At 32.3% G+C, this 144,179-nt stretch overlaps 6 protein-coding genes across 6 annotated transcripts in view; 4 read left to right on the top strand and 2 right to left on the bottom strand.

Moving 5' to 3' along the window:
- The window catches only part of LOC134701520 (uncharacterized), an 11,611-nt gene extending 7,927 nt beyond the window's left edge, over window positions 1-3,684 (top strand). The window contains exons 10-13 of the mRNA XM_063562669.1: window positions 1-7; window positions 292-353; window positions 1,018-1,101; window positions 2,204-3,684. The exon at window positions 1-7 is cut by the window's left edge and continues 102 nt beyond it. Of these exons, the coding sequence (XP_063418739.1) occupies window positions 1-7; window positions 292-353; window positions 1,018-1,101; window positions 2,204-2,357 (307 nt within the window). The 3' untranslated portion in view covers window positions 2,358-3,684. The remainder of the gene's footprint in view (window positions 8-291; window positions 354-1,017; window positions 1,102-2,203) is intronic.
- Window positions 3,685-31,060: 27,376 nt separating this feature from the next.
- On the top strand, window positions 31,061-32,794 carry LOC134701518 (uncharacterized). Its single transcript, XM_063562668.1, has one exon. The coding sequence runs from the start codon at window positions 31,061-31,063 to the stop codon at window positions 32,792-32,794; it is 1,734 nt and encodes a 577-aa protein (XP_063418738.1).
- A 16,866-nt stretch (window positions 32,795-49,660) lies between these two features.
- On the top strand, window positions 49,661-54,479 carry LOC134701410 (uncharacterized). Its single transcript, XM_063562558.1, has 2 exons — window positions 49,661-49,717; window positions 52,678-54,479. Exon 2 carries the CDS (start codon window positions 52,691-52,693, stop codon window positions 54,419-54,421), a length of 1,731 nt encoding a protein of 576 aa, XP_063418628.1. The 5' UTR covers window positions 49,661-49,717; window positions 52,678-52,690; the 3' UTR covers window positions 54,422-54,479.
- Window positions 54,480-75,938: 21,459 nt separating this feature from the next.
- LOC134701517 (uncharacterized) lies at window positions 75,939-78,358 on the top strand. Its single transcript, XM_063562667.1, has 2 exons — window positions 75,939-76,022; window positions 76,612-78,358. Exon 2 carries the CDS (start codon window positions 76,625-76,627, stop codon window positions 78,356-78,358), a length of 1,734 nt encoding a protein of 577 aa, XP_063418737.1. The 5' UTR covers window positions 75,939-76,022; window positions 76,612-76,624.
- Window positions 78,359-88,302: 9,944 nt separating this feature from the next.
- LOC134701399 (2-oxoadipate dehydrogenase complex component E1-like) lies at window positions 88,303-125,301 on the bottom strand. Its single transcript, XM_063562548.1, has 22 exons — window positions 125,147-125,301; window positions 121,002-121,116; window positions 120,174-120,351; window positions 119,668-119,772; window positions 118,529-118,640; window positions 117,812-117,909; window positions 117,468-117,531; window positions 116,719-116,792; window positions 114,962-115,099; window positions 114,281-114,396; window positions 113,719-113,794; window positions 113,049-113,240; window positions 112,011-112,112; window positions 109,477-109,608; window positions 108,955-109,075; window positions 108,294-108,433; window positions 94,024-94,180; window positions 91,252-91,352; window positions 90,103-90,450; window positions 89,684-89,747; window positions 89,100-89,185; window positions 88,303-88,643 (listed from the first exon to the last, which is right to left on the bottom strand). The coding sequence occupies exons 1-22, from the start codon at window positions 125,283-125,285 to the stop codon at window positions 88,542-88,544; spliced, it is 2,760 nt and encodes a 919-aa protein (XP_063418618.1). The 5' UTR covers window positions 125,286-125,301; the 3' UTR covers window positions 88,303-88,541.
- Window positions 125,302-130,104: 4,803 nt separating this feature from the next.
- Window positions 130,105-140,704, bottom strand: LOC134701432 (uncharacterized). The gene is made up of 9 exons (XM_063562583.1): window positions 140,642-140,704; window positions 139,510-139,798; window positions 138,637-138,919; window positions 136,438-136,677; window positions 135,802-135,881; window positions 135,120-135,230; window positions 133,392-133,609; window positions 131,278-131,442; window positions 130,105-130,377 (listed from the first exon to the last, which is right to left on the bottom strand). The coding sequence occupies exons 2-9, from the start codon at window positions 139,702-139,704 to the stop codon at window positions 130,245-130,247; spliced, it is 1,425 nt and encodes a 474-aa protein (XP_063418653.1). The 5' UTR covers window positions 139,705-139,798; window positions 140,642-140,704; the 3' UTR covers window positions 130,105-130,244.
- Window positions 140,705-144,179: the final 3,475 nt, after the last annotated feature.

Genomic DNA, 144,179 nt, shown 5'->3' with positions numbered 1-144,179 from the left:
GGAAAAGGTAAGACTTATATTGGTATTCCTTGAAGTATTTAAACGAACAAAATTAGTTTTGTTTTACAGTGCTTGAAAGTAAATAAATCAATATTAAGGTGTTAAAATGTTTGTTCACATATTAATTAATAATAAAGATATTAATCATTTTGAATACCATTAAATGTCAATACACCGATGAAAAGAATATATAATTTACTATTAAGTTTGTAAGCGTTTATTCTTATTTTTGATAATTTCGTTTCTATAAACAATTTCATTTTAACCGTAAAAAGTTTCATTTAATTTCAGCTGGTCTATGATATTGGTTTAACTCTATCGCAGAAATTATTGTATTATCCGAAACTGCCAGGGTAAGTTGTCATTTTTATGCCTCATCAAGTAAAAGATGGGGTTGATATTATTTATCCCTGTCCATCCTTCCGTTTCATCATGGGCATATACTAGTAGTTAATTATAACTCCTCCAACAGTTTAAAATGAAGTAAGTTTTCACTGTGCTGGCTGTTTGTACATATATATTGATGGTGAGCATGTGGTCAGGGTTTTAATTTTTTTTTTTTAAACAAATATTTGTTCTTTTTGGAAAGGGGGCTTGGTGGCCGAATGGCCTAATTAGTTACTACTGGAATCACTAACCAGTCAAACATTGGGGTTAGGAGTTCGAACCCCGTGTTGGTGCACTCGACTTCCATGTTAGTTGACTAAGCGGGATTGTCAGTTCTCCGATCGAAGGTCAGTGGTTTTCTTATAATGAAAAACTGGACACCCTTAAAGAGTCTAAAAGCGTTAAAACAGAATTAAACAATCAACTCATTTGGGAGACTGTATAACTTCGTCGGATTTTTTAGTATTTACTTGCATATATGAGGAACGTTTTCTATACGTTTTAATTATTTCTATACTGCACTACGTGCTCTTAAATATAACTATGCATGTCTTTTTAAATCTTTCTTAATATTTGTGGCAAAACGACTCCAATAACTATTCCAGTAATCATTTTTAAATCTCGTTACAGGAAACCATACACCTCAGCAATAGTAGAGCAGATACGGGGACTTGCAGACTGCAAATTAAAAGAACTGTTTACTGTTAATACTACGTATGTTTTGTTTTGGTTTGGTAATTATATCCCCGCTTTAAAAAAGGGGGGTATACTGTTTTACCTCTGTCTGTCCATCCGTCCGTCCGTCCGTCCATCAGTCCGTCCGTCCGTCCATCAGTCCGTCCGTCCGTCCATCAGTCCGTCCGTCCGTCCATCAGTCCGTCAGTCAGTCCGTCCCATGAAACTCGTCACATTTTTCTCAGGAACTACAATACAAGGATTTCTGAAATTTGGTTTCAGGGTTTATCTAAGTCAGCTATACTGTGTGATGCGTTTTCAGATTGATCACTTGACAACTTCCTGTTTACCGAACACTTGTATGATTTTACACATAATAGCCAAGTTGAAAATTTTCGTCACATTTTTCACAGGAACTACAATACAAGGATTTCTGTAATTTTGTTTCAGGGTTCATCTAAGTCAACTATACCGTGTGATGCGTTTTCAGATTGATCACTTGACAACTTCCTGTTTACCGAACACTTGTACGATTTTACACATGATAGCCAAGTTGAAAATTTTCGTCACATTTTTCTCAGGAAATACAATACAAGGATTTCTGAAATTTTGTTTCAGGATTTATATAAGTCAGCTATACCGTTTTCAGATTCATCACTCGACAACTTCCTGTTTACTGAACACTTGCATATTTTTACACTATTAATATTATCCACTTGCGGCGGGGGTATCATCAGTGAGCAGTAGCTCGCAGTTTACTTGTTTTATGTATAAGAATATCTAAGTTCAAATCTATTAGATTCATAGACAATGCGACGTTGATTAGAAAGATTGACAAACAAACAAAATATTAAAAAGAAAACCAAGGCACACGAATCAAATAGGCACTTATTAATTTTTAAAAAGCGAAGAAATTTTAACATGCCAATTATAAATATTAAATGAATAATACTTCATCTTAAAAATTGTACTGTGTAAAATAGGATTACCAATGAGACAGCATCCCAGCAGCGACAAAATGACATAACAGTTTAGCCACTACGCTACGTATCGTTTTAAAATGCATATGATACTCTCCATTGTGTAAATGTTGTCGTTTGATTCTTACGCATTTATTACATTTATTTTAACTTTTTTTCAGTTTTGCTTCAAAGTACATCAGAGACGTGGTCTTGAAGGAGATAATGATTTGGCTATTGTGCCGAAGCAGCAAATGTCCATACCAATTTGCCAACAATAAATGTTTGTCAACAGAACATCGAGTTGTGAGGAAAGGACTAAGAATTTCGATTTAAATGTGTATTCACGTCTCAAAAAATCAATTTGTAGCTAAAGTTTATTACTTCTTAAAAATACATAACAGACGAGACAAAAAAAAAACTATAAAAACTCTGATAAAAACCGATCTTCTATCTATTGCATTTATAATAAGCCTTGAACAATACGCAATGTCACAATTTAAAAATAAAATATGAAATATATTACTATATAGTGTTTCCATATTATTGCGAAAAGAGAATATTAAACAATTATGAAAAACGGTTTTCCATTTTTCCAAAATTTTGTCTTTATGATTTAAAGAATGAGATTATCAAATGACAACTGCATGTGGTTTATTGATCCGATTTCTTTTACGAAATCTTTTCAAATTTTCCTAACTTGTCGGCTATTACGTATTCTTTCATGGTAATTTTTCGCGATACACCGAACGAATGTTTAGTTGTGAGAAAAGCATGATTATTTAATTTTTAGGAACTGATTGTACTTGTATTTTTTTGATTATCTGGCTTTCTTTAAATGACATTCACAATGAAATAATCAATAATGAATATGCACAAGAGAACAGTTGCAGATATGTTTAAATGTATTTATCTTTAATCTTTCGTCTTGTTTTTGTAAATGTGCAGTGGGTATGTCTTGATCCAGTGTCAAAGTTTATAAGTGTTCTTCTCAACAATAGGTGTAGATATCAATAATATAATGGGGTGGTGCTTATCTGTGAAATGTTTCGTAAATGATTGGTTCTGGTTGTATTTTGGTCACTCCTCCCAATCATCCAGATTGATGGTTGTAGTAATTATTTGGACAGATATCATTTCAAGCTCGATTTGATATGCTTAATAAAATTTCTACAGGTCATAAAAATTGTGTATTTTGGTGTACGTTTAATATGTATTAGATATAGTTAATGATTATTTTGTGTGCCCAATAATGTTTTTATTTACTCAAGGATTTGTTAACACGTTTTTATTATCAATGTTTTTTGTCAACTTATTAAGAATAGAATAAGAATAAGAATTTTATTAGGCTGAAATCTAAACAATCGGATTGTTATTATGCATTTGTATCATTCAACAATATTCTTTTATAACTGCTGTGTACTTTATTCTGAAAGAGATCGAAAACGAATTCCCGCCACTAGGGATATAATCTTTAATGTTATCATTTACCCCTAAAAATTAAAAACAAATTAGATATTAAATGTTAAAGTCATTTTCGACCATCAATCAATCTTTTTATATTTTCTATTAATACATTTGAGAACATTTGATATCAAAATATGAACAAATAATCGTTTTCAATATTTAAAATTGCACAACAGAACATATGCTCAATTTAGAAGTGGAGTTGCGCCTTTAAAATTGAAACTGGTCGTTACAAAATACTAGATTTCGTTAAACCATCGTGTTTCAATTGTGATAATATAGAAGATGAAAACATGTTTTGTTAACATGTCATTCATATGAAGATCTAAGCCAGGCTTTATTAATTAATATAAATCATCACCATAATTATATGTTTTTAACTTTATCGGATGATAAAAATGGAAATGTTTGTAGTTCTGTAGCAGAAACCTGCCATAATGTGACGAAATAGTATTACTATTGTTTACAATGGTCTTATGGAGATGATATTTTTTAATGTGCAAATGTATATACATGTATTGAATGTGCATGGTAATATTGCACTTTTTGTTGTTTTATCAAAATAACAAAACTATGTTTTATTCTGATGTTTTAATATTGTAAATAACAGTGTCTAATAGTTCTTATAAGAATGACACATGCATTCTAAATTTTATGAATGTACATTGAATTTCATAGTGTGTTAATATTTGTTTGTATGTGATAAGACTTTTGTAAACTATTATACTTTAATCAGAGACATATATATCTCTGCTTTAATATAATAGAAGCGGAAGCGGATTATGTAAAATGTGAAGAGTCAAAAATTAATTTTATGGGTCAATAAATTCAAAATAAATTATTGCCATTCATTATAAATAAATTTCTACCAAAAATAAGACTAAAGAACTTTTTATTATTCATATTAACAATAACAACGTACGTACACACATGTTGGCGTATGAATACACAACGTCAGAGTGGGCGTATCGCCATAAAAATTGACAACATTGAAAATAAAACTAATACTTTTAACCAATCAGAAGACAGTAAATACTACAAATTTATTTATTAAGACATGTTCCAAAAATAATCAGTTATTGATTAAAAAAAAATCCGCAACTTATATACGAATAATAAACAAATCTGAGAATGTATTTTTGTAGTTATAATGACGATGTGCACAGAACAAAATAAAGTTTACAATTTATAGTATTATAGTTTTTATTTATACTTATTACATTTTCTTTGTTCATTGTTAGTCTGATTTCATTGTCTAAATACGTAAAATGTATATCTGATGATTAAATGAGTCATTGCTGGGTAGCTGGTGGCTTTACTTCAGTGGCAAATATTTCAGGCATATTCAGGGCGAGTTTACAATTTAAACAAACCATACATATACGATACGGAATGAGATGAGTTCTTCTTTTATTTTTTATAAGAATTACGAAAACATAGTCTTTCATGATATGCACGAACGGTGTGAAAAGGGTTCATTATCAGCAGGTCATATATTAGCAGGTGATGTTATAAGTGAAGAAATTAATGGTCGATAGATGCCTACGGGGAGGGGCAATATCTGCAGTTGATGATAAAAGTAAAGAAAGAACCGATGCAGGAGCAGATCAAGAATTTAAGGTTAAGGGGGGCACAAACGTTAATTGTTTTCAAATAAAATCAAAGTTTTATTTTATTTTCTCGATACATTGTTAACGGTCGCAGGACATTTTGACGAACAAATTTTAACTACTAGGCGACATTTGAGCGCAGACATTAGAGCCCATTTTAGCGAAAACTTACCTGTTTATACTTTGGGCATAAGTTCAGTGTAGTTCATAGCGGAACAATTAATGGTCAAGAGTCGTTCCATGCCAATTATAATGAATAATGTCATAGTTGTCACCCAGCTATTATGTTGTTTTTCATTGATACTACTATCAAATTGTAAGCAACAACATATTAAATAAAAATACGAAGTATAGACGAATGTGCAAAATCTAGACAAGATAACCAAATGCTAGAAGAAATTTTTAACGTGTGATTAAATCTTTTAGACATTCAGTGCTGTGTTTTAATGGACATCATATGTTTTATTTTATGCTCTCCTCCTGGGTATTAGTTATAGTGCACCCTTGTGACCAAGTATCAAGTGAATGACTGACAGATGGACGGAGAATATATCCATGTTCCGCGAGAGCCTCTGAGTTATTATGGTTAATTCTCCTTCATTACAATCTCAGAACACCCCGAACTTATGCCCTAATGGATTAATATTGCATACTAGTATTCGAGTTTATAAAGCTGCAATCCAAGATCATGCGAACATTAATTTTATTTTGATTCTGAGTTTCTCTGCAACTTAATCTACATCAAGACACCAGGATTTGTTGAACCCTTATCTATATAGTAATATCAGGTAATATCTTAACTAAACGATGACTTGAAGACATGGTGCTGGTAGTTGTGGAAAAAAAGAGCCGGATACAGGAACACCACACAAAAAAATTAATACTTGTTTTGAACATCATTAAAGAAGGTTTGCTGACAACCACTAAAATTAGAATGAGATGCATTTACGAAGTTGTGCTGGTGGGTGTATATTTTGTTTAGGGATCACATGCATGTAGTACGGTTGCACGGCTCGAGGGCCTTGATATACCCTTTGATAGTTTACAAACTTTCTCAATTTGATGGAGAGAAAAAATATTGTGGTCAAGCAGATAACAAAATTGTTTGTCAATCAGTAATTATTTTCAAGATCTTTTTTAAACTGGTAAATAATTGGGAAACGACAATGAAACAATGAAAATCCCAAAGGTGAAGCCATGTAACAGTAACAGTGAAAGGGAGATAACACTTTTATACAAATATACACCAAGCGTATTTGGTTTACTTTTCTTCAAAATCATTAATTGTTTTTTTATAATATAATTTTCTTTTCGTAAGTCATCTAAAGTGATATACTGACTAGACCAATGATTATATTTACATACAAACACGCTTTCTCGACCAAACCAATAACAACGTTTTATACCTGTTGTTTACAATTTGGTTCTTAGTAGCCGTATCTATATGTATGGTATTAAGACATGAATTGGTTCTAGAATTACTTCCGGTTCTGCAATAACTTGGTTCTAAATTAACACACGCTGACGTCTACTTATCGTCAAAACCAGGAAGAAGGTTATTTTTGGATTTCGGAAATACCTAAAGGACGTACCCAAGTATTTGACTGACATTGTTTGAAATGAAATGACCGTCTTCGCTCTTGCACTTCGACGTCAATTTTGACGTATGGCCAAAACGATGTCTCTGATAGACATTATCGAAGGATTGGTGCACATTCTCAAAGGAAAATTTGTAAATATGAGAACACGTTTAGTATTCTATTCCATGTCTACACTGCTATTATTATTCTCGTTAATCACTGTATATAATTTAGTGGAACTTTTCGACCTGAACCTCAGAGTTATCATTACAACAATCTTAATAACTGGGATCGTTCTTTTATTAACGAGGCGCATAACCCCATGGGTATACCATAGAAGAATCGACAATACAAAGAGCCGAAAGTTTTTTCAGTTAATGAAACTATCGATGGACATATCTACGGAAGTGTTAAGGAGAGTTGTGGATTCGAGAATACTTACACTTTATGGGGGTTCTCTTACAAAGTTCTTAGAAGACAAAAAGCATTTTTTATTCCATCAGTGGCAAGGAAGCACATCGTGTTGTGAATGTCTACCAGCTGGTTGTTCTATGGTTAAATCGAAAAAACTGAAGAAAAGATTATTTGAGAATTTCTTTACGGATAACAGAACTCCGCAAAGAGGGCATGTAAAAAAGGTTGGAAACAGAATATCAGAATATTGCCTACATTGTTTTGTAACAGATTCGACTTTGATTGTAGATGATTTAGATATTACAATTCTGTCTTTTTTATTGGAACATTTTGTCCGCCTCTCGTCGAGAGAAAGATCAGCTTTTGGAGACATTGTTTCTACAAGGAATGCGATATGCCATGCTCGAAAAACAAGTTGCTTTGATTCCAAAGAGCTTGAAAAAATGTGGATATTATTAAGAGACGCGTCTTTAACCCTTACTGATTTGCCATATAGAAAACTTCTGAAAGACCAGATCGACATGTTAAAGAAAGTGGAATTTGACAACAGTGATAGAGAAATATTGAATGAGAAGTGGGAACATGAAGATCAGATGCTAGCAGAAATATATGATTGTATCAATCAAAATAATATAACCTTAAAAGAAACAGGTGACATAATCGTTTCTCACATCGACACTACCAAAAGATGTGTTGAAGATGAGGCGCAAGTATTAAAAGAAGGACAGCGAGCTATTTCTAGTCGACAAAAAGAGACAAACGAAAAACTTGCAGTTGTACTTCAAAGTTTTAAATCTTTTGAAGCAAAATTCAATATATATGCTGAAAAGAAATGTCTCTCAGAACACAGTACAAGCGAATCGATAGAGAGATCGATCTGTGCAGTTGTTCGAATAGATGACAAAAGCATAGATGAAAGATCGGTTGTTGAAAATATCACCCATAATAGTCATGAAAATGACGACCACCAAAGGTTTATGGTAGAGTCAGCTAAACAGAGTTGCATTATACTCAATCTCAAGTGTTCACCAAATGTACTGCAAGATGAACAATCTTTACAGTTTGCATTGAAATCACTTTTGTGCGATATTGTTAAGGCCGGAAGTATAGATACCGACTCACCGTCTACTATAAAAGTCCAACTTAATTTTTCTAGCCCACTTACTGCAAATGAAATAAATATCATAAAAAGCTCAGCAGTGAAGAGTTCAAATGTAAAAAAGGACGAAAGTGTCAATGCAGATGAGGTCGACGAAATCTCTCCAGATTTAAAAAGAGACGCGGAATGTTTTGATGTAGATATGTTTCAACGTTTAGATATATATAAAGTTTCAGCTGCATCACAAGTGTTAACATCAATAAACGACCCTTGCTTCATCATTTTGACAAATGATTCGTACTTACCTAATCAATCCGATATTGAAGTAAGGATTATGCATAATCGGTACTATACCCAATCTATAGTTTCACCAACGGTTATTAACAATGTCATTGAATTTAAATTACCTTTGCGTGTTATGATGATTTTACCTACTCGACTTTTTATTTCTATATTTGACAAAAAGAGGAAAATTGAGACTTCAAAACAAGTGTTAAAAGTAGACATTGGCATAGATGTGCTCTCTTTGTTGGAACAAATTAAAAAAATTCAAAACAAAATTCAAAAAAAATCGATTATATGGAATGACGAAGATGAAGATCTTGGTGAGAGAATAACGGAAAGAATGAGGACAATGGCAGAATTCGAGTATATATATAGGTCACAAAAACTATCTTATGGTTTTTGTCTTGCGGTGATCATTTCTATCTTCCTAGCACTCCTTTTGACATATTTTGCAAACTAACATTGAACAAAGCAGTAGATTGTGAACAATAAATGCGGTTTGGATTTTACTTTTTAAAGGATGAAATTCATTAAAAAAGATTGTAACATTTATATAAAGTTAACAGTGGAATCTTTTAAAAATCCTTTAAAAGTGTATCAAAGTAGGAAACATGTGAGTGACTTTAACCCCAAAGGCTCAATCGTTTATTCATAAATGCACCTAACTAACATACTGATAAATTATATCATTCGAAAGCATGTGAACTATTTTATTTGCCCGGTGGTCAAACAATCGCACGGCGCAATATCCATGAAAATACAAATTAAAGGTCAAGGACAAACAATTTCTTATTTCATTTTCTTCACTTGGCATCCGGCATTTCTCGTCGTAAACTTTTACAAAAATCTTCTTCTCTGAAACAACTGAGCCGTGTTAAACCAAAATTGCCCCGTTCATCATTGTGGTATTAAGTGTAAAGAATGTGTCACATGACCCCGCCTGCCAACTGAGATAGGTGACATGGCTTACGATAGAACATAGGGGTACAATGGAAGTTTTGAGTATTTTTTGGTAAAGAATGTTTAGGTGACGTCAAACTGTAAGACAATTTCTGTTAGGAGTTGTTGCCTTTAAATGACACATTTTACCATTTTGTTCTCTCTCTCAATGTTTGCCTTTTATCTTGAAAACTATGATAGATAAAGAAAAACATTGAATTGAAAAAGTTATCAGCATCACAAGTTTTCGGCTAGCCACAAAACTAGTTCAACTCACCTTTTTTTCTTCTTCTGGAAATGTCCTGTACCAAGTCAGGAATATGGCAGTCGTTATCTATTAGTTCGTTTTTATGTATGTTGCATTATAATTTGTTTTTGTTGCACATCAGTGTTTCTGCTATTTCCTATTATAGTTGATGTGTTCCCTCGGTAAGTTTGTAACACGGATTTGCTTTCTCTCAATCGATTGATGACTTTTGAGCAGCAGTATACTACTGTTGCTATTATTTATCTACAAAAAGATGTAATGGTCGAAATCGATAGTCGACTCCTTTTTAGAGTTATCACTTTTGATGAACGATATTTTCCAATTTTATCGCGTTTTTGTGTTTTCATCAATCTTAAAAACTATAATTATAAGATAGAAACTTAAAGGGGCACTCTACGAGATATATGAAAAACTTAATGTATTATTTGTTTTGGCTCAATTAGTAATGAAATACAAATAGTGAAATAATACTTCATCGGTATAAGGAAATAATTCGTAAATATAACTCAACATGCAGACATCTTATACGTTCAGGTATTTCACATCCAATCTTTTATATTAATATTCTTCACAAAGGACAAAAATTTCAGTATTCACCTCGTTGTTGAATGTCTGAAAGTATCTATCAGCCACGTTTGTCTATTCTCCAGGACCCAACACATCGTGTTTCTGCAGTACAGAATAGGACAAACTCTATAATATTCAGTGGCTCATATGAAGGGTGGGTGCTCATCAGGGGTCCTGACCCAATCCTTCATATTGTACTAAGCTTTGACTACCGATATAGTCAGTATTTCTTTTAAGTTCCGATGTCTACTATCTCTATACCTTCCGTAAAATAAGATCTTATTTTTATACTTATATTTTTCAATAATTCCATTGATAACTTCGAATGCTCTAATATCACAAATTTCTGGGCTACATTTACTTCCCATACTAGCGCCTATTTTCTGTACAAAGTATCGGTCATTAAATTAAAAATAATTGTTTTTCAACACTGTGGCTACTAACGATTTAATTGTTTCACAGCTAGGTAATTTTATCGGATAATGTTCTTTTACTGCACTGTTATAAGCCCGTCCAACAGAATGAATGAGTTCATTGAACTCCATGTTTGTATACATGTTGGTGCAGTCAACAGAAACTAAGAGGCAATCCCGATCAGGCCTTAAATTTTCTATTTTATTTATGAAATCCCCACTATCTCTAATGTAACTGTTCTGTCTTTTAACTATAGGTATCAAAAAGTAATCAATGAATTTGCTAACCCTTTCGATGACAGAGTTACATTGAGAAATAATCGGTCTGCATGGGGGTAATTCATTAACTGTCATCGTTTCTTTTTATCCCTTGAATACCAAGTTCACTTGATTTGTGAAGTTTAGGAAGAAGAAAAAGACGACCCAATCTGGGTCCCTCTTTTGATGAGCCACGGAGAAAATCAAGAGTTATCCCATCAGTCTCACCATTGTCAAAAAAAGGGGGACGAAAGATACCAAAGGGACAGTCAAACTCGTAAATCCAAAACAAACTGACAACGCCATGGCTAAAAATGAAAAAGACAAACAGAAAAACAATAGTACACATGACACAACATAGAAAACTAATGAATAAACAACACGAACCCCACCAAAAACTAGGGGTGATCTCAGGTGCTCCGGAAGGGTAAGCAGATCCTGCTCCACATGCGGCACCCGTCGTGTTGCTTATGTGATTACAAATCCAGTAAATAGTCTAATTCGGTAGGTCAAATTCATGAAAGGGAAGGGGATTGTAGTTACGACGTAAGGAACATATCCGATATCATTTGTGAAACGGTTATTCCATAACGGTCAACCAACTCGTGATGGCGTCCGTAAAATTTACGAAGGGATGATTTCAACTTCACCATTTGGAACTCTTGGTTTAATAGCTTCCTTGTGAGCAGTAACCCTCTATCAAGAAAATCATGATAGGAAATGCAAGCACGGGAATATCGTATCAATTGGGAGATATATACCCCGTATGCAGGTGCTGCTGGAATGTTGCTACTTAGAAATGGAAAGTTTACAATTGGAAAGCTGAAATCATCTCTTTTGTCGTAAAGTTTTGTCTTCAACCGACCCTCATTGTCAATTTCTAGATGTAAGTCAAGATATGAAGCCGACTTAACTGTATCTGTAGTATCCTTTATCTCCAATTCGATGGGATAGATGCGATCCACATAGTCACCAAATTTTGAATTGTTTAGTGAAAGAACGTCATCTATATAGCGGAAAGTAGAGTTAAAGGATATTGCTAACTTCTTATCTTTCTTCCTAAGAAGTTCCTGCATGAAGTCAGCCTCATAATAATAAAGAAACAAGTCAGCAAGTAGAGGGGCACAGTTTGTTCCCATTGGGATGCCGACAGTCTGTTGAAAAACACGTCCTCCGAACGTAACAAATATGTTGTCAATCAAGAAATCAAGCATCTTGATAATATCGATTTCAGAGAATTTTTTGTTTGAATTAGAATGATTCTTTACAAAGTATGATTTATCCCTCCCTAAGACAAGATACTTGTATCTACGTTGGCCATTCTTTTTTATGAAGCAAAGTAATACCAACTCTGTTAATTTGTCTTTTAGTTTGGAATGTGGAATACTTGTGTAAAGAGTAGAAAAGTCAAATGTTTTAATACTGTTACAAGATGAAAGAGAGTTAGATTGTATGTACTCTAAAAGATCCTTGGAATTTTTAAGTATCCACATCTGATTCACGCCACCTCTAGAATAGGCAGTTTCACAATAACTTTGAAGCCCGTCTTTGATTGCTGATAAAATGGATGTTAATAATTTAGAAAGGGGTTTCGTGGAGCACTTGGAAGACCCAGCAATATACCGTTGTTTGTAAGGACACTTATGTAGTTTAGGTATCCAATACAGTGATGGAAGATCCTGAAAACTGATATTATCAAGATGCTTGATTTTTTTATTGAGAACATATTTCTTTTTTCGTTTTTCAACAGACTGTCGGCATTCCAACGGGAACAAACTGTGCCCCTCTACTTGTCGACTTATTTCTGTATCACTATGAGGCTGACTTCATGCAGGAACTTCTTAGGAAGAAAGATAAAAAGTTTTCATTATCCTTTAACTCTACTTTTAGCTATATAGCTGATGTTCTTTCACTAAATAATTCAAAATTTGATGACTATGTGCAACGCATCTATCCCATTGAACTAGAGATAAAGGATACTACAGATACAGTTAAGTCGGCTTCATATCTTGATTTACATCTAGAAATTGACAATGAGGGTCGGTTGAAAACAAACTTTACGACAAAAGAGATGATTTCAGCTTTCCAATTGTGAACTTTCCATTTCCAAGTAGCAACATTCCAGCAGCACCTGCATACGGGGTATATATCTCCCAATTGATACGATATTCCCGTGCTTGCATTTCTTGTTAGAGAGTTGCTGCTCACAAGGAAGCTATTAAACCAAGAGTTTCAAATGGCGAAGTTGAAATCACCCCTTCGTAAATTTTACGGACGCCATCACGAGTTATTTGACCGTTATGGAATAACCGTGTCACAAATGATATCGGATATGTTCCTTACGTCGTAAGTTTAATACCCTTCCCTTTCATGAATGTGACCTACAGAATTATACTATTGACCGGATTCGTGATCACATAAGCAACACGACGGGTGCCACATGTGGAGCAGGATCTGCTTACCCTTCCGGAGCACCTGAGATCACCCCTAGTTTTTAGTGGGGTTCGTGTTGTTTATTCTTTTGTTTTCTATGTTGTGTCATGTGTATTATTGTTTGTCTGTTTGTCTTTTTCATTTTTAGCCAAAGCGTTGTCAGTTTGTTTTAGATTTATAAGTTTGACTGTCCCTCTGGTATCTTTCGTCCCTCTTTTACAAATAATAGGTATACAGTTGTATAAGCATTGGTACATCTCATTCCAAAGGAGATTGTTTAGCCATATACCTTCAGTCATGGTTCATTGACTTTGAATATTTGCAAAACTTGCATGTTAAAGGGTTCATATGTTTGATTTAATTTATTTTATAAAAGGGAGACATATCTCTGTGATAACAGTTTAATATAGTTTTCTCAATTGATTCATTTCATGACACTCATTCCACATCTTCTTATTTTTATATTGAAAATCATTATTTGAAATCACTGCAACAGGAGATCTTCTGTCCATCTTAATTTTCAAGTGTAGATTTTCTTCACTGATATTTTTCTTTTAATGTTAAAGATAACATTTCACCACCTGTATCAGTCCAACGTAAGGATTAACTCATGACTGGTGTGATTTTTCTTTTGAATTACGCGTTTGTAATGTGTCCCATCTTGTTGCAACCATGTAGTATCGGCTCTTTTGTGTCTTTAAATATCAAATGCAGCGGTAAGTATATATTATATATATTGAAAAAAAAATATGTTTGTGCAGCTTTCTTTCATCGTTTTACGATGATTGAATTATTAAATGGCAATGGAAATAGGGAAATTTCGATTTCTCAGTGTGTTGTTTCAGGCTTTTTTTCTTTCTTTTTTTTATCTCAGGAGGCGTAATTTTTCGAGTAAAGAGTTTAAACACGGCTTCCCATAATGATGATTGCGTTTTGATGTTTGACGAATGAATGGACAACATACATGTTGTTTACATTTCTATGACCAACATAGATACAAATATTTAATTTTAGGAAATGATAAAAAAAAAAAAATCCTCGGATTAAAAAAAAAATAAAAAAATCATGGCTTACACTGACATTTTTAAAATGCTTTATTTTGAGTGACAGCATATTTGTTACATTCGAAAGTGTTTTTACACAAACAGCCACTATTCTATGGGAACACCTGTTCTATTTTCCTTGCAGACTCAGTTTGCTTTTATTCGTTTATGGCAGACTTCATATTATTTAAATTCGCGTTCTTCCCTCAGTAATCCAGAGTTTGGTAACTATATGTTGAAAGCACCTATCTCGTTGAATATACATATAGGATGATGCAACCGATGCAGTTCAGTTCTTGACTTATACAGTATTTAAATTGACAAAAGTTATCAAAGGTAAAATGATTTTAATTCAGTACGCCAGACGCGCGTTTCGTCTACATAAGTCTCATCATTAAACTCAGATTAAAATAGATATAATGCCAGATAAGTACAAAGTTAAAGAGCATTGAGGACCCAAAATTCCCAAAAGTTGTTCCAATTACGGATAAGGTAATCTATACCTGGGAAGAAAAAAATCCTTAGTTTTCGAAAATTCAAAGATTTTGTAATAGGAAATTTATAAAAAGGACCATATAATTGATATTCATGTCGACACCGAACAAATGAAGATCGGTTATTTGAAAAAGACATTACGACAATATAGATGAGTTGAACTTCCCAATAAGTGATTGTATATTTTCCATTTAAGTATAGCAACATTCCAATAACGCCTGAATGCAATATAGAATCCATATATTCTAAAGGTTACATTTCATATTATAATTTCCATGCTAGAGTATTGTTGCTTACGACAGTGCATTAAGCGACATCGTTTACCAGCATTTCAATGAACATGCTCATTCAATCCTTCCTATGCAAGTGGTATGCATCATCAAAACAGTATACGACAGTATACGACACCACATGATTCTCAATCCTCATCTAGCAACAACTCCATGTATGTTGACAATTTTAGCATGTGTCCATTCATGTATAACTCTATAATCCCTTCTCTTTTGCCATGATCCCTTTTTTGTTACCGTTTCCAAAACTTCCTTTTCTTTAGAACGTATGTTTGGAAATCAGTGTTTAAAACCCCATTCATATCATTAAAAACTTACAGCTATCGTCTCCGATATTGCTAATCACAGACTTTATAAACCAGATCGCATTTGAAAATATGAAATGGAGGCGGGATCCTTTTCCAGAACTTTCCTGCGTCAATAAATATCTCGATGCCGTTAACTTTGGCAATATCCTTCATCAAAAATCGATTCAATCGAAAACACCTCCCTATTTAAAGATCAATATGTACCTTTCATTACTTGTACATATAACAAACAAATTGAATCTTTAATTTTCAATTACAAACACATGATATAAAGGATCTCAATGTTAAGAACTTAAAGTATGAACCTAACAAGTGCTAGTTCCCCATAAATATTTTATCCGACTGGCAACGTTATTACTGGTGATCCGAACATTGTTAATAACACACCCTGCGAAATGTGTTGTCCTAAGGCCCTAACATGAATATCTTGAATCTAAATCCATCAATTGGAAACACAGTTAATCGAGGAGTATTCTAGGCAATGGCTTAAACGCGAGAAAGATGACGCAGATACATTTTCGGAATTGATTAAGACTGTCAGATCGTTGAAACAAATCTTAATTAAAAAATCTTAACACCAATGCTACATCAATCCTAAAAGACCCAAATATTGCAAAATGCCTGTCCTACCTCCATGACAAATATGCTGTTGTCCCCGCAGATAAAGCACATTACACAAACTACTTGATAAATGAACTAGAAATTGACAATTCACTTGGAAACTCACCATATGTCCTGACGATATTTACCAAGGTTGAAATCCTGGTTAATCATAGGTCTGTTCTATGTTCCTTTTGGAATATCAACCAAAGATGAGGAACTGGATCCTCCACTGTATTGGATACCTAAAAATGTCCTAACAAACAAAGCTATATTGCTGGGTCTTTAAAGTGCTCCACGAAACCTCTTTTTATTTTAAATCATCAACATCTATTTTATCAGCAATCAAAGCCAGGCTGAATATGAAACTGCCTTTGGTAGAGGTAGCGTGAATCAGTTGTGGATACTAAAACATCAGAAGAACTTTTAGAGTACATACATTCTAAGACTCTTTCATATTGCAATTTTGTTGAAGCATTTGACTTGTATAAAGCATTTCGTACGTAGACACAGGTTTCTTGTCTAAGGGAGGGATACATCGTACTTGTAAATTATCACTCTGATTCAAACAAAACATTATCTGAAACTGACATTCTCAAGATTCTTGAAGTCTTGATTGACAACATAATGCGTTATGTTTGGGGTCGTTTTTTTAAACAATCAATCAGCATTCACAAACTTGTCGTCTTGTCGATTTGTTCCTTTATTCATATGAGGCTGACTTCATACAGAAAGTAAAGTTGGCAGTATCCTTCAATTTCACTTTCCGCTATAAAAATAATGTTCTCTTACTAAATAATTTACAATTTGGTGACCATTTTGATAGTTATCAAAGGTACCAGGATTACAATTTAGTACGCCAGACGCGCGTTTCGTCTACATAAGACTCATCAGTGACGTTCATATCAAAATATTTATAAAGCCAAAACAAGTACAAAGTTGAAGAGCATTAAGGATCCAAAATTCCAAATAGTTGTACCAAGATGTGAACACATCTTTCCCAGTATCCTTGAGACAAAGGATACAACAGATACAGTTAAGTCTGCCTAACATCTTGACTTTCATCTAGAAATTGACAATGAAGGTCGGTTGAAAACAAAACCTAACGACAAAAGAGATGATTTAAGCATACCAGTTATCAACTTTCCATGTCATTTCTATGTAGCAACATTCCAGCAGCCTCAGCATACGGAGTATATATTTATCTCCTAGTTGATACAATATTTCAGAGCTTGCGTTCCTTATCTTGATTTTTTCGATAGAGGGTTGCTGCTCACATTAAAGCTTTAAACAAAAAGAGTTCAAAGTGGTGGAGTTTAAATCATCCCTCCTGTAAATTTTACGGACGCCATCACACGTTGGTTGACCGTAATGAAATATCCGTTTCACAGATGACGATGGATATGTTTCAACTGACGTAACTACTACAATCTCGTCCCCTCACCGGAATGTAACATACTTAACTAGAAATATCACCTGGTGTGTATTTTCGCAAGCAACAAATCGGTGCCACATTTGGAGCAGGATCTGTTCAGCCTTCCGGAGCACCCGTGATTACCCCAGTTTTTGGTGGGGGTTCATGTTGCTCAGTGTTTGGTTTTATATGTTGTTTTGTGCACTGTTGTTTGTTTGTTTCTATATATATATATCTGTTTGGTTTTTTTTCTCCTTTTTTTAGCCATGTTGTTGTCAGTTTATTTTCGACTTATGAGTTTGAATGGCACTTTAGTATCCTTTGCCAATGGCAAGATGTTTTGCTATTTATTCCAACTTCAAGATATCTAATAAACTTGATCAGATATCGTATAAAATTTATGAGATATCTTATGTATCTTATTATTATATTGACGACGAAGTGTGAACAAAACAAACAGGTATAATAGGTTAATTGTCAGAAATAGGAGTACTGCAGTCAACGCTATGTACGGCATAATCTTAATCACTATTACAAAAACGAACAAATATGTAAACAAAGAAAAACAAATAGCATATAAAAACAAAGCACATAAAAAAATACGAAAGACAAGAATACAAAAAAAATGACCACAGCACAACAAAACATTGGTGGGATGCATAAGTACCAAGCCACGCCAAAAGAATATTACAAAACATTTATTGACTAAATATGAAAGGTTAATAAATAACGAAGACAAATAAAAGAACATTATAAAACGTAAATAAGATTAGGACAACATAATAGTACATAAAATCTATTCTTTAAGTATAAAATGTTTTACATTTGTCATTTCGGGGCTTTTTATAGCTGACTACGTTGTATAGACTTTGATCATTGCTGAAGGCCGCATGGTGACCTATATTTGTTAATTTCTGTTTCATTTGGTCTGTTGTGAAGATTTGTCTTATTGGCAATCATACCACACCTTCTTTCCTATATTCAAGACCCTTATGTATTAATTGTGAAATTGAAACGGAATATTTATCAGCAAAGTCCTGTTATCTTCCATTGTATGTCTTCCTATGAACTTTTTTAGAAAACGGACGAGACTTTTTTTTACATAAACCTGGTTTATCAATTTTCTGCTCAGACACTTTTCATTTCATAAAGTTTGATGAGTATCAGCTGCAAGCTCTTAAATACCGACTGAGTTGGGAAATGTATATCCAATATGCAGGTGAAGATGATATATTGCTGAGCGATTGTCTACAAACAATTATAAACAACTGTCGCCACATATGAATGGGGTTGTCTATGGGAAGTGGATCCTTTGTGTTGCGTTTTTTTTCCCTAGTTCACGTGAGCTACAATCGACTGTATGATTTATGATGGTAACGTATTTATTCATATTATTGTAATATAAATATTCCATATAAATACAGGTTTGTCTGTGCTCCGTTTAAAGTAAATTTTAAGCCATTTTAGCCAAAATGTTCACATGAACCTAAATGGATCGCAATCTTCAAATGTTTTTTAATTTTGATAATTGTTATAGTATTTGTTTTGCATAGACATATTTTAAGGTGATCCTTATCGGTCTAGGTAGGCAAAATTTATATTTGATTAATCTCACGGGTGGTAAGGTCGTCATATCGAGGAGCGTTTAGTACAGTAATTTTGTCATAGTTTGGATAAGTTTGACATGACGGTGTTAAGTCTTTTTGATGACAATCAATGCAGAATCGAAACATTGGGATATTTTGTAAACGGAACTTCTGATCTTTAATTCAAGCTGGTAAGTACCTTTGTATGAAGTAAATATGTTAGTACATCACAAGTTGTAGCATATGGTTAATGATTTAACACAGAAAAAAGCTTGCGTATGTCAAAATTTAAAACTTGCTAATTGGTTTATCGTGCATAAAAAAGTTATTTTCTTACAGTCTGTTACATCACATATACCTTCGTGATATAATACTGCCGTCAATTATTCTGAAAAATACCTACTTTTGCAATCAATTCAAAATTACTAAAATATCAGTATCATGGTTTGGTTCATTCGTGTCATGGTTAAGTTAATGTTCGACATGGTTCAGTTATGTAATTCTTGTCGTGTATAATGAAAAGTTACTATCAAAATTAACAAAAATCGTTCCATTTGAAACATAAAAGGATATAAAAACGCACATACAATATAGTAATATGTTATAAGTAGAAAATTAAGATGCAATATGATTGCCAATGCGATAAATATCCACCTGAGATCAAATGATGTAGATGTTAGCAGCTATTTGTAATCGCGACGGGACATAACATCCCTTCTGTTAATGATAAAAAAAAATGAATTAGAAACTCAGTTCTTATATTCATAATATTACCCATCTTAAATATGTTTGTATGGTATCAAGAAAGCATAACTCATGAAATAGTCAGTAGCATCACAAACTCCGTCATGAATTGTGGTTTCTCTAACCTGCTTGCTCGCTCCTGAAGGGCGAGGTGATCCTGTACCATTAGGGACAGCCATTAGGTCGGTCATTGTGAGTAAAATAATGCGATAAGTCATTATAAGTCACTTGTGATATGCATCAATTGATAACGGTGTCTGTCAGAACATGGTGTCTTTATCTACATATATTGTACGTGCATCTTTGAATTATGTCTAGCAATAAATAACGATACATATTTAACACTGTAGTTTCATTGCATAACATTATATGAAACAATATTGAGAGGATCCTATGTTTCAATATTGTTTCTTAATTTTTAAATCTTTTTTTGTAGCAGTCATATTATAAACATGATTCCAAACGGACAAATTAAACATTACTACGTTTATTTATTTCAGAAGCCATGCAATGTTTGACCAAACCCGAAGATCTACTGCTAAACGTAAAAGTGTAATCGTGAACCCATATGATGGATTTGCACATGGTGCTCAAGGAATTCGTCAGTACCATAGGAAAGATGAAGAAAAAATCCATCCTCATAAAAGAGCATGTTATGATATCTAAAAATGGCATTATCTTGAAAATGAGACAATATATCAATTAAACTTTATGAATGCTAGAAATGAATCAAAAAACAACTTAAATGTATTAAATACTTATTATTTAATAAATTATTTTGTTTTACATATTTAACTATGTCTGGTGAATGATCGAACCCAACGGAAGGACTTTTCACGCATACATGTACATGTATGCTCTTTCTGCCCGTGTTTCCCACTATGGTGCTGGTCTAGTGAACGCTTGCTGTTAAACACAGCATAACATTCCATACAGCTGTATGACTTATTCCCTTGACATTATTTGTCATGTCTTGCCATTGATTGTCTATAAGCGAAAGCCTTGCTGCATACGGTACATTTAAACGGTTTGTAGTTTAAATGTTTACTGTTGCGATGACCTTCAAAATGTGCGTTATCGTTAAACCGTTGATGGCAAATATCACACTCTATTGGGCGTGTACTAGAATGGTCTCTTAAATGACGACTTAGGCCGATTCTCGAAGTATATTTTTTGCCGCAAACATCGCACATTAAAAGGGTTTGAATGTCGTGCTTCATGTTCGGTCAAAGCCCATCTATCTGAGAATTTCGCTGGACAATGAGAACAAATCAGTTGATCCCCGTGTGTTCTCGTGTGGCGTGTTAGACATCTGCTTTGGACAATTTTAGCACAGATGTCGCGCTGAACTTTAGTTGTTTTTGGCAAACCCTGTTGATCGTCATTATTGTTTTCATCTAATTTGTCATCATCTTTATTGAGTGAAACCACTGTTTCGTCAATTAAATCAGTATCACCAACAGCTTCAAATGACCCGTCTAAGGGAGCAATAGATGCAATTGCCTCTGAAAAATTGTATGAGTCCAATTCAATGCATTTGTGTTGAATTTTGAGCCGTATCGTGTAAATAAATAACAAAAAAACAATTATGAATTTGGCTGTGATTTTTTATTATGCTAAACATATTTAGTTACACAAATTGAAAAGAAGTTGGTTTGCTGTCTCATTTATGTATTTCCCACGTGATATTATATTTGATATTACCTAGTAAATTGAAAATCAAATACTAGTAAGCAAAAAATGATAAACGGCAAATAAAGATAGCATAAAAATAGCATTGGATGTTCAAAGAAGTTCAAATGATGTGTAATTGTGATATATAGCAACAAACTTAAAAGACAAAAGTCTTCTAAAAGACAAAAAGAAAAAGCACCTTGCGAAATTCTTTAATTTTACTTTCCGATATATAGATGATGTTTTATCATTGAACAACCCATACTTCAGCCAATACTTACATCTCATATATCCCAGTGAACTTGAAATTAAGGATACTACTGATACTAGAAGGACTGCTTCATACCTTGATCTTTTCCTCAATATTGACGTAGATGGACGACTTCACACAAAAATCTATGATAAACGGGACGATTTCAACTTCCCAATTATCAATTTCCCATTTCTCAGCAGTAACATACCCTCTGCCCCTTCGTATGGTGTTTACATATCACAATTGATAATGCATTCACGTGCTTGTTCACACTATACGGACTTCATATACAGGAGTGTGCTCCTTACGCAGAAACTGCGCCAACAAAGTTATGAGGAGGACAGATTAAAATTGACACTCCGTAAATTTTATGGACACCATCACGAATTGGTGGATCCATATGATGTCTCTTTAACCAAACTAGCTAAGGACATTTTTACCACATGGTAGATTGTGGTTTGTCATTATGTCGTCTAATCTTTTAATTACCAAACGTGACTTATTCCCGATTGTGACTGTTTTGCTGAATGTGAATTCGCATTACTATAAGACGTGTTTCTGTACTTGTTTATCCCAAATTCATGTATTTAGTTTACATGTTTAATGTTATATTTGTAATTCTCATCAGATTTTGTCAAATGTGTTGACGTCTTCTTATTATATATTTAGGTGTGACGGATAGAAAAAATTAATCACCTCCTCTTTATTAATTATATTAAATTTTGTACGATTATTTACGTCTGAAGTTGGATTCATAACAAACTGGACATATATATATTACAGTTAATTGGTATTAATAAGTATTGCAATATGCATTTTGTTTAAATGAATTATCAGTATTTAGTTCTAAATCAATCCTAATTCTATCTCATTTTTTAATGATAGTTTTTCATATGTGACGTCATGCTGTTTCTAAATTTCATAAATTCAAATGTGGCATAACGTTTCTGCCTTTTCGCCATCGTATGTGACGTCACATTTTTTTTAATTACGTTGACGCCTGGACTGATTCGGATGTGTGTCTATTTTGTGATAAACTTGGGTTTAGTTTTCTGTAATTAGTTAATACTTCAGTTTCGTTATGTATATCTCTTTCATATTCATTTGTTAAAATTTACTGTTTGCAATAGCATTAAGTGTTCTATATAATAAGGATGTTCTTATCCCGTGCATAAAAACAATGCCGTATTTGTCAAAACCTTTTCAACTTTTGATCTTCAGTGCTGTACAACTTTGTACCTTTTTCACGTTCGATCTTTTATATCTAGGCGTTATGTATTCAGGTTTAGTTTTCTGTAATTAGTTAATACTTCAGTTTCTTTGTGTATATCTCTTTCATATTCATTTGATAAAATTTACTGTTTGCAATAGCATGAATTGTTAGAGGAAATAGGTAAATTTATTAATCAAAATGGTGTAACAAAGGACTGCATTAAAAAGTCAGAGAGTAGAATTGTTTCTCACATCAACTCTAAAACAGAAAGCTTACAAGATGATGTAAAAACGTTAAAAGAGGGACACATTGAATTTTCTCATGAACAGGGAAAGATAGGCGATAAACTAGGGATTATCATAGAAATGCTACATGCCATCTCAATGGAAACTCATGTATATGCTGAAAAGAAAGGCACAATCGGAGATGACACAGGTGGAATAACAGAGAGGTTGGTCAATGCAGTTGGTCGAATCGATAATAAAAACATTGATGAAAGGTTAGTTGTTGAAAACATTACAAAACGTAGTGACACAAATGACAATCAAGACAACTTTCAAGTGGTATCAGCTAAACAAAGCTGTATCATACTAAATCTCAAATGCACACCACATGTATTGAAAAGTGAACAGTCGTTTCGTTTAGCTGTTGTCAGATATTGTACAAGCTGGAAATATTGACACTGGCTCACCTCTTACCATAGTTCTTCAGCTAAAATTTTGTAGCCAACTCACAGAAGACGAAATTGATATTATAAAACATATAATAGTAAGAGAAAGAGACACAACCAACGTTTCATCGTCCCAAGATGTAAAGGAAATTCAGAGGAAATTTGAGATGTACAAGATTTCATCGTTTAAATCACAAGTGCTAGAGTTAACAAATAAACATGGAATCATTATTCTGACAGATGAATCTCACATTCCAGCAGAAGCAGATGTAGAGGTAAGGTTATGATGAGGTTTTGATTTTCTCCTGAGACTACCTGCAAAAGTGGTTAAGAATGTCATTGAATTCGAAATTCCATGGGATAAGGCTACCTGGAATATAACTTCACATGGTAATCATCTGCAAGTATCGGTGTTTGACAAGCAGATGAACATTGAAACATCAAAACAGACAATAGAATTGAAATCCACTGATCACTCTAAGACAGACAATAAACTAAAACATGAAGATTCATACTTGCCGCCATCTAGGACAAGTAGTGGTGAAAGTGGTTTCAGATCCGACAGAGACGATGATTTCTTAGAATCGGTCAACACGAGAGGATCATTAAAAACGAGAAGACAAGTCCCACGTGGCTCGTATGATTTTAAACGTAAAACACATGAAAGTTAAACATTGATGAAGTCATAAACAAACGAAGACAAGAAGATATAGACCACCGCATTGCAGACATTAGTTTTAGTAAAATAAAAACCAATAATGTTTGCATACGCATTTAATAAGTAATACATATCAGATAGTAAGCTAAACAAAGGCAGGTATATTCAGATTACATCAGTTATAGTGCATTTAATTCTCGTGTATGTTCTATTTTATTTTTCTCTTTTTGGGCCTTGTTATTTATGGGAATTGGCATCAGATTACATGACTTCCTTGTCCTATTATGAATCTGTTATGTTGAGTATGCTGTACACTTGGATTACGTATCATCATATAATATATGTGCTTTATCCAATAAAATATTTTAAAATATTTGTATTTGTATTTAAGGGAGTTCGCTTCTCAGTTTCAAAGTAATTAACTTTTTAAAACACTAGTTTATAAAGATAGGGGATTTTATGATAGTATTTTAGATCTTATGTGGATAAATGTTTTTAAAAGACAGTTTTACCCATGACCATGGAAAACAAATCCTTGAAGTATAAACAATGCCAAACTAATCTTTGAAAATAGTAGAAGGAAAGTAAATTCTTGAAATACAATGAATTACATACTGCCAGAAGTCTACTAGTAAGGTGCATGACTTCTTATACTGCATATGATTATAAACACAAGGAGATGGGATATGATTGCTAGTGAAACGACTAAACTCAGATTTGAATGAAGTGGATGTGGGCAATCATAGGTTAGCGATCAACAATGAGTAAAACCAAGACTGTTTAATAATATTAATTTACACCTATTACATTTGTTTTAAAATTGATTGGCTTTGCGTATATTTGAACTCATCTGATCTGCCTTAGTGGAAAACATTAACAGTTCCAAGCTTACAGCAACGCATGCAAAACTTTTAAGAAGAGCTATGCATTGAGAGCAATGTTATCTAATTCATTTCTTCCATCATCTCAGATAATGATTATCATTCTGAATAGACTTAAATCATAATTATTGTCCAATGTTTTTGAGCTTATGAACCAAAAGCATAAAGAAAAACACACGAAACAACAGAACACTGAAGTGCAACAAAAACAAACGACAATGCAACATACATAGAAACGAATTATTGGATAACAACTGCCATATTCCAGACTTAGTACATGACATTTTAAGAAAAAAAGTTGAACCTGGTTTTGTGGCTAGCCAAACCTCCGCATTTTATGTCAATGTTAAACATACCGCTAAAATGACAACATTACATAACGGGGACACAGCGTAAATAAATGCACGAACACACAAGACAGAGAAAAGAATAAATGAATAATATGATAAAAAATTTCGACATGCCAAAATTAAGCTAGGACAGTACACAAGACAGCTAAAGAATGTCTTCTTCTGATGTTTCAGTCTCCTTGAAATCTCGTTCTGGAATTATTTCCAAACCATGTGATGCAAGTGGAAATTATCAAAATAAAGATGAAGTGGATCAATTTGAATAAATTTCATTTTTTTTTAAGTTAAATTTATTCAGATTGGTCCACTTCATCTTTATTTGATTGTGGAACTGTGACTTTTTTCATGATAATAGCCCCAAATAGGTAAAAATTTATGAAAATGGGACAATCATCAAAATAAAGTATATTAGAAGGGCCGTAGCAAAAAAAGAAGTGCACCACCTTGTGTTTTTTTCTTCGCCAATTATTTTTTAGTCATTACTACAGAATTACGAAAAAATGTCTGTACGCCACGAAAAGTAACGTCACAACTCATTTTGAAATCAATTAAAATAACGTATAATAACGAAACACACATCTAATTGTAAATATATACAAATAAAAAATAAAAAAAATGGAATCACAATTACAAACTATCGCATACTGTAAACCAACTTATTTTCGCGGATACTTAATTTCGCGATTTATCCTATCTATTCCACTTCACGGCTATTTAATTTCGAGACTTTCTAATTTTGTGAGGTGGTTAAAAAACAAATGATCCAAGTTATTCATATTCGCGAAGATTAAAATTCGCGATATTTTTCACTCGCGAAAGTCGCGAAAATAAGTTGGTTTACAGTAATTGATAATTTCCTTTATTGAAGCTTAATTCAAGATGAGTTTGACAGAAATGTTCATTGTTAAATGAGTGTTGTAAAATTTCACACTACTGATAAACAGGATGTAGCTGTCTGTTGTAATTAAAAAAAAACATCAATATGCCTGCATCTAGTGTCATGCTAATCATACTCCCAAAATGTGCAGAAGTTTTTTTTTTAGAAACAGAAACATGAATTCTACAGTGTTATCAAAACTGACAAGCTAATGGCGAAATATAAAATCATATGGAGAAATTTACATACCAATTTTAAGGTCGTTTAAATAAACTCATCATGGATACAAGGATTAAATTTGTATTTACGCCAGACGCGCGTTTCGTCTACAAAAGACGCTCGAATCCAAAAAAAGTTAAAAGTCCAAATAAAGTACGAAGTTGAAGAGCATTGAGGACCAAAATTCTAAAAAGTTTTGCCAAATACAGCTAAGGTAATCTATTCCTGTTGTAAAAAACCTTAGTATTTCAAAAATTCACAATTTGGAGAACAGTTAATTAATATGACCATATCAATGATAATTCATGTCAGCACAAGGTATATATATTTCATATACGAATTATAGAATATGCCTTTTCTAAATTATAAAATTTTCGTTACTAAATAATGTCTTGTAAAATTAAAGCTCTGCCTATTTATAAGCGGTGGTGTACACAGATAATTTTGCATAGGTACTATGTCTGTACCAAAAATCTGTAGTATTGGAATTCTACTTTTCATATTCAGTACTATTTTGTTACTCTAAAAGTATTGTCATATTTAGGTACCTGTATTTTACAATACTTGATTTGTACTTGAAAATTTAAGTACTAATTAAATATGTTTGGTTACAATGTTACATTTTAAGCATTTTGATAGTATGTCTACTTCAAATCTCATAATATTATGATTTTTAAACATGGAATATTGTGATCGCTTTTAGTATTATGTCTGTACCAAAATTTTAAGTACAAATCAAGTACTGTAAAATGCAGGCACGTAATTTATAGTACAATAATTTCAAAGTTAAGAAATAGTACTAAATATCAAAAGTAAATTTTCAGTACTACTGATTTTAAGTACAAAAATATTACCTATGCAAAATTGGCTGTGTAATGTACACACTGTTAATTTATCTACTCTAGTATAAAGGTCAATTAAAAAAAAAGCACATTTCTAAATAAGAATAAGTAAGCATTTATCATATGAAATTTAAATTAAAATTATTCTTTATATTGTTTTTGTGTACATGGGGCTCTGCCACTATTTCTTTAAAAAAGCAAAATATCACAAAAATGTAATCTTAAAAGCCTCCACATTTCAAGCCACCTAAAATGTTTTAAACTGCAACTAGATGTGTTCATTTCCTAAATATAATAACAAAGCTATATTTTGTATAAAGTCAATTTCATCGAGGTACACTTTCTTTACAATCAGGGGTCCATTAAGGTATGACAATAAGTTTTACATTTGTGTTACCATTTAAAAAACTATCAATGAATAAATTCAAGACGTTGCAGCATAAAAACAATATTAGGTCAATGTCAAATAAATATATACTTTTTTGTACACGGCGTCAAACTAGTTTCTCAGCCTCATACAAAAAAGTTTATATATTCCTGACATTGACCTTATATTGTTTATTTAACTTTTGTAGCGTGTTATATTATACAGTTATCTATTTATAAATCAATCAATAATCACAGGTATTAAGTGTATCAGTTATTGGACAGTTTACTTACCTGTAGAAATTCCTTTTACAGAGCACCGGCAATACATATATTTGTGGTAAGATCGTGTTTTGACTTGCTATAACGCTTAAAGCAATAAATGTAATAGAAAACCTGGTTTGCTGCCATTATTACATCCCTTGTTATCACATAACTCCCTGATGGGGAGAAGCACAACAAGCAGCAGCAGACAGACTCAGATGGAAGGCTCCCATTCGCGCCCTATACGACACATGGTGCTAACGGGAGTTGTAAGTTGTACGTATCACATAAGTAAGGCTATTGTTAAAGCGGTTGATGATCATAACTCTTAAAGATAAGCCCTACTTGTATCAATAACGTATAAATAATGTTTAAAAAATGGATCAAAAAGGATTTGGCAGCATGCCTTTCTGACCTTCTTACATAAAAACTTTTTCCTCAGGATTTTGCTTGATAAAACAATGCTTTTGCAGATTTTACTATGATACAATATGTTCAGACAATCTGAATATTAAAGTTTTTCAAAGAAATACTTGTCAAAATAATAAATTACACTCTGCAGAGCACAGCCTAATGCGATCCCGACTAGTTTGGACAAGAATGAACCCAATGTTGAAGCTTGATACAGCTCTGAATCTGGGATGTGATTAAATATTCGACACAGTATATGTTTCTGACACAGAACAATTGTAGGCAAAGAACTTAATGATTTGAAATTGAACATTCATCTTTAAATCCGTTGTCCAAATCTAAATACATGGTTAGATTTAGCATATCAAACAAGATATGTAATTGTAACACGATGCTGTTACGAAGTCTCCCAAACAAACTTCCTATAATAAGCCATTCCCATTATCCCATATTTTATTAGATTTTTTTTATTATCCCATACAAGAATATATATATATGGTTTAGAGGTGGGGATCTCTACTGTTTACAAGTTTTCAAACAGAAGGGTGTGGGATGACCCAATGGACTCATTCTATATTTGGTTTGATTTGTTTTATCATCCCGTACAATAATATATATGATTTAGGGTGGACTATCCAAATATTGCCTTGACATCTTAGAGTACTGGGTAACATTTTCATAAAGTTTCATCCAGTTGGGTCTCATAACCAAGAGTTAGCATTTTTGATATTTAAGCTGTTTCCATGGTAACGGCAGCCAGTTTAAAAATTCCAAAGTCAAACTACAAATTAGCACATGCCAGTTACTATTCCTGTGAAGTTTCTTCCAGTTTGGAACACTTTGATTTTTTGCATTTTTGCTGCTACCATGGAAACGGGGGCCATCTTTCTTACCATTCCTGAAAGAAAAATAAGGAAAAAAGAAACGTAAAATAACAATACGTCACCCTAACTCCGTTGTGGGTGCCATCATAAGAACTTACTAAAAACAGTTAGTCTCCAAATTTTGTTTGGAAGACTTAATAACGACAACATGAAAACAAATTATTTCCAACCAAACAAAGCCGGGACCAAATTGACAACTGTGCCCAAAATCCAAAATCGTAGTACATGGTTTAGATTTAGCTTATCAAATTAAAGCACTGCATATATTATTTTTGTTGTTGAAATCAAACAAAGGTTTACTTTGAAACCATGTTTTCAACCAACTTAAAAATAGGCCTAAATTCAAAAATATAAAAACATGTATAGATTTTATTAAATTAAAGAACACCAATATTTACTTTTATTAAAAGCAAACTCAGTTTAACCCTGTGAACCTTAATGTGGAACCATTTGAAAACCGGGCCCAAAATCAAAACTTTAAATACTTAGTAAGATTCAGTATATGAAAAAAAAACATGTATTTTTTTTTTGTTGAAATCAAACTTTTATAGCTTAACTTTGGACCGTTTGGACCTTTATTTTTGGGCAAATTTGGACCCTCTACATAGGAATATGCCAAGTCAGGAATATGACAGTTGTTATCCATTTGTTTGATGTATTTGGGCTTTTGATTTTTCCAATAGATTAGGAACTTGCCGTTTTGAATTACTTTGGAATACACTCGTTTAGTGATTTTACTTTTTAAACATTTGTGGACAAATTTAAAAAAGACGGGACCAGTATTAAAACTATAAATACACAGTTAGATTAAATACATGAAAGAACCCAAATAACCTCAATGTTTTGTTAAATCAAAGTTTTATTATGAACCTTTTGGACCAATTTGAAACCAACCCCACAATAAAAAAATCTAAATTCATGGTTAGATTATCATTTAAAGAACCCCAAGAATTCAATACTTTGAATGAAACTCCGCTGAAATTTGTCAACAAATAAGCAACATATACAACGTATTAGTAAAGTATTGCCGTTTTGTCCCCTTTTTCCTAAAAAAAAATAAATGGCTTTAATTAACACCTAAACTAAATCAAAACCTTTCTGGAACCTTGTGGTACAATTGCATGAAGGTCCATACGCTTAAATGAAAGGTAAATGTCATTAAACAAGAAAATACTTCCTCTTGGCTTTATTCCTAAACATTAAGAACACCAACCACCAAAACAATCCTAACCTTCTTTTTGCGGTATGAAACCTTGTACAATTTCATACGATCCATTCTCTTATTCCCAAGCTATTGTCTCATAGCCATATGTCTCAAAACGAAGAAGCAGATGGTATGATACATCGCAAACATTTTGCATCCCATTTTAAAACATTTAAGTGTTCGAAAGGAAACCTTTATAGGAAAGGCAAGCTCTGGAATATGATAACAATCAGGAGATATATACTCTAGACTATATTTATGTAGGCATTGCTGAAATACAAGGAAATGGAGAGTTCATAATTGGAAGCAGAGATTATCCGTTTTTTTCATAAGGTAGACTTATTTGTTTTATGTAAGTGTGTTTTCTCTCTTTGCCAACTCAATTTTGTTGATAGTGCAGTTTGCATGTATCATTTGATATTTTTTTCTCCTCTATATTTCAGAAATTAAAAGAGAAAACATGGCCTCATTAGGTGGGGACTTTTGTAACCTATGTTATGATGATGACGGACCATTTACAGAAGCTGTCACATGGTGCACAAAATGTGAGGTGCTCCTATGTACAGACTGTGAAAAACAACACACAAAGTCAAGAACATCTAAGGACCATAAAACCATGTCAATTAAAGACTACCATAAATTACCAAAATTGATGCTAGAAATCAGTAGCCAGTGCCGAGACCACAAGAAAAAGTTTGAACTTTACTGTGCGTATCATGACTGTCCCTGCTGTGTCACATGTATCACAGATACTCACAACAAATGTCAAGATCTGAAACCCCTGTCAGATATCCTGAAGCAAGTTAAATCATCTGCCTCTGTACAACTTTGCGAAAAAGATTTGAATAATGTGAAGGAAAATTTAGAGGAGATTATAAAATATTTACGCAGGAGGATTGATGCAAACAATAATCAGAAAACAAAAGCTGCTGGGCAAATTCGATTAATGAGAAAGTCAATAGATGATTTCTTGAACAAATTAGAACAAGAAATTTTTGATGACCTTGAATCAAAGCATTCAAAGCTAAAATATAAGACGAACTTCTTACTACAACAAGTCACACAGAAAGCCCATGAGATCAGCCAATTGCAAAACGAGTTTTCTAAAATGTCACAATCTGCAACTGAGCTACAAATGTTTATTGGTCTGAGAGAAATTGAGAAAACTACATCCAAAGTTGCAAAATACATAGATGAATTAAAAAGTGGAGACAATTTGGAGGAAAAGAACTTAGAGGTAAGAATTTCCTCCGCCCAGCAAACCATTTTGCAAGATGTCAAATCGTTTGGTGAAATCAACATAAATACCAGTCAATCTACTCTTCGAATTAAACCCGGAAGAAAAAATCAAGCACAGAACTTAGTAGCAACTGATCCTAGAATTGAAAAGATTAAACCATCAATGTTGAGAACTCTGCGAATTCCAGAAGATATGAAATATATGTATTTCAATGTTTGCCGGATATTACCTGATGGAAAGTATCTAACTCTTAACCATCAAAGTTGTACAAGTCATAACCTCCTGTTATTTGATAATGATGGCATCTTTGAAAGACAAGTAATTACATTCACCGAATATGTTCATGATGCTTGCTTTGTCAGAAATAATATAGTGGCTGTCACATTAGGATCAGAAAACCAGACAACCCTGGTGGATATAGACAAGAATATAATTATTCAAACAATTAAACTATCTCATTCCTGTTGTGGAGTAGCAAGTGATGGTCGCATATTGATGATCAGCAATGCTGAGAAAAGTACTATTGTTAATCTGAATGATAAATCTCAAACAATCTTAGATGAAGTTGGAGCAACAGGTATGTCATTATTTGGAGGAAATATTTATGCTACCGTTTTCTCTGACAACAAAGTCTGCTGCTACAAAGAAACTGGAGAACCTCTGTGGACATTTCAGCATCATGACATTGAAAGTCCAGAAGGAATTGCAGTAGACAAGCATGGCTTTGTTTATATAATTTCTCGTGGAAACAACAACTTCGTGGTAATATCACCAGATGGTAAAACCTGTAAGAAAATACTATCAGAAGCTGATGGAATCAATTTTCCTGTCGCAATAGACATACACAGAGAAAAAAGAATGATGATAGTGTCAAGTAAGATAAAAGAAATAGGTGGTGATAATGATGATTGGGATTATAGAATGTACCAAACAGCTTTAATCTATAAAATTTGAAATGTAAATTTTATGGGAACTGGAATGCAGACGACACAACTATGACTGCATTAGGAAAAATATTGCTGACATGTACAAGATGATCTCTGGTGTGTTGACAAATAGTATTATGAAAATAAAGAGTGCACACATATTAGATAAAAAAAACCTAAGTGCAGTTGTAGGTACAAGACAAAAGTCTGTTTTTCCAGTAAATATAAAAAAACAATGTTCTTCAAAAATCATTGCCATGAGTCAAAATTTCAAATTTCATATTTTTATTTGCATTATGTACAGTGAGTACAGTAACATTTCATTTTCAGTCTGTAATAAATTATGTGACTATTTAAGTATGCAAGTGCACGTACATCAGACAGTGACATGGTATTAAATCTAATGATGGTCTTTACTTAGTGGTGGAAATGCAAGTAGTAAACACGTATATGTGTTAAAATTGACGCTTATGTCTCACGTACAAGGAGTATGTTTTACAGATTTATCTACTTCACATTGACTCTATTTACTTTCTAACATTAATTTAAAAGAGTTTGGATGAAATAGATGAACATAAATTACTACATTACGAAGTTGTTAAATATTGGTTCTAAAAAGCTATTTCATTTTGGTTGTATTCTCCAACTGATTTATGAAAGTAAGTGTTGTTTGGAGTGATTGCGCTAAATAACATGGTTAATACATATAGGAAGATGTGGTATGAGTGCAAAGGAGACAAAGACATTTTTGGAATTACACTGCATTATGTCTGTTAGTTTTATTCACACATTGTTGTCAATATAATGGATTTTATACGACTTTTTAGCTAGTTTAGCTAGCCATAAAACAAGGTTAAATCACATTTGTTGTGGTGGCTGTAACATTTTCTACAATAATTGGAACTTTGTCATTTCTTTTTCTTGATTTTAATGCTGAGAAAAGTACTATTTTTAATCTGAATGATGAGTCTCAAACAATCTTAGAAGTTGGAGCAACAGGTATGTCATTATTTGGAGGAAATATCTATGCTACCGTTTCTCTGACAACAAAGTCTGCTGCTACAAACACACTGAAGAACCTCTGTGGACATTTCAGCATCATGACATTGAATGTCCAGAAGGAATTGCAGTAGTCAAGCATGGCTTTGTATATATAATTTCTCGTGGAAACAACAACTTCTTGGTAAAATCACCAGATGGTGAAACCTGTAGGACAATACTATCAGAAGCTGATGGAATCAATTTTCCTGTCGCTATAGACATACACAGAGAAAAAGGAATGATGATTGTGTCAAGTAAAATAAAGGAAATAGGTGGTAAAAATGATGATTGGGATAACAAAATGTACCAAACAGCTTTAATTAATAAAATCTGAAATGTGAATTTTATAGGGACTGGAATCCAGACAACACAACTATGCATACATTAGGAAATAATATCACTGACATGTACAAGATAATCTCAGGTGTGTTAAAAAATAGTGTTATGAAAATTAGGAGTGCACACATATTGCAAAAACCTAAGTGTAGTTGTAGGTGTGAGACAAAAGTCTGTGTTTCCAGTAGGAAGAACTGGTACTAAATATAAAAAACAAAGTTCTTCTAAAATCATTGAGTCAAAATTTCAAATTATATATTTTTATTTGCACTGCGTATAAATGTTTTGTACAGCAGTATTTCAATTTCAGTCTGGAATAAATTATGGGACTTTTAAAGTATGCTAGTGCACGTACACCAAACAGTTACAGGGTAGTAAATCTAATGACGGTCTTTATGTAGACGAAACGTGCGTCTGGCATACTAAATTATATCCTGGTACCTTTGATAACTATTTACATAGTGGTAGAAGTACAAGCAGTGAACACGTTTAGGTGTTAAAGTTGACGATACTGTCTCACGTACAGGGAATTTGTTTTACAGATTCATCTACTTCACATTGACTCTATTTACTTTCTAACATTAATCTAAAAGAGTTTGGATGAAATAGATGAACATTAATTACTACATTACGAAGTTGTTAAATATTGGTTCTAAAAAGCTATTTCATTTTGGTTGTATTCTCCAACTGATTTATGAAAGTAAGTGTTGTTTGGAGTGATTGCGCTAAATAACATGGTTAATACATATAGGAAGATGTGGTATGAGTGCAAAGGAGACAAAGACATTTTTGGAATTACACTGCATTATGTCTGTTAGTTTTATTCACACATTGTTGTCAATATAATGGATTTTATACGACTTTTTAGCTAATTTAGCTAGCCATAAAACAAGGTTAAATCACATTTGTTGTGGTGGCTGTAACATTTTCTACAATAATTGGAACTTTGTCATTTCTTTTTCTTGATTTTAATGCTGAGAAAAGTACTATTGTTAATCTGAATGATGAGTCTCAAACAATCTTAGAAGTTGGAGCAACAGGTATGTCATTATTTGGAGGAAATATCTATGCTACCGTTTTTTTCTGACAACAAAGTCTGCTGCTACAAAGACACTGAAGAACCTCTGTGGACATTTCAGCATCATGACATTGAAAGTCCAGAAGGAATTGCAGTAGACAAGCATGGCTTTGTATATATGATTTCTCGTGGAAACAACAACTTCTTGGTAATATCACCAGATGGTGAAACCTGTAGGACAATACTATCAGAAGCTGATGGAATCAATTTTCCTGTCGCTATAGACATACACAGAGAAAAAGGAATGATGATTGTGTCAAGTAAAATAAAGGAAATAGGTGGTAAAAATGATGATTGGGATTACAAAATGTACCAAACAGATTTAATTTATAAAATCTGAAATGTGAATTTTATAGGGACTGGAATGCAGACGACACAACTATGCATACATTAGGAAATAATATCACTGACATGTACAAGATAATCTCAGGTGTGTTAAAAAACAGTGTTATGAAAATTAGGAGTGCACACATATTGCAAAAACCTAAGTGTAGTTGTAGGTGTGAGACAAAAGTCTGTGTTTCCAGTAGGAAGAACTGGTACTAAATATAAAAAACAAAGTTCTTCAAAAATCATTGAGTCAAAATTTCAAATTATATATTTTTATTTGCACTGCGTATAAATGGTTTGTACAGCAGTATTTCAATTTCAGTCTGGAATAAATTATAGGACTTTTAAAGTATGCTAGTGCACGTACACCAAACAGTTACAGGGTAGTAAATCTAATGACGGTCTTTATGTAGACGAAACGTGCGTCTATCGTACTGAATTATATCGTGGTACCTTTAATAACTATTTACATAGTGGTAGAAGTACAAGCAGTGAACACGTTTAGGTGTTAAAGTTGACGATACTGTCTCACGTACAGGGAATTTGTTTTACAGATTCATCTACTTCACATTGACTCTATTTACTTTCTAACATAAATCTTAAAGAGTTTGAATGAAATAGATGAACATAGGTTATTAAATTACGAAATTCTTAAATATTGGTTCAAAAAGTTATTTCATTGTGCATGTATTCTCCAACTGATTTATGAAAGTAAGTGTTGTTTGGAGTGATTGTGCTAAATAACATGGTTAATACATATAGGAAGATGTGGCATGAGTGCAAAGCAGACAATACTCCGTCTAAGACATACGTATTCTAGGTTTGCTTATGTATTTTTTTGTATAAGAGTGGTTTAGGTAAAAGCACAATATTGACGGTTCTACTCTTATTTTTTGACATTTTTACCTATTTTGTCTTTGTTTTGTTAACACATCGTTTTCAATATGGTGCATTTTATGCGACTATTATACAAGTGAGAGGTTTAGCTAGCTATGAAACCAGGTTGAACCGACCATTTTCTACTTATGAACATGCCTGTTCCAAGTCAGTAATATGACAGTTGATGTCCATTCGTTTGGTGTGTTTGAGCTTTTGATTATATCATTTGATTATAGACTCTCCGTTTTGAATTTTCCTCAAAGTTTAGTTGTTTAGTCATTTCTCTTTTTTCTATATGTGCATTTCCTTTACAATTAATATGATTATATGACGGAATATGAATTCTGTCGATAACCGATGGAAACACTTTTTGAATTACACTGCATTATGTCTGTTAATTTCATTCGCACATTGTCGTCAATATAATGGATTTTATACGACTGTCATAAAAGTTCGACGTTTAGCTAGCTATAAAACAAGATTAAATCCATCATTTTCTACATTTGTTGTGGTGTCTGTAAAATTTCCTTAGATAATTGGAACTTTGTCATGTCTTTTTCTTGATTTAATTGCTTCCTCGTAAGCAGCAATCCTCTATTAAAAAAAAAGTATGCATTAAACTCACCTTAGAAACCAGGATTAGAATTTTGAATGGGACTCATAAGTTTGGTCTACAAAAAGACGATGCAAACTCTATAATATTGTAAAAATTTGGAGATATATACTCCTGATGATACATGCAGATGCTGCTGGAATATTGTTACATAGAAATGAAACATTCACTGTTACGAATCTGAAATCATCTCTTTTGATTTGTAAATTGAAGTTTTCAATTGAGAATGCTCAATGCTCTTCAACTTTGTACATGTTTGGCTTTATAAATATTTTGGTTAGAGCGTCACTGATGAGTCTTATGTAGACGATACGCGCGTCTGGCGTACTAAATTATAATCCTGGTACCTTTGATAACTATTGACTCTTACTGTCAATTTCTTGATGTAAATTGAGAGATGACCTACTGGAATCGGTCATGTATATTCCGCACTTGAGTTTGTATAAGGGTGCGGATTATACACAACTAACGACAGTTTTCGATTTTTTTTAAATATCGTTTTTTGTTTTTAATGTATATTGGATATGTTTTAAGCCTCGGTCACACCGTACTGGATAGCTCAAACGGACGCCTTTATTATTGGCAAATATTTCATGGACTAGAATTTGATTTTTCTAAATAGTAAAATGTTTGTCACTTAATTACAAATAACATCAACATGTAGTAAAATTATAGTTCTTCCTTTTAAAAAATTTGTGATGTAATATACACACCGGTAATTTTAGTATAATGGTCAATTACAAAACTTCATACACATGTTATCCCAGCTATACATTAATGCTGAACGTAATCGTTACATAATTGTTCCTTAACTAAATGTGTCCTCGATGATTTGTATAGTTTCTTGTCTATGTACTTAACCAATACCTGTTTATGATCTCTTCCAATATACCTTAACTACAATACAATAAAAACAATGTAATTTTAAAAGTTCTGCATATAAGTGACATAAAAAGAAGGTCAGGATGGAGGTTCTTAATTTCTGTAAATCCCATTTTTATACATTTTTCTCTAGTCTTCTTTTTTTGTTCATAATAGTCTCTTCTTAGCACCCTATTATAACCATTATTCTATTTAAATTTTGTTTGTCCATTTCGTTATGCTATTTTGTCTGTTCAATTCACGTCTCCAGCTAATAATAATTAATATGTTAAAAAAATTAAATAATTATTTTCTATCAAAATAACGTCCAACATGTAAAATGTATTTTTAAGTAATATGTTTGTCATTTATTAATTTCTGGTATATTATCAAATGATCAATCAGTTGAAATAACTGTTGAAAATGTATTTCCAGGAACTAATAACATTGTACATGTATACAAATAAATATTAAAACCTTACCTGGCATCCAACTAAATTGTTGAACCTTGGAGAGACAAATGTCCATGCTCCCATATTCCTGTGTTCTTCTTGACTCCAAAGGAAATCTGAAATGAAACAATGAATATCCTGGTTATAAGGAATTCTTGCTTGAAATTTATTTTGAAAACTAAGGATTTTCTGATCCCAGGCATAGATTACCTTAGCCGTATTTTGCATGACGTTTTGGAATTTTGGATCCTCAATGTTCTTCACCTTTGTACTTTTTTGGCTTTATAAATATTTTGATATGAGCGTCACTGATGAGTCTAATGTAGACGAAATGCGCGTCTGACGTATCAAATTATAATCCTGGTACCTTTGATAACTATTTACTTCTAACTGTTGGCTGGTTATGATGTAACCTTATGTGGTGCTGTAGTGTAAATCAACCATCGATCAATCAATCTAACAGTAGGTGTTATAATACTCAATTTGAGCTTATAAATGGCATGTATTGGTTGGTGTTGATGATCGACATAGATAGTATATCTCCATACATTGAATCGTTGTTTGTCCGCCATTACTGGACATATCAAAGGTTCCCGCAAAATTATAATACCGAATATCTGACGCCACAATGGAAAAGTGATTATATGATGCCAATAGTTCAAACGGAACATATTCTCAGGTTAACCAGAACAGATTTCCAAATAGGGATGAGGTGTATTGAATTATCTTAGTGTTTCATGTGATGGTAAATACTGTTTCAAAATACTCTGAGGGAGAACTTTGCAAGGTAATCAAATTGACATCTTAAATCTGTTTGATAATAAAAAAAATAACTTCTTTCTTATACTGCCTTCTTTAAAAAAAAAATGGCCAACGTAGACACAAGTATCATGTCTTAGGGAGGGAGAAATCTTACTTTGTAAAGAATAATTCTGATTCAAACAAAAAGTTCTCTGAAACCGATATTATCATGATGCTTGCTTTCTTGATTGACAACATATTTGTTACGTTCGGAGAACGTGTTTTTCAACAGACTGTCGGCATCCCAATGGGAACAAACTGTGCCCCTCTACTTGTCGACTTGTTTCTTTATTGTTATGAGGCTGACTTCATGCAGGAACTTCTCAGGAAGAAAGATAAATAGTTAGCAATATCCTTTAACTCTACTTTTCGCTATATAGATGACGTTCTTTCACTAAACAATTCAATTTGGAGTAGGTCCGGTAAGACACCTTTTTGGCCCCAAAATATAACAGTTTTACAAAATTGTTAAAATGTAAACTTTTAGTTATTAATTGGACAGTTGATTGCTTCTGCTACATAAATATGGGCTGTTTTTGACAATACAATGCACATCTGTCGGGTTGTAGCACCATTAAGTCTTGCTAAATTACTGAAATCTTCAAAATTCTATCATTTTAGTTAAATTTTAGACGGTTTCCGTGTAAAACGAAAGTGGCCGCATTCGTGTTCATCCTTTATATTGAAATGTGAGTTGTATTTTATGATAATACATAACATATATAAAGGTTGTGGATGAACACGGATGCGGCCACTTTCATTTTTGACAAAAAAAACATCTGAAAAGTGACGTTTGAGAGATTTTTCATATTTGAGCTTGAATCGGATCGTTTTTAATGACTAAATTAGTTAAGATCTTTCACAAAAACTAGTTGAATCAAGTAAAATAGACACTAAAGTGCTTGAAAAGTGGTCAAAATCTTTCGTCAGATGAAACTGAAATTTGAGGCCAAAATGAGTCCTTACCAGACCTACTCCTTTGGTGACTATGTGGAACGCATCTATCCTTACTGTTCGTTTCTGTGTGTGTTGCATTTTAACGTTGAGTCGTTTTTGTTTTCTCTTATTTTTGAGATATTGAGATAAGACGTGGCACGGTACTTGTCTATCCCAAAATCATGTTTTGGTTTTCATGTTATATTTGTTATTCTCGTAGTGTTTTGTCTGATGCTTGGTCCGTTTCTGTGTGTGTTGCGTTTCGGTGTTGTGTCGTTGTTCTCCTCTTATATTTAATGCGTTTCCCTCGGTTTAGGTTTGTTGCCCCGATTTTGTTTTTTGTCCATGGATTTATGAGTTTTGAACAGCGGTATACTGCCTTTATCTATCCCATCGAATTGGAGATAAAGGATACTACAGATTCAGTTAAGTCGGCTTCATTTCTTGACTTACATCTAGAAATTGACAATGAGGGTCGGTTCAAGACAAAACTTTACGACAAAAGAGATGATTTCAGCTTTCCAATTGTGAACTTTCCATTTCTAAGTAGCAACATTCCAGCAGCACCTGCATACGGGGTATATATCTCCCAATTGATACGATATTCCCGTGCTTGCATTTCCTATCATGATTTTCTTGATAGAGGGTTACTGCTTACAAGGAAGCTATTAAACCAAGAGTTCCAAATGGTGAAGTTGAAATCATCCCTTCGTAAATTTTACGGACGCCATCACGAGTTGGTTGACCGTTATGGAATAATCGTTTCACAAATGATATCGGATATGTTCCTTACGTCGTAAATACAATCCCCTTCCCTTTCATGAATGTGACCTACCGAGTTAGACTATTTACCGGATTTGTAATCACATAAACAACACGACGGGTGCCACATGTGGAGCAGGATCTGCTTGCCCTTCTGGAGCACCTGAGATCACCCCTAGTTTTTGGTGGGGTTCGTGTTGTTTATTCTTTAGTTTTCTATGTTGTGTCATGTGTACTATTGTTTTTCTGTTTGTCTTTGTCATTTTTAGCCATGGTGTTGTCAGTTTGTTTTAGATTTATGAGTTTGACTGTCCCTTTGGTATCTTTCGTCCCTCTTTTAAACATTATGCAAACTTTAAAAAAATCATTGCTGTATAAATGGTAATAATTAAAATATACCTGTAGCATTTGGATATTTGGTTACTTCTTGTTGAATTTCCCCTGCTGGGAATGGACATAGACTGTACAATGAAAAGTTAGTTATCTATTTAGTAAGTGATGAGAATAATCTCTTTTAAATATATCAAAGACATATAATTGTGTGTCAATATAGTGTAGGACACATGACACACTACCTCTATTATGTGTAAAGGTTCAATTACTGAAAAATCAGGGTCAAAAACATTTCTAGTGTATGAAAATCTCCTTCTTGTGTATTGAATACAAAATACATGTTTAAATGGATTTTATTTTCAAACCACATAATTAATAAAAAAAAAAAAGGCCTCAAAAATGGAATCATAAAGTTCAGTCTGTATAACCCCAACTTTTTTTTGCCAATTGTGTCTTCTTGTTTTGTTCCCAAAAAGACCCACATCATTGTCAAAGTAGTGATATTTTCTGCGAAGGTCATACAAGTGAGAGGTATCGCTAGCTATGAAAACCAGGTTTAATCCACCATTTTCTACTTAAAATAATGTCTGTACCAAGTCAGGAATATGACAGTTGACGTCCATTTGTTTGATGTGTTTGAGCCTTTGATTTTGCCATTTGATCAGAGAACTTACATTTTGAATTTTCTTTGATTTTACTTTTTAGAAGTACCTCTATTCTAACAAGTGCTACATCTTTTAACTTCCTGGTATTCCTTTCCTTATCAAATGTATTAAAATGTTTACCATTGCAGAAAATGATCACTTTGACCTTGTCACCTTTAACTTTCTTATTTCCAATCACAGGTAAGAATGTTTTTCTAGGTAACATATCTTCTTAGGTAGAGGTTGCTGCAGGTAAACCTAATAAAATTGAGAATGGAAACCTAAGATGGTTTTAGGAGCTACCACCACCAAAGGTTTTCTGAAGTTTCGGACCACCTGACGTCTGAGAAGATGGAAGTATTGTGAGGGAGTTGTAGCGTTGACAACCTGAAGGTTGACATTGTCTCCGTCTACTTTGTGTTCGCTACTGTCTGTTGCGTGTAATTTATTGTGTCAAAATAAAAACATCTTAATTTTTGTTTGTTCAAACAATAATGAAAGTGAGATAGTGTATATTTCATCGGTTGAGATATGGAATCTTAATTATTTTATCATGGAGTCAGATTTGAACATCGACTTGAGAAATATTAATGAAGTTGGAATAAAGCCCGAATATCAGTTTTAGTCTTAAATGTATATATGTATGTCAAATTTACTCTTATATGTGTTTACATATAATATTATTGATTCAGTGGTGATGGTTAATAGACACTCACAAGTCTAAGATAAAATTTCATAGTTTTTAATGTTTCTCAATCAGTTAACTAAAATTAGGTGGAAGTGTGTTCTTATTTCCAACAGAGGGGCACTCAACCTATATCAATTTGTGCATGAAGCGATTGATAGTTGATACATGCAGATACTGAATGCTTTTATCACATAGTTGATAGATATTGAATGCTCTTACCACAAATTTGTGAAAGTTTTAACCAGTATACAACTTAAAATACAATAAAATTTATGACTTTCTGTTTCAGGTCTTATGATCCTACCATGAAGTATGGCATGTTATTGAGATACGGGTTTGGTCGATGTTCGTGAAGAACCTGTAGTTAGTACAAAGTATATCACTGGATTGAGCTCTTTGTCTAAGTGTATTATGAAAGTGCTTTGCCTTTAAGCTCAGTTCATTGTTATGCAATTCATTCATTTGGAAATAAAGATTTGACAGACAACTCTCATGTACAAGGAATTACAATGTAGCATCCATTCTAGGTACAACGTAAGTAATAGGGAGATAATAACATTTTATTTTGATTTGAATCAAACAACTTTTGTCCATTAGTCAAATTAAAAAAAAAAAAAAAAAGAATACCAAGCAACGCTACTCTTGCTACTAGCAATATAATGCTAGATTGTTATGTTACACTTTATTTTTTTATACATCTATACTGCCTACATGACACCTTAGTTCTGAGTGTAAATGGTCATTCAGTTTGTTAAAAAAAATTAAAAAAATCATAAGGCCTGTTTGGCCTAATTGAATTATTAAACTATATTTCATTGTACATGTACATGTTCAACATTTACCATTCATTTGTTTATTTCTTAATTTGAGTGAATCAACAGCAAATATTATTTACTACAATACAATACAATATTGTTATTGTCAACCAAGGACGCCCTAAAAGAGCAGTATAATTACAAACAATTTGTTACAATGATTATTATTAATTCTTAATGATATACAAATGACAAAATATAGAATAAACATATACTTTCATACCACAACAAAACTGCTTTACTGTATTGGTATTACTTATATTTGTATCCATATAACACAATAAATTGAAAAGGGAATATTTTTGCAATACCTTTATCATATTGAATACTATAACTTTTTAGATCTTTTGACATACACGTATTAATTATAAGTAGATGTTCATATCCACTTCATATTTTTAAATATCAGATGACTTCTGTAGCAGTTATTAGTCTTTGAAGCATGCTCACAAAGATTGTTTTGATGATATAATTTTCATACTGGCCAATTTGTTTTTGCTTTTAACTGCTTTGGAGAAAAGGCCGAAAAAAAGATATGTCTGTTTCCTGCTGCCAATGCAAATAAATCACGGTCGGTAGGTGGGGATTTTTTTTAATATTATTTTTGCACTCACTGCAAGATTTGTAGTCCGTAAAATGTCATGTTTGGTGAAGGTCCTGTATCCTAAAATCATTTAATCTCTTTAAAGAAGCTTAAATTGAATAATCCTTCCAGTGTCCACATTTTTTTAACCTTAAGGTGGTACCTAACACTTCAGGGAGATAACTCTGTAAAGTCAGCTAAACGTTTTAATTACGTTGTGTTGTTAAAGGAATATCAAGCTTCTCAATGATCGAAATTGGTGTTTGTCAAACTGCTATATAACCAGTGTAATTTTTCTGACAAAACGGTTGGTTAAAAAAAAAAAAAAAAATTTTCTTTCAAATGATCAAAGTAAATACTTTGACAAAATTTTATGAAAATTAAACAATCCAAATTAATTTTAGTGAAAGCGTTGGGTACCACACTAATTGAAGCACATTCGTGCTGGGAGCAGCCATTTTAGTTGTTTGGGTATAGGAAAATACGGATCTGGATCGCACTGGAAACAATTTTTTTTCTAGAATAAAAAGATCTTGGGTCAGGGTCGTTTAAGAAACAGGAAACAGACATAAATTTTTTTTGGGCCAAATATTTTGAAATAAGTAATTAAAATAAAATAAAACAGAAGTTTACTGTCTAGCTCAAATAGCCTCAAGCATCATCATGATAGGCATTGTCAATACTTATGTCTTCTTATCTCAGTAAGTTAATTACTTAAAACAATACAATGTCTTCTATTCTGTGAAACAATTTTAATTTCGACATTTAAACGAAAACTTTTACTTATGATAATGATGATTCTCCACAAAGTACCGGTAATAAAAATAGAACCATACAAATAGTAAGCAAATACATGTTTTCAGATACCATCTCCTGTATAAAAAAAAATCACATTATGAAAAAGTTTACCTGTTATGTGTTCCTCTCCTAGCTTCAAAATGTATCCAAAATCAAAGATGTGGAACATATTCTATCAATCATTTGGAAATTAAATCAATTAGTGTTTCGAGCTCTTCCATGCCCGTCTTGAACGTAGAAAACTAAACATAGAAAACTCTCCTAATGCTTGGGTTGGTTGTCATATTATGCAACACAGTTAATAGTATAGACACCTATGGGAAAACATAGAACTTCTTTTGTCATTAAAAAGACTGTCAAACATCCTAACATGCTATCCACACTTGTACATGTATACAAATATATTTCAAAACATACCTGGCATCCAACTAAATTATTAAACCTAGGAGAGACAAATGTCCATGCTCCCATATTCCTGTGTTCTTCTTGACTCCAAAGGAAATCTGAAATGAAACAATGAATATCTGGTTATAAAGAATTATTGCTTGAAATACTGTAAAATGTTCTTCTATTTCGAAAACTAAGGATTTTCTTATTCCAGGCATAGATTACCTTAGCCGTATTTGGCATAACTTTCTTGAATTTTGGATCCTCAATGCTCTTCACTTTTGTACTTTTTTGGCTTTATAAATATTTTGATACTAGCGTCACTGATGAGTCTACTGTAGACGAAACGCGCGTCTGGCATATTAAATTATAATCCTGGTACCTTTGATAACTATTTACTTCTAACTGTTGGCTGGTTATGATGTAACCTTATGTGCTGATGTAGTTTAAATCAACCATCGATCAATCAATCTAACAGTAGGTGTTATATAATACTTTGAGCTTAGAAATGACATGTATTGGTTGGTGTTGATGATCGACATAGATAGTATATCTCCATACATTGTATCGTTATTTGTCCGCCATTACTGGACATAACAAAGGTTCCCGTAAAATTATAATACCGAATATCTGACGCCACAATGGAAAAGTGATTGTTGTATGATGCCCTCAGTTCAAACGGAACATTTTCAGGTCAACCAGAACAGATTTTCAAATAGGGATGAGGTGTATTGAATTATCTTAGTGTTTCATTTGATGCTAAATACTATTTCAAAAGACTCGGAGCGAGAACTTTGTAAGGTAATCACATTGACATCTTAAATCTGTTTGATTATAAAACAAATTAAATACTTTTCATACTACCTTCTTTAAACATTATGCAAATTAAAAAAATCATTGCTGAATAAATGGTAATAATCAAAATATACCTGTAGCATTATGATATGTGGTTACTTCTTTTTGAATTTCCCCTACTAAGAATGGACAAAGACTCTACAATGAAAAGTTAGTTATCTTTGGCATGGCACACTACCTCTATTATGTGTAAAGGTTCAATTACTGGAAAATCAGGGTCAAAATCATTTCTAGTGTATAAAATCTCCTTCTTGTATATTGAATACAAAATACATGTTTTAAATGATTTTCTTTTCAAACCACATAATTGAAAAATAAGTTCTCAAAAAATGGATTCATCATTTTCAGTCTGCATTACCCCAACTTTTTTGCCAATTGTGTCTGTTTGTTTTGTTCCCACAAAGACCCACATCTTTGTCAATATAATGATATTTTCTGCAAATGTCATAGACATACAAGTGAGAGGTTTCGCTAGCTATGATAACCAGGTTTAATCCACTATGTTGTACTTAAAATAATGCCTATACCAAGTCAGGAATATGAAAGTTGTTGTCCATTTGTTTGGTGTGTTTGAGCTTTTGATTTTGCCATTTGATCAGGGAATTTCTATTTTGAATTTTCTTTGATTTTACTTTTTAAATGTATCTCTATTCTAACAAGTGCTACATCTTCTAACTTCTTGGAATCTCATTTCAATAACCGATGTATAGAAATGTTTTCCGCTACAGAAAATCTTTTTGACCTTGTCACCTTTAACTTTCTTATCACCAATCACTGATAAGAATGTTTTTCTAGGTAACATACCATCTAAGGTAGAGGTTGCTGCAGGTAAACGTAAGATTGTTTTAGGAGCTACCACCACCAAAGGTTTTCTGAAGTTCCGAACCACCTGACGTCTTGGAAGATGGAAGTATTGAGCGGGAGTTGTAGCGTTGACAACCTGAAGGTTGACATTGTCTCCGTCTACTTTGTGTTCACTACTGTCTGTTGCCTGGAAATAAGTGTTTAAAATTTAAAACAGAACAAAAAAGTCACTGAACTCAAAATCTCAATCTTTGATTAATAGGCATGGCTTTGCTACACAACTTAAAACTGCACGTTTCTTTATTAAATTAATTGAAAAATTACTTGGTAAAAACATATTTTTTCATAACTTTCAAATTTTCTTTACAAAAATTCAGATGTCCCAAATTCTCTTGAAAATAAACCTTGACCTTTGACAAAAAGGAACTTGACCTTATGCAATATCCTATAGAAACCTATCAATTCTACCTGGTGCAGGTACTGCTCAATCTATGTCATTTCTTCGTAACATCATTAAGTAACTCTGAAATAACCGTTTTACAAACCTTGACCTTCGACATTTAGACCTTGATCTTATGACATTACTTTTAAAAACCTATCAGATTTACATAATAAGCTTTCAGGTTTATACTCCATCCATGATATGTGGTAATAACATCAATAACTTGCTTTCTTATATCCATTTAGAAAACCTTGACCATTGACATAAATCAACATGACCTTATTATACAACCTGTAGAAACCTTTCAATTTTACTTGGTGAGTGTTAGGGCAAGCTCCATCCATACTATGAGGTAATAACATCACTTAGTCGCTCTGTAATAACCATTTTACAAGCCATTACCTTTAACACAACTGATCTTGATCATTTGATATAAACTGTAAAAAACTTTCAATTTTATCACGAGGTCACTTTAAATAACCATTTTACATACCTCGACCTTTGACATAAATGCCCCTGAACTTTTGACATTACCTGTAAAAACCTTTCAATTTTACATAATGAGTTCTTATGTCCTGCTCTATCTATGCCATGTAGTAGTATTATCACGAGGTCACTTTAGATAACCATTTTACATACCTCGACCTTTGACATAAATGCCCCTGAACTTTTGACATTACCTGTAAAAACCTTTCAATTTTACATAATGAGTTCTTATGTCCTGCTCTATCTATGCCACGTAGTAGTATTATCACGAGGTCACTTTAAATAACCATTTTACATACCTCGACCTTTGACATAAATGACCATGACCTTTTGACATCACCTGAAGAAACCTTTCAATTATACAGGATGAGTGTTCAGGACCTGCTCCATACCTACCATAATATATATATAGAATAATATAATAAATTTCAATGACTTTAATGAGTTTGACTTTCAGTGACCCTTTTTTAATAACTTCTTACAAAAGATATTAAGAAATAAAATCATCATATATATCAGGCTTAAAAAATTTTATGCTAGAAGAATTTTTGTCTTCATCAAAACTGATCAGTGACGCTCTAAACAGAAAAGTTAAAAGGCAAAATAATGTACTGGTACAAAACTGAGGACATTGACGAAACAAAATTCTTTAAGATTCAGTGAAAGTTATCTATTCCTTGGGCAGAAATTTCTTAAGATTTCAAAATGAATAAAGTTTTATAAAACGTAAGTATTTTTATAGTGTGAACATTTTTACCAAACAATATTTTCTCTAATGATGAACTATAGCTTGTTTTATAAAGATATTTAATGTGTAGTGGCTCATGAAAAAAATGAATTTGAGTTTTTATTAGTCCTACCTTTCCTATGATATTAAAAAAAGATTTTTTAGCTACTACGAATTGTGTTACGATATTTCCCCACTTCAGACAGTTAAAATAATTAAAATTTAATGGTTGAGAGTTGAGAAATATCGTAATACAAGGGTTATAGTGGTGGAATCTGTTTCTCTAATGATTTATCATTCTTTTCAAAACTTTTGTTCTTTAGATGTGAGGTCATCAGACATGGTTGCCTTTTTTTTCATGACATCACAACAGGATATTTCAGAAGAAAATTAAATGTCATAACTAAATTTCTACAAATCAATTGATAAGAACAAATATTTCACTAGTGATAACAAATATTTCACTAGTGATAACAAATATTTCACTAGTGATAACAAATATTTCACTTGTGATGACAAATATTTCACTAGTGATGACAAATATTTCACTAGTGATAACAAATATTTCACTAGTGATAACAAATATTTCACTAGTGATAACAAATATTTCACTAGTGATGACCAATATTTCACTTGTGATAACAAATATTTTTCTCACACTGCTAAGGAAATGTGAACATAGCACAATTTTTTAGAGAAATAACAATATCAACCTCTATTTAAGACAACATTTAATTTTGATATACATACACTCTCCACTGGCTATATATGTATCTATCATAATCTGTGCTCCATTGAAGAAGTCTCCAAACTGTGCTTCCCATATAATTAGACTCTTAGGGTCATCTATACTCATACCATACTCAAATCCTAACACAGCTTCTTCATGCAGAGAACTATTAGCTATCTGAAAATAAATAAAGTAAAATAGTTAGGGTGCACCTAATACATTTACCATATGGAATTTGAAAACTTTACTACTAGTGTAAAAATTGAAAGAAAACTGAACAGCAAAAATTACCTTCAAGTAAATATGTATGAAGCAAGAATTTCTCAAGTTAAATTTGAAAAAAAATAAACTTTATATTGTTTGGAAAAAGACATTTGCATAATATATATCACACTATTTTTATCTTAATTAACTTATTGAAAGCATTCTAAATTGGAATATGTCGGACACAGTTATCTATATATAGCTTGCTATAAATAATCAATACCAGGTAAGTGTACCAGTTATTGGACATTTTACTTCCCTGTAGACATTCCTTTTCCAGAGCACCAGTAATCAAAATAGTCAGGGGTAAGAATGGGTTTTTGAGCTTATTGGTATAAGATAATGAGACAGCAATCCAAAAAAAACAAAAACAAAAGATATATAAAAAAAAAATAATGATTTTCAACCACAGTAAGCTTATTTTGATCATTTCAATTTTACTGTTCATGACCAAATTTTGGCACTTTTATTTCTATAACAAAGGCAACAATCACTATATCATGTATATAAAAGCCTGATTTTCTGTCATTTTGACAGCCTCCTGTTATAACATTTGTTAACGCAATTGAGGAGAATAACTCATAAACATAAACTCCTCTGGTTGCAATAATGCTTAAAGTCATAAGAAACGAGTGACCGGTGAAAAATTATGTTCTTCCAATTCTTGAACCAATGCATACATACATCATAAACTTAGTCTTCTGTGTCGAATTTATAATTTTTTTCGTGTAAATTTTGTATAATCGTCATTTCTTTTTTCAATCGGTCAGTGTTGTTGTGAAAATATGGCAGGTAATTAAAGTTCGTGTTTTGAAGCCGAAGTTTAACGATGGTCACCTGTTTGTCAACAATCGACAAAAAATAAACAAAAAAGCATGAAAAGAGATCACGAGTTTAACATGTGTATTCAGATAATAGTTTATTTTAAGGACATCCATGCGTATTGTGATCACCGGAGTTTTACGAGATGGGTTACACTGAGGTCACTTTGCATACGGAAAATATGTTGGGGGAATTGGTTGCTGGAAGCAAGCAATTAAAATAAAGTAAACTTCTTCTAAATATGAATAAATTAAAGAATTTTCTTCAGAAAAAAGTATATGTACATAAGTTTTATAGTGAAAACTATCCATTGAGTTATAAAAAACATATGCATTATTTTTTTTTGATTTGAGGTTTCTTATGACTTTAAAATGACTGCCAAAAAAAAAGGAGACACAATAATTTTTCTGACTTTTAAACGTTTTTCTTATCTAATATTCTGATCGAAATTTGAGAAACAATCTATGTTGGCATATTATTTTTTATTGAAGTCATCTTTGTGTATGTTATCCCATTGCTGTGCTGCAAACAGTGGCAGAGCCAGGATTTTAAACTGGAGTGGGGCGGACACTACTGAAGATAAAAACTTGCCTCAAAATCAAAAAACAAAATTGCCATAAAAAGGGAGGGGGCAACAACCTTTTCTCCCTATTTCTGCCCTACTTACTTATAAAGGTTATTCTGAGAGAGTAATTTTTCTTGTTTAATCTGAATATTTTCGAATCTTTAATGACCTGAATGTTCAAGTTTAATACCACCAATGATTCCCCCTACGAGTCTTTGTTAAATTTGCACTTTTAAAAAAATTGTGAAAAAATTCATCTTTACTTAAAAGAAAAGAAATACTTGGCATAGGTAAAGTTTTATCCTGTCCAATTCTAAACCCCAAAAATAAATCACATAATGTTTCGTTACATATAAGAAAATAACCATCAGTAGAAGACAACCAATTAAAGTTTCGCTTCTTATTTTACATGTGTACGAACTTTAGTCACTATGTAATCTCAAGTTTCCAAAATATTCTATAGAAACACCAAGTAAAATAATAATGGTGCTTTCAAACACCTGAGATATAAGTTGATGACACTGAATTGTTTAACTACAATCAAATGTAAGATTAGTTTCCTACAACTGTCAAATTGAAGGAATATTTTAACACTTTTGAAAGCAACCAGATTGTACTATGATTTGGTGGTAGTAGTCCTTCCGGCAAATCTCTTACTTATAACAATATTTCAAATAACATTACTTGTTTGATGTCCATACTTGTTTTTCTTCTGATCATTTTTTTTTTCGCCTAATTTTTTTCATGAGATAAATATTTGTTTATCAATATGTCGCTTAGATATTTGGTATTTAATATCAAACAGTTTATGCGCTTTTGAAACCCTGCGTAACCAAATACTTTTCTTTGTAGGAATTATCTCCCAAACACTGTTTTCCTTGTGTCCACTACTCCTTCCCGACCGTAAAAGATAACGACAAATTTATTTTATAAAATTGCTCATTATATCCTTCACATGATTTGTCCTATTTTGACCGAAGCAATATGAACGCTCCATATGAGAGTTATTTCCCCTTTTACATTTGATATAAGCGATAATTATGCATTTCTATCTTGTAAACCATAAGTGATAGAGACAAGGACCTTTTGATTTGATGTCCTTGGTCCAAAACAATGAAAATTAGGTCAAGGTCAAATGTCAAGGTCATATTCTTATTTTTGAATTTGGCTTATTTTCACTTATTCACAAAAACTGTATAAAATATTAACCAAATGTTTTTACTAAATTGTTATGTTCGAAACGTCGTAACACGCAAAGTTTGATTGCCAGGGTACGTTGAACGTAAAAGGGAGTTTTCTCCCCTCTTGTATTTGAAAATACGTGTATGGTGATAAAACTCATTAACCAAATGTAATTAAGACCTATGGTCTTTTTGCTTTGATGTCCTTGGTTTATGACCTTGAAATTGGTCTAAATGGTCATAGCTTAATTTGACGTTCTAGATTTCGACTTTTGCTTTTACCTCATATGTATACACGATAAAGCCATGAGACTAATGGGAAAAGATATCAAACCATTTAACCTTGAAAAAAAAACTGGTAGTGACCTTGTGTTAACCGGAAGTAGCTATTTTTTGTACTTTATTAAAATAAAAGTATCAAAGCACATATTTTGGGAATCAGTGTCAATTTTTTTCAAATTGGAAGTAACAAACAATCTCCCTTATTAAAAAAAAATATTGTATAGAACCCATATATTTTTGGAATCAGCGTACACTTATCTGTCATTGACCACTAAAATGGCATTTTAAAATTAATTTACAACTTTCATATTAAAATACATCGTTTTTGGTGGAAAAGACCACCAGAGAACAATTAGTTGGTAATTATGTCAATATTTTTTTTCAACAATAATTTTTTTGTGAACTCTTAATTTCAGAAATAGAGAGAATATGGCCTCATCAGGTGGAGACAATTGCAATCTATGTAACGATGATGGTGGAACATCTACAGAAGCTGTCACGTGGTGCACAGAATGTGAGGTGCTCCTATGTACAGGCTGTGAAAAACATCACACAAAATCAAAAGCATCTAAAGACCATAAAACTATGTCGACTAAAGACTACCATAACTTACCAAAATTCATGTTAAAAATAAGTAGTCAGTGCCGAGACCACAACAAAAAGATTGAACTCTTTTGTTCGTTCCATGCCTGTCCCTGCTGTGTACAGTGCATCACTGATAAACACAAAAAATGTCAAGACCTGAAACCCCTGTCAGATATTCTGAAGCAAGTAAAATCATCTGCCTCAGTTCAACTTTTTGAAAAAGATTTGAAGAATGTGAAGGAAAACTTAGAGGAAATTATAAAATATTTGAAAAGCCGGATGAACACAAGCAGTAGTCAGAAAACAAAGGGTGCAGAACAAATTCGATCTATGAGGAAGTTGATAGATGATTTCTTAAACAAATTAGAACAAAAAATTCTTGATGACCTAGAATCAAAGCATTCACAGCTGAAATCTAAGATGAACACTTTACTACACCAACTGAAAACACAAGCCAATCAGATAAGCCAATTGCAAAGTGAATTTTCTAAAATGACTCAATATGCAACTGAGCTACAGATGTATGTTGGTCTGAGAGAAATTGAGAAAACTACGTCAGAAGCAGCTAAATACATAGATGAATTAAATAGTGGAGATAATTTGGAGGAAAAGAACTTAGAGGTTACCATCTCATCTGGCCTGCAATCAATTTTACAAGAGGTCGAATCGTTTGGCGATATTAAAATCAATACCAACCCATCTACTCTTCGACTAAATGCCGGAAGAAAATATCAAGCACAGAACTTAGTACCAACTATTCCTATAATTGAAGAAATTAAACCAACAATTTTGAGAACTCTGACAATTCCAAAAGATATGAAATCTGACCGTGTACCTGTCTTTAGGTTATTACTTGATGGTAAATATCTAATTCTTAATCGCAGTTTTTTATCTGAAAGTAGTGCCCTGCTGCTATTTAGAAATGATGGCATCTTTGAAAGACAAGTAATTACATTCACAGAATATCCTTGTGATTTTTGCTATGTCAGAAATAATACAGTGGCTGTCACACTTGGATCTGTAGACAAGACAGTACTAGTTGATATAGAAAAGAATAAGATCATTCAAACAATTCAACTTTCTCACTATTGTGATGGAGTAGCAAGTGACGGTAAACTGTTGGTCATCAACAGTGTGGAGAAAATTACTATTGTTAATCTGAATGATGAGTCTCAAACAATCTTAGAAGGAGTAGGAGCAACACATATATCATTATTTGGAGGAAATATCTATGCTAATATTTTCAAGGAAAACAAAGTCTGCTGCTACAAAAGTACTGGACAACTTCTCTGGACATTTCAGCACCAAGACATTGCCAGACCACGAGGACTTGCATTAGACAAACATGGCTTTGTTTATATAGCTTCTCGTAAAAACAACAGTATTGTGGTAGTTACACCAGATGGTAAAACATGTAAGACAATTCTATCAGAAGCTGATGGAATCAATTTTCCTGTGTATATAGACATACACAGAGAAACAGGATTGATGATTGTGTTAAGTGAACTAAAGAAAACAAGTGGTAAGAAGGATAGTGGTGATCGTTACTTCACAGCAATCATTTATAAAATCTGAATAGTAAATTTTTAGAGACTTGTATGCAGATGAACCAACTATGCTTCAGAAAAGTGTGATACAGATATTTTAAATTACATAATGACTTCTTGTGTTGACAAATAGTGTTATAAAAATATCATGTTCATATATTCTGATATAAGTAAATGTATGGTCCTTGGTACAATACAAAAGACTGTGTTGTCAACAAGAAGAACTGGTTCTAACAATTGAAAAAAAAATCTTTAAAAAACTATAAGGTTTAAAAAGAAAAAAAATAATTCTGTATTCTTATCTTTCATTTTTGCTAATATGCTTTGTCTATATGCTTTTTTGTGTTCCTTTCTCACATATGACATGGCTCAATATTTATACATTCTGCCATTGTGTAATTGTGCTATGGAAAATGTTTGTTTCCATATTTGCTTGTTTTTATAGTGATTAAGATATTGATCATAACACAATGGTATCTGCTGTACTCCTTATTTTTTGACATTTTTACTTATAACATGTATGTTTGGTTTGTTTTGTTCTCACATCATTGTCAATATAATGAAATGTTATGCGACTGTTTTACAAGTGAGAGGTTTATAATTACCTAGCTATGAAACCAGGTTTAATCCATCATTCTTTACATAAGAAAATGTCTGTACCAAGGAATTTATAAGTTATTGTCAATTCATATGATATATCTCGAGCTTTTGATTTTGTCAATTTATTAAGGACTCTCTGTTTTAAATTTTCCTCAAAATTACTATTTTTGTGAATTTTCTACTTTTTTTTCTAAATAGTTATATTCTTCGCTGATTAATTAGGTCTTTCCACTTTTCTGTGGAAAGACCTATTGTTTTTCTTCTGATTATTTTTTTTTTCTTCCGCCTAATTTTGTTCTTGCGATAAACATTTGTTTCGCAATATGTCGCTTAGATATTTTGTATATGATATCGAACAGTTTATGCGCTTTTGAAATTTACCCTGCGTAAACGAATACGTTTCTTTGTAGGAGTTATCTCCCCAAACACTGTTTTCCTTGTTATCACATCTCCTTCGCAACCGTTAAAGATTATGACAAATTTATTTTACAAAATTGCTCGTTATATCCTTCGCATGATTTGTCCTATTTTGACCGAAGCGATATGACCGCTCCATATGAGAGTTATTCCCCCTTATGCATCTGATATAAGTGATATGAATTTCTATCTTATAAACCATAAGTGATAGAGACCTAGGATCTTTTGATTTGAGGTCCTTGGTCCCAAAAAATGAAAATTATGTCAAGGTCAAAGGTCAAGGTCATATTCTAATATTTGAATTTGGCTTATTTTCACTTATATCCAAAGACTGTATAAGATATCAACAAATTATTTTTACTAAATTGTTAGTTGCGACATGTTGTAAGATGTAAATTTTGATTGCAAGCGTACGTTGAATGTAAAAGGGAGTTTTCTCCCCTCTTGTATTTAAAAATACGTGTTTGGTGATATAACTCATTAACTAAATATAATTAAGACCTATGATCTTTTGATTTGAGGTCCTTGGTTTATGACCTTGAAATTGATCTCAAGGTCATAGCTTAATTTGACGTTCTAGATTTTGACCTTTGCTTTTATTCTATATGTATACATGATAAAGATATACAACTTTTAGAAAAAGGTATCAAACCATTTAACCTTGAAAAAAACAACCGGAAGTGACTTTTTGTAAACGGAAGTAGCTATTTTTTGTACTTTATTAATATAAAAGTATATAGAACCAGATATTTTTGGAATCAGTGTCAAGTAAATATTCAAATATAATCGGAAGTAACATTTTTCAAACCGGAGGTAACAAATTATCTCCCTTATTTAAATAAAATGTATGGAAACAATATATTTTTGGAATCAGCTTACTAGAAGCTATCATTTGACGATTGAAATGACATTTTAAACTTAGTTTCACAACTTTTCATATCAAAATACATTGTTTTGATGGAAAGACCTTCAATTGTTCTCTGAACAATTGGTTTTTAATTATTGTTATTATTGTTATTATTGTTAGAAGTGATTGTGCTAACAATTTCTTAGTGAGAACAATTAAATTGCATAAAAGGATGGACAAGACTTATTTCAGATGGCAGTCTATGTTCAGCCTCAGCAGCACTGCTTAAACAGCTTGGATTGATGAAACAGAATTATGAAGCCCGTTCATATCTCAGTCAAAAGTTTAAAGAAATGGCTGAAATAACCAATATCATATCAGGCTAAATAAAAGTTACTTCAATTCTGAAAAATTCGATTGTGTCCAATGAATAACCAAGTTTTACAATAATGCTTTGATTCTTTTACTCCTAATTTTCCATTTTTTTTATCTTTACTTGTCTTTTGTGGTAAACTAAGCATTTATTGCCTTATAAGTAGTTAAGTGAAGTTTACACTATTTGACCTCTGGTTTATATTTATGCCCGATCATATTTTAATGGTTGTTATTCACTTAATATATAAATGCTACTTCATTTTGAAACAAAATACATGTATTCATAATATAATGGTCCCATTAAGAAGTCTCAAATTAAGCAGTTCTTGTTAGAACAAAATATCTATCAATGTTCCTGATAAAAGTTGTAGGTTTAGTCAGTTACTGTGTGTGTTACATTTTAATGTTGTGTCGTTGTTCGCCTTTTACATTTAATGCGTTTCCCTAAGTTTTAGTTTGTTATCCCGATTTTGTTTTTTATCCATGGATTTATGAGTTTTGAACAGCGGTATACTACTGTTACCTTTATTGAAACTGTTCACAATTCTTAACACTCAAATTTTGGCATAACTGTTTTTTTGTCAATATGTATAAAGACAAAATTACAAAAATACTGAACTCCGATGAAAACTCAACAAGGAAAGTCCCTATTCAAAAGCGCCAACACATTAAACGAATGAATAACAACTGGTACAGGCATTTTCAAATATAGAAAATGGTAACTGTTTGGTGAATTTTGTTTTGAAATGTAGATTACAGAACTTAGGTATGGTCACAGTATCAAGGGGTACAATCAAAATCACGTGATGGATATACACACACCGGAAGTTACAGTCGAACTCGCCGCTTGAAAGGTTAGTAGTTGCTTTTTCTGGTTTATATCAAATAAATTTTGATAAATAATTTGGCACACCGAATGTCGGATAGTATGTAGTTTTAAAATACACAATTGTTTTTGCTAGAAAGCGTGCAGTTATTGCAAACACATCGACACAGTTCCCAATTTTCGACGGATAACTTTGTCGAAGTGTTAGAATTAACTTCACGTTTTCCAGCAAGGATAATTGTGTATTTCAAAACTAGATAGTATTCGACAGTCGGTGCACTACCTTATTTATTTAATTTTATTGATATAAACAAGTAAATACGACTACTTACCTTTCAAGCGGTCTGCTCGACTGTTACTTCCGGTGTGTGTATATCCATCACGTGATTTTGATTGTACCCCTTGAGTATAATACATGTGATATTCGACTGACCTCTATGTTTGTTGTATGTTTAATATGTATCAATGTAGCATTTGTTTAATTTTATGTATTTTTTATGCATGTCCTATCATGTAAGAACAGTAACATTAATGGGTAATGATACATGTAAATATCTAAAACATATTCATAAGTGTGACAAATAAGTTGAGTCATTATCATTTAATGACCTTAGTAAAATTATAAAACCTAATACTGTTGATTCAGAAATGCATGCATTTAATATTGCAATTTTGTCATTTTATACTAAAATGCCATCATACTCTTAGAAATATGAAAAAAAATCCTGTTTAATTCATATCAAAGAATTACAAAATGCAAACTCAAATTATGTCTTATTTTTCAAAATATTTAAACGTTGCAATAATTTCTGAATTAACAGTAATAACATTGATAATTTTCTTTTAGAAATACTGTATAATTGTTATTTAAATATTTTATAGCAAACCTAAGCTCACACACCTTACAAATTTTATAATTGAAATATACTGACACGTGCAGTATAATCAATGTGTCATTTATAATGAATTTTTACTAAAAGCGCTGTTTGTGAGTTCCGTAAACTTTTTCACATGATCTTTGTAATTCCTTATGATATTTGTGAGCATTACCTTCAATATTTTGCAGATGTTAGTATTCACTATCCATATAATTGTATCTGCCAATGACAGACATTTCTTTTTCAAGTTGATTATGTATCCGGTGGAGTTGTATTTTAAGTTACATAAGGTTTAGTGTAAGTACCATGTAAATTTTTTTATTATATATTAAACTGTATATAATAAAAATTTGTGTAATGTAACTTAGAATTCTAATATTAAGTTTGACAGCAATTTAAGTGTGCATTACAACATTTTAATTTTGCCAACACTCCACCATTGACATAATTTAACATTGTTGGGCAGTTATGCTAAAATCTTTGTTAGTTACAGTTATAATTTTATTTCTTGTTCAAATTTGTTTTAACAGACTTTTTAGAGCCTGATTTTACTTCAAGTATTTTATTGTTTTGAAAATTTATAGAAAGTTTTAAAAATGTTTGAAATATATAAAGTTAGGATTATTGTAGCTGTGCACTTAAAGACGTCCACTTTTGTCTTTTCTAATTATTGATAATTAAATACATTGTAGTAAATATTTGGCAGTTAAGGGATAGTTTCTAAAGGTCTGTAAACTATAATAAACAAAAGAGATTAAAATAGGTATAACCTTTATTTCATTATTAGTTGTTATTATGACAAATTCTCTGAAGTTGTATGTAAGTAAGTTTTCTTAGTTATATATTAGGGCCCTTTGTCAATGTGTATTTTTGCAAATACACTGACTTTCATATGTTTGTAACAACAATAGTGTTATTCTTTAAATCAAATTACAGTGACATAGTTAAGCTGTGGAAGCGTAGCTCTTAAGTCTGCATGTTATTGTTTTTATTATTTGAGGACCTTCTGCAAAGAGTAAAAAAATAATATAAGGACATTAGAGCTACAGTTCCGCAGCTAGTACATAGATATAGGAAGATGTGGTGTGAGTGCCAATGAGACAACTCTCCATCCAAATAACAATTTAAAAATTAAACCATTATAGGTTAAAGTACGGCCTTCAACACGTAGCCTTGGCTCACACCGAACAACAAGCTATAAAGGGCCCCAAAATTACTAGTGTAAAACCATTCAAACGGGAAAACCAACGGTCTAATAGTTAACTTGCAATCATGTTTTGATATTTATCATTTCTTGAGTTTAAAAATGAATATTTATGATAAGTAGCTTCTTGTTAAATAAGCTAGAAGTGTTCTTTAATTATCTTTTTTCTTAAAATTATTTATTGTTAATACTGAATATCTACTAAAATATCTTTTATTTAATAAAATTTTATTATTCAAATATATCACTTTTGACAAAAGCCTAAACTAACCAGATCATTTCTTATCATATTGATCAGCAGCCTATAAAAAGGGAGGGGAAAATACCAGAGGGACATTCAAACTGACGACGCCATGGCTAAAAAAGGAAAATGGACAGACAAACAACAGTAATAAAACACAAGACTTAGCAAAAGGAAACTCACTTAAAACTGGGAATGATCTCAGGTACCTTTGAAGGGTAAGCAGATCCTGCCCCACATGTGGAACCTTTAATATCGGTAGGTCACATTCATGAAAAGGGAAAAGTTTTGTTTGTATGACGAAAGGAACATATCCTTTATTATCATTGAAATGGATATTCCATAACAGCCAACCAACTCATGATGGCGTCTGTAAAACTTACGAAGGAACGATTTTAACTTCAACACTTTGAACTCTTGGTTTTATATCTTCATTGTGAGCAGCAACGGCTCTTAATCAAATCATGATGGGGGAAAAACAACCCTTAGGAATATCATATCAATTGGGAGATATATTCTCAGAATGCAGGCGCTGCTAGAAAGTTGCTACATAGAAAAAGAAAATTCACATTTAAGAAACTGAAATCATTTTTTTGTCGCAAGGGAATGTTTCAACTGACCCTTATTGTCAAATTTTAGATGCAAGTCAAGATATGAGGCAGATATAACTATATCTGTCGTATCCTTTTTCTCAAGTTTGAGGAGATAAATGCATTTAACATACTGTGAAAGTACTTTTATTCGTGGGGTACCAATTTTCGTGGTTTTTGTGGATTACTTAATCCACGAATTTAAGTGTCCAACGAAATAAAACAACATTTTCCAGATCAAGACATGGAAAGATATCCATAAAGGTTTGACTACTGATATGATCTAGAGAATATATTGTATAACCTCGAATTTGAGAATACTTTTATAGCAGCCACAGAACTACAACTGCATGCAGGATTATACCAATTTAATATTTGATAACCTAAACTGTACAACTTTTGATCTTTTAATTTTCATAATAAAAAGTTTTTTTCGATGAAAGTCAGATTTCCGGTATTGATTTGAAAGTATGATAAAGTGTTCATTTCATATCCTCATAGTTCTCGTACATATGGGAAATACTAATTTCATTCTGGGCTTGATTTTGATAAAAACTATTTGACAATTAAAGATACGCTTACAGCATTTGTTTATGATACTGATTTCTTTAGATAACATGTTTATTGCCTAATTATCATCTTTGTTGGTCCTTAATCTGTTGATCGCTTTATCTTGGGTTTATTAGTGTTATCACTACGATTTACAGGATCAATGTTTACGTTGCAATTTCCTTCAATTCAGACTATTTGTAACCTTCGTTTCTAAATGCTTTAATTTTTCTATAATTTTTTTTTAGAAAACTAGAATCCTCGAATTCAAAATCCCACGAACGTGTAAAAATTCCTAAAACCACGAAAATTGATACCCATGAATTAAAGTACTTTCACAGTATTCACCAAATTTTGAATTGTTTTAGTAAGAGAACATCATCTTTACAGCAGAAAGTAAAGTTAACGATTACTGCTAACTTCTTTTCTTCCTTTTTAAGAAGTTTCTGTATGATGTTAGTCTCGTAAAAATAAAGTAAGTTAAGTATCCTATCTGAGCAATAGAATTGATTCATATAAGTAGAGTTAAAACTTTGGTAAAGCATTTCGTGCCCTTACTTACTACATTTTATTTCATATTGATTATAATTCATGAGAGCCTCCGGGAAGATTAGTTGTTTAGGTAAATGTGTAAAACTATTCAAAACTAAACAAAGTGATGCCCCCCCCCCCCAAAAAAAAATAATTAAAAAATAAAACAAACACTACAATCTTAAGAATCTGTGTCTACCAAACATGACAAAGTTAGTGTAAGACTTTCTTTGAGATATTATTGTGTCTTGGAGAGATGCCTCCCTGCATAAGTTTAATTTTATAATACACATAATTGAGCATAGGAGCACATAGTTTATGCTACATGGTTTATGGTTCACTGTGGGACTACCTCTTATACAAATGAATACTAAAAAAAAGTTCAAATTTCTCCCAAAAGAACAATTATAAATCAAAATCAAAACCCTCACGACATGCACATCTTCAATATATGTACAAACAGACAGCAAAGTAAAAACTTAAAACTGTAGGAGAGGTTATCCAGAAAAGCTATGCACCTCTTATGCTAGTATATACTAATAAAAAATGATAAAGTTCAACTATCTCCCAAAAGAGTAAACACTGATAAAAATCAAAACCCTGAAGACATGCATACCTTCAATGTATGTAAAAACAGACAGCAAAGTAAAAACGTCCTAGGATTCAAACTGTGAGAGAAGTTATGCGGACTAACTATATACCCATTGTGTGAAAACGGATAGATGGATGGAAGGACGGATGGAGGGACAGGGATAAAACAATATGCTGCCGAACTTTCAGTTGTTGTGGCATAAAAATCATTAATTAACCATATCCTTAGTCAAAGTGTTTAATCCTTCATTGAAAAGCTCTTTATTTCAAAATGGGCCAAAGACTTAACACACAAATAAAATAAGATTGTTTATAAGTTTCATAGCATTTGGTTGAGGAAAGCTAAAGTAAGGGTACGTAACTATTTTTGGGGGAATTTTTCCATTTATAAAGGGCATAATTCTAGAATGGTTAAAGTGAAGCCACCAAAATTAAAACTTGATTAGTGTTTTGCGGTAATAGGTGTCCCTTGTATTGAATGGAAAAACACCAATGAGTCTGAACATTTGACATGTATTCCAAAACCTCACCCAAAAACACCCTTAAGCGATTGTAGATCATAAATCTTAAACATAAATCCAATTTAATTAATCAATAATTTTAAAACCAAACTGCCTTTTTAAGTATTATAAATGCCAAATCAACATTTTGTGATCAATTAGTGTTCCTTCGAATAGAGTAATTTTTATCTAATTGAACTGAATGTTTTTGCAGATTTAAAGACTGATTCTTTATGTTCAGGCAAACTTTATTTTTTCCTACTCTAAATTTCAGAAATTAAAAGAGAATGTATGACCTCAAAAGGTAGGGACTTTTGCACCCTCTGTTATGACGATGATATATCATCTACAGGAGCTGTCACATGGTGCATAGAATGTGAGTTACTCCTATGTACAGACTGTGACAAACATCACAAAAAGTCAGGAACATCTAAAGACCATAAATCCATGTCAACTAAAAACTACCAAAATTCATGCTAAAATAAGTAGCCAGTGTAGAGATCACAAGACATTTTTTGAACTTTACTGTTCTTTCCATGCCTGTCCCTGCTGTGTCATGCGCGTCACTGATAAACAGCAGAAATTTGATGTTTTGAAGCAAGTTAAATCAGCTGCTTCAGTTCAAATGTTTGGAAAAGATTTGAAGAATGTAAAGGAAAATTTGGAGGCCATTATAAAATATTTGAACAGCAGGATTAATACAAGCAATAGTCAGAAAAAAGAAGCTGCAGAACAAATTCGATCTATGACATGTATGAGGAAGTCAATAGATGATTTCTTAAACAAATAATAAAACGAAATTCTTCATGACCTAGAATCAAAGCAGTCACAGCTGAAAGCCTATATGACCATTTTACTACAACAACTAAAAACACAAGACAATCAGATAAACCAATTGCAAAATGACACAATATGCAACAGAGCTACAAATATATGTTGGTCTGAGAGATATTGAGAAAACTACATTACCAGCAGAAAAATACATAAATGAATTAAAATCCGGAGACCAATTTGAAGAAAAGAACCATCTCATCTGCCCTTCAATCAATTTTAAAAGAGGTCAAATCATTTGGTGATATCAATATTGATATCAACCAATCAAATCTTCGACTAAATGCCGGAAGAAAATATCAAGCACAGAACTTAGTGCCAACTGTTCATAGAATTGAAGACATTTAACCATACTTGTTTAGAACTCTGACAACTCCAGAAGATGTGAATTCTCCCTTGCCATCTGTCTGTATGATAGTATCTAAAGGTAAATATCTAATTCTATATAATTTTATTGGTGAAAGAAGTATTGCACTCCTGCTATTTGGCAATGATGGTATCATGGAAAGACAAGTAATAATATTCACAGAATATCCATATGTTGCTTGCTATGTCAGAAATAATACAGTTGCTGTGGCTGTCACATTATATGGCGCAAACCAGACAGTACTGGTGGATATAGAAAAGAATAAAATCATTCAAACAATTCAAATTTCTCATAACTGTTGTGAAGTAGGAAGTGATGGTAAACTATTGGTCATCAGCAGTGCGGAAAAAAAGTACTATTGTAAATCTGAATGATATGTCTCTAACAATCTTAGGAGGAGTTGGCGTCGCTTATATTTCATTATTCCAAAACAAATCTATGCTACTATATGCTCTGAAAACAAAATCTGCAGCTATAAAAGTACTGGAGAAGGTCTATGGACATGTTAACATCAAGACATTGACAATCCACATGAACTTACATTAGATCAGAATGGATTTGTTTATATAGCTTCTCATGGAAAAAAGAATAGTGAAACTATCCCCAGATAGTAAAACCTTTAAGACAATACTATCAGAGGCGAATGGTATTAATTGTCCTAAACATATCGACATAAACAGAGGAACAGGAATGATGATTGTGTCAAGTTAGATAAAGCAAACAAAAGTTAAGAAGGATGATAGAGGTGATTTTTACCACACAGCTATTGCTTATAAATCTGAAATCTAATTTTTTAGAAACTCGTATGCAGACATCATAACTATGCATACATCAGAAAAATGTATTGTAGATATGTAACTTAAAAAACAAATACTTCTAGTTCGTTGAGGAATAGTTTAAAGAAATTAAGATCTTCATGAATTCTCATAAAGTGCATGATTGTAGCTTATGTCGAGACGAAAGACTGTTCAAACCAATAACTGGTTCTAAAAATAAAAAACAATGTTCTACATAAATCATTGAGTAAAATAATTTTTGGTATAAAGAATTGACCATCATTTCTCTTGCACACGGCATATTGATAACTAAGGTTGATCTTCTTCACGTACACTGAAGACTAAGAAGTAAAAAGAGTCTTGATGAACTTATTTTTTGTAATTCAAACATTGATCCATATTCCGCTCAAAACTCATAAACTGGGATATACAGAGCACTTTTAAATCTTTGTCAGAAATATTAAAAAAATGGCTAACAATAGTAAAAGACTAACAGCACAGTGAAGATTCTATTCTGTACGCTATCCGGAATTCTCGATTTTCGAAGCGAGAACTTTTTGGATCACATTTTAAATTTGTTGGATATACTGTATTAAACGGTAAGATGTTCATCTGTAAATTGCTTAATGATTAATTCAGCTGACATCGATATTCACAAAAGGTTTATTATTAAATTTAGCATATTCATTATTCGTATCTTTGCCTTAATCAAGAGATTTTCAAGTGCATCACTAAGAAAAATCAGTCGGTGAACCTAGAACAATCCTTTTGCACCCTTACTGTACAAATTGACTGAAAAACCAGACTTAATTAACTGAATAAAGTATATTTTAAATGGTGGTAAAAGTTTCAGCCAGATCTTTTAAGCCAGAAATCAGAAAATTACACTTGTTTGAATTTCTCACTGTACGATCAGTCTCGCTTGTATATTTTGAAACTGTATGATCAGTCTTTACTGTATTCGAGTGGTGATTTCAAGTTATTTACGATACATTAAAAGATGGCACTTTTCTAAATGACACAAATGTATTTCAATTAATTCACATTCTAAAAACTTATTAAACATGTTTTAGCTTGATAGCGTGTACTCGACTTACTACATTAAGTATAAGGATGTTTGAATGTTGCTAAAATAAGAGAAAGGTTTGTTCTTCATATAAGTTACAGAAATGTCCTCCGTTATACCTAAAATTGTACAAACACACAGATTTAATTGTTATATAAAATGCATGTATTTACAAACATTTGAGACCGTACTGTAGCCTATAATTAATCACAGTTCCTTCACTTTGTGTTGAATGTAGATCTGTCTCTTTCACACTCAATTGTACACCATTTTGTAAAGCGGTGGTTTATAGTGATAATGAAGTTCGTCTTTCTGTTCGTCCGTTGGACCGGTACAACATGTTTCGCAGGTATTGTAAGAGCATTTCCACATAAACCACTTAATATAAATTGGGGTTTCCAGACATTTTTAAATGGAGAGGGGTCCAATCCAGGAGTAAAGAGGATTCCAAATACATGTTCTCATACAAATGCATTGATAGTTAAAAAAGGGTTTCAAACCGCCGAATCCCATTTTTCTTGAATCCGTCACTGGTATAACTATTAATTGTTTTTTCTCGGATCCGAATCATAAATGATAATATAAAAAAATAAGATGCGGTATGATTGCCAATGAGACAACCGTTCACAAGAGACCAAAATGACACAGACATTAACAAATATAGGTCACCGTACGGCCTTCAACAATGAGCAAAGCCCAATACCACAAAGTCAGCTATAAAAGGCACCGAAATGACAATGTAAAACAATTCAAACGAGAAAATTAACGGCCTTGTTTATATAAAAAAGGAATGTATTTCGAATTTTATTAAAAATCTTTTATGTTTTTTTAATATAAGATACTGACTTGAACATTGCATTATATGGGGTCATCCATCAGGTATTTCCAACCGTGACCTCAAAAACCAATTGTTAAAGTTTTCTAAAATTGCTCCCCTTTTAAACAATAATTATTAATGTATTATGGACCTTCTATTTTGATTTTTTGGTGAAAATGTTTTTGATGTTTCTATATCTGAAATACGGACTTTTTCATAGCCTTATATTGGGCGTATCTATTTTATATCTGTTCCGGACCATATGAGTATTTGGACCATACGCGTATGGTTATGACCATATGCGTATACTCATATGGTCCGACCATACGCGTATGGTCGGACCATATGAGTATGATACTCGTTTGGTTATTAACGGGCCGGACCATATGAGTATTTGGACCATATAGGTATTTGTTTTTCAATAATATGCATTAGAAAACTTTATAAAAAACAATGATTTGTACATGCTATTGCATTATTTACAATTCAAATAGCATTAAATAATTATGCCAAAGCTACTTTTCAACGCTAATGGTATTATTGCTTGTATGCGTAGGGTGACATTTATTTCCATACGGTAACATAGCTTTTCTTGGGTCCTTGGTCATTCCGATGTGTCTACGATGTTTTTAAAAAGCTCTAGATCTCCAATATCGTAACAAGACTGAAGAGCATCATATCACCAGTCAACTTAGAAAATTAAACTAGGGTCCTTGCCAGTTACGTCATTCATTTTTTGACAACAAAAACACGTAATGATTAGTATAAAAATTCTGAATATTGCACTGCTAAATAAATATAAAGTTTCAAAAGTAAGCAAATTATTAGACTCTTTATCATGTCGACTTTACGTCAGTTTATAGTAAAACAATTGATTTCTTGTGTAACAGTATATTAAGATATTTTTGGAAGTTATCTTCTCAAGTCGACATTTTGCCATTCACTCGTAATAACACATCGAAAAATGAAGGAAAAAAATGTTTTTACTGTAGTTTTGACTAGTGATGAAATTTACTGTGTGAAACTGCTTATTTCATTTTGTTCATCTTGTTATTTTTAATTCTTTTAAAGATCTATAATAAAATTACCTTTGATAGTGTCTTTTTAATGACGTGACAACTAGAAGTAAACCTGTTAATTACCCCGACCATACGCGTACGGTCGGACCATACGTGTATGGTCGGACCATATGAGTATATACCCATATGGTCATGACCATACGCGTATGGTCCAAATACTCATATGGTCCGGAACATATCCACAACTTCCTTCAGACACTTGTCATTATAACTTAATGAATATTTTTTCAGATTCATTATCATTTAATACAATTGTGCACCTCTTATTTTGATATTTCAAAAATTCAGCAGTTTTCTATTTCCATGATAAGGACTTTTCCACTACCTTATTGGGTGGTTCCCATTTACTACACGCAACTTTCAAAAACTTACCATATTTTAATAAAACTTCCTCATATTCTTTTTTAAATGATGCCCCTGTGCACCTATAATTTTTTTTTTGGTGGTTTATTTTTTCCCCCCAAAACATGGACGAAAGAAGTGGCGGGGTATAATTTCGTTAATTCTTTCCTAAATACTTAAAGTTTTTAAACAAAGCTTTCTCTATCTATTTTTTTGTTATTTCAAAAGAGACAAGGTTGATGTATGATATCACCAATTGGTCAACGACAGACGGTGTAAATAGTCTTTAAAATGTAATTGCTAAACGGATAACTGCAACGACACACTAATACAAGGTCCACAATCAAATCATGTATTGCTTTTTAGGCATTTGATTTTAAATAAGACTGACGGAACAAAAATATAATTATTTTGCCGTCTACAAAAATCATCATAAATATATTTGTATTGTCTGATGAAAGTCATTACACGTTATAGTTCCATGGACAGTTCATAATATCTCATAGACACGTATACACCTTCAAATTGCCGTTTGTTTTTTTCCTACAAAATCACGACTGAACATACGGACAAAAAATCTGAAATCGCTAGAATACAGTCAGTTTTAGACTGATCGTACAGTAATTTATTTTGAGATCCTCAAGGAAAACATATTTTTTATTTGAAATACGAACATTCTACTTAAATACGGTAAGAATATTGAAACAGTATATATTTAACTGTAAACTGATGCAAGTATTTGCAATAAAAGATTATTTGCTTTGTACTACGAGAGCAAAATTGTCCATCGGTTTCACTTTTTTCTATGAAGTTGGTGTGATGAACACGTATATTTTATATTTTAATGCATGTTTTTGTTACAGTTACTCATATTTATGATGCTACGAATACATTGAAGACGTGCAAAGCACTTTATAGATATAGGGGTAAACAAATGATGAGAAAAAGCACCGACACAAAACCGTTCTGTTAGCCAGTTCGAAATCCTCGCTTCGAAAATCGAGACTTCCGGATAGCGTACAGAATAGTAACTACACTGTGAACAAACAAACAGGAAAAGAGTCAACAAAATATAGCCACCAACAGAGCCCAAATAAAAGACGGGCGAAGGATACCAGAGGGACAGTCAAACTCATAAATCGAAAATAAACAGACAACGCCATGGCTAAAGCAATAATACACATGACACAACATAGAGAACTAAAGAATAAGCAACACGAATCCCACCAAAAACTAGTGGTGATATCAGGTGCCCCGGAAAGGTAAGCAGATCATGTTTAATGTGTTGCGCCCGTTGTGGTGATCATATTATTACAAATCCGGTTAATAGTTTAATTCGGTAGATCACATCTATAAAAGGGACGGGGATCGTAGTTACGACGTAAGGAACATATCAGATCAGATGTCATTTGAGAAACGGTTATTCATTAACGGTCAACCAACTGGTGGTGGCGTTCGTAAAATTTAAGAGCGTTTGATTTCAACTTCACCATTTGGAACTCTTGGTTTAATAGCTTCCTTGTGAGCAGCAATCCTCTATCAAGAAAACCATGATAGTAAATGCAAGCATTGGATTATCGTATCAATTGGGAGATATATACCCTGTATGCAGGTGCTGCTGAAATGTTGCTACTTAGATATGAAAAGTTTACAATTGAAAAGCTGAAATCGTCCCTTTTGCGCATAGTTTTGTTTTCAACAGATCCTCATAGAATTAACTTCTAGATAAGTAAGTAAGTCAAGATATGAGGCTGACTTAACTGTTTCTGTCATATCCTTTACCGCTAGTTCGATGGGGTAGATGTGTTCAACATAGTCACCAAGTTTTGAATTATTTAGTGAAAGAACATCATCTATATAGCGGAAAGTAGACTTAAAGGTTATTGCTAACTTTTTATATTTCTTCCTAAGAAGTGCCTGTATGATGTCAGCCTCATAATAATTAAGAATAAGTCGACAAGAAGATGAGCACCACTTATTCTCTTGGAATGCCGACAGTCTGTAGAAAAACATGTTCTTTGAACGTAATAAATATGTTGTCAATCAAGAAATCAATCATCTATAATAAGACTTAAAAAATAATTCATATCTTGGGTGACTTCTATATCAAATATGAAATACCTTCCTGTTATCCCTCACACAATCATTCTCAAGCATAAGTTTATTAAAAAAGACATGAAAACAAACTTGAAAATGGGATAGTTTGTATTTCTTGTATGCATATTTGTCACACTTGCTTTAAACTGTGTAACATTCTACAAAAATATCCAAAAGAAATAAACAGTATCATTATATAGATGGGACATTTGTCATATATGAAAGACTTATTTGTTGTCAAGATATGCTAAAGTAACAAAGGGTTTGAATGGGAATCTTTATTTCAATCATCATGAACTGTTAGAAGGCTGGAATGCGTTTGGCAAGTGTTGGCTCACAATTTGATATAAAAAAAGTAATATGAATATTTAGCTATAATTTCCTTTATCTCATATATAGGCATTGGATGTAAGTTGAAAAAAAAGTTGCTACATAAGTGATAATTCCAGCTTACAATGTACGTATTGTGAACTTACCATTTCTATGTAGCACGTTCCAGCAGCATATGTAAATATCCAAATTAATACGTTATTCCACAATTAGTGTTTTCTCTCATCCTCTTGTCCTCTTTGAACGTGATCTACCGAATTAGACGTATCACAGGATAAGTACTTACTTGAGCTACACAACGAGTGCAACATTTCATCTTCCAACCTTTCAGGAGCATCTGACATCACCCCCAGAGTTGGTGGGGTTCGTTTTGCTCAGTTTCAAGTGCTTGTTGTTGCGTTAAGAATAATGTTTCTCGTGTGTTTCGATGGGATTGTCAATTTTTAATTTTAATTTTATTTTGTCTTTTGAGTTTGAATACTTGGTATCATTTGTCTCTCTTTTAAGAAGAAGTTCGAGGTGTACAAGATTCTAACAGAACTTAATGCTAAAACACGGTTATAGAAGGATTATTATTTCTGCTGGTACGTCTAGAAAGCTTTAAAGAATTTGTAAGTGTTCCACCGAACCTGGTGTCTCGTCTTACTTTGCTGTTAATTGTAGGCTCAACCTAAATGAGGGGAAAATCAAAAAAAATATTTCTATCGATACAATCTTTTGATTGTAAGAAGCTTCTGTCAAAGTTTGGTAAAAATCAAGTTTAAAAACTTTACTTGCAGACTGTATGTAATATTAACTTAAAGAAAAACTAAGTCCATTTATAAGAAAAATACGGATAAATATGTTCAACATTTTAACAAAATTTCCTTCCAGATACTGTTAGAAAGTTTTTAAAATTTTTTAAATCTTTAAACACTGACTGAATGAATGGTATCTTTGAAGAAAAACTAAGTCCATGTAAAAGTAAAACACGGCAAAATGTATTATTTTACAACATTTCTTCTTGATACTGTCTTATGATCATAAACAAGCTTCTGTCCAAGTTTGGTACATATCCAGGAAAGTTACTGGAAGCTATTAATACTTCAAAAACCTTAACCACAGAGTGATATGTAATTTTTTTAGCAGAAAAAAACTACGTCTATTTATAAGTAAATTAGGAAAAACAAGATTTTGTTTTACAGAATTTACTACTGGATACCACCTTTTTTTCATAAACAAGCTTCTGTCCAAGTTTGGTAAAAATAAAGAAAAGTTTAAGAACGCTATCAAAATTTCACAAACTTTTACAACACAGTGAATATTTGTGGATGCTGCCGCCACCAACAACAATGAAGGAACGTAAGATCGGTATGTCTAGCTTTTTTGACTTAAGTCGAAGGCTTGAAAAAAAGTTATTGAACTTGTCTTCAAAATATCTACTCTAATCATTCTCCGAAACTTAATGATCCCCTTGGAGTAATGACCCCCTTAACTCAATCCCAGCCTTCTCTTTGAGGTATGGATCCTTGTAGTACAATTTTTAAGCGGTCCATAAACTTATATACACAAAAATCTTGAAACAAAATAATAATGCTTGTTTTTACCCCTTTTTTGACATTTTTCCTGCATGTTTGGAGCAATTACCCAAAGACTCTATCCCAGTGTTACGTTTGTGATATAGAACCTTCTGGTATAATTTCAGAGATATCAGTACACTTACAAGTTATTGTCCAGAAACTACTAAAATGCTTGTTTTGGCCACTAACTCCTAAATTGTTGGTACTATTACCTCCCATATCAATCACAACCTTCCTTTTGTGGTAGTGAACCATCTTGTAAAATATCACAGAGATCCACCTACTTAAACTCTTTTGTCCTGAAACCAATTGTATCTACGGAAAACAACGACAACAACACCAAATCACGAAACGAACTTTACAATTTTTTTGTGGTCGTATTAAAAGAGTTACAAATCTTTCTTTGGGTATAAAACATTAAAATACCATACCCTGTTTATCTTTTATTACAGTTCAGTATTTATTAGACAAAAAATCACAGCTGATTAATATGATACAAAAACAATATAACCGAGCAAATCACTAACAACTTTTCAAAATACAAAAACATCACTGATTAGATAATAAAACATACAAATCAATGCAAAAACACTAGTATAGTGTTGTTTGCCGTACTTTATCCTCACTATTACTGTTGCAGATGTAGATTATATTATTTGACGCAAATTAAAGGTTGGATTTGCAAAAAAATAAATTGCCACAAATGCAATGCGCACATCTCCCACATTACAGCTCAAAATTCAAGGTACACCTTATTGTCAAACAGAAAGTTGTTAGTGTTTGGCAAATCAGGAAAAAAACACACATTAAAAGTCATCAATAATAGACATGATAAATTTCTGGCTAAATATCAAATCGTATTGTTCAGTCCTGTGTCCGTCGTCGTTAACTTTTACAAAAATCTTCTCCTCTGAAACTACCAGGCCAAATTTAACCAAACATTATCATTGGTGTGTCTAGCTTAAAAAAACGTGTCCGGTTACCCAGTCAACCAACCAAGATGTCCGCCATGGCTATAAATAGAACATAGGGGGTAAACTACAGTTTTTGGCTTATAACTCAAAAACCAAAGCATTTAGATCAAATCTAACCTCGGGTAAAGTTGTTCATTAGGTCAGGATCTATCTGCTCTAAAATTTTCAGATGAATCGGACAACCCGTTGTTGGGTTGCTGACCCTGAATTGGTAATTTATGGTAAATTTACTGTTTTGGGTTACTATTTTGAATATTATCTTAGATAGAGATAAACTGTAAACAGCAATAATGTTCAGCAGGGTAAGATTAACAAATAAGTCAAATGACCGAAATGGTCAGTTGACCCCTTTAGGAGTTGTTGCCCTTTACAGTCAATTTTTAAATAAAATTTTTAATCTGTTAAAAAAAATCTTCTCCTCTTAAACTACTGCGCCAAATTAATCCCAAGGTAGCCACAATCATTATTTGGGTATTTAGTTTAAAAATGTGTCTGGTGACCCGGCCATCCAACCAAGATGGCAGCCAAGGTTAAAAATAGAACATAGGGATAAAATGCAGTTTTTGGCTTTAAACTGAAAACCCAAAGCATTTAGAGCAAATCTGACTGAGAGTAAAATTGTTTATCAGTTCAAGATCTATCTGCCCTTAAATTTTCAGATGAATCAGACAACCTGTTGTTGGGTTGCTGCTCCTAAATTGGTAATTTTTAGGAAATTTTGCTGTTTTTGGTTATTATCTTGAATACTTTTATAGATAGAGATAAACTGTAAACAGCAATAATGTCAGAAAAGTAAGATTTACAAAAAAGTCAACATGACTGAAATGGTCAATTGACCCCCTAAGGAGTTATTGTCCTTAATAGTCATTTTTTTACATTTTTTATAAAGTTTGTAAACTTTTACTTACATTTTCCACTGAAACTACTGGGCCAAGTTCATTATAGATAAAGATAGTTGTAAGCAGCAAGAATGTTCAGTACAGTAAGATGTACAAACACAGCACCATCACCAAAACACAATTTTGTCATGAATCTATCTGCTTCTTTTGTTTAATATTCACATATATACCAAGGTGAGCGACAAAGGCTCTTTAGAGCCTCTAGTTACATTACCTGTAGAAACCTTTCAATTTTACAGGATGAGTGTTCAGGCCCTGCTCCATCCATACCATGTGGTAATAACATCACTAAATCACTCTGTAATAACCATTTCACTGAAATAAGATAATCAATTTTAACCATTACGAACCTAGCAATAAGCTCGACTTTCCGTGACCCTTCTTTGTAATAACTTCATACAACATGTATTACATATAATTTAGAAATAAACTTATCATAGACAGCAAGCTTAAAAATTTTGAATGCCAGATAATTTTTTGTCTACAAAAAAATCTTCACTTGGGCGCTAATAAAAAAGAATAAGGGAAAAATAAAGTACCGAGTTGAAGAGCATTGAGGACCCAAAATTCTTAACAAATTTTATATTACAGTTTAATTAATATATTCCTTGGATGGTAAATCCGAAGGATATGACAAAAATTCAAACTTTGTAAAGAGTTATTTTTTTAGAGTGGGTCCAATGTCACCAAACAATATTTTTTATCGACCAAAAAACTAATATCTATAGTTTGTTAAATAAACTTACCTATAAATTTGTAGTGGATCCTGGGAAATTATTCTTTTTAAATGTGCAATTATTATAAAAAGGTAGAAAACAATTTCCAACCTCTAAAAGACAACACCTATTTTTTGTCTTGCTTGATGGAGTTTGAAACGAGACATAGGTATGCTGTTTCCGGCATCAGCGGCACCAATGTTTTAGTTTGTAATTAGGTCTATGTCATGGTGAACCACTAATGGTAAGTCAAAGATCTTTGGTATGCAATTGTGTCAGTATTGGTACATCTCACTACTGTTGAAATTATTTGGCCCAGCCCCCTCAGTCATGTTCTATCGACTTTTGAAATTTTTGCTAAATTTTCTTGTATTAATTTGTGATTAAGTCAGGTTATGGGGAACCATTAGAGGTAAGGAAATCATTATTATATGCAGTTGTATAAGCATTGGCATATCTCATTTCCATGGAGATTAGTTTAACCCGCCCTCTCAGTCATGGTCTATTGACTCTGGAAATTTTGCTTAGTTTCCAGTTTGTGATTACTTTGGTTTTATGGGGAACCACTAGTCATGGGTCAATGCTATTTAGTATGTAGTTGTATAAGCATTGGTATATCTCATTACCATGGAGATTATTTTACCCCCTCTCAGTTATGGTTAATTGCCTTTGAAATTTTGCTTAGATTACATGTATTAGTTTGTTTGTTTGAAGGGAACTACTTATGATAAGTCAATGGTATTTGGTATGTAGACTAGTTGAATTTACATTAACACTTCTCATTTCCATGGAGATTGTTTAGCCTTGTACCTTCAGTCATGGTTCATTGACTTTGAATATTTGCAAAACTTACATGTTAAAGTGTTGCTATTTTAATTTCAACATTTGCATTATAGAAATTACAAGAAAGTGAGACATATCTCTGTGTTAACAGGTAATTGATATACTAGTACATACACTCTCCACTGGCTTTATATGTATCTATCATAATCTGTGCTCCATTGAAAAATTCTCCAAACTGTGCTTCCAATATAACTAAACTTTTAGGGTCATCTATACTCATACCATACTCAAATCCTAACACGGCTTCTTCAGACAGAGAACTATTAGCTAACTGAAAATAAAAAAAAATAAATAAGTTAGGGAACATCTATACTCATACCGTACTCAAATCCTAACACTGCTTCTTCAGACAGAGAACTTTTGGGTAACTGTAAATAGATATATTAAAATGGTTAGGGGCACCTAATACTCATCCATATGGAAGTTGAAAACTTTACTACAAATGTAAATTGAAAGAAAACTTTGAACAGCAAAATTTACCTACAAGTATAAATATGAATGAAGTAAGAATTTCTCAAGTTAAATTTGAAGTAAAAATAAACTGTATATTGTTTCTGTTATTAGACACTTGTATAATATCACGATATTTTGATCTTGAAACACTTCTAATTGAAAGCCATCTAAAATATGGTAAACAGGAATATGTCAAACTCAGTTATCTATATATAACCTTGCTATAAATAAACAATACCAGGTAAGTGTACTAGATATTGGACATTTTACTTCCCTGTAGAGATTCTTTTTCCAGAGCATTTTCAGAGCACCAAAGTCAAAATATTTCAGGGTAAGAATATATTTTTGAGTTTATTGGTATAAAATAATGAGACAGCAATACAACAAAACAAAACAGAAGACATAAAAAACCATAATGATCTTCAACCACAGAAAGCTGCATAAAGTTTTCAACCGTCTGATCTTTTTCAATTTTACTGTTCATGACTAAATTATGGCACTTTTATTTCTATAACAATGGCAACAATCACTATTTAGAAGCCTGGTTTTCTGTCATTTTGACAGCCTCAAGTTATTACATTTGTAAAGAGAACCAAGTTTCCAAAATGTTCTATACATGCTATAGAAACACCAAGTTAAATAATAATGGTGCTTTCAAACACCCAAGATATATGTGGATGACCATGAATTGTTTTACTACAATCAAATGTAAGATTAGTTTCCTAATTTACTGTCAAATTGAATGGATTTTTTTAGACTCTTTAGTAAGCAACCAGCTGATCGTACTATGATTTGGTGGTATTAATCCTTCCGGCAAAAATCTTACTTATAACAGTATTTTTGTTTGATGTCTATACTTGTACATATCATTATGTCAAATTTTTTTAACCAAACAATTTTTTGTGTACTCCTAATTTCAGAAATAGAGAGAATATGGCCTCATCAGGTGGAGACAATTGCACTCTATGTTATGATGATGATGGAACTTCTACAGAAGCTGTCACATGGTGCACAGAATGTGAGGTGCTCCTATGTACAGGCTGTGAAAAACATCACACAAAATCAAAAGCATCTAAAGACCATAAAACTATGACGACTAAAGACTACCATAACTTACCAACATTCATGCACGATATAAGCAGTCAGTGCAGAGACCACAAGAAGAAGTTTGAGCTTTATTGTTCTCTCCATGCCTGTCCCTGCTGTGTACAGTGCATCTCTGATAATCACAAAAAATGTCAAGACCTAAAACCGATGTCAGATATTCTGAAGCAAGTAAAATCATCAGCCTCAGTTCAACTTTTTGAAAAAGATTTAAAGAATGTAAAGGAAAACTTAGAGGAGATCATAAAATATTTGAATAGCCAGATGCACACAAACAATAATCAGAAAACAAAGGCTGCAGAACAAATTCGATCTATGAGGAAGTCCATGGATGATTTCTTAAACAAATTAGAACAAAAAATTCTTGATGACCTAGAATTGAAGCATACACAGCTGAAATCTAAGATGAACGCTTTACTGCAACAACTGAAAACACAAGACAATCAGATAAACCAATTGCAAAGTGATTTTTCTAAAATGACACAATATGCAACTGAGCTTCAAATGTATGTTGGTCTGAGAGAAATAGAGAAAACTACATCTGAAGCAGCAAAATATATAGATGAATTAAAAAGTGGAGATAATTTTGAGGAAAAGAACTTAGAGGTAACTATTTCATCTGACCTGCAATCAATTTTGCGAGAGGTCAAATCATTCGGTGATATTCATGTCAATACCAGCCAATCCAATCTTCAAATTAAGACGGGGAGAAAAGATCAAGCACAGAACCTAGTTCCAACTTTTCCTACAATTGGAGACATTAAACTAACAATGTTGAGAACTCTGACATTTCCAGAAAATATGAAGTTAACAAGTGCACCTGCCTTAAGGATATTACCTGATGGTAAATATCTAATTCTTAATCACGATTCTTTATTTGAAAGTGATGCCCTGCTGCTATTTGGTATAGATGGCATCTTTGAAAGAAAAGTATTCACATTCACAGAATATCCATATTGTGTTTGCTATGTCAGAAATAATACAGTGGCTGCCACATTTGGATACACAAACAAGACAGTACTAGTGGATGTAGAAACGAAAAAAGTTATTCAAACAATTAAAGTTTCTCATGAATGTGGTAGAGTAGCAAGTGATAGTAAAATATTGGTCATCAACAGTGCGGAGAAAATTACTATTGTTAATCTGAATGATATGTCTCAAACAATTGTAAAAGGAGTAGGAGCAACACATATATCATTATTTGGAGGAAATATCTATGGTACCCTTTTCATGGAAAACAAAGTCTGCTGCTACAAAATAACTGGAGAACTTCTCTGGACATTTCAGCATCAAGACATTGTCGGTCCAGAAGGAATTGCATTAGACAAGTATGGCTTTCTTTATTTAGCTTCTCGTAAAAACAACAGAATAGTGGTAGTATCGCCAGATGGTAAAACCTGTAAGACAATTCTATCAGAGGCTGATGGAATCAATTTTCCTGTGAGCATAGATATAAACAGAGAAACAGGAATGATGATAGTGTCACGTAAAGTTAAGAAAACAAGTGCCAAGAAGGTTGATAGTGGTGATCATTACCACACAGCGATTATTTATAAATTCTGAATTGTAAATTTTTAGAGACTTGTTTGCAGATGAATCAACTATGCTTCAGAATAGTGTGACACATATATACATTTAAAGAACAAAATGACTTCTAGTGTTAACAAATAGTGTTATTAAAATATCATGTTTACATATTCTGATATAACTAAATGTATGGTCGTTGCTATAAGACAAAGTACTGTGTTTCCAACAAGAAGAACTGGTTCTAACAATTGAAAACAAAAAATCTTAAAATAAACTATTAGGTTTAAGAAAACAAAATACGTATTCTTATCTTTCATTTTTGCTAATATGCTTTGTCTATATGGTTTTTTTTGTGTTCCGTTCTCACATATGACATGGCTCTATACTTATACATTCCGCCATTTGTGTAATTGTGCTATGGAAAATATTTTATTAAATATTTGTTTGTTTTTATAGTGATTAAGATATCTTTGATAAAACAATGTTGACTGCTGTACTCCTTATTTATGACATTTTTACTTAAAACATGTATGTTGGTTTGTTTTGTTCCAACATCATTGTCAATATTATTAAATTTTATGCGACTGTTTTACAAGTGAGAGGTTTATAATTACCTAGCTATAAAGCCAGGTTTAATCCACCATTCTTTACATAAGAAAATGTCTGTACCCAGGAATTTATAAGTTATTGTCAATGCATATGAAATATCTTGAGCTTTTGATTTTGCCGCTTTATTAGGAACTTTCTGTTTTAAATGTTCTTCAAGTTTTAGTTTTTTTGTGATTTTTTTTTAAATAGTTATATTCTTCGATGATTAATTATTGTTATTATTGTTATAAGTGATTTTGCTAACAATGTCTTAGTGAGAACATTTAGATTGCATAAAAGGATGGGCAGGACTTATTTCAGATGGCAGACTTATTTCAGAGGACAAGACTTATTTCAGATGGCAGTCTATGTTCAGCCTCAACACCTCTGCTTGAACAGCTTGGATTGATGAAACAGAACTATAAAGCCCGTTCATATCTCAGTCAAAAGTTTAAAGAAATGCCTGAAATAACCAATTTTATTTCAACCTAAACAAAAGGTACTCCAAGTCTGATAAATTTGTTTGTGGCCAATGAATAATTAAGTTCTTCAAAAATGATTTGATTCTTTTACTCCTCATTTTCTATGTTTTTTTATCTTTACTTGGTTTTTTTCGGTAAACTAAGCATTTGTGGCCTTATTAGTAGTTAAGTGAAGACCACACTAATTGTCCTCTGGTTTATTTTTATGCTTTATCATATTTCAATGGTCGTTATTCGCTTAATATATAAATGCTATTTCATTTTGAAACAAAATACATGTATTTATAATATAGAGGTCCCATTAGGAAGTCCCAAATAAAGCATTGTCTTGTCAGAAATTTTTCTCAAATTTTGACATAACTGTTTTTTTGTCAATATGTATGAAAAAAAATCACAAAAATACAGAACTCCGATGAAAACTAAAAAAAAAGAAAGTCTCTATTAAAAAGCTCAAGCACATCAAACGAATGAATAATAAATGTCATACTCCTGATTTTGAACAGGCATTTTCAAATATAGAAAATGGTAACTGTTTGGTGAATTTGGTTTTGAAATGTAGATAACAGAACCTAGGCATTGTCACAATATAATACATGTGATATGAGACTGATTTTTGTGTTCAGACATGGATAATCTTTATGTTTGTTGTATGTTTAATATATATCAATGTAGCATTTGTTTAATTTTATGTTATTTTTATGCATGTCTTATCATGTAGGAACATTAGTAAAATTAATAGGTAATGATACATGTATATATCTAAAACATATTCATAAGTGAGCCAAATAAGTTTCATCGTAATCATTTAATGACCTTAGTAAAATTATAAAACTGAATACTGAAAATCCAGAAATGCATGCATTAATATGTCAATTTTGTCATTTTATACTAAAATGCCACCATACTCTTAGAGATATGGAGAAAAATCCTGTTTTTAATTCATATTAAAGAATTATCATTGTCATTTAAATATTTTATAGGAAACCTAGCACACACACCTTACACATTGTATACATGAAATATACTGACACGCGCAGCTGAACCAATGTGTCATTTATAATGACTTTTCAATAAAAGCACTGTTGGTGAATTCCGTAAACTGTTTTTACCTGATATTCGTAATTCCATATGGTATTTGTGAGCATTATCTTCAATATTATCCACGTATGTTTTTTTTCTAATAAATTATAATTAGATACATTGTAGTAAACATTTTGAAGTTAAGGGAAAGTTTTCAAATGTCTGGAAACTATAATAAACAAAACAGATTAATAAAGGAACCTGTATTCCATTGTTAGGTTTTATTATGACAAATTCTCTGAAGTTTTATGTAAGTTAGTTTTCTTAGTTATATAGCAGGGCTCATTGTCAATGTGTATTTTTGCAAACATACTAACTTTCATATGTTTGTAACAACAATAGTGTTATTCTTTAAATCAAATTGCAGTGACATAGTGTGCTTTGGAACAGTAGATCTTAAGTCTGTATGATATTATTTTTATAATTTGGGAACCGTCTGCAAATAGTAAAAAAACATAAGGAACCCAGAGCTACAGTTCCGCAGCTAGTACATAGTTATACTGCAATCATTTTATTGATATTTATCATCTCTTGAGTTTAGAAATGAATATTTATGCTAAGTAGATTCTTGTCAAATTAGCTAGAAGTCTTCTTTAATTATCTTATTTCTTAAAATTATTTATTGTTTATATTGAATATGTACTAGAATATCTTTAATTTAATAAAATTTTATAATTCAAATATATTACTTTTGACAAAAGCCTAAACTAACCAGACCATTTCTTATCATATTGATCAGCAGCCTAAAAAAGAGGGGATAAATAACAGAGGGACATTCAAACTGACGAAGCCATGGGTAATAAAGGAAAAAATGACAGAGAAACAACAGTAATAAAACACAAGACTAAGCAATCAGAAACTCACTAAAAACTGGAAATGATCTCAGGTACCTTGGAAGGGTAAGCAGATCCTGTCCCACATGTGGAACCTTTATTTTCGGTAGGTCACATTCATGAAAAAAAGAAAAGTTGTGTTTGCCTGACGAAAGGAACACATCCTTATCATCATTGAAACGGATATTCCATAACAGCCAACCAACTCATGATAGCGTCTGAAAAAAATACGAAGGAACGTCTTTAACTTCAACACTTTGAACTCTTGGTTTAATATCTTCCTTGTGAGCAGCAACCGCTATAAAGGAAATAATGATGGGAAATACAACCCTTAGGAATATCATGTCAATTGGGAGATATATTCTCAGTATGCAGTCGCAGCTAGAAAGTTTTAACATAGAAAAAGAAAATTCACATTTAAGAAGCTGAAATCATCTTTTTTGTCGTAAAGTGATGTTTTCAACTGACCCTCAATGTCAATTTCTAGATGTAAGTCAAAATATGAGGCAGAATTAACTGTATCTGTTGTATCCTTTTTTCTCAAGTTTGATGGGATAAATGCATTCACCATATTATCCAAATTTTGAATTATTTAGTAAGAGAAAATCATCTTTACAGCAGAAAGTAAAATTAAAGAGTACTGCTAACTTCTTTTCTTCTTCCTTAAGAAGTTTCTTTATGATGTTAGTATCATAACAATAAAGTAAGTTAAGTATCCTATCTGAGCAATATAATTGATTCATATAAGTAGAGTTAAAAATTTGGTCGAGTATTTCGTCATTTGCATTATATTTCATACTGATTGTAATTCATGAGAGCCTCAGGGAAGATTAGTTGTTTAGGTAAATGTGTAAACCTATTAATAACTAGACAAAGTGATGCCCCCCCCCCAAAAAAAACCCACTACAATCTTAAGAAACTATATTATAAAAAAGTTAGAGTAATTGTGTCTGGGAGAGATGCATGCCTGCAGATGCAAAGTTTTATTTTAAAATACACAAAATTGAGCATAGGAGCACATAGTTTATGTTACATGGTTTATGGTTCACTGTGGAACTACCTCTAATACAAATGAATACCAAAAAAAAGTTCAAATTTCTCCCAAAAGAACAATTATAAACCAAAATCAAAACCATAACAACATGCACATCTTCAATAATTTTACAAACAGACAGCAAAGTAAAAATTTCCTAGGATTCAAACTGTAGGAGAAGTTATGCGGACTTACTATATACTTATTATGTGAAAACGGATAGATGGATCGAAGAACGGATGGAGGGACAGGGATAAACCAATATGCTGCCGAACTTTCAGTTGTGGGGGCATACAAATCATTATTAAACTATATCTTTGATAACTGTTTACACCACTGGGTCGATGCCACTGCTGGTGGACGTTTCGTCCCCGAGGGTATCACCAGCCCAGTAGTCAGCACTTCGGTGTTGACATGAATATCAATTAAATGGTCGTTTTTATAAATTTTCTGTTTACAAAAACTTTGATTTTTCAAAAACTAAGGGTTTTCTTACGCCCCAGGAGTAGATTACCTTAGCCGTATTTGGCACAACTTTTTGGAATTTTGGGTCTTTAATGCTCTTCAACTTTGTATTTGTTTGGCTTTTTAACTGTTTTGATCTGAGCGTCACTGATGAGTCTTATGTAGACGAAACGCGCGTCTGGCGTATTAAATTATAATCCTGGTACCTTTGATAACTGTTTACACCACTGGGTCGATGCCACTGCTGGTGGACGTTTCGTCCCCGAGGGTATCACCAGCCCAGTAGTCAGCACTTCGGTGTTGACATGAATATCAATTACATGGTCGTTTTTAAAAATTTTCTGTTTACAAAAACTTTGATTTTTCAAAAACTAAGGGTTTTCTTACGCCCAGGAGTAGATTACCTTAGCCGTATTTGGCACAACTTTTTGGAATTTTGGGTCTTCAATGCTCTTCAACTTTGTATTTGTTTGGCTTTTTAACTGTTTTGATCTGAGCGTCACTGATGAGTCTTATGTAGACGAAACGCGCGTCTGACATATTAAATTATAATCCTGGTACCTTTGATAACTGTTTACACCACTGGGTCGATGCCACTGCTGGTGGACGTTTCGTCCCCGAGGGTATCACCAGCCCAGTAGTCAGCACTTCGGTGTTGACATGAATATCAATTAAATGGTCGTTTTTATAAATTTTCTGTTACAAAAACTTTGATTTTTCAAAAACTAAGGGTTTTCTTACGCCCAGGAGTAGATTACCTTAGCCGTATTTGGCACAACTTTTTGGAATTTTGGGTCTTCAATGCTCTTCAACTTTGTATTTGTTTGGCTTTTTAACTGTTTTGATCTGAGCGTCACTGATGAGTCTTATGTAGACGAAACGCGCGTCTGGCGTATTAAATTATAATCCTGGTACCTTTGATAACTGTTTAGCCAAAGTGTTAAATACTTCATTGAAAAGCATTTTATTTCAAAATGGGCCAAAGACTTAACACACAAATGAAATAAGATTGTTTATAAGTTTCATAATTTGGTTGAGGAAAGCTAAAGTAAGGGAACAGATCTAATTTTTTTTGGAATTTTTCCTTTCATAAAGGGCATAACTCTAAAACGGTTAAAGTGAAGCTACCAAAATTCAAACTTGATTACTGTTTTGCGGTAATAGGTGTCAGACCACCTATTACTCCCTCCAATTTAGAGCGTATGAAAAAGGAGCCCTTCTGTGACACAAAATAGTGCTTTTGATGTCCTTGTTTATTTAAACTGACCAACAAATTTGCAGAAATGAAACTTGTGGTGAAAGAAAAATATATCTAGACCATTTTGAGCCAAAATATACGTGTTTATGAATTTGCATTAAAAATGGAGGGTTGTCTCATTGATAGTCACCCCGCATCTTCCTATATCTATAAGACACTAATAAACAGGTTCTTCATTTTAACAAAAGTGAATGAATGGAATCCTTGCATAAAGAACCAAGTCCATGTATAAGCTGCTGTTTGTTTTTATGTTTTTATATGCAGTTTTCTTTTTTTTTTTTATTTAGCTATTTATTCCTTTTGCTTATGCATTACCTTTGCTTTAGCTGCATGCAGTTTTTTACTTGTGCAAATAGTGTTTAATTTTGCATGTTTTACTCTGATATGCATACTATGTGCTACTATATATGTGCTGATATTAGACATTTGTTTTAATATATATCTTGCTTAGCTTTTATTCTGCCTGTGCTATCTATGTATTAATATAAATTTTGGAAATTCAGCATTTGGAAATAAGTATGGCATTCATTATCACCGAACTAGTATATATTTGTATAGGTGCCAGCTGAAGGACATCTCCGGGTGCGTGAAATTCTCTCTTCATTGAAGACCAGTTGGTGACCTTCTGCTGTTGTGGTTTTTTTTCTACGGTCAGGTTGATGTTTTTATAAGTAAAACACAGAAAAATGTATTTTTTTTACAAATTTTTTTTTCTGGATACTTTCTTATGATCATACAAAAGCTTCTGTCCAAGTTTGGTACAAATCCAATATAGTTTAAGAAATTTATTAAAATTTCGAAAACTTTAACCACAGAGTAAATGTAATGCTTCCTAGCAGAAACACTCACCACGTCAACTTGTATTTTTGTCCATTTGAAAAACTTACCACGTCAACTTGTATTTTTGTCCATCTGTTGAGTTAAGCCTTTTCAACTGATTTTTATAGTTCGTTTTTATGCTGTACTGTTATACCACTGTCACAGATATGGGGGGTGGGATCCCGCTAACATGTTTAACCCCGCCACATCATTTAATTATTGTCAGTAGCCCTTAATTCAGTGGTTGTCATTTGTTTTATGTGTTACATATAATTTTTTTCATTTTTTTTATATAAATAGGGCCGTTAGTTTTCTCCTTGAAATTGTTTACATTGTCTTAATAAGACCTTTTATAGCTGACTATGCGGTATGGGCTTTGCACATTGTTGAAGACAGTACTGTGATCTATAGTTGTTAATGTTTGTGTCATTTTGGACTCTTATGGACAGTTGTCGCATTGGCAATCATACCACATCTTCTTCTCTTTTTTTTATATATATTAGTTCATTTATAAGTAAAATACGGAAAAACAGGTTTTTTTACAAAATTTACTTCTGAATATTATCTTATTATTATAAACAAGCTTATGTCCAAGTTTGGTACAAATCAAGATTAGTTTAAGAAAGTTATTAAAATTTCACAAACTTTAACAACAGAGTGAATATTTGTGGACGCCGTCACCATCAACTACAATAACAGAATGTAGGATCGGTATGTCTAGCTTTTTTACTTAAGTTGAAGGCTCGACAAAAAAGTTATTGAACTTGCCTTCGAAATATCTCAACAAGAGTGCACACACTGAAATATATCGCCTTCTTTACTAATCCTTGATACTATCTTTATAGACCTAAATATAAAGCCACATAAACTCAACATTAACCAAGAAAATGAAACATTGATCAATGAACCATGAAAATGAGGTCAAGGTCAGAAGAACCATGCCAGGCAGACATGTACAGCTAAAAATTCTTCAATACAACAAATATAGTTGACTTATTGCTTATAAATAAAGAAAAACAGACCAAAACACAAACACTTAAAACTTAGCAATGGACCGTGAAAATGAGGTCAAGGTCAAATAAAACATGCGTAACCTACATATAGATCATAAAATATTTCCATACACCAAATATAGATGACCTTATGCATAAAGTATTAGAAAAATAGACCAAAACTAAAAAACTTAACTTTGACCACTGAACCATGAAAATGAGGTCAAGGTCAGATGACACCTGTCAGCTAGACATGTACACCTTACAATCATTCTATACACCAATTATAGTAGACCTATTGCATATAGTACAAGAAAAACATACCAAAACACAAAAACTTAACTATAACCACTGAACCATGAAAATGAGGTCAAGGTCAGATGACACCTGCCAGTTGGACATGTACACCTTACAGTCCTTCCATACATCGAATATACTAGACCTATTGCTTATAGTATCTGAAATATGGACTTGACCACGAAAACTTAACCTTGTTCACTGATCCATGAAATGAGGTCAAGGTCAAGTGAAAACTGTCTGACAGGCATAAGGACCTTGTAAGGTACGCACATACCAAATATAGTTATCCAATTACATATAATAAGAGAGGTTTTCTACCTACTAAAATATAAAGCTTTTAAGAAGTGAGCTAACACCGCCGCCGCTGCCGTAGCCGCCGCCGCCACCGCCACCGGATCACTATCCCTATGTCGAGCTTTCTGCAACAAAAGTTGCAGGCTCGACAAAAAATCATTCTCCCAATCTTTTTTACCCCGTAAACTCAGACCCAGCCTTCTCTTTGAGGTATGGGTCCTTGTAGTATTATTTTTAGGCGTTACATAAACTTATACACAAGTTATTGTCTTGAAACAAAATAAAAATGCTTGTTTTTACCATTTTTTTGAGCTTTTTCCTTCATGTTTTGGGCAACTTCCAAAATTTCTATCCCAGCGTAACATTTGTGATATGGAACCTTCTGGTACAATTTCAGAGATATCAGTACACTTACACAAGTTATTGTCCATAAACTACTTAAAGCTTGTTTTGGCCCCTTATTCCTAAATTGTTGGTATTATAACCTCAAAAATCAATCCCAATCTTCCTTTTGTGGTAGTAAACTTTCTTGTAAAATATCATAGAGATTCACCTACTTAAACTAAAGCTATTGTCCTGAAACCACTTGTATCAACGGGCAACAACGACAACAACACCAAATCATGAAACGAACCCAACAATTTGTTTGTGGTCATATAAAAGAGTCACATAACTTTCTTTGGGTATAAAACATTAAAATACTATACCCTGTTTATCATTTATTACAATTCAGTATTAGACAAAATATCACAGATGATTAATATGATACAAAAACAATATAACCAAGCAAATCACTAACAATTTTTCAAAAACATCACTGATTAGATAATAAAACATACAACTGAATGCAAATACACCAATATAATGTTTTTTGACGTACTTTATCTTCAATATTACCGTTGCAGATGTAGATTATATTTTTAAACGCAAATAAAAGATAGGATTTTGTAAAAAAAAAAAAAATGGCACAAATACAATGCGCACATATTCCACATTACAGCTCAAAACCGCAAATTCTAGGTGCAACTTATTGTCAAACAGAAACTTGGTTGTGTTTGACAAATCAGGAAAAGAAACACACATTAAAAGCCATTCTTGATAAGTTTCTGGCTAAATATTTAATCATTTTGTTCAGTAGAGCCTGTCAAAGTTGTCAAAGAAATATTTGTTGAATGAATGGAATTATAAATATAAACTGACATCGTAAATGCAAGAGTTTTAGTATAACTGATTTAAAATAATTCATTCTAATATATTATTCACAAGTATCAATACAAAATTATATTATTCTTTAAAAATATTCTTAGATGAGAGTTTTAACATATATATTGACTTGAAATTTATAAGGCCTAAACAAAATAATAAATTTCAAGGCATTTATGGGTTCATTTTGATTTATCATTAAACATTGAGAATAAATGGGATTGCATGAACTCCAATAGACCACTTTCGAGTTCATCCGTCACCGGCAAAAACTCGTCAATTATACACGCCTTTATGACGTCATTTACCAGACAGAGGGGCTCGCCTGTATCCCTGCACTATTTACGTTCATCAAGCGTCTTAGTGATCGTCTTTGTGCAGGATAAACTAGAAATAATGGTTGCTATGTAGGTACTTACTGACATTTCCCTAATGACAGCAGTGTTGGTTGTCAATTTTGAGAATTCAATTTGCCGAATAATTCGTACAATATAGAATTGTAGTTTTTCAACCACTCGCTCAACATTGGAAGGAAGTGACGACGCCCCAAAACGCACAAATGACGATGATAAAGGCGCGTATAATTGACGAGTTTTTTCCGGTGACGGATGAACTCGAAAGTTGTCTATTGATAGATATCTTAACATCCAGTGGCAAATTCTTCGTGGCCAAGAATAAGTTATTTTTGAATTATAAAATTTGTTTCTGAATTAAAATAATATCAGTTTCTGGTCAGTTATAGCTCTGCCTTTTTAAAACTTGTGATGTAATGTATACACCAGTAATTTTAGTACAAAAACTTGCACACATACACATGTTATCCCAGATATACATTAATGCTGAACATAATCTTTACATTTGAAAATCGTTCCTTAACTAAATGTGTCCTCAATGATTTGTATACTTTCTTGTCTATGTACTTCACCAATACCTGTAGCAGGAGAACCTAAATGATCTCTTCCAACATACCGTAACTACAAGATAATAACAACAATTATAGTATAATAAGTCCAGTGTATATAAGAGAAATAAAAGAGGGTCAGATCAGAAAGTGATTCTTTAATTCTGTATTAATTTTTCCAATATTTTTCTCGTCTTAAATTATTTGTTCAGAATTCGTTCTTCTGTATATTTAACCGTTTATATTTATGCATCCCTTTACGACCATTATTCTCTATGGCCCATGTTGTTTGTTTTGGGTTTTTTTCGTTTTTCTTATGATGATTCATGCCACCAGCTTATGACAAGTTATATGTAAACAAAAACTGAACTTTAATTTTGTATTAAAAAAATTCCAACAAGCAAATTATTTTTTAATATATATTTGTCTTTTTTTTTAATTTTTAGTATAATATCAAATATTCTTTTCAGTAGAAAGATGTTTTTTATAAACAACTAACCATTTAAATATATAAATTTTAAAACCTTACCTGGCGTCCAACTAGATTATTAAACCTTGGAGAGACAAATGTCCATGCTCCCATATTTCTGTGTTCTTCCTGACTCCAAAGGAAATCTGAAATGCAATAACAAATATCCTGGTTGACAAAGTTTCTTGCTTAATTTGCCAGTGTCTTTACTTAAAAAAAATCTCCTTAAAAGAAAATATATTTATCTTCCCTTTTAGACTTTTTTTACCTATTTTGTATTTGAAAACAAAATTATGAGGCCCAATAAAGCAATGATATATAATTATTTTGATGATGCCTATTTTCAATGTATCTCCCTCATGCAGAGGTCTGATTCCTTTCACGGATTTGGCTATACTTTTTGGACCTTTTGGATTATAGTTCTTCATCTTTTATATAAGCTTTGGATTTCAAATATTTTGGCCACGAGCATCACTGAAGAGACAAGTATTGCCGAAATGTGCATCCTGTGCAAGAAAATTGGTACCGTTAATTTTATTTTTACATGGTATATAACTTTTATCTATAAGTTCATAAGTCTTCCAAAGATTAAAAATGACAGCTGAATAATCATTGCTGTATAAATTGTAATAATTAAAATATACCTGTAGCATTAGGATATTTGGTTACTTCTTGTTGAATTTCTCCTGCTGGGAAAGGACATAGACTCTACAATGAAATGCATATAAAAAATAAGTTATCTTAGTGGTTAAAAATATCTTTTTTAAATGTATCCAAAACAATACAATATATGTCCATACAGTGTAGGTCATCATGGCATACGTCCTACAGCACATGTACAGGTTCAATAATTGGAAAAGCAAGGTAAAAATCCTTACATTGTATATAAACATATTTTTCTTGTTTATTGGATACAAAAATACATGTTTCAATGGGTTTTCTAATAACTTGAAATCATTAATTAATTTTTTTTAAAACCATTAAATTAAAATAATAAATATAGGGGAGATTTCATAATTTAACAGACATTAACTATTAATAATAGTCTTTATTATATACATACTTCTATTCTCACAAGTGCTACATCTTTTAACTTCCTGGAATCCCTCTCCTTCTCCAATGTATAGAAATGTTTTCCACTACAGAAAATAACTTTTTTGACCTTGTCACCTTTAACTTTCTTATCACCAATCACAGGTAAGAATGTTTTTCCAGGTAACATATCTTCTAAGGTAGAAGTCGCTGCAGGTAAACGTAAGATTGTTTTAGGAGCTACCACTACCAATGGTTTTCTGAAGTTCCGGACCACCTGACGTCTGAGAAGATGGAAGTATTGAGCGGGAGTTGTAGCGTTGACAACCTGAAGGTTGACATTGTCTCCGTCTACTTTGTGTTCACTACTGTCTGTTGCCTGTAATTTAATGTGTCAAAATAAAAACAGCACAAAAGAACATTTCAATATTAGATTAATATATAAGGCTTTGCTACACTACTTTAAACTACATTTCTCGTTAAAATGGAATAATAACTTGGTCAAAACGTATTTCTTATAATTTTCAAATTTTCTTTACAAAATTCAGATTCTCAAGTAATAAATGAACTTGAGCTTATGTTATTTCCTCTAGAAACCTTTCAACTTTACATGGTGGGTGTTTATGTCCTGCTCCATCCATACCATACTAAGTCACTCTGATTTAACTGTTTTACAAACCTTGACCTTTGACATAAATGACCTTGATCTTTTTATATCAACTGTAGAAACCTTTCAATTTTACAAGATGAGTGTTCAGGCCCTGCTCCATCCATGCCATGATGCAGTAACATTACTAACTCACTCTGTAAAAAACTTTGTACAAACCTTGACCTTGCACAAACATGACCTTGATCTTTTGATATTACCTGAAAAAACTTTACAAATTTACATGATAAGTGTTCAGGTCCTGCTCCAACCATACTATGTGGTAATAACATCACTAAATCACTCTGTAATAACCATTTTACTCTGTAATACCTTTTTTACAAACCTTGACCTTTGACATAAATTACCTTGATCTTTTGATATTAGCTGTAGAAATCTTTAAATTTTACATGATGAGTGTTCATGTCCTGCTCCTTTCATGCCATGTGGTAGTAAGGGCACTAAATCACTCTGTAATAACCATTTTACAAACCTTGAACTTTGACATAAATGACCTTGATCTTTTGATATTACCTGTAGAAACCGTTCAATTTTACAAGATGAGTGTTCAGGCCCTGCTCCATCCATACCATGAGGTAATAAGATCACTAAGTCACTCTGTAATAACCATTTCACTGAAATACGATCATTTATTTTAACCATCACGAATCTAGCAATAAGTTTGACCTTCAGTGACCCTTCTTTGTAATAACTTAAAACAACAAGTATTAAATATAAGTTAGAAATAAACTTATCATAGATAGCAAGCTTAAATTTTGAACGCCAGATGACTTTTTGTCTACCAAAAAAATCTTCAGTAAAGCACTAATAAAAAAAGAATAAGGGAAAAATAAGTTGAAGAGCATTGAGGACCCAAAAATCTTAAAAGTTTATCTTAATACAGTTAAGTTAATATATGCCTTGGATGGTAAATCCTAAGGATATGTAAAAAATTCAAACTTTGTGAAGAGTTAATTTTTTAGAGTGGGTCCATGGTCACCAAACAATATTTTTCATGGACCAAAACTAATATCTATAGTTTGTTTAATAAGTGACCTATAAATTTGTAGTGGATCCTGGGAAATTTTGTTTTTTAATGTGTCATTATGATAAACAAGAGGCTCTCAAGAGCCTGAATCGCTCACCTGAATTTTTTTGGGTAAATCTCTCATCAATGATTATTCTGGCTTTTCAATTTATTATAAAATCTTTGAATCGTCCTATTTTCTTCAAAAGCAAAAAAAAAAAAATCCTTTTCTCCTATGTTCTATTTCAGCCATAGGAGCTATGTTTCTTGACATACAAGGAAATAAAATATAAAATTTATACTAGATACTCTGAAACTCATTTAGCCTAAGTTTGGCTGAAATTGATACAGCAGTTTCAAAGGAGAAGATTTTTTAAAGTAAGTCAACATGATGAACAAATTGTGAAAAAAGTCTTTAAAGGGCAATAACTCCTTAAGGGGTCAATTGACAATTTTGGTCAAATTAACTTAACATTTTTGCTATTAACAGTTTATCTGTATCTATAATAATATTCAAGATAATAACCAAAAACTGCAAAATTTCTTTAAAATCATCAATTCAGGGGCATTATACCTGCAAAACCAGTTACCCGATTCGGCTGAAAATTTCAGGACAGGTAGACCATGACCTAATAAATACTTTAACTTCTGTCTTATTTGCTCTAAATGCTGGAGTTTTGAGATATAAGCCAAAAACTGCATTTTACCCTGTGTTCTATTTTTAGCCATGACGGCCATGTTTTTTGACGAAAAAGAAAATAAAACACAAACTTTATTTTATACACCCTACTGATCATTCAGTTGAAGTTTGGTTGAATTTGGTTGAGTAGTTTTAGAGGAGAAGATTTTTAAAAGTAAGCAAATATAATGAACAAATTGTGAAAAGTTGTCAATAAAGGACAATAACCCCTTAAGGGGTCAATTGACAATTTTGGTCATATAAAACTTATTTGTAGATCTTACTTTGCTGATCATTTTTGCTGTTAACAGTTTATCTTTATCTATAATAATATTCAAGATAATGACCAAAAACTGCAAAATTTCCTTAAAATTACCAATTAAGTGGCATCAACCAAACAATGGGTAGTTTGATTCATCTGAAAATTTCAGGGCTGATAGATATAACCCTATTAATGAACATTTTTACCCCATGTCAGATTTGCTCTAAATGCTTTCGTTTTTGAGATGTAAGCCAAAAACTGCATTTGACCCCTATGTTCTATTTTTAGCAATGGCGACCATGTTTGTTGAAAGATCAAAACTCCGGATACAATTTATAAACTAGATACCCTAAGACACATTCAGTTAAAGTTTGGAAGTATTTGGCCTAGTAGTTTCAGAGGAGAAGATTCTTGAAATAGTTTACAACGACGACATACGACGGACGACAACGGACGCCAAGTGATGGCATAAGCTCACATGGCTATGCCAGGTGAGCTAAAAAGTAGAAAACAATTTCCAACCTATAAAAGACAACACCTAATTTTTTTCTTGCTTGATGGAGTTTGAAACGAGACATAGGTATGCTGTTTCCCGCGTCAGCGGCACCAATGTTTTAGTTTGTGACTAGGTCTAGTTTATGGTGAACCACTAATGGCAAGTCGAAGATTTTTGGTATCGATTGTGTCAGTATTGGCATATCTCATTACTGTTGAGATTATTTGGCCCAGCCCCCTAAGTCATGGTCTATCCACTTTTGAAATTTTTGCTAAGTTTTCTTTATATATAATTAAGTTTACTAGAGGTAAGTAAATAATAATTATATACAGTTGTATAAGCATTGGCATATCTCATTTCCATGGAGATTATTTGGGCCAGCTCCCTCAGTCATGGTCTATTCACTTTGGAAATTTTGCATAGTTCCCAGGTATTAGTTTGTGATTACTTTGGTTTTGGGGGAACCACTAGTCAAGGGTCAATGCTATTTGGTATGCGGTTATATACGCATTGGTATACCTCATTACCATGGAGATTAGTTTAACCCGCCCTCTCAGTTATGGTTATTTGCCTTTGAAATTTTGCTTAGATTACATGTATTAGTTTGTGTTTAGGTTTGTTTAAAGGTAACTACTTATGATAAGTCAATGGTATTTGGTATGTAGTTGAATTTACATTAACACTTCTCATTTCCATGGAGATTGTTCAGCCTTGTACCTTCAGTCATGGTTCATTGACTTTGAATATTTGCAAAACTTATATGTAAAAGTGTTGCTATTTTAATTTCAACATTTGCATCATAGAAATTGCAAAAAAGTGAGACAGTTTTTTGATATACATACACTCTCCACTGGCTATATATGTATCTATCATAATCTGTGCTCCATTGAAGAAGTCTCCAAACTGTGCTTCCCATATAATTAGACTTTTAGGGTCATCTATACTCATACCATACTCAAATCCTAACACAGCTTCTTCAGACAGAGAGCTATTAGCTAACTGAAAATAAATAAACTAAATAAGTTAGGGGACAACTATACTCGAACCATACTCAAATCCTAACATGGCTTCTTCAGACAGAGAGCTATTAGCTAACTGAAAATAAATAAACTAAATAAGTTAGGGGACATCTATACTCGAACCATACTCAAATCCTAACATGGCTTCTTCAGACAGAGAGCTATTAGCTAACTGAAAATAAATAAACTAAATAAGTTAGGGGACATCCATACGCGAACCACACTCAAATCCTAACATGGCTTCTTCGGACAGAGAACTATCGGCTAACTGTAAATAAGTAAAGTAAGATTGTTAGGGTGCACCTAATACTCTTATCATATGGAAGTTGAAAATTTTGCTACAAATGTAACAATTAAAAGAAAACTGAACAGCAAAAATTACCTTCAAGTATTAAATATGTATGAAGCAACAATTTCTCAAGTTAAATTTGAAAAAAAAAAAACTGTACATTGTTTGGAAATAGACACTTGCACAATATCACAATATTTTGATCTTAAACAACTTCTTATTGAAAGAATTCTAAATTGGAATATGTCAAACCCAGTTATCTATATATAGCTTGCTATAAATAAACAATACCAGGTAAGTGTACCAGTTATTTATGGCGTATCATTAGGGTCAAAAGTATATTTTGTTGCAAATGCTTTATTAAATACTGCAAAAGCTCTAATAGATATAGCAAATGCTATAAATTATACTGCAAATGCGGTAATTGTAACTGCAAATGCGACAAATTGTAACAGCAAATGCGACAATTGTAAATGCAAATGCGACAATTGTAAGTCCAAATGCAAAAATTAAAACTGCAAATGCCATTTTTGTTTTAAATGTAGCATTTGCTATTATCACACGTATCAAAAGGTTCAAAAGTAAATTACTGCAAAAGCAACAAATTGTAGCATTTGCACCATTTGCAATTTCATTTCGCAAATGCATTCAGAATAAATGGGTTAATCTTCAATAGGTCCTCCTACTTTTTGCTAAATGATTATATCTTATTAGAATAAATTTGAATATATAATTATTTTTATGAAATGGTGAAATATGGCATGAATGAATAATAAATATTACAATGAATTAGTTTATTATACATTCATGCCAATTATAAAATTATATAATGCATGCAGGTGTGTTAGTCAGTCATCTATGCAGTGTCAATAATTGCAGAATGATACCCGAAACTAGCCAAAGATCAAGAGATTCAAGAACTTTTTTTTTTAACTCTTTGTTAATATCAGACACCAACCATTTGTGTTCTTCCTTTTAACCAGGTTGGTTGGTTGGTTGGTTGGTTGGTTGGTTGGTTGGGGGGGGGGGGGGGGGACTTTTAACCCTTTTCTCGATTCAATAAATTTGGAATCTAGTTATTGATAAAGGAAAAATATTTCAGGACTGAGAAATGGGGCCTTGGCTGTGACATCAAAAGTGTCCTAAGATTTGTCATAAAATATATCTTAGGACAACTTATAGGAAAGACCTAAGACAGTCTTATGATATATCTCAGACTGCATGTGCATCAAAGGTATCTTAAGACAATCTTAAGATAATATAAAAAAGAAGATGTGGTATGATTGCCAATGAAACAACTATCCACAAAAGACCAAAATGACACAAACATTAACAACTATAGGTCACCATACAGCCTTCAACAATGAACAAAGCCCATACCGCATAGTCAGCTATAAAAGGTCCAGATAAGACAATGTAAAACAATTCAAACGAGAAAACTAACGGCCTTATTTATGTAATACATGTATTAACAAAGATGCCCAATCAAAGTCTTTAGTGATTTTTTTAGTTGCCCTTTAATGATATAATCATTTTAACAAGTGCATGTATTTGTGTTTCTTGTAACATGTGTATATTATGTGTGCATTTTAACCCGTCAGGTCAATTAAACTTTAAACATTTCTACATCTTATGGTATTTATTTCATAATATATAAAATAAGTACCACAAGATATTATAAATCAGTCATGCCGGTATTTCAAAATATTCTTTTGACAAATATTGATTTTAGTTGAGATGATAAGACATTTTTTGAGGGAGAACTCACTTTTAAACATTTTATAATAAAAAAAATTATACTAAGGGGACGACCATTTGATATTTCGGGGGAGGGGGGGGATTCTGAAAAAAAATTAACTCAGCCTTGATAATAACAAAAATAAATGGTTTGTTATGTGGTAGTTTGAAAATAAATTACTTGACTTGCAATGTATTGAAAATAAATAACTCAGCAGGTCTAATCGAAAGTATGAGATGGCACCAGATTCCTTCATAATTTTTTTCCCCAAAAAACATCGGGGAAACACTTCACAATTTTTTTTTATAATAAAAGTATACATATTATTTAAATATACTTGAAATGTCTTAAAATTGGTTTCATTTAACTTGAGATATATTGTCTCAGGAAACCTTACCTCACTTTTATTTTAACAGAGCCGTAACTACATTGAGGCAAATGCCTCATGTAGGAAATTTCAAAACCAAATGCTTGTCTCCATATCAAATTGTGTTCAAAGTGAGTGCCTTGCAAGAAGCAAGTTCTGTTTTCCCTCAGATGTAACCCCGATTTTTCCAATTATTACCAATTCAGGGGCAGCAACCCAGCAACAGATTGTCCGATCAATCTGTAAATTTCAGTGCCGATAGATCTTGTTGTGATAAACTATTAAACCTCAATCAGATTTGCTCTAAATGCTTTGGTCTTCGAGTTATAAGCCAAAAACTGCATTTACCCCCTATGTTCTATTTTTAGCCATGGCGGCCATCTTGTGTGGTTGGCCGGGTCACCGGACACATTTTTAAACTAGATACCCCAATGATGATTTTGGCCAAGTTTGGTTAAATTTGGCCCTGTAGTTTCAGAGTAGAAGATTTTTGTAAAAGTTAACGACGGACGATGGACGCCAAGTGATGAGAAAAGCTAACTTGGCCCTTTGGGCCAGGTGAGATAAAAAGGGGATAGTTTTCTGTTAAAAATGATGTATTTTTTTCAAGTAATAAGAACAACGACCGTCAAAACCTTACAAAAATGATTGAGTGTTTCATATGAAGCTAAATCCAGTATTGTCAACTGTGGATTAAACATGTTCAATCCATTTAAACTTATGCAATTCGGATTCGTTCGATTTGAACATTGTATGGTACAACATTTAGACAAAAAAATTCAAATGCTAATAGAGCTTTGATAGATCATACACAATAAGCTTATGACATTGCAAATGCGAAACATCGTTCTCTAAAAATAAGTCTTCAAGATCATTGACGGCCGTGCGGTGACCTACAGTTGTAAAATGTGTGTAGCATTTTGGTCTCTTGTGGACACTTGTCTCATTGGCAATCATACCACATCTTCTTTTTTATAAATACACTGCAAGGTGAAAGGTCTTCTCCTTGCCGAACTCCATTATCGCAATTAAGAAATGATGACATTTCGTCACCGTCTTTGATACACGAATATATTAGTTGTTATTTCTAGTTTGTTTTTGCTCCGACTCTGACTGAGGCTTATGGTGATATAATAATGACTATATAATACTAGTATTGTAATATCTTAATGCAATTTAATTAGATTGATCTTAATGTTACCCCAATCTATACCCTCTGTGTGGGTATACTGTTTTACCTCTGTCTTTTCGTCTGTTCGTCTGTCCCGCTTCAGGTTGAAGTTTTTGGTGAAGGTAGTTTTTTTTTATCAAGTTGAAAGTGAGTGTGATTTCAGCATCCGTGTACTATGGACACATTCTTGATATAGTTTGTTTTCAGGATGTTGTGCTGTTACACCATTTCCCAAGGTTTGGGTAGAGTTGGTGCCTTCAAATAACTTACTCCGCCACATTCTTAAAGCGCCTGTCCCAAGTCAGTATAGCTGGTAGTTAAGTGGTTGTCATTGGTTCACGGTTCGGGATATTATGTTGTTCTCGTAGTTCTCGGGAAATCGTGGTACCCCTTGGTTCATATATGTCATACTTGTATTTTGTAACTTGTTTTATTATATTTTATCAGCCTTGCCCCTAACCAGTATAAAAGTAGCATGTTTTGTGGAATTTTAAAATAAGCTCACGATATAAAATCAGAACCCCTATATTGAGTGTCGTCATCTATGTCTGATTGGTCACCACGATATTCATCAAATCACACGGTTGGATGTCTTAATAAATTGACAGAATCTGGAATCGCTCATCTTTTTGGAGCACATATTTCGTCCACATCTAATTTTTTAAAGTCTTGGGTTTGAATGTGTCTCCTGATTTTATCATTTTTCGCTGACGCTACATTAGTCGCTAATGTTCGCTATAAAATTGGATAAAACTCAGATGAGTGATACATGTACAAGGGGTAGAAAATGTTACGACCAAAGAAGGCGGGTACATAGTTATCCAACTCGAATATTTTTATTTGTGTAGTTAATAGTGATGAATCAATCCCTTGAAACGAAAGGTGGAAACCTAAGATCTAGTAAAAAGAAAATAGATCAAGATAAAAAGAACCGCGAATTCGAACACCACAGAAGGACAGTGGACACACAAACAAAGAAAGAAGAACAAGGATAACTGAGCAGTTGCAATAAGTATGTGTATCAACTCCAATATACTCAGACAAAAATCACCGACAGCCCCTCAAGAAGTTGTTGCAATGGTTTTAAACTTGCAGAGAGCGTGTTACTCTCTATATACACCACTCTGCATGCCATTTGTTAATGCATCCCGCACAACCAAACGGATGTCCAACTTTGGCAAGGGTTTACTGCCATTCGGAAGAAGACCAAATGATCATATTTCTATATCCACTTGCATTGTAAATATATATCAAAATCATTTGACCTTGTCCATCGAATGACTAAGAACAGATAATGCAATTTATCAAGGTTGGTTGGTAGATATGTTTTAGTGAAAAAAGTGGGATATATTTACTCAAACAACGTTTAATACATGATTTAGAATAATTGAGATGCGGAGTAGCGAACACACTTTGTGAATCAATGGTTGTCGTCTGTTTATGTGGTTCATAATTGTTTCTCGTTTCTGGTTTTTATATAGATTAGACCGTTGGTATTACACCAGTAATTGTGGGGACCCTTTATAGCTTGCTGTTCAGTGTGAGCCAAGGCTCTGTGTTGAAGGTCGTCCCTTGAGCAATAACTGTTATACATTTTTAGTTGTATGGAGAGTTGTGTTATTGGCACCCATACCACATTTTCATATATCTATTTGTGAAGTTTTGTCAAATAACTAACATGAAAAAACGCAGCTATATATCTCTTCCAAATATGTAGATTTAATATTGAAAGCAATGTCTAGCTAAATAAAATATATGATCGGTCAGCACTGATTAAAAGTAGTGTCTCCTTCATGACAGGCTTGACTTACCTGATAATGGTTTACTTTTACAAAGTGTGACTTGGATGGAGAGTAACAGTTGTCTCATTGACACTCATACCACATATTCTTATATATATATATTGATCATGGTAAAACACAATATTGAATGTACGACTATCATTTTCAGTGTTTGGTACAGGTTGACTGTCACTGGACACAACAGTTCAACATAGAACCCAATGCGGACAACCAGAAAATTCTTTTTGTCAGAAAACACTGTCAAACATCCAACGGACCATTCACACTGATCTGTGTCCACACTTGTTTGTATAGAAAAATTGTCACCGACTGATAATTTTACTATCGATGTCACAGTTTAAACTTAAACTTGCCTATTTTTGAGCGTATTATTAATTAACAATTCGATAGCTCTCTGTTTGTCATAAAGTTTTTGATCTTTGTTTCGTGCGGGAATTTCTCGCTACATTGAAGACCTGTTGGTGACCTTCTGCTGTTGTTTTTTTATTTGGTCTGGTTGTTGTCTCTTTGACACATTCCCCATTTCCATTCTCAATTTTATAGTATAATAGATGAATGTAAATATTCATGTTTCAATACAATAGTCCCACTTTATGGTAAAATGACACTTTTTACAGTTTTTACTGCATCCGAGCCCTTATCATGTACAGTAAAGAATAGTGTTTAGTAAACACTATTCTTTATGATGAGAGACATCTCCACATCTGATGACATATCCTTCTTAGTACAACGTTTTCCCATGTAGATCACTTTTTTATATATGTTTATCATAACTTGCAAGGTTCTCGAGTCATGGTATATCTTTCATAGTAATACCAGATAGGTGGTTTGGTATTACATGTATCTGTTGTGGTATACTAATATAAAAAAAGAGTAGTTCAAATACCATGTCAACAACGATTCTACGAAGGAGGGTCTGGATTTGAAGGGGGTCATACATTTCTGTATACTTTAATTTGTATGTACATTTTTATTTATATTTTAGCTTCTTATCAAATGCTTTTTTTTATTTCTTTGTCCTTTTTTCTCTATTCTGTATCTGTTCACCCATTATTCTCTGTTCCGTTAACACCATCCATCATACCCTCATGAAGAAGATTTTCTATTACTGTATTAGTTATTAAACTTTGTCGGACTATTGGAGTGTCGGACTAATAAGGTGTCGGAATATCGGGGCGACCCCCGTATTTTACATTGAACCCCCTTCTATGGACGTTATATTTAAAAAAATAAAAACATACTTAACCCTCTACTATAGACCTTTTAATTTTAAAATTCAAGCTGTTATAACTCTTTTTCGAAGCAATTATACTTCAATGAGTAGTTTGTATGTATTTTACTTGCTCAAAAAGATGTTTTGAAAATTTTATTTACAATGCATTCACCCAGTTCAATGCATCATCCAGAAAATTAAAGGAAGCATCGTCATTGTCTAAATCACGTTCTTTGTCATTAACAATGTTTTAAAATACGCTCAGAAATCCGTGCAAATTATTTGTATACGCCATTAACGAAAAAACGCTGCACATGTTGTAGAAGATTACCAATTTTACAGGAATAATGTCAGAAGAGTTCTTATTCTGCCATGTCAAACATGTAATTAAAAGAGGCTGACGTAAATTTAGAAATAGGTGGAGTCTCAAGTAAAAAGAAATAACAAGGCTTTTCTATAATTCTTGAAAATTAAAATAATTTGAACTATTGCAAATACTATATTTATAACTGCAAATGGTAACTGAATATTAGTGCAAATGGTATTTTAATTAGTGCAAATGCTATAAATATTAGTGCAAATGCTATACTTATTAGTCCAAATGCTACATCTATGATGGCAAATGCTAAAACTATTAGTGCAAATGCTATACTTATAAGTCCAAATGCTATACTTATAAGTCCAAATGTTACATTTGTGATGGCAAATGCACCATTATATACTTTTGAGCCTTTTGATACGTAAGTATACAGCATTTGCTACAAATACAGGTAAAATACCTTTTGCTATAATAATTACAGCATTTGCAGTATTTATTATAGCATTTCCACTAATTATATAGCATTTGCAGTATTTAATATAGCATTTGCAATTGAAGATATAGCTTTTGCAACAAAATATACTTTTGACCCTTATGATATGCCATAGTTATTGGACATTTTACTTCCCTGTAGACATTCCTTTTCCTGAGCACCAGTAATCAAAATAGTCAGGGCTAAGAATGTGTTTTTGAGCTTATTGGTATAAAATGATGAGACAGCAATCCAACAAAACAAAAACAAAAAGACATCTAAAAAAACAACATATATGATCATCACCCACAGAAAAGCTGTTTAAAATCATCCAATCATCTGAGGTTCAATATATATTAATTTTTGTAACATCTGTTATTGAGGAATGAAAATATGGCCCCTGTTTTGTTTTAACAATGGCAGCATTGCTGTCATAAAAATAAATATAATATTAATAGTTTGCTGTCATTTCTTGTAAGAAGCAACCCTCTATAAATATAGATTATTACATTGATACAAGTGGATAATCAAATTTATCCAATCGAGATAGTTAAGTTATCAATTTTAAAGACTGAGCTCGGGGAGGACTTTAAAATTCATAATTCAATTATTGAGATTGGACAAAATCCGATAATCAACAAGTTACTATGTAATAATCTGTTTCTCTAATGATTAAAAGTTAAATTGCCTTCTTTTCTAAACCGTAATCCCTTTCGAGTGCTCTACTTTCCAAAAAGTTGTCAATTTCATTAACACCTGTTAGAACAGTTTGATCATTTTAGAGAGCTGAGAAAGGTTATGACCCTTTGACTCAGCTAATCATCTTCTGAGATCACCGGCAACAACGTGTTATTAAAAAAATTTATACAATGGGTTCAGAAAGGGATATCTTTCCATAGAATTAAAGAAAGAATCATAACAGGAAAAGCAAGCCCTTGAATAACAAATAAACTGGGAAATATATACTCTATATGTAAGCTCTGTTGTAATGTTGCTTCACAGAAAAGGACAATTTAAAACTGGGAACCTTAAATCAGCTGATTTTCATTTTTCTAAAAGCTCATATAAAATGTCTGCCTAAAATGAATAAGGATATGTTCAGTTGCAGATCCAGAAATTTTCATAAGTGGGGGCCCACTGACAAACCTAAGAGGGGGCCCACTGACTGACCTAAGAGGGGGCCCACTCCAGTCACGCCTCAGTGATTGCCTATATGAGCAACCAAATTTTTTCCCAAAAAGGAATTTATAGCGAAGCAAATGAAAGTTTTCCACAGAGTCGTCTGCTCTTTACCAAGGTATTTAAACTTTTGCAAGTTTACCTGTCCCATTGAATCAATACAATAGCTATTGTTCTCTGTGTAGTTTATTCACTTGGACATTTAAATTTCTTCTAGGAGAAATCTATCACTCATTGATTAATTTGCCTGACCAAAAAAATATCTTCTTTGTTGATTGAAATACATGTATAAACTCACATAAACTGCAAGTGATACAGTATTTATTCTATATCAATAATATATATTCAATCTGTTCAACATAAGCACTGATTTAATTATAAAGTTTATTTCTGATATTTTTTTAAGTACTGCATGCATTTATGTTTCAAAGAATGTGCATGATTTTCATGGTTCTTCAGTTATTAAGAATACATTCATGAATACCTTTATTTAAACATTATCATTTTAAGTTTTTATTTGTGAACAGACTAAAACAAGCAAATTTTAATAGGTAAAATGTTGAAATTTGATCAGAAATCAACTTTTATTTTTTTAAATCAGTGTTTATATCAAACAAATTGAAAATGTGTTATTGATTGAATAAATACAACATCACATGCAGTTTTATAATTACTTATTTGTACATGTATTTCCATCATTGACAGTTCAATTTTTTGTTCAGGTAAATTAATCAGTGAGTGATAGATTTCTCTTGAAAGAAATTTAAAGGTCCCATTGAATAAACTATACAGAGAACAAAACCTGTTGTATTTGTTAGATGGGACAATAGAACTTACAAAAGTTTAAATGGACAGGTAACTTGCAGGTGAATCTGTGGAAAACTATGATAGGTTTCGCAATAAATGTTCAACGAATTGCATATTTGCCATTGGTTTGAATGCAAACTTTTGCAAAACCATGAAATTATATGTCTACCAAAAAGGGTAAGTTTCAAGTTATCCACTTTAATTGGTAACCACCAAAATAAAAGAATCCACAGTATCACGTTATCCGCTTTAATTGGTAACCACCAAAATAAAAGAATCCACAGTATAAGTAATGTTACCATACATGCCATATGGGATATTTTATTATGTTAGTGTTATTTCTCTTGCTAATAATGCAGTTTGCATTTGTCATTTGATATTTTTCAACAACAAAAATGTTTTTCTACTTTAAATTTCAGAAATAAATTAAAAGAAGAAAAATGGCCTCATTAGGAAGGGATTTATGTAACCTCTGTTATGATTATGATGAAACATCTACAGAAGCTGTCACATGGTGCACAGAATGTGAGGTGTTCCTATTTACAGACTGTGAAAAACACCACACAAAATCTAAAACATCTAACGACCATAAAACCATGTCAACTAAAGACTACCATAAACTACCAAAATTCATGCTGGAAATAAGTAGCCAGTGCAGAGATCACAAGAAAAAGTTTGAACTTTACTGTTCTTTCCATGCCTGTCCCTGTTGTGTCCAGTGCATCACCGATAAACACCAAAAATGTCATGAAATGAAGCCCTTATCAGATATTCTGAAGAAAATAAAATCATCTGCTTCAATTCAACTTTTTGAAAAAGATTTGAAGAATGTAAAGGAAAACTTAGAGCAGATCATAAAATATTTGAATAGCCGGATGCACACAAACAATAGTCAGAAAACAAAAGCTGCAGAACAAATTCGATCTATGAGGAAGTCGATAGCTGATTTCTTAAACAAATTAGAACAACAAATTCTTGTAGACCTAGAATCAAAGCATACACAGCTGAATTCTAAGATGAACACTTTACTGCAACAACTGAAAACACAAGCTGATCAGATAAGCCAATTGCAAAGTGAGTTTTCTAAATTGACACAATATGCAACTGAGCTTCAAATGTATGTTGGTCTTAGAGAAATAGAGAAAACTACATCACAAGCAGCAAAATACATAGATGAATTAAAAAGTGGAGACATTTTGGGATTTGGGGGAAAAGAACCTAGAGGTAGTCATCTCATCTGTCCTGCAATCAATATTACAAGATGTAAAATGGTTTGGTGAAATATATACAAATACAAGCCCATCCACTCTTCAAATAAAGGCAGGAAGAAAAGATCAAGCACAGTACCTAGTTCCAACTGTTCCTAGAATTGAAGACATTAAACCAACAATGTTGAGAACTCTGACAATTTCAGAAGATATGAAGTCTACAATTGCACCTGTCTTTGTGATATTACCTGATGGTAAATATTTAATTCTTAATCGCAATTCTTAAATTGCAAGTAGTGCCCTGCTGCTATTTGGTAATGATGGCATTTTTGAAAGACAAGTTATTACATTCATAGAATATCTATCTGATGCTTGCTATGTAAGAAATAATACAGTAGCTGTCACACAAGGATCTACATGCCAGACAGTACTGGTGGATATAGAAAAGAATGAAATAATTCAAAAAATAAAAATTTCTCATTTCTGTAGTGGAGTAGCAAGTGATGGTAAAACTTTGGTAATCCATGATAGTGGCAGCCAGTATACTAGAGTGAATCTGAATGACATGTCTCAAACAATCTTAGGAGTTAGAGCAGATAGTATTTCATTATTTGAAGGTTATATCTATGGTACCAATTTCATGGAAAACAAAGTCTACTGCTACAAAAGTACTGGAGAACTTCTCTGGACATTTAAACACCACGGTATTTACCGTCCAGAAGGAATTGCATTAGACAAGAATGGCTTTATTTATATAGCTTCTCGTAAGAACAACCGTATCAAGGTAGTATCACCAGATGGTAAAACATGTAAGACAATACTATCAGAGGCTGATGGAATCGTTTATCATATGTATATAGACATAAACAGAGAAACAGGAATGATGATAGTGTCAAGTAAAGTAAAGAAAACAAAAGCTAAGAAGTTTAGAGGTGATCATTTCCACACAGCAATTATTTATAAAATCTAAAATATGAATGTTAAGAGACTCGTATGCAGACAACATAACTATAATGCATACATCAAGAAATGTGTATTGCTGATATGCAATTCAAAGAACAAAATAACTTCTAGTGTGATGACAAATATTTATATGAAAATGTTAAAATTTATGATCGAAGTTACAAGACAAAAGACAATCTTTCCAAAAGTATTGAAATTAAAAGTTCTTCAAAAAACTAATAGGTGTCAGAATTAACCTTATCTCGAATCTACAGTGCATATTTATAACTTATTTTCATCTATTTTACTTTTAATATCTACTCTATAATATAAAATGAATTTATTCTATATGAAATAAATTAATATAAATTATTAAATCAAAAAATAAAAATATTGGTTCTAAGAAAATAATTTTATTTCTGTATTCTTAAAATTGAGAAAGGAAATGATGAATATGTCAAAGCGACAACCACCCGACCATAGAGCAGATAACAGCCTTTTTTGCTAATATGCTTTGTCTATATGCCTTTTTATGTTTCTTTCTTACATATGAGGTGACTCTACACTTATACATCCTGTCATTGTGTTATTTTGCCATGGTAAATGTTGGTTTTTATATTTGTTTGAATTCACACTGATTAAGGGCATACGATACAATTACAGGGGAGGTAATGACGAATTTATGAATTTACAGTATATTGTTAATATCAATATTGTTATTTCTTTAATCAAATTGCAAGGAAATAGTTATCCTGCAATCATTTTATTGATATTTATTATCTCTTGAGTTTAGGAATGAATTACTAGACTTAGATTCTTGTAACATCAGCTAGAAGTCTATAATTTAATTATCTAATTACATTACTAATTATTTGTTGTTCATACTAAATAAATAAAATTTAATTATTCAAATATATTACTTTTAATGCCTATACTGACCTGAACATATCTTACCATATCAACTAGCAACCTACAAAACTACGAGTTGAGTACCATATCTGAGCAATAGAATTAATTCAAAGAAATTGAGTTTATTTGGTCAAGGCAAGCATAGCATGCTCTTATCCGCTACATCATATTTGATACCAATTGTAACTCATGAGAGCCTCAGGGAAGATTAGTTATATAGAGCTAAAACAAAAATGCCTTAAAATAATGACTATGAAACACCTGTATATAAAAAAGACGATGTGGTATGATTGCCAATGAGACAACTATCCACAAAAGACCAAAATGAGACAAACATTAACAACTATAGGTCACAGTACGGCCTTCAACAATGAGCAAAACCCATAACGCATAGTCAGCTATAAAAGGTCTCGATTTGAACATTATACCGACCGTGCAAGGGCTGTTTAGCCAGTCAAGGTCATTAAAAACTTTCTGATCCCCAATCCCACTTAGCGTTTTGTCAGATTCCTGTATCCCCCTTACCCTATGTACTTAAGAAATTCTCATTTTTTTGTTATTTCCTGTGTCCATCTTGACTTCATTTCCAGTTTTCCCGACACAATAATTTGACTTTCACGTTTCAAGCTTACAAAAAATCTGTAATCCCGCGTCAACCTTAGACTCAAATGAGACCCCCATAGTACACTTACATCAAATCCACCTCAGTAGTGCAAAATGTAACGACAAAGATCAATTCACTTTTGAAACAAGAGGTTTCCTCTTGGTTGTGGATTAGACTCGAAATATATGTAGTTTTTTTTCTTCACATACTAATTACTTCATTACTCAATGGCAGAGCAGCCAATAGACTTGCTACATGTCCCTTCCTAATTATTTTTATTTTTTTCAATTTTGCCCCTTTAATAATTTTACTGCTATAACTAGGAGATTCTTCTTTAAGTTTTCCAGTTTTCCATCTGAATAAAGATGATTAATAACTTTTCTAATATTAAAAAAAAAAAGATTACAATTATACTGACATCTGCAGGAGGAAGGCTTTCTCCAAGGGCAATCAGTAGGCTGGCACTTATCAGTAATTATATAAATTAGTAAGAGAGAAATATTAGAAAGGGAATTGTAGCAAGTCTAAGCAGTCAACAATGCAACCAAATAAGAAATTGTAATTTTTCATGAAATATTCTTAGGTCTTTTTTTCACATGGTGAGGGACAGCTTATCACAATAGTGTGCACTTATCATTATACCAAATGTAGAATTTAAGGGTAAAGTTACTTTTTCTTAAATGATTTCAATGATTTCTTTTGAAATATCTACAAACATTATTCTCTGTAAATCTTGTATATAACCGAATACCTACCATAACTACCACAACAAAGGTTGCTTGTAAAACAATAATTCAATTTTGAATACTGTGGATTAATTATTATTCCTTGGATTCCAATTTTCGTGGGTTTCGTGGGTACATGTGAACCATGAGTTTAAACAATCAAAGAAATAAATATTTCTTTAAAGTTGTATCCAGACTTTGGCAGAACCACAAAAACACATATCCACAAAAATGCAATGCCCATGAAAATAAATTAATCCCCAGTGATTATCAACCTCAAGAAATAAGTTAAACTGATCACCTTCTCAAGAAATCTTATTCAATTTTTTGCAAAATTTGTTCACCAACCTCAAGAAATCCTGTTTGATTATCAGTGACATGGTTCAGTGGTATATAAACACTGTCTGTCTTCTGGTCGACTATCATACCATGACGATGACTGAAAGTTCCTCGACCTACATCCTGGCCACTTATCCTTACATTGAAACCTGTATGGAAACAAAAATAAATTTAATTACCATGACGATGACTAATAATCTCTTGCCCTACATTAAATATATTTGAAAATTAAATGAAACCTCAGTTACCACGATAATGACTAAATGTTCTTAGCCCTCCTTTCTGTCCACTAAATCCTGAGATTGTATTATCAAAGTAGGTTTCCACAGAGTATTTTAAGAGTTTACTTTTCCATGTGCACTCAATATTCTTTAACATTTAAAAACAAAATCGCATTTTGCTACATCAGTGACTTCTTCTCCAAGGAATTGGGAAATCAGGGAAAATGCACATTTTGAAAGAAACTAGATGTGTCAGAACAACATCAATGATCCAGAAATTTTACAAGGTTTTTTGAAATTACATAGTAGTTTCAGAGAAGGATATTTTTGTAGAATTTAATGGATGACTAGGGACACCAAGAGATGAGAAGAGCTAAATTAATTGGCCCTGTTGGCCAGGTGCATTAAAAACCAATTGCTGGTCATTCAGTTTTAAGTGTACACCATACCTTGATACAACAAAGAACCAATAGCTAAAGCTTCAGCTGTAGCCCAGTCTAAGTCTCCACCATCTTGTATTTTCTGTAATCGTCTGTCTAGGTGGGTCTTCTGTATAGTTGGATGAACATTCTACAAAACATAGTTTAAATTGCTGTGAAAAGTATTCAAATCAAATTTAGAGTTTCTAGTTTCAAAAGTTAGGTATTTTAGGAATCAGAATTGAAACATTGTCATGATTGTTTAATTGTACTTATTATAATTTTAATCCTTGATGAGTTTATTTGTAGTGAAATAATTAAATTTGCAACTTCTTTTAGGGAATATAAGCAAAATAATGATTAAAAAAAATCAAGGAATATCAATCATACCAAATAAAAATGCATAAGTTAAATAAAGCAAGCATATAATTAATGAAAGTTTTAATATTCTTTAATTGTTTTTTACACTAGTCTTCAATATCTGAAGAGACAGCTTTAATATGCAGCTAACTTTTCATGTACCCATTGAAATACCTCTATCAAGTAACCTACCATATCTGAAGGGACAGAAACAGATTTAGCTCCAACAAATTTCAATGTATCCAATGAGACACCAGTATCCCATGTTGTTACAACATCTCCAGCCTGCTGACAAATTGACCAGTCTGATTGCAGATGGAATGCCTGAAAAATATTTTTTGATTCATCTCTTTGTTGTTTTCAATATTTTTTGGATTTACAATAAAATATCATGATTTCCAAATTATTTGATATATCTAATTCCATGTTGGTTGGCACGCTGGGTCATTGAACATATTTTTTTAAAACAATATACCCTTGTTATTATTATGATCAAGTTTGGTTATATTTGGTCAAGACTTTTCAGAGTTGAAGATTTTTGTAACAGTTCAAGACAACAACTGTCGACAGAGGACAGATAACAAACGAAGAGAAAAGCTTACTTGGCAGTGTGCTTAAAATCAGTGAAAAAATTTAACTCAAAAGATTGGTATGAGGCACAGAAAAAACTTGCATAACAATAGGCACAAAACACCAAAATAAGAATGCTAAAATTTACTGAAAGCTAGTTCTTACTAATAAATGAAGAACCTCTGTTAGCAAACTTACAAACCCACTTCTGTAACAACCCCACTTCTGTTACTAGGCAAATAAATTTCATCAGGTTCCTAAGTTCAAAGACTCATAACTAATATATAAATCAACTGATTTTTTTTTTTGTAATGCACATCTACAAATCACGTCCTCATTAATTACAAAGTTTTATCAAATCTTTATTGTGATGTTTCAGAGGAGTTGCAATGACAAAATTTTGCAGTTGTATATTTGGGCCAAAACTCCAGTTTCAAAAGGGCATAACTCCTAGAAATAAATCTGAATCATTATTTCCTATGTATATGCACATCTACACAGGGTTTCAGCTAGGATTTTGAGGGCTTTAGTCACTTTTGCGCGTGATAAAAATCTGCCTTATTTTTTAAAATAGGAAGGGGCCTAGGATGTTTATCAAACAAGCTATACATATATATATCAAGTCCTTCAAGAACTAGTCTAGGATCTTTGAAGACTTTAGGATTGCTAATGAATTGACTGATGTGATGCTAAGATATTAAGATAAGAACAGGGATCTTGTAATATGGTTCACAGCTTCACTTCAGTTATTTTCAGGGCACACCCCTAATCAACACAAGTTGGGTGCCTCTATTTTTTAAACCACTGCAAAAATGAACTTGTAACGACTTTTTCACTTCACAATCATTTATATCCTTGAAAATACGTTTTAATATCTATTTGGAATCAATTTCTTTTAATATTGGATAGAAGGATCTGCATCTATACTTAATGTGACGATTCTAATGACTGGAGATTGTAGATCACGTTTACTTTCGATTTTTAAACGAAATGAAATGAAACGGGAAGTGACAATTGAATAATAATTTCAGAATAAAACCGGATTCATCTACGAACTTTTACGCATGCGCAATACATAGAACAGGAAGCACCTGTTTGCAAGTGAAAATATTTATGTTTTGAATAAAGTTCATTCTTTTTAATCGAAGTTGTCGAAAGTTTTTGATGAATATTTATATAAAGTATGACCAAAATACGATAAATGACGAAACTACGACAAGCAAACTGCAAATTATGATCGTAAGGGAAATAATGAAATTGAAATAAAGTTGAAATGTCCGGGAAGATGGAGATTATCAATTTTGTTCAAATGACGAAAATACGACAGAATTGTGAGAAATGATAAAAATAAAATGCTGACTGACTGATTTAAATTAAACAGATTATCATGATGGTCATTTATGAGGTTTTATAATAATAATTAAGGGATTAGTGACCCATCTGATTGGCGATAGGCGGATTACTTGTCATCACAACTTTTAACACCTTTGGTAAACGTTAATTACCTGAGGGTCATAAACTTGTCAGAAACATAAAGACAGGTAGAATTCAAGTAATTTGATGTGTACTTTCCAAATTTAAGTGACGAAATTGATATGAAATATTTTCGTCATTTCGAAAACCTTTTCGTAAAATACGAAAGTGACGAGCGCTAGCAAAATCACTGCATCTACATATAGCTATAGTATGTCCTTCTAATCTACAAAGTTTCATGACATTCAGTATGGTTTCAGAGGAGTTGCATTGACAAGACATTATACTCTACACAACTTTGTTTTGTGGAGTAAAAAAAGACTAATTTAAAGTGTCATTTTTTACATATTCAACAGATTAAGTGTAGACATCATAAGCAGTTTGAGAAATCCATGACCTTGTGAAATGCCAACAAATGAGTTAACAGTATCAACAGGGTTTAAAATAGCAGTATCAATTCATTCACCCAGTTTGTCTAAATTTTTCAAAAATTAAATGTACATGTTTAATTTTGTATAAAAGACTTAAAATATTTGATCTGTGTGTTTTAGGGTGCATCAGTATAACAAACCTTTGGCACACGTTTATCTTAGTGTATAATTGTGTATAAGTGTAACAAACCTTTAGTACACTTTTATCTTTGTGTATAACTGAAATCATAACTGTGTATAAGTGTTACAAACCTTTGGCACATGTTTTTCCACCATATCTAAATTGTTAGATAATTCTTTGTTCCAATCAGCAACCTCTTTATCTAAAACTTCTTTATTGCATATACCATCAGTCTAGAAAAATGAGAGGAGAAAAATAGACCAAAGTATGCAAAAATTTGTAAAAAAAGAAGTTTAGGGATTACCAATTATGTTATGTTACGATTGACAGAAGACTCCATGGTCATCATGTTACATAAAGATTACAAAACTGCATTCTTGCTTAAAAATTCATACAATAACTCCTAAAATTCTGAATCTTTCAGTCACCTTGCTTCAGTTTACCATCATTTTCAATTTACATGTGGACTTTGTCTGATCATGAAATATAACTCTATTCATCACTGTAAAAAGGTTCAGGGTCATCATGTGAAACCCCAAAACAGTTATTGCAATAATAGTTCTAAACATGCAGACAGCATAGCACTCAACCATGATAATAAGTTGAAAGTATAGGTCTGCAGACTCTGTTTCATTTATTTTCATTTTACTCTTTATGAAATTACATTTTTGGAATATTGTGCCTCTTTGGTTCTATCCTGAAATGTCTTTCCCCAATGTCCAGGAATGTTAAAACCCATACACTTGAAAGCCAAGAATTTGAGAAAAATATGTTACAAATCATGAATCTTATGAATGAAAATATGGATATAAAGGGGAGGGTTGAAATCTCACAAACATGTTTAACCCTGCCACATTTTTGCACCTGTCCCAAGTCAGGAGCCTCTGGCCTTTGTTAGTCTTGTATTATTCTAACTTTAAGTTTCTTTGGAGTTTAGTATGGCGTTCATTATCACTGAACATGTATATATATTTGTTTAGGGGCCAGCTGAAGGACGCCTCCAGGTGCGGGAATTTGTCGCTGCATTGAAGACCTGTTGGTGACGTTCTGCTGTTGTCTGCTATATGGTCGAGTTGTTGTCTCTTTAACACATTCCCCATTTCCATTCTCAATTTTACCTCATTTTGAGAATGAAGGCATAAAACCATCAACTTTAATATTGTACTCACTATAACCTGTTCTGAAAACATATCTGGAATACTTTTTCTTTGATTAATAATATTATACATGGTGGGCTGTGTAAAGGTTGGATCATCAAGTTCGTTGTGTCCATATTTACGGAAACAAATAAAATCTATTATTACGTCTTTACCAAATGTTTGCTGATACTGCATAGCTAAAGATGTGGCTCTTATAACTTCCTACAAAACAAAATTCTAAATTATTTTAAAGGTGTGACCAACATTTTCCTTAAAAAATATACAAAAATATTTTTTGTGGTTTCAAATAAGATTAAAATAATTGGACTCTCCAAAAAAGAATTTACATAAAACTAAGTTTTATGCGCAAAATTCAAATTAGAAAATTAGAATTAACAAAATTTGGAACTATAAATCTTTTACGGAAATTCTAATAAAGAAATTTAAAAGCATACCAGCCTGAAAGACATCTAATTAATTTGAGGTTACCTCCCAATTAAAAACAAAGTGTAACCTATTTTTTTATTCTGTATGAGTAAGAAGTGCTTGACTAAATGTTTTGTTACAACTTTTTGTAAGTATTTACACATGTATTAAAGCATTTGCATTTTCCGTTTACATGTGGAGCAGGTCCTGCTTACCTTTTCTGGAGCACAAGAAAACAACAAAAAGTAAAAAACAAGTTTAAAAGAAATCTAACCTCTGGATAATCAGCATTAACATGTATAACAGGATAAGAATTAATTTTTGCCAGACAACTGCTGTACAAAGATGATCTGAAAAATAATATAGTAATTTTATAACGAGACAATACTGATCAATGAAACTTATTCATTTCATTTTAAATATGAGAATAGAGTGCCCATTAAATTAACTGTGTCAGCGTTTTAGTTGTAACCATATAAATAATTAAGGCACAGTGTAATAAAATAGCAATCTAACACAAAAAAACAAGACATCTGAAGGTTTTAACCATAGATAAGGATCTATAAAATATCTAGTTCTAAAGCAAACTGATGACATCTTTCTTCTTTTTTTTTTTTAAAGAAAATCAAAATATTTATTTTAAAACAGCCTTGATTTTATTTCCATTTTTACCAAATACATCAGTTTCTCAGTAATTGCTTGAGTAAGATATAATGTACTTTGCATGAAGAATGTTTTATATGTCTATTTTGACATTGAGCTCACAGAATTCAACTAAATTTTCATAAGCTAGCAAAATAATGTAGCATAATCTTCCTTTCCTTTATATGTTTTACCTTGCTCTACTAGGTTCAGTGGTAAATCCCAGCTGATTATTAACAATGATATGTATACTCCCTCCAACATTGAAATGGGGACATTCTGCAAAACCAAAAGTCTCAGCTACTACACCCTACAAAATGACAAACATATTAGAAATTGTTATGTTAGGAAGGGGTTCTTACAGCAAATTTGATAATATCTATTGAAAAGCTTAATAAATGTAGGGTATCAAATTTTATTTAACAGCATCTTGGTGTAAATTCAAAAGTGTCTATCTCTTATGATAATACAACTTTCTATTTCAAATTGATAGAATTCTAATATCAGATAGCTTTTTCTCAATGTGTCTGCTCTAAAGATAGCTTTCATCAGAAAGACATGCTTCCCTTCTCCAATACAACTTTCTGATTACAAGACAAGCCTTTTATAATCCTAAATGCTGTTTTTTGTGCAGAAGCATAGCACAAATACCAATGCTGAAGTCTTAAATTTTACATTAACTCATGGCTATGAGTGAATTTAATTAAATCCCCACATTTCAGATTGGAACAAGAAGTCAAATGTGAGTTTAAATTATTGTGATTATAGCCCTGATGCATTTTTCGCAATAATACAATACATCACGATAATTTCTGAATTTACAGTAAAACATATGGATAATTTAAATGTCTATTCTCAACTTAGAAAAAAATTACCTGGGCGGAAAATGATGCATCACCATGAACTTGAACACATAAAACTCTTTGATCTGAGGTATCTGTTTCACTATAATCTCTGACCTTTAACCTTTGTTGTTTAGAACGTGCCTTACCAACTGCAACAGGATTGTTAGCCTAAAAATCAAATTTCATTTTATGTTCAAGTACACATAAATAAAAACTAATAAACAGGATATTCTAGTAGAATATAAATATACATACATGCTATTGTGGATACATACCTGCCAACTGTCACTATTTGAGGGAGATTTCCCCCATGAGAGCTCCCAAATGGAAATTTTTAAAGAGGAATTTTGTCCCAATTTCAAACAAAACAATTAATTTTACAATGGCTATAGGCTTTAAAAAGTTTGAAGAAAACAAAAAAACAACAAAGAGATGCATTTAAAGGCCCCCTTTAAGATTTCTTATGGCTGTAAGAGCTATTTTGCAAGCTGAAAAAGTTGGCAGGTATGTGGATAAAAAAGATGGTATGATCTGCAGTGTTAGTTTTTTGGTGTTGCAAGTTTTTAATACATTTTTATATTTCATCAAACAAGAATCAGTCCTATGATAATAAATTTTTAACCAGCTTCTTATCATCGCTATCATAATGAATTGTATTTTGATATACTTTGATAAACTTTCAAAAGAAATAACTTACACAATTTTCAAACATAAAATTGAATATGTTTTATTCACAATAAAAATCTAAGTGAAAAATACATTGCTTACAAAAATAAAAGAAGAATGGTTTTTAAAGACATGAATGCTGCTGCTCAATCATGCTAATAATATGGGACAATACCTTTGGAATGGACAGGACAGATGGTGAAGAGTAATGCCCCTTTTGTCTACCTGCGGGGGGAATAAAGAAGTTTTTTTCTTTCAAATCAGTAATAAAGGGGAATTATTATGAATAAGAATATAATGCTGGGGAAACTAAATATAGGATCAGCATAAAGTGAGATTAACATTTTTGCAGTTGCAAGTTTAAGCAGATTTATAATTAAGTGTTTTGCAGCAAATATATAATTATAAAATCTTTAACAAAACTGCTGACCTGATATAGTGCTGTTTTGCCTTAAATCTGAAATGATTACATTTGTTCAATTTTAAGATTTCAAATATAAAAATGTTTATCCAAAGTTAATTTAATCAGTGTGTCATACACTACAGGATTTACAGCTTCAATTAATTAAAAACTTCTCTAACTAAACCCACAATTTTTGCTCTGTGCTCTTAGGCAGCAACCATTTGATTTTCTGGGGGGTGGGAGCTATGGATTTTTTTGCCTTCGGCAAATAACAATATATTATTTTGCAACAAGTCGAAAACAATTTTTTTCTTTTAATGATAGCATAATATATAGTGGCAGCTGAGGGTGAAACAAACATTTTTTTCTCATGGTCAAAAACAAATTATTTTTTTCTCCAAAAACTGGAAACAAACTTTTTTTTCAAAACACCCCACACCCCGAAAAATCAAATGGTTGCTGCCTTAGCTTCATGTTAAATAAAATTTGAATTTTTGAATTTTCTAGAAAAATATTCATATCAAATTTTAGAGCAAACTCTTCCAAAATTGTCAATTCCCCTTCCTATATAAAGACGTTCCACTGTTTCTGTCTTACAGAATTTACTTTTCTCTATAATTTAAATATGCATGTACAAGCTGAAATGAATTTTAAGGATCATGAATTTAAGTAAAAAAGAAAAAAAATTACTTCAATCTTGCTAATTAAATAAAATTACCTCAAGATGAGAAGGATTTGGAATAAGAGAAATGTGGATATCCTTTCCATGATATTGGATATCTTCAGATGTATCTACAAAGAAACAAGCCTACAGTCATGTTACATTTAAAAGTGAAGCATGGATATCTTTATTATGAAAATTCTTCAAACATACTGTACTTCATTTTGTATTGTTAGATGAATTCACACCATGTGAACTAAAAGGTCATCTGAGTCACATTACAAAAGAAGACCATAAATAAAGACAACAAATCAAAAGGAAATAGTACCATTTATTTTCCTTGATAGTGAGATTGTAATTGTATAATTTGCAGGTACATTCCCTTCAGAAAAACATTAAAAATATGTGATTGTGCATGGTTTTGACAAATTTCATTAATATTCTGATCTGATTTCCTGAAATATTCTTATATTTGATATTTGATTACACCCTAAACTTTATATTAAAGGAGAGGATTTTTGTTTTGAAATAATATTACATAACTGTGGATTCATTTATTTTCATGGGTACTAATTTCCTTGGAATGAGGAAAATATGCATTTTTGTGAATATTTAGATTTCATAGGTTTTTTTTCAAAAATCTGCATTCAACCTTTTAGAAAATTTGTTATTTGTTGAACATTTTAACTTGTGGTTCACCTTTAACCACGAAACCCACTAAAATATGAATCCAATGAGATAATAAGGAATCCACAGTAGCAGATTTATTAGTTTAGCTGATAGGTAATGATGGTATTAATACTTACAAAGATGAGATAATACATCACCAGTTCCTTTAGCACCTGGTGGCAGTTCTGATTTTCCTTTCATCTAGAAAATATATACCAATAACTTTTTATGAAGCCTCTAAGTAAACAAGTAATCTTAGAAATCAACAATTGTTGGATGATTTAGTAAAAAAAATTACTAAATTTGGTTTTTTTTTCTACCCATGAAATCAACAAACATCAATGAATACACTCTACTTTAAATAAATTTATATCAATTTCTTAGTTTACTACATTTGTGTACATCAATCAATAAGATTGTAATAACCGATTTTTTAAAGATATCAATACCTTGTTATACCATCAATTAATATATATTTTACCTTTTGAAACATGATAACAGGTGGGAACTTCATCATGCAGGTTAGGAAATTAAGTCTCCCTCTGTGTGGCATACACATAACTATATGTGAGATGTCATCTGAAAAAAAAAGTCAATACAATTAAAGATAACTATAGCATCTCTGTCTGGCATACACACGACAATATTGTATATGTCATCGGAAATAAAATAGAGAATATACAATATATAACTAATATATAACAATATATAACTAACACAATATATAACTAATATAGCTACAGTATAACATATGCTTGACTGCATTTCACTACCTGACAAACTCCTTAGTTACGCCTGGTCAACTGTGAATTTGACGGCAACTTTTAGCCAATGAAAAAGATTGTTACATCCAAATTGCATTAGAACTAATTAAATGTGAAAATTTCAAGAGAGGAATGTAATACATTTGTGATAACCTTATCTAAATATATTTCATCAAATATTGAAACAAAAGGTGGATATGTCATTGTTTGATTCAATTGTGAGCAAAACAAATAATAAAATTGAGAATGGAAATGGGGAATGTGTCAAAGAGACAACAACCCGACCAAATAAAAAACAACAGCAGAAGGTCACCAACAGGTCTTCAATGTAGCGAGAAATTCCTGCACTCGGAGGCGTCCTTCAGCTGGCCCCTAAACAAATATATACTAGTTCAGTGATAATGAAACCCATTAAACCTTTTGTGAAAATTTACCTTGTGCACTATGAGAAAATATCTCATCAAATATAGCCATCATACTTTCTCCCCCTTCTCCACCATATCTCTTTACTGTGGTAAACTTATTAGCAAGGAAGTGGTCAAAAGCCTGAAAAAAATAATATAATTATATTTCTATTACTCCCCCATTTAAAGAAAACTAGATCTTTGAACTTGTTCATGTTGACTAACTTTTTAAGATTGATTGCTGCATGGATATATCCTGCTAACATTTAGAATGATTCCTATCATTCTTGTTAACAATGATCCAATCCTACATCATTAATCATTTGTACATGTACAATGTATGTAAATCCCCTAATTCCTGATAGAGAGAGAAACAATAAAACATGCTTTTTTATATAGATTAGAACGATGGTTTTTCCCGTTTGGATGGTTTTACACTAGTAATTTTGGGGCCTTTTATAGCTTGTTGTTCGGTGTGAACCAAGGCTCTTTGTTAAAGGCAGTACATTGACCTATAATGGTTTACTTTTTTAAATTGTTATTCAGATGTAGAGTTGTCTCATTGTCACTCACACCACATCTTCCTACATTTTTTTTTTTATATCTATTTACACACTTACATCATAATAGAAAGGTTTTTTTTTTATCTTAGACAGGATTATAGTTTTTAACTTTAATACAAACTATCTAGGATCCTTGGTCATAAAACTTCACTAGGTACATGTACTCAGAGTACAAATTATGTGCATGAAACACCAACTCCATTTTGGAGGTGGTTGATAGTAGAATATATATATATAGTTTAAGCATTTAAAGGAATAAGATGTTGAAAAGATAATTTTCAAAATGAAATGTAAAATTTACAGGTGTCACCAGCAGAAAGTGGGATAGTTGACAGGTTTAGAAAGTGTATTTTTCTACATATATAGGGAGTCTCATTGGGGGGTTTTGATCCCAGGTCTCGCTTACTGTTTTGTCAGATTCCTGTATCTTGCTTACACTATGTACGTAAGCAATTCTCATTTTTAAGTAATTTCCCGTGTCCCGCTGGACTTCATTTCTCTTTTTCACGGCACAATAATTTGACTTTCCCATGTCACGCTTATGAAAAATCGTCAATCACGCTGCACGCTTAGACCCCAATGAGACCCACTAAATACAATACTAACCTGACATTTTAACATTAACTTGGCCAAGTCTGCTTTTCTCTCATCTGGTATTAACGATTTTCTCTGAGATTCAAATGTATGAGCAAACCATTCTCTTTCTTCTGTCTGAAATGTGTAGATAACAAAATAAAATAAAAAGCCAAACAAAATCATCACTCTGAGACACATACAGCTTCTGTCAGATTAAGTTTGTCATCGTTAGATATGGTGGTTTGTATTGCATAAACTTTTGTTTTTAGCATTGTTAACTATTTTACGTGTATTGAATGTCAAACCTATATAACTATGAGAAAACACAACACAACAGCGTTATATTCTCTTTAAGACACAGATGTTCTATGGTATTGAAAGGGGATAATTCTGACCAAAAAAAAACATCTTCCAGTTGACATCTCCAACAAAGAGAAAAATCACAGATAAAAATATTTGTATATAACTTAAATGACTGCATACTGTATAACAGTAAAAAACTACAAAACATATATTTTCAAATAATTTATTCATACCTGCAAATAATCAAATTCCACAGCAATGGGTCCACAATAAATATTCTCTAGTGCATCTGTTAACTGGGCTGTTGTCAGTTTTGACGCACCATTATTCAAAATTCCATTTACATCAAACTGAGTTGTTGAGTCTTTTATAGACAATCCATAATTTGATAAATCTATTTCTGGTACACCACTGAAAAAATTGAAAATGTTTATAAAATATTATGATTAATTTGTAGCATACTACATCCTAAATGCATGCACAAAATAACTTCACGACAAAGTGACGATAGTTAGTTTATATATCATCTAACAGGGCATCAGGATTCTTCCATCAATCATGTCAATAAAAACTGATCGCCAAAAAAATAGAAAAATAGTGTTGAAAGTGTGTCAAAAAAACAGTCAATGAATGAATGAATATTACATCTAAAGTCTAAGACAAACATTTTAATCAAATTTTAATTTTCTTCATCAAAATTTGTATTGCTCCTACGTGTACATGTACATTGTATGCTTTTGTCATGCTATGAACACTAAATTGAAAATTCAGGATAATCTGATCTGTACTTTAATGTTTATTTGACTGCTACATTAAAATTCGACTTTTAAAAAATCACATCAATAACTGGACCAAATGATGATTTCAGATGTAAGATTTTTGTAATACTCATATATATGTTAAAGACTACTAAAACACTGACTAGAACAGTAATGCTTGAACAATTAACGATTCAAAAGACCACTGAGGTCCAAAAAAACTTTGAAACCTCTGGTATAAATTCAAATAACAAAAATCTCTATGTAGAAATGTTAAAACTGAACAAGGAAGAAGATACAAACCATCTTTGCTGAAGTCCTAAGGGATCCAAAGTTGCCTTTTTATGACCATGTTTTCTGTAAGCTTCTGTCAGCCTGTAAGCTTGGAAGTTCTCACTAGTAACAACATTCTGTGGAACTACAAATTTACAGATTTCTCGTATATAAAAGGATTGAGACAAGTAATACACATAAAAGACAAATCAATATATATATTTATTTCATTGGTTGCAACAATTTACATTGATTTCCCAGTTAAATAAAATCCGATAATTTCACACATGTGAAATAAACGTGGTTATTATACTCTCTGAAGTCGTCAAGACGTCGATAACGTCGGATCCAAACAAATTGTGAATGCGTAGGAAAAACATATAGTTCCTTACATTTTCTACATTTATTTCATAAAAAACAAAGCCATTAGCCAATGTAATAAAAAGTATAACTAATCGCCGTATTTGAATATCAAAAATAAAACAACTTGTGACCGAACGCCGCTTTGGATTAAACTTGTGCTGCACACTCTTTTAATCTATGTGTTGTTCAGTCACGCGGTGTCTAATTTTTGATATTCAAATACGGCGATTAGTTATACTATAATCAATATTTTTAAAGGTCTTTTTGTTTATTTTAGAAACTAACAAGTAGAAGAGTTAACATTTTTGTTTTTCTTGAAAATGTGAGAAAAAAAATGTGAACCAGATGCTCCGCAGGGCGTAGCTTTATACGACCGCAGAGGTTGAACCCTGAACGGTTGGGGCAAGTATGGACACAACATTCAAGCTGGATTCCGCTCTAAATTTGGATTGTGATTAAATAGTTGACACAGCATAGGTTTCTGACACAGAATGAATGTATTCAAATGAACTTAAATTTTTTGTTTTCTCTTAGAGCAATTCACTGCTGTTGAATATTAATCCTCTCAAAAAAATGTTTGAAGAAATTTTCTTTTTATTTATGAAATTTCAAATGAGAAAAATTTAACCCAATTTTTTATTCACATCCCCTTTCCCTTATTCCAAAACTAATTTCAATTAGAATATTCTAATGAAGTTTGCAACAATTACTACTCATTTAAATACATCATAAAATATTAAGATGTAAAAAAACTGCTTGTTATCACTGAATGGTAAAGATTATTTAAATTTATCAGTTGGTAGAAAAAGTGAATATACATTGTATATTGTATATAACAAAGATTTAAGTTAATTCTGGACAAAGAAAGATAACTCCAATTAAAAAAAATTCTTGCAGATATTTCTTGCTTACTATACTGGACAAAGAAAGATAACTCTTAATTAAAAAAAAATTTGCTATTTCACAATATTGTGAAATTAGATATTTCTTGCCATTGCACAATACTGTGCAATTGAAAAGACTTGCTATTGCACAATACTTAATATGATAATTTTAGATCCTGATTTGGACCAACTTGAAAACTGGGCCCATAATCAAAAATCTAAGTACATGTTTAGATTCAGCATATCAAAGAGGCCCAAGAATTTAATTTTTGTTAAAATCAAACTTAGTTTAATTTTGGACCCTTTGCACTTTAATTTAGACCAATTTTAAAACTGGACCAAAAATTAAGAATCTACATACACAGTTAGATTTGGCATATCAAAGAACCCCAATTATTCAATTTTTGATGAAATCAAACAATGTTTAATTTTGGACCTCGATTTGGGCCAACTTGAAAACTGGGCCAATAATCAAAAATCTAAGTACATTTTTAGATTCAGCATATCAAAGAACCCCAAGGTTTCAATTTTTGTTAAAATCAAACTAAGTTTAATTTTGGACCCTTTGGACCTTATTGTAGACCAATTTGAAAACGGGACCAAAAATTAAGAATCTACATACACAGTTAGATTCGGCATATTAAAGAACCCTAATTATTCAATTTTGATGAAATCAAACAAAGTTTAATTTTGGACCCTTTGGGCCCCTTTTTCCTTAACTGTTGGGACCAAAACTCCCAAAATCAATACCAACCTTCCTTTTATAGTCATAAACCTTGTGTTTAAATTTCATAGATTTCTATTTACTTATACTAACGCTATGGTGCGAAAACCAAGAAAAATGCTTATTTGGGTCCCTTTTTGGCCCCTAATTCCTAAACTGTTGGGACTGAAACTCCCAAAATCAATACCAACCTACCTTTTGTGGTCATAAACATTGTGTTTAAATTTCATTGATTTCTATTTACTTTAACTAAAGTTATTTTGCGAAAACCAAGAATAATGCTTATTTGGGCCCTTTTTTGGCCCCTAATTCCTAAACTGTTGAAACCAAAACTCCCAAAATCAATCCCAACCTTTCTTTTGTGGTCATAAACCTTGTGTCAAAATTTCATAGATTTCTATTAACTTAAACTAAAGTTATAGTGCGAAAACCAAGAAAATGCTTATTTGGGCCCTTTTTGGCCCCTAATTCCTAAAATGTTGGGACCAAAACTCTTAAAATCAATACCAGCTTTTATTTTATGGTCATAAACCTTGTGTTAAAATTTCATAGATTTCTATTCACTTTTACTAAAGTTAGAGTGCGAAAACTAAAAGGTCGTATAAAAAATAGTGGAGTATTCAGTAGAGTAAAGTAGACAGATTTAAATTAGATGTAACATGTTTAACCCTGCCACATTATTTATGAATGTGCCTGTCCCAAGTCAGGAGCCTGTAATTCAGTGGTTGTCATTTGTTTATGTGTTACATATTTGTTTTTCGTTCATTTACAAAACTAAGGCCGTTAGTTTTCTCGTTTGAATTGTTTTACAATTGTCTTATCAGGGCCTTTTATAGCTGACTATGCGGTATGGGCTTTGCTCATTGCTGAAAGCCGTACGGTGACCTATAATTGTTAATGTCTGTGTCATTTTGGTCTTTTGTGGACAGTTGTCTCATTGGCAATCATACCACATCTTCTTTTTTATATTTACCTATAGGTAAAATTTGTCATCATTAGTTGTAGCTTATACATTTTTGTAGTATATTTAAAGAAGAAACTAGATGTGTCAAAGCGACATGAATGGCCCCGTCCCAAAAATTTGAAAAATTTGCAGACATATGTGGACACAAACATGATGGTAAGTCTCACAAAAATCAGCTCAAAATCTGGAGGCTTATAGAAAAAAAACATGTTTTACTGTGATTTTCAATAATTTATCAAAGTCCAAAGCCTGTAATTTCAGCAAAAGTTAGTGGAGCGAAACGAAATTTTAACTTGATCTGTAACTCATCATGGTTAACTCACATACCAGAAATCAGCCAAATATGTGAAGGCGTTTAGACATAAAGGCTGTATAATTGTGTTTTATAACAATTTCTCAAGGTCCAAAGCCCGTAAATTTCGGCAAAAATTAGTGGAGCTGAACGAAACTTACACTTGATCTGTAACTCATCATGGTTAACTCACATACCAAAAATCAGCCCAATATCTGAAGGTGTTTAGAAAAAAACTCTGTCATTGTCTGTATAATGGTTTGTTGCAGAATGACGGAATTACAGGATTTTGGAATTTTCGGACAAAGGTAAAACTATTTGGCACAGACAACTTCATAGCGGCCCAATAAGCCATAAAAAGATAATATTCACTTCTAATGGGCATACAATGTATCTGCCAACTGTCACTATTTGCGGGGGGATTTCCCTCATGGCGACTCCCAAATTGAAATTTTGAAAGAGCAATTTTGTCCACAATTTATACAAAACAATTTATTTTACAATGACTTTAGGCTTATAAAAGTATGAAGAAGCCAAAAAACAACATTAAAATGTATTTGAAGGCCCCCTTGAAGGTTTTTTAGGACAATTACTATGACAGCCATTTTGCACGCAAAACCCCCATGGGCATTTCGAAAAAGTTGGCAGGTATGAATGGGGGCGCTGGTCCTCTGTTAAACACTGGTAGTGTGTTGCAGTGGCGGAGTTATGGGATTTTAACCATCAATGCATTAAAACGGGAAAGTCTTGTTGGAACCCCCCTGATCATGGGTTGAAAACCTTTTCGAAAATGACTGGATAAGCTCCGGTGTTGCACCTAGGACAAACTAAATATAATAGTCCCAGGTTGTACAGATTTACACTGTAAATCACACACCTCCAGTTTTAACCAATCAACGAACAGTTTCAGAAACATTGTATCCTTGAAACCTACAACACATTTTATACCTTTTTTGGGTGACAATCGTTGTTCTTTCCTTCTATGTCCATAAATTCCATTTTCTGAGTGATATAAAGATGTGTATGCATATGCTGATTGGAATATCCGTGGGGCAGAGTGAAGTCTCCACAACGTTAACATTGACATTGTTTTCGTTCTACAACTTTTCTACCTCAATCATAGAGAGCTTCAAAAGACAGGTGCGCGAAACTTTCGAAAGGTTAAAAAAAATTTTGAATACCGAAATATGTCCACATTTATTTGAAAACAATATCAACATGTGTCACGTACTATGCTAGTTAGTCCTCTAACACATATCTTCGCTTTTCCATTCAATATTCAACGTTTGAAAACTAAGTTGGATTTGTTTAAGAAGCTACTATACAAATCCTTGGCATTTTAATTTTTTTTTAATTTTATTTTTGGGAATCCTTGGTATTTTAATTTTTTCTAATTTTTATTTTTGGAAATCGGGCGGCAGCTTTACAATAAAAAAAAAAAGAAAAGAAATAGTAGCTAGCAGAGTAAATGTAAAAAAAATATACAAATTATAAGAGAAAATATAATAGGAAAGGGGGGGGGCAATACCTTTTTGTGTTAACCTGTTATATATTATTTATTCGGTGAAAAGCTCATTAATTAGAGCTTATGTTTGTATTGTTTGTCAATATGCCGAATCCAAATAAAGTTTTACTTAGTACTTACTTACCTACTAAGGTCCTACTAGATAAAGTCACAAACCGGAAAACTGTAAATTCATTTATTTTCGTGGATATTTAAAATTATAGCTAATGTGTTGAACATCAAATTTGTGGTTCACATGGAACCATGAAATCAACGAAAAATGTATCCAACGAATAATGCTGTATTAAAAGACATTACAAGAAGAAAGAATACAACCGATTAAGTGCATTTGAATTCAACAATAAAAAATGTAAATCAAGAGATGACCGAAGCATCACAAATATGATGAACAAATGGGCCAACCAAATATAATAGGAAACAACAGGGGCTGATATTATTCAACACAGTTTTTGACAGTCAGATAAAAAAAATGTTATGTTACCACTTTTAATGATCTTTAATACATTAGAAAAACCCTAATAATATAAATTAAAATTTTAGATATTAATGTTCAGTTGATATTTCTACTGTTCAGTGAATACTATGATTACAAGTGAACCGATTTTGACATACATTGTGCTGCACTGCAATCTGTTAATTAGTGTATATTTGTTACATTATATATTAACAATGACTTAAATGATTGTCACAGTTAGCACCCTTTATTTCATCTCATTTAATATTTTTTGTGCATACAAAATGTAAGAACATTTTTAGCTAACTGAACATAAAAAGGGTCAAGAACATTAAAAAAGTGATATGCAAATGAAAACAAAAAAAAGTTGGCTCTTCATACAGCTATATATTGCCAATTGTGAAATGTTAAAAGACCGGTGATTTATGACATTTTCATTGCAATAAAAAGCATAGATTTTTTTGTGTAGTGTTGTACTCTTACCTAATGAAGGTAAACTGAAGGGACGAGTACCAACCTTTCCCAGACAATGGTAGACAGTGAAGTTGTCCCCGATGGACTGTGGTGACCACAGCCCTGAAGGAGTAGAACTCCTGTGCAGTCATAGCCATGTTGAATCTCTGTATATTGATAATTTTCATGTGGATGGGAAATAGTTGTATACAGAGCATTCACTGAACTGGGAGAGGAAAAGGGGTCATGCATAGTAATAAGGGTTAAGTTTCGTGTAAGGAAGGGGTAACGAGTGGGTGTTTTTTTGGGGGTAGGTTTAGGTGGTCATGTGTAGGTATAGTTAGGGGTAAGCATACTTTAGGGTTGGTTAAGCGTTAAGAGGGTTAAGGTTGAGGGCATGGCTAAAGTTAATGATTCAATCTGGAGGGTTGGGATACAGGTCGAAACTGTGATAGCTGAGTAGAGAGTGTGTGAGAGCACAGAGTCAGTGTGCGAGATGAGAGTGTGTGTGTGAGAGGAGCGAGTGTTTAGAGTGTGAGAGGAGAGGAGAGAGTGTTACAGTGTGTGCGAGAGGAGAGAGAGTGTGCGGTGAGAGAGAGAGACTGTGAGTGATAGACAGTGAGTGTGAGTAAGAGAGAGACTGTGAGTGATAGAGAGTAAGTGTGAGAGGAGGATAGGAGAGCGTGTGCTGCGCGAGAGAGAGTGTGTGAGAGGAGAGGAGAGAGTCTTAGTGTGTGAGAGGAGATAGTGGGAGAGTGAGTGAGAGCACAGAGAGAGTGTGTGTGTGTGTGTGTGTGTGTGTGTGTGTGTGATGAGAGAGTGTGTGTAGATAGTGGGAGACTGAGTGAGAGCAGGGAGAGAGAAAGTGAGAGCAGAGGAGAGTGTGGGTGTGTGAGATGAGACGAGAGGAGGGGTGTGTGAGATGAGACGAGAGGAGATAGTGTGAGAGTGTGAGAGGATAGTTAGTATGAGAGAGACTGAGGAAAATAGGTGTGAGAGGCGAGAGAGGTGACAAGGTGGGAGATGCGTGAGGGACAGAAGACATAGTGGGTGAGAGATGTCTGACTAAGTGTGTTGATGTGTTTTGGAGAGAAGAGAATGAGAGTTTCTGTGTGTGAAACAGGAGAGAATGTGTGTGTGTGTATGTGAGAGAGCGTACCGAATGAGTGCGTTTGTGTGAGAGAACGTAACGAATAAGTCTGTGTGTGTGCGAGGGGTTTGAGTGGAGACAGAGTATGGTAATGTTAATCTAACATACTCCGTCTCGTTTGATGGGTTTGAGCTTTTGATTTTGTCATTTGCTTAGGGAGAGAATTTCTAGGAAAAATTTGGTTGATTATATAGGGAACCACTGAAGCATGGCCAGAGTGGGCCCCCACTTATGAAAATTTCTGGATCCGCCACTGATACCTTAAGGCTTCATTACTTGTATGCATTTCTTTTATACTTTATCTTATTGTCATGATTCAGTCGGACTGCTTGAAAACAAATGATAGTTTCTTGTCATGAGAAATATCATGATAAGTATAGTTTATAGCTTCCTAGCTTGCAAGGCTTACATGTCTGTCAAATAGCGTTCCATGACCTTGACCTCCTTTTATGAACCTGCAGTGATCAAGTTTTCGTGGTGAGGTCTGAATTTCAAGTACCATAAAGCTAAGAGTAGGGCAGCTATATTAAGTGTATGTAATGATTGTAAGGAGTACATGTCTGACTGGTAGGTTTCAGCTGACCTTAACCTAGTTTTCATGGTTCATAGGTCAATGTCATTTTTTGTTTATTTGGTCTATTTGTAAGATAGAAGCAATGTAGGTCAAATGTATTTGGTGAACAGAATAATTTATTTTTTTATTTATTTAAAGAGGATTGCCAACAGCCAGAAGCTACGTGTGGGTTCCTTATATAGAATAGTTTAAGGTGTATATGTTTATATGGCAGAATTTATCAGAACTCCTTTTCCTGGTCAATGTTAAGTATTCAATGCTTTCTGTTTTTCAAATAAATTGTACTAAAAGCAATGTCAACTATATTAGTTGTATGGAATGATTGTAAGGTGTACATGTCTGTTGGGCTGTATTCATCTGACCTTGACCTCATTTTTTTGAGGTTCATTTGTCCATGTTAAGTTTTAGTGGTGATGTTTGTTTCTCAAAAGGATTGTAAGCAGTACATGTTTGTCTGCATGTTTAATCTGACCTTGACCTCATTTTGATTGGTTTTTAGTCAATCAAGAGTTTTCAGTAATATGTTTGTTTCTCAGATACTTTATGCAATAGGTAAACTATATTTAGTGTATGGAATGTTTCTATGGTGTACAATTTGACCGTTTGATCCTGTTTCTTTGGTCATTATTCAATTTTGGTATTTATGTCTGGTTCTTGAATACCAAAAGCAAAAGGCTAACTTTATCTGTTGTATTGCATAATCTTAAGGTATACATGTCTTTCTGGCAGAATTCACCTTACCTTGACCTCATATATATTAAACATTGATGTTAAAATTAACAAAAACTTAAACCTTGTATTACTTTATAAATTCAAAGATAAGTAAAGCTGCAAGACATCAGTGTGTTCATTTGTATACACATGTATATATCCATTTGACTGGAAGTTACCTTTTCTTTTGCTTTTTTTGTTCGACCTTTTCTTAAGTAGAATGACTTCTAACTAAAGGCTCTCAAGAGCCTGTGTCACTCACCTGATTCTATTTGGGTTTTTGAAATCATATAAAAAATAGATAAAATTTGGCTACAAAGTAACAACACTTGGCCAGCACCTCATAAGGAAAGGAACATCCAGGCTATGTTTGCTTTCATTAAATTCAGTGGTTATCTAAAAGAAGTGATTTGTATGTATTTCCCATAGGGTCTTATGTTAAACTAAGTCCCCCTCTGGCAGCCATCTTGGATGATGAATCTTTCGTTCCATTCAGTGATTCTCTAAATGAAGTCATTTGTATGCATTTCCCATATATAAGGACCTATGTTTAACTAAGTCCCCCGCTGGTGGCCATCTTGGAGGATGGGTCGGCTATAGAGTAACAACACTTGGTCAGCACCTCATAAGGAACATTCATACTATGTTTGGTTTTGTTCCATTCAGTGGTTCTCTTAAAGAAGTAATTTGTATGCATTTCCCATAGGGTCCTATGTTAAACCAAGTCCACCGGCTGGTGGCCATCTTGAAGATGGATCGGCTGCAAAGTAACAGCACTTGTTCAGCACCTCATAAGGAACATTCATGCCATGTTTGGTTTCATTCTATTCAGTGGATCAAAGTGAAGAAGTTCAAAATGTAAAAAGTTAACAAAATAAAAATCTAAAATTGTCCTCAGATATTTAATTATAGATTTCTAAATTTCTAAACTTGTGATAGGTTTCAGCAATCATGGCAATTTTATAAGCTTTAACAAATAAAAGTTAAATATCTAGTTTATTCTTTAAGAAAAAAAACTTTTTATTAAATATTTCCCAGACTGTACAGTCAATAGTTTCATCAGGGTCCTCTCTCAGACCTTGCTTTTTGCTCTAGCCCACGTTTCTTGTGTTGGAGATGAAGGAAAAGATCAACATTCCTTTTTTAATTTTTAAGGATCATTAGCATCCAAAACAACAATCATCCAACATCATCGTTTAACCTTGCTGTTAGAATACTGTGAACCACCGCAGACAGATGTGGATATCTTTTCTTTACTTTGATCTCCTGAACAGACCATCTTGAAGATTTCTGGTTGAATTCTCTCCTCAATCTGAAGAGAAAATCATTAACAAAATAATATTTTAGTTAGTAAATGAATTTAAAAACTTTGTTTTATATATATACGTTTTTTTAGTTTATAAATGGTTGGTGTGACTTAAATGAACTTAGACTTATTACCCTAAACATAGTTTTGTACTTTTTTTCACCACACAAAAGCAGCAATGAATGTGTTTTTATAATATCTTTTGTTTAAGAACAAGGACGTTATTGACTTTGAATTTTTTTTTTAAGAGCTGGTTAAAAAATTTAAATATATACACTTCTTGTTTGTTCCGCATAAAAAAACATTAATAGCCCATTGAGGAGGGTGGTAAAGGGTTATTTTCATGCAACGTGATCACCGTTTTTTATTTCATGTTTTTTAATTTTTTATTTGACGTTCAGTCGTGGAAGACTGATGCCTCAGTCAACGTGTTCTGCTATTTAATTTTAAGTGCATCGTGATTTTCAAAGTCTTATTTTGCGTGCTCAGTTTTTTTCAAATAACATTCAAACACTTGGCAGTGATCATCAAGAAATACTTTTTTTTAAAGCTGTAAACCAATTATATCATTAATGTGTATACTAAATCGGTAATATTAGGTACAACAAAGACTTAATATATTCAAGAAGACAGTGACTCAGTCACAAAAGGTTCACACACAAGTATTTATTTTTTCGTGCAACGTTCATTACAGAAATAATTTCACGTTCAACATGAAATTATGTCTTATTTCATGTTTTTTCATGCAAGCACCACCCCTTGACCACCCTCATTGAGTTGGTTAATATCTAAAATTGCCAACCAGACTAATGTTTATTCCACACACAAAAGATCCTCAATGGGCCACAATTGTATATTGTTGACATAAAAATTGACAATACTTATAACAGAGGGAAATAAAAATACCTTGGAGCTCCATTATCTTTAGTAAGAGCAGGTCTACCAACATGGATGTTATGGTCCAAAGCAGCCAACTGATTTCTCACTCGATACATGTCTGGCCTGTAGACATGGGGTTCAGAAGTATAGGCAGAAATAAGGTTTTGGAAGGAATCCAAATCTGAGATGCTCCTGAAAAAAACATGGTGGAGACTGCTGTTTATATAGAAGGTAAGTCAAAAACTATAATAGAAAAGACGGGATATGGAGTACTCAGTGTAAAGAAGGGATATATGTTGTACAAGTAGTAATGACATAAACAGTACCAATTTCATACACCAGATTTGTATTTCGACAATTACCCATCTGACATAAGACTAACAAGAATGTGTCCCAAGTACACGAATGCCCCACTTGCATTAGCATTTTCTATGTTCAATGGACCGTAAAATTGGGTAAAAAAAACTCTAATTTGGCATTAAAATAAGAAAGATCATATCATATAGAACATGTTTACTAAGTTTCAAGTGGATTGGACTTCAACTTCATAAAAAACTACCTTGACCAAAAACTTGAACCTGAAGCAGGACGAATGAACGAACAGACAAACAAACGAACGAACCCATAGACCAGAAAACATAATGCCCCTTTACTATCATAGGTGGGGCATAAAAAATCATTACTAAAAAGTCTTTGTCACAACCAAGGGGCATTATCCACTTAAGATCAATAGGTGGAGATCTCAACACATATCATATATCAAGAAACAAAATATTTTTTTATAAATACTAGAACACACCCGTGATATCGCGGGTCAGTGACTGAATTAAAGTATATAACTATGCGCAAGCCTCATTTTAGTATTACATGTAGTATTGTCATCTGATAAAGTCATGCCGATTATAAGATACACAGTTTTCTCTGCTATCAAATCTTTCTGTTTTAACCCGTCGAATCAATTATTGGTAATATTAATTATTTGGAAAACAAAAGGTCCTGTCATGGAGTATTTTTTAATCAACAGCATTGTCCTAGTATTAGTTATAAATAAATTTGAATTCTTTGATTCGTTGTTTTACGTCATGCACACTAACAAATTGAAAACTGTACCTATAAGCCTTATTTTTAGTCCAGATTTTTAGTATTCGTATTGTTATCTTAGAAAGTCTTACTGATTAAAATACTACAATAGGTTACAATTTGACAATTTAGTAGTGTCAACCCCGTGATTATGACTCGTGTATATAGCATATTAATAATTAATACACCGTTTGGTGGTGTGCCTGTCAGATGCGGAACGTACAGATAAGGTAATAGGTAACAGGTGAATATACTATTGGTATCGGTATCGGACTAGACCCGGAACTTCTTAATTATTGGCAATATTAATTACGTGGAAAACAAAAGGGCCTGGAGTGGTGTAATTTTTAATCTACACCTTTGTACTATATTAGTAATATATAAAGTTGAATTCTTTGATTCGTCGTTTTTACGTGATGACGGCTGACAAATTGGACCTCGTAATTTTAGTATTATAGATAATTTAAAAGATATCACCCATAAACTATTGATATAGAGATATAATTTAAGATTTTTGGCATTCAACCATATCAAGGTTAAAGTGAAACATTTCTTGGGTTAAAGTCAAATCAACCATGACCTTTTCTTACCGAACAGAATTTGATAAGAATGTCATAAAAGTGAGAGAGTTAGCACTATAAAACCAGGATTAATCCACCATTTTCTACATTTGAAAATGCCTGTACCAAGTCAGGAATATGACAGTTCTTGTTCATATGTTTTTGATGTGTTTTGTTATTTGGTTTTGCCATGTGATTATGGACTTTTGGAATCGATTTTCCTCTCAGTTCAGTATTTTTGTGAGTTTACTTTTGACATCACCTTCCCATAATACATCTGCAAACTACACGGTATGTAATAAAAGTTATGTACCAGTCACGAGTATACGTACCAGACACAATAAAGGATTAACAAACACAGACCGACAAGATGATTCTATATATCCCTAAAACTTTGTTTGCTGGGGGTATAAATATGCAATATATTTGGATTTACAAAACAACATCATATAAAGTACCTTCTTTTTATTTGTCATTTTATCAAATGAAATGTAAACATACCTGCAATTCAAATAGTAAGGTATGTCTTTTAACAGCTTCATATCCATAACAATGTATCGCAAGGCTGTATGAGCATCTGATCCTTTTTCCATATATGTTATTTCCCTTTCTTCAGACAAGGGCCCATGGTTGCATTTGTTGTTGTCAAATGAGTCATCATATGACAATATCCAAGTGTGCTCATTTACAACATGGTGTAAAATTTTAAACCAAGAACCCTGAAATAATTTAACAAATATTTCTAGACACAACATAAAAAAAAAAAACTGCTGAATAATTCTAAAATAGTTTCCCTACTACATGTACTACGATTTATTTTCATAGATAACCAATTTTTCATGCAATTGAAGAAAATGTTCATTCTTGTGGATATTTAAAATTTCTTGGTTTTGCCAACGTTTGCATATACAAGCTTATAAAAATAATGTAATTTGTGGTTCACCAATGATATCCACACAAAATTGGTATCCAACAAATAATATAGAACGCACAGTATAAGACAGTTAAGTAGATATTTAAGGAATGACTGTAATATTTTTTCTGTCTATGAAGATGTAACATAAAAAATTTGGTGCACACTGAATAACGTGCGTAGCGGGTTATTTAACAGTGTGTACCACATTTTTTATGTTCTTTGGAATAGACAGAAAAAATATTACAGTCATTTCTTTTAATTTAATTCTAAATTCCATTTTAAACCGTAGAAAACCATGAAAAAACATTGATGACGTCAAGGTCACATGACTAAATGATGTATATGGGCTGATAACAAAATAATGTCAGCCAATCAGAAGACGTGTTGCATCCAAAATTAAATTATAATGTAAATAAACTATAAAATTTAATTTAACTATCTTAACTCTTATGAAGAAAAAAATGATAGTTGAGTAGACATGACAGTGCAGTAACCAAACAAAAATCAATAATCTTAAGCCAATTAGATTGCCTACTGGTATATACAATGTTGAGCTTTAAATCCTTCCTATGCTGACTATAAAGTATGGGCTTTTCTCATTGTTGAAGGCTGTACGGTGACCTATAGTTGTTATTTTTTGTGTCATTTTGGTCTCTTGTGGAGAGGTGTCTTATTGACAATCATACCACATCTTCTTTTTTATATAGTCTATTAAATTTAAAACAAAATTTAATTGAAAACAAGAATGTGTCCATAGTACACGGATGCCCCACTCGCACTATCATTTTCTGTGTTCAGTGGACCGTGAAAATTGGGGTCAGAACTTTAATTTGGAATTAAAATTAGAAATATCATGTCATAGGGAACATGTGTACTAAGTTTCAAGTTGATGCAACTTTAACTTCATCAAAAACTACCTTGACCAAAAACTTTAACCTGAACTTCGCACTATCATTTTCTATGTTCAGTGGACCATGTAATTGGGGTCAAAACTATAATTTGGCATTAAAATTAGAAAGATCATATCATGGGGAACATGTGTACTAAGTTTCAAATTGATTGGACTTCAACTTCATCAAAAACTACCTCGACCAAAAACTTTAACCTGAAGCGGGACGAACGGACGTACAGACGAACGAACGGAGGCACAGACCAGAAAACATAATGCCCCTCTACTATCGTAGGTGGGGCATAAAAATCAATGATTAACATTAACATCCCATTCTTTGTGTCTGTAATTTATTTGACAAATTATCTCACTATTTTATAACTCCCTTTCCTCTTTACTCTGCTAGGTTTTGTGTTAAATTTACCTTAAATTCACCTTCACTTTTACTAACAGATGCACAATGCCAATAATGATTCATAATCTCTTTTGTCCACTGTAATAATAGCATGTTTTCCTTCCCTCTTTTTTGAGAATCCTGCAACCAAAAAAAGAAAATACAAGTCAATGAAAACATAAGTTAAGTTCATTTATATGTTTTGGAGTTTAGTATGACATAAATTTTCACTGAATTATTACACATTTTATATAGGGGCCAGCTGAACACCACCTCCTGATACAGGATTTTCTGGCAGCGTTGAAGACCCATTGGTGGCCTTTGACTGTTATTTGCTCTTTGATCAGGTTGTTGTCTCTTTGATACATTCCCCATTTCCATTGCCAATGTTATGTTCCTCTTTACGTTATACCCAATATCAATTCTATTATAAAATGGTAATATCTGATTTAAAGAAAAATTGACAGCCCATTTAATACCCTTCTTTTTTTATTACTTTGTAGTAGTAATCTTTATGAACATTACTAGTGGCAGATCCAAAGAAGGGGGGTCAGGGGAGCTGGACCCCCCTTTTTTTTTACTATCAATGCATTTGAATGGGAACATATGGTTAGAATCCCCCATTTATTCTGTGTTGAGAACCACCCTTTTGAAAGTTGCTGGATCTGCCCCTGATTACAAAATGTAAATATATTAATCATAATATGCTTACCTTTATCATTTTCTTTCCAAGGTTTTTGATGCCATGCCAAATGTCAAATGAGTGTTTTATGTGAGCATACTGTGGTTTTTCTGGAAAATAAATATAATTTGCTAAAAATTTATAAAAATAGGAATCAAACATTATAAATAAAGCAATAAGGTGACATTCATTTATGACATAGTTTGCCAAGTGATCTTAGAAATTTCTTGACTGCTTCAATAGCCAGTCAACACTCCAGTTGTGAGTTATAACTACACCAAGTAGCTCTCTTGACTCCAATACTTAATTTGAATACAATTGTGAGTCTGTCTTCCTAAGGTCAGCACTTCTATACATGCAATCCACCTTCCTCTACCAATACAAACTGACTTTAACAACTTAGAAAATACTGCTGACAGTGGAATTAAACACCAATAATCAATCAATCAATTAAAGTTCTCTCATGTTTATTAATACATTCACATCTTTATACAAATGTTAACTTTCAAATTAATCTCCTGTCCTGAAAAATTGCCTTATGATAAAAAGTAATAAAAAATTCATTAAGCAATCATGTAAAAACCAACCAAAAAATTGTTGTTGTAAAAAGTTCATTTTTAAAGTTTATTTAACTTAACTGAAGTGAAACACTTGTCTTGAACTTACTCATTAATACTCTAATCTGTGGATGTGAAACGGTTACAACTTCTATGATATTTAAACCAGCATCTGTCAAAATCTTTAAACCTTTTTCAAAACACCTTTTCTCCAAACTGGTACTTTTGCCTTCAGTCATTGGTTGATCCATGGTCACTATACACAATATCCTCTTTGTTTCCATTTCCATTAATGTGTATGTACATATATGTGTACAATTATGTGTACAGTGATCCATCCTACTGTCACCTGTAAAAGAAACAAATAGAAAAAAATGTCAGTTAAAGAAGAATTACAATACCAATATGAGAAATTGTTTACCTGTTTCACTCAAAATAATAAAATAGTACCAAAAACCTTGACTAAAAACAATTTGGCTCTAAATTTTCATAAAAGTTTTGACAACATATTTTCTTTGACACTTTGAAAAAAAACAAGAGTGCACACACTGAAATGTCTCGCCTACTTTAATAATCATTGATATTATGTTGATAGTCCTAAGTATTAAAAGCTTTATTACAACTGTCACATAAACGTTACATTAACCAAGATAACTAAACAAAGATTAATGAACCATGAAAATGGGGTCAAAGCCAGATGAACCATGCCAGGCTGAAATGTAAAGCTAACAATGCTTCCATAAAACAAATATAGTTTACCTAATACTTATAGTTTAATAAAAATAGACCAAAACACAAAAACTTAACACTGAGCAATGAACTGTGAAAATGAGGTCAAGGTCAAATAAAACCTGCGCGACTAATATAAAGATCATAAAATATTTCCATACACTTAATATAGTTGACCTATGGCATATAGTATTTGATAAAAAGACCAAAACTGAAAAAATTTACTTTGACCACTGAACCATGAAAATGAGGTCAAGGTCAGATGACATCTGTTCGCTAGACATGTTCACCTTACAATCATTCCATACAACAAATATAGTAGACCTATTGCTTAAAGTATGAGAAAAACAGACCAAAACACAAAAATTTAACTATTACCACTGAAACATGAAGATGAGGTCAAGGTCAGATGACACCTGCCAGTTGGACATGTGCACCTTCCAGTCCTTCCATACACCGAATATACTAGCCCTATTGCTTATAGTATCTGAGATATGGACTTGACCATCAAAACTTAACCTTGTTCACTGATCCATGAAATGAGGTCCAGGTCAAGTGAAAACTGTCTGACGGGCATGAGGACCTTGCACATACCAAATAGAGTTATCCTATTATTTATAATTAGAGAGAATTCAACATTACAAAAAATCTTAACTTTTTTTTCAAGGGTCACTGAACCATGAAAATGAGGTCAAGGACATTGGACACGTGACTTACGGAAACTTCATAACATGAGGCATCTATATACAAAGTATGAAGCATCAAGGTCTTCCACCTTCTAAAATATAAAGCTTTTAAGAAGTGAGCTAACACCGCCTCCACCGGATCACTATCCCTATGTCGAGCTTTCTGCAACAAAAGTTGCAGGCTCGACAAAAAATCAATAAAACTTGAACCATGCATTAAATCAAAAATATTTCCTTGGATATTATTGAGAAGCTTGATATTTCCTTCATAGAATGTGATGAAACCATTCAGCTGATTTTAAAGAGTTATCTCCCTGCTTTGTTAAGAACCACCTCGATGGAACTATTTTATCTACTGTAAATACACTTGATGCAAAAGCAAGTACTGTGCATTCATTACTTTTCTTTGGATACCAAATTTCACAGAATTCTTGAGAGAAAAAAAATTGCCTGTATGCAGACTTGGCAAACCACAAAATCAACTTCCACAAAAGTTGGTATCCATGAAAAAATAATTCATCTAAAGTGTCTGTCAAAAATAGATATCCACACAATATAATTATAAGGTTGTGAAAAGAGACAACAACTTATACTTTGAAAAAAAAGATTCTAATATTTACATCTTATTCCATCCAAGTCATTGAGCATCAAAATTTACTGTGACTTGGCTGTATGTGTTGCTATCCACCTATTGCAATTCATTCAAAATTCTGACCAAATTGCAATATCAAAATTTGTTAATAAGTTTCCATGGGAGATAATCTAAAATCATGATTTTTTAATATTTCTATTACTTCCCTTTAAAACTTTTAAGAGAAAATATTTGATGAAATATAACATTTAGTTTTCTTCGAAGACTGCTCCTTATTTTTATGTTAAATTAATATATTTACCTAATACTACAATTTCCTTTCCGCAAAACTCTGTATAAATACCCTCAAGGTGTTTCCGCCAGTACTCTTCAATTGATGGCACAATGTAGGATTTTTGTATTTTATTAAATGTTGAAGAATTCAATGTAGGAAGGCCAAGTATCTTGCAAAACAATTCCATTTTTTGGAAATTGTTGCCTGATGAAACTGTTGCAGAAGCCAACATCAAATCCCCACAATGCATTGCTCTGTTTAAGAGGGGTTGTGAGCACCACTTGTTAAGTATATGACCTTCTCTGCACACCTGAAATTGAAAACAAATTGATTGATTAATAGCAAGCAATTCAACAAATACATCTAAATTTTGCCCTAAGAATGAATTCAAAACTGTCACAAGGAGTAAACAGTCAACTTGGCCCTTGAAATTGCATATATAGTGAAATTATTGAAGCCTTCAAAAATAACACTACTGTAATTTTGTTAATTAATGAACAGGTTGATATAATCTGGGAAATTGGGTGAAGAAAGATCATTTTTGGTGTTACTATACTATGATGACCTAAACATGTTTAAAATGACACACTAAACCTGAAATTTTAATTTTACTCATCAAATTTGGTAAAACTATATACATGTATAAGCCAATGCATTGTCTGTATTCTTTTACGCACACTGGTATTTGAGATATGATTATTGTAAAAAAATACTTTTTATATCTATTGACATTTATAGAATGTCTTATAGAAAGAAAAATATTTTGGTAAAGCCTTGGCTCATATCATCTCAATATAAAAGATCTCAGAGTTAAAATGATGCATTTTCTTCTAATTTTTACTGATAAATACTTGACTGTCTTTTTTAAATGTTTTTTTTTTTCAGTTTAAGTTAGCTTACCCAGGTGATATAAAATGCAGATCCAATAGTTTCTGTTTTCAAATCAACCTGCCTATTGCAATCCGACATTGTACAAATCTGCTCTGTATTGGTGTTGGCCAGCATCAACAGGCAATCTCTGTACACCAACAAAGGTTGTTCTGAAATAAACTTGTCAATATTTTTCATTGTTATTCTCTTCACTCCTGGACCCATATCTAAAGCTTCCTCTTCTGACTTGTCCCCTTCAGTTGTGTCATCCTCAGCCTCTTCGATATCTTGTTCTTCTGAACCATTCACTATATTTGGTCTGGTAATAAAAATGTTTGTTTCTGTTACTTTTATAATAAAATTGAGAATGGAAATGGGGAATGTGTCAAAGAGACAACAACCCGACCATAGAGCAGACAACAGCAGAAGGTCACCAACAGGTCTTCAATGCAGCGAGAAATTCCCACACCCGGAGGTATAATGCATAGTAAATGTCAACACATATGACACATATATATTTTGTAGGGTTTATAGGTCTTAAAATAAATTTTTTGGTAAAAGTTAAAAAAAAACAAAAAAACTATTGTGTATTATTGTTTGCAAAAATCCAAACCTATTCATACATTCCATTGTATAGTGGAAATTTATGACTCATTGACATATCAACCTTAAAAAGTTTGAAACCATGGTAATGTTAAAATTTATAATCAAGATAACCATGGTTATAGTGTCTTATTTTACCTTTTTTTTATATTTCTGGAAATATTTTGCATCAAAAAGCACAAAAAAGGTAGGACTTTGTATTAACTACATAAAAAATTCTAGCTGGCAATGAAAATTTCATGTCAAAATTAGGTCCAAAAATTCCTCCCAAAACTTGCTCTCAAAAGTCCAGCCATTAAAAATGGCTTCAGCGTTATGATGTCATAGGCCAGACATCATAATTATTTGGACTAGAGATGCTCCTGCGAATTACTGGGGGTAGAGGGTCTTATTTTGACCAAAAAATTGCAGTTATTTCAATTGACATCACAGATTTATTTTTTATTCTCTGTTTTAAAGGGTGTGTGTGCCTTATGTATTTTAAAGTTCAAATCCTTCCAAGAATATATTTTTAGAATGGTTTTGACTTTGAGTTTGACTCTTACATTCTACAGCTTACCTTAGTGTTATGTTAAAACTAGGTTGAACGTCATGGTCATCATCATATATCTGGTCATCAACATTTTCAGAATAATCAATACTGAAACTGAAATAAGATAAAATTGTAACAAGATATAACACATTTGATGGTAGTGGCCAAGGATAGTCCACAAGTCCTGGTCTCATGAAAAACAATATGGGCTCATTTTTTTTATAAACTGGTGATTCAAAGGTACATCAAGATTGTTAAAATGTTCAAGTATATCAAAATATATTGTCATTTTATAGCAAAAGTTTACAAGTAATCTTGATTTGACGTAATCTCCTTGTAGTCCAGTCAATCTTCTAGTCCAGTCAATCTAGCATAAATTTGACCATCACCTTGAAGTAATTGCAACAGAAGGTTTTTAAGTTTTAATCTTTGGCATTATACCCTGAATATACACAGAAAAAAGTCCCAAAAAATCTAACTTGAGGAAACCTAAAAAAAAGTTCCTAAGGAGATTTACATTGAAATGGGATATAACTCTACAAAAAGGCAGAAATATAAAAAAAAATATTAGAAATATCGTCTTTAGAGTATAACAAACAACTGTAAAGGTGTTTTCATATCTTTCATGAAGCTGCAATCTAGATTTCATAATTCATTAGCTGACCATTTATCAGATTTTTCCACGTGTCACAGTAAAGAATCTCAAATTAAAAAATTTTATTAAGCATCTATTTTTCTTTTTGTGGTTTAAAGTATCTTGAAACAATGTAGATGCTTAACAAATATAGTTAACAGATAAAAACAATACCAAATATTCACATTATTTTTTTTCAAAATGGTCACAAGCCATAAATTTGCAATTTCTTTATAGTGAAAAATGTGCCCCAAAAAAATCAAATTATCCACAACACTTCAGTTTGTACATTTAATGAGCTGAAGTTTATATAATGTAGTCAAATAGGAACTTTTGACCCAATAAAAAAATCATACTTTACATGAATTTTAAGAAAATCAACAAAAAACTGACAAAAAAAGACTAATTTTTGTGGAGTTATCTCCCTTTGCAATGTTAATCTCCATAGGAAATTAATGCTGATTTTGAGTTATGTTTTATCTGTGTATATTCTGGGCTAAATGCTATACATTAGGGCTTACACATTTTCTGTTGCAATAAGTTTATAGTTCAAACTTAGTTTTGACTGGACTACAATTGCTTTATGCTGTAATGAAAACTGTAAAGATAAACTATATAGCACTGAAAAGTTTTCTTCTTTTTGTGAGACTCACTATGGCAAACATGAAAAATCTCTAGACTTGCCTTCAAAAATCCTTAGTGAGAACCCTGATAAATATTTTTTTTAGAAAATAAAAGAACAAAACAGTCACCTATTGACATATTATACATGTATGTTTCAGATTTTTTTCACACAGAATACAAGTTAATTTTTAAAATGACAAAAACATAAAACAAAGTGTAGATACTAATTCTGTACACTATGGAAGTCACGATTTTCTAAGCAATGATTTCCAACTGGCTAACAAGACCGTTTTGCCTAGGTAGACTATTCTAATCATTTGTTTACTCCTATATCTATGAAGTGCTTTGAACATCTTCAAGGTATGTATAGCATCATAAATAAGAGTAACTGTAACAAAAACATGCATTAGAATATAAAATACACGTTTGTCTATCACATCAACTTGATAGAAAAAAGTGAAATCGATGCGTTCTAGAAGCTATTTCAGATTTTTGACTGTATGACCAGTCCGTGATTTAAAAGGAAAAAAAAACAATGGCAATTTGAAGGTATATACGTGTCTATATGATATTATGAACTGTCCAGGGAACTATGACGTGCTATTTCTTTCATCAGACAATTCAAATATATTTCTGATGACTTTTATAGATGGCAAAATAATTGTATTTTTGTTCCTTCAGTTTTATTTAAAATTAAATGCTTAAAAAGCATACATGATTTGCTTGTGGACTTTGTATTTATAGTGTGTAGTTGCAGTTATCTGTTTAGCTATTACATTTTTAAAAACTATTTACACCGTCCGCCATTGACCAATTGATCTATAACAATATTCAAGATAATAACAAAAAATGGCAAAATTTTCTTTAAATAACCAATTCAGGGGCAGCCACCTAACAACAGGTTTTCCGATCTATCTGAAAATTTCATGGCAGATAGATCTTCAACTGATAAACAATTATACACCCTGTCAGATTTGCTATAAACGCTTTGGTTTTTGTTCTATTTTTAGCCATGGCAGCAATCTTGGTTCGTTGGCCGGGTCATGCCACATATTTTTTAAACAAGATACCCAAAAGATGATTGTGGCCAAGTTTGGATTAATTTGGCCCAGCAGTTTAGAGCAGAAGATTTTTGTAAAAGATTACCAAGATTTACGAAAAATGGTTAAAAATTGACTATAAAGGGCAATAACTCCTAAAGGGGTCAACTGGCCATTTCAGTCATGTTGACCTATTTGTTAATCTTACTTTGCTGAACATTATTGCTGTTTACAGTTTATCACTTTGCTGAACATTATTGCTGTTTACAGTTTATCTCTATCTATAATAATATTCAAGATAATAACCAACCAGATGCTCCGCAGGGCGTAGCTTTATACGACCGCAGAGGTTGAACCCTGAACGTTTGGGGCAAGTATGGACACAACATTCAGGCTGGATTCCGCTCTAAATTTGGATTGTGATTAAATAGTTGACACAGCATAGGTTTCTGACACAGAATGAATGTATTCAAATGAACTTAAAATTTTTGTTTTCTCTTAGAGCAATTCACTATGCTGTTGAATATTAATCCTCTCAAAAAATGTTTGAAGAAATTTTCTTTTTATTTATGAAATTTCAAATGAGAAAAATTGAACCCAATTTTTAAATCACATCCCCCTTTCCCTTATTCCAAAACTAATTTCAATTAAAATATTTTAATGGAGTTTGCAACAATTACTACTTATTTAAATACATCATAAAATATTAAGATGTAAAAAAACTGCTTGTTATCAATGAATGGTAAAGATTATTTAAATTTATCAGTTGGTAGTAAAAAGTGAATATACATTGTATATTGTATATAACAAAGATTTAAGTTGATTCTGGACAAAGAAAGATAACTCCAATTAAAAAAAATCTTGCAGATATTTCTTGCTTACTATACTGGACAAAGAAAGATAACTCTTAATTAAAAAAAAATTTGCTATTTCACAATATTGTGAAATTATATATTTCTTGCCATTGCACAATACTGTGCAATTGAAAAGACTTGCTATTGCACAATACTTAATATAATAATTTTAGATCCTGATTTGGACCAACTTGAAAACTGGGCCCATAATCAAAAATCTAAGTACATGTTTAGATTCAGCATATCAAAGAGGACCAAGAATTTAATTTTTGTTAAAATCAAACTTAGTTTAATTTTGGACCCTTTGCACTTTAATTTAGACCAATATAAAACTGGACCAAAAATTAAGAATCTACATACACAGTTAGATTTGGCATATATATCAAAGAACCCCAATTATTCAATTTTTGATG

The sequence above is a fragment of the Mytilus trossulus genome, unplaced genomic scaffold (genome assembly GCF_036588685.1).
Source record: "Mytilus trossulus isolate FHL-02 unplaced genomic scaffold, PNRI_Mtr1.1.1.hap1 h1tg000244l__unscaffolded, whole genome shotgun sequence".
Taxonomy (NCBI): domain Eukaryota; kingdom Metazoa; phylum Mollusca; class Bivalvia; order Mytilida; family Mytilidae; genus Mytilus; species Mytilus trossulus.
This window is presented reverse-complemented; position numbering and strand designations above follow the sequence as displayed.

Excerpts from the sequence above, each read along its gene's own strand:
- LOC134701410 (XM_063562558.1), top strand. The coding sequence starts at position 52,691 with ATGGCCTCATCAGGTGGAGACAATTGCAATCTATGTAACGATGATGGT.
- LOC134701518 (XM_063562668.1), top strand. The coding sequence starts at position 31,061 with ATGGCCTCATTAGGTGGGGACTTTTGTAACCTATGTTATGATGATGAC.
- LOC134701517 (XM_063562667.1), top strand. The coding sequence starts at position 76,625 with ATGGCCTCATCAGGTGGAGACAATTGCACTCTATGTTATGATGATGAT.
- LOC134701399 (XM_063562548.1), bottom strand. The coding sequence starts at position 125,285 with ATGTCAATGTTAACGTTGTGGAGACTTCACTCTGCCCCACGGATATTC. Across the intron at positions 121,117-125,146 it reads ACGATTGTCACCCAAAAAAG|TTCCACAGAATGTTGTTACT; the intron begins GTATAAAATGTG and ends GTAAATTTGTAG. Across the intron at positions 113,241-113,718 it reads TTAATGCTGATTATCCAGAG|GAAGTTATAAGAGCCACATC; the intron begins GTTAGATTTCTT and ends TTTGTTTTGTAG.
- LOC134701432 (XM_063562583.1), bottom strand. The coding sequence starts at position 139,704 with ATGGGTCCAGGAGTGAAGAGAATAACAATGAAAAATATTGACAAGTTT. Across the intron at positions 135,882-136,437 it reads ACAGATTAGAGTATTAATGA|AAAAACCACAGTATGCTCAC; the intron begins GTAAGTTCAAGA and ends TTTATTTTCCAG. Across the intron at positions 130,378-131,277 it reads AAAGATAATGGAGCTCCAAG|ATTGAGGAGAGAATTCAACC; the intron begins GTATTTTTATTT and ends TTTTCTCTTCAG.